Genomic DNA, 144,179 nt, shown 5'->3' with positions numbered 1-144,179 from the left:
TTCCTGCTCACGGGGAGCTGTTGTTTCTATGGCCTCTACGAGGAGGCAGGGACTTGTTCCAATTTAAAACAGAGGCTTAGGGCAGAGTGAGATGATAACTGCTGTCACAGAGAGCCAATTATGGACTTCATCCCTGAGCCATATACTAATTTGACCTGCATATATTTGTACATATCATGTTTGTGAGTTACTGCAGATCAGGGATTCTTGTGGCCCAATTTACAAAGAAAGTCTTTCTGGTTTTGTAGTTGGCGATTCCAGTACCAGTAGATTCCAATCTCCCTTCAGATGATCTCTGATGTGTGGAATTTTCTGGGATATGTATATGATTGTATGATATTTCTACTGGTTGGCAGCAGCATCCTTTGGCCTATATAGCATTTGATATCAATTTTCCTTTGATCCATTTTTCCCCTGCTCATGGGAATTTATTTTATTTTACTAAACCAGTTTACAGACTGTAGATGTGTAGATACTTTAGAGCAGACCTACATGACTTTACCCACACACACACCCCACACCCCAGCTGTTTTTGGACTTCAACTCCCATAATCCCCAGCCACAGTGGCCAATAGCCAGGGATCATGGGAGCTGTGTAGGCTAACATCTGCAAAGTGGCCAAAGTTGAGCAGCCCTGTTTTAGAGTATGTATCTCTTTTACTCATTACACATTCCACTAAGATACCAGGGGCCACTTTTCTAGCAGAACAAAGGGAAACAGTGGAAATCTCAGGTGGATGGCTTGGTTTTTAGCAGGACCAAAAATATGGATTATTTGAAACAAAATAAACTGGTTCCTTTCTGTCCTCATATTATCCAGATGACCCATGTGTAGATTGAACTAGAACAGTCCAACAAATGTTGCATTAGATGATGCTTCTCTTTATATTTTAAATGTTTTTAAAATTTATTTATTTGTTTGTTTGTTTATTTATTTAGTTAGTTAGTTAGTTATTTGCCACCTTCTATTTGCATCCCTAGTTGGTGCTATGATATTGCTATGACCTGGGGTCAACACAATTAACAAATATTGATTGACTGACGTTCTCTGGAGAAATCCCAACATATTCCTATTGAATTCAGAGTAACGTCATTAGGAAGTTACATTAGCTGGAGACAAACACAGCTTTATCATTGCACATATACAGTCCTTAACTGGGAGCTGCCTGACCAACAAGTACATGGCATGACACATTTATGTATGATAAATTTGCAAATATACATTTGTAACACTCATGTTCTGTGTTTTTAGGTGTCTGAGATGGTTTTAAATTAAGTCGTTAGAAAATTTCAGCAAGAGATTTATTTTTCCACCTGAACAATTGGCACTGTGGCAGCACAGCAAGAAGATAGCAGATATAATGTTAAATTGTTCCACTTTAATTTTAGTTATGTGACTTGAATAAGGTAGTTGTTATGTGCCTGGATATGGAGGGGAGTAGAGAAGGTGGCAGTAATTGATAAAAGTTGTTTGGCAGGTTATTACCAATTTGCATTTTAAATCCAAATCCCTACAAGATGTTTATTCATTCTCTCCCATACAGCACTGATGAGCTACAATCATAATAAATTAAACACCTCAATTCTGTCAGTTATTCAGCATATTAAACACTCACAGATACGTTTTGTTAAAAATCTTTGGGGAAACAGGAAACCACATTATATGCAAACTAACAGAATATATTTTAGTAGTAGGGTGGTGCAACAAATCAAAATTAAGAAAAAATATAACTTAAGGAGCAATAAACTTCTTTTTATGTGGACAATGCCAACTGTACTATCAAGATACAGCAAGTGACATGCCATCATCACCAACCCACCCATATGTTCCAATGCTACCAACAGAAATAGTATGCAAAATTTACAGGCATTAGTAATCACTGGCAAAATAATATCATGCTACTTAATATTATGCTGTCATAGATGGAGGAAATTGCAGAGCATGCTACAGTAGCAATCTAGGTCCAACACACCCACATGGGAGATAGCAGAAACAATTTTTATGTCTGATGCCGTTTTCTGTAAATGGCTTATTATTTCATGCCTGACCCAACTAGGTTTGCCATCCCTACCTTTAACAGGGCTTATAAGGCTTGGATTTAATGTGAAAGCTGGGTAGTGTGGATAGGTCTGTGCATGGCAAAAAATGTCAGATCCAATTTCCAATCCAAGCTGACAGAAAAATTTCAGGTGGACCAACGTGGGCCCAACAAAACTGTTAGAATTGCATTGGATTGCATTGGGTCCAACATTTTTCCATTTTGTTGGATGTTTCCCCTCCCTTCCCTTCTTACATAGGAATATAGGAAGCTGCCATATACTGAGTCAGACCATTGGTCTATCTAGCTCAGTATTGTCTTCACAGACTGGCAGTGGCTTCTCCAAGGCTGCAGGCAGGAATCTCTCTCAGCCCTATCTTGGAGAAGCCAGGGAGGGAACTTGGAACCTTCTGCTCTTCCCAAAGCGGCTTCATCCCCTGAGGGGAATATCTTACAGTGTTCACACTTCTAGTCTCCCTTTAATATGCAACCAGGGTAGACCCTGCTTAGCTAAAGGGTCAAGTCATGCTTGCTACCACAAGACCAGCTATTTGTCCTCTTTCCATCTATTCCTCTATCCATTTCTCTCTCTTACCTGGACTGACGGATAGTAGTGCAATGTAGGGATGTGCAAGCTGGCCCACTTAGATCCAGACTCGACATCGAGCTGGCCAGGTTTGGGTGGTCTGAATTCAAACTGGCCCAGCCCCCCCAAAGGGGGTATCCTAATAGAGGGGTGCTGGTCCAAACTGGATGGGCTCCCTGTTTGGAGAACCGGCTCACAGACTGGCTTGAGTATACTCCTAGAGCATTCCACTTTACAAGTAAAGGGGGCATCCCTAATCCTAATGGTAAAGGCGGTGGGTTGGGAGCAGCATGTTTGTGAACGTGGTGACACAAATGGCCTCTGCACATGCACAGAGGTCATGAAAATGGCCTCCACACATCTTCAGAAGCCCAAATTGGGCTGTAGCTGGTCTGGGCTGTCATTTGGGGAGCCAGCAGGGAGCTTGGAGGAGTCCCCACCCCACCGCTTCTTCACTGCTGCTGCTTCACTGCTTCTCTGCCATGGCTTCCTCTAAAGGTATAGAGACAAATTAGGATTGGGGATGACTCCCTTACAAGTATACTTGAGCCAGCCCATGAACAAGTATGGCATGGTTTGATGGCCAAACCCATCCGGGCCCGGTTCGGCCAAACCCAAAGTCCAGCTGGCTGAATGGCTGGCTCGCACACCCCTGGTGTGATGTTCTGGAGTATCTTCTGGAGTCGCTTGCACATTGCCATGGCTTCTGGTTTTAAAAGGCACATTGTTTTCTTTAAGGTCCTTAGGACCCCAACTGGCATGATGTATTGTGGGAATCATAGTCCTTTTAAAGGATGCAGCCATGGCTTGCATTTACCCAGGTTCCAAGCAGCAGACCAGACACAGTCCAGTTCGTGCTCTTCAAAGCTGGCTCCTGACAAGGGTTGAGGAAGCTTCCAGCAGCATTGCTTCCCTTAAGTCATCAGTCTTTGAGGTTAGTGACTCTGGCAGAGTCGAAAGCACTCATCCAATTTTCTCTTCTGCCATTCAACCTGAAGGGTGATCCTCCTTTCAGTTACAGAGGGCCTCAGTGTGCTCACCCTCCTTACCATGCAGTTTCTTCCTCTACCTGCACTGCACCTGCCAGTTGGAATTTACAAAGTGCTAACATACACACATAAACAATATTTAAAGTATATAAGACCAAAAATATGCTGTCCATTTTGTTTCTAAACACAATCAAGGCAGAGCAGGGGATCAATCAATAAGAACTGGGTAAAAATGATGCTACCAATGCAGCACACAATGACATAACAAATCAGAACAGGAAATGTGCAATATTTTAATGCAGATGATAACTTGTGTGCCTTGCTCAGGTGAAGAAAGAAAGGCCACCATGAATGAAGAATGGAAAGCCGAGTTAAGAGGAAATTGTGCTTGCACCTTATGTTCACACATTCTGGAATCAAAGCTGGAAGAACCACAGAAAGTAAATATAGTAGTGCTGTTCCATGCCTAGGATGGGCTAAAGGAGGCCCACTAAATCCTGAAAGAAAGCTGGAGCTTTCCCAGACAACAGGCTTTAGCACAGGTTTTCTGCGAGGCTTCACTGCGAGTTTGAAGTTGCCCCAAAAAACTGACACAAAAAGTGGATTTTTTAACTCCGGATATAAATTGGGATATACTCTAACGCAGTGTGAAAAACCCAGATTGTGTGTGAAGTGCTCCTGGATAGCTTACAGGGACTTTGGGGTAAATTTGGCAGATATGTGAGCACACACCTCCATTCCAGAGAGATGCAAGCTAAAAGCCGGTGTGAAAAACTTCCTGGAGAGAGGAAATGTATGCATCCAGAAGTGCACCTTAGGTAATTTTGGAGCCTAGACCTAAAGGCCTTTGGAGCCTGCCCACCTGCTGCAAGTTAAGCATCATCCCCCCCGCCACACACACACCATGAAACACACAATGAGGCTATTCTCACGATTGCCCCCAAGTGGGCTAAGGGAGCCTAGCCCGCTTTTGGCCAATCATGTGCTGCAATGGGAGCCGTGCTGCTCCCGGCAGCTAGCTGCCATATATACTCCTCCCTTTAGACGAGGTTAACAACCGGAAGGGTCTACTCGAGGCTAAGCCCGCTCTTCCCGCAGACCTCATTTCGGCGCCTCACACTGCTCATGTGACTCGCCTCAGTATTAAACACATGGGTTCTTGAGGGCACAAACAGCAACTAAACTCACAAGAAGGTAAGAATATAAAACATATATTTATGCAAATATGCATTAGCAGAAACGGTTCAACCTGCAACATCTTCCCATTCTGAATATTTATTTCCCCACTCCCCTCTCTGCCTCTAAAGCAGAGGTCACGCTCAGATGCCCAGCGCAGGTCACAGTCACGCTCGGTTGCCAGGCGCACCACTCGGAAGAGACTAAAGAGGATTTGGGTGCCTCCAGGGAGTGTGGAGGCCCTAGACTTAAGCCTGGAAGTCCATGGGCAAGAGCACCTCTGTATGCATCCCTAAACAATCCTCAAAAGATTCCTATGACAAGATTGTCAGTGTGGCACCCTGGAAAAGCAATGTGTTGTCAGAAAGAGCAGAGTTCCCGCCCCCTACATTTCCCTCCATTTATCTGCCAAAATACCATTTTATTGACACTTTAGTAAGCACATATTTGATAAACCATAGCTGGAAAGGTAGCTGAGCCTATCTTTCGCCTTCTACACTCCTCTCTGCAATATAGTTGAGGCAGAAATGGCAGAGATTGGATGCAGCCCAAACATTTGCTTCGGGTTTCATTTTTCCGGTTGTAAGAGCCGTAAGAGCACTGAAGCATCCTAAATATTCCTGATTAGATTTTTTTTTGGTCCTGAATTATAAAGAGATATTAAATTAAATTGCTCTTTGTAGAGATGCAGCACAGTTTCGCTGTGATGGTGAAGTCATTGTGTATGTCAGAAGTGAAATTACAAGGAGGACACACAGCCTGCTTAAAATAAGATGACTGCAGTGGCTATTGAACTATCTGATAAAATAACATGAGGCAAGCCTTGTCTTGTTTAGACTGTATGCATTGTTTTATACTGTCTTTGTGGCTTACAAATAGGATGCTCGAAAAATATCCTGTGGGAATCAAACTACATTATAACTTGGCTTTCACATCTCCAAAGCAGTTTTAGATCCTCCTCTGCATACCATTCTATATTGTCTGGCGTTGTGCACATAAAGGCTCAGCAGAATATTTTAACGTGTATTTTCAATTAGAAACACATTTATAACCTTCAGTTCTTAGTACAAATGCCTTTCAGTGACAAGAAGATTCAAGGATTGGCGGGGAGGGGGGCTTCCTTTTAGAAATCAGCAGTGCAGCACAGTAGCTGAATGCTTCTGGGAACTGCTGGTAGAGGTGCCATCACTGAAAAAAATAAATATTTAAATCTGTTAAATATTTTTGAAGTATTTTCTTCCAACAGTTGTGTGATAATACCTGGCAAAATGCATGCATATCTATCTATCTATCTATCTATCTATCTATCTATCTATCTATCTATCTATCTATAGAATCCCTAAACACATCCATATCTCATAAAGTCTGGTCTGCTGGGGGAGCATCAGTGGTCCAGAACTGTGAGTTCCATCATACATTCTGGCAAGAGAGAAATTCACTAACTAGGTCTCACCTTTTCCCTACTCTTGATGCATTCTGAGGCCATTTACTTAATTTCTTACTCACTGATTTAAAAGTTTTGTGATCTGCTTTTCAGGGCAAAAGGCTTGCAAAATGTTTAATAGCAATAATTGAAACAAGCCAGTAATAAAACTGGTAATAGCAACCATAAGGTAAATGTATTGCCATTACCTTCCATGTGTTAATCTGATCTTTCTTGCTTCCTCCATCACTTTGATTTTTTCAAATAGAGATAATAGAGACCATTCCCTTTCAAAAAATACCAAAAGAGCCTGACCAAAGGATTGTGATCATTGAGTATGTGTATATGTACCTAATTGTATTAAAATGTTAGGGAACTCTACACATTTTGATATGCCCTGGGCCCTCCCAAGACAGTCCCTTGAGAGAAATATACAGAAACAAAAGCCAAATTACTGAAATCCCTAGAATATTTTAACCTCTCCCTACCAGAGTCACATGCATAATATCAATAATTGTTTATTCACAGCCAGTGCCATAAGGTTACCAGGCTCATGATGCTGCACATCTGCAGATGAAATGTGAGCATATGAGAACATCCCGGACCTTTAATTAGGGCTCTGAATGGATCAAAACAATTATTGGATCAAATTCAAAACAGTCTCTATTGGCAATATTTTCATCATATGTGTTTTGATCCGAAATTACTAATATCAGCATCATCCAGTATGATATTTTCCATATCGTATTGGACTGCAATGAACTCTACCTGATAATCAGATTGCTGTTTTCATGCTTTTCTCTGTTACTGATGTCACAAAACTTGCATGTCATTGAATCGGGTGATGTGGAATATATGGCATTTAAATCCTTTTAAATGCCATGCAAGCCCTTCCTCTGACAGCCATTGTACTGCTGCCCCACAACAAAACCGTCTCACACAACACAATTCCTGACAGTGGGGTAATGTTGAGGGCCATTATTTTCCTGTTATTCAGGAAAGGGAAGGGGAAATGATGACTTCCTAGGAAGGGATATGTATATGAGGGAGGACAAAGGATCCTGAGGTCTGGCCTGCTGTGACCAAGGATGCTCTTATGATGGCTTACCCCAGCAAAGCAGTCCATGGAGATCAAACCATACTCCTGCCCCTGTGGAAGCTTGCTGCCAGGGGATTAGCATGAAAGGGCCAGTTCTACTGGGGAGGACCTTGGACTTGCCAGTCTTCTGTCTTCCATTGGACTGCATGCTCATGAGGAGTTATCCAAAAATAGGGGCCCCTGCTTGTGTGGGGACCCCGTTGCGTCTCATTAATGATATATCTTTTGCATATTGATCCCCCTCCTCTCCAGGGAGGCTTTGATGCACCCAAAGGAGATTTTGATCTCCATATATCGGGGCTTAGCTGGGTGGGCAGACTGGGAAAACACAGAGTCCAGGGACAGATCTTAACTTTCATTCAAATTTCCCAGGTTTGGACTGGCATTGTAGCATATGCAGATCTGCCACCACAGGGAATCACAGAATAGGGGTGACCTACTTGTCCGCAACCCAAGTAGAGTGCCCCTCCACTGTTTCTTTGTGGCAGTTGCAAAGACAAAAAGAGGTGTTGCCGGGGCACCCATCCCTGCGGCTTGCTTGTGTTAAGCAAATGCATCTGCCAATCGGTCTTCCTGTGTGTCTCCATGGCCTGACACCCTTTTGAGATAGCCATCTGTGGGAGAAGGTATGTCATCGCACATTATTAGTGATTCTTCCCAACACCCCTGTCTCCACAGCTGGTTCTTCTCATGAGTTGTGAAGGGGTATGCCCGTGGCCTTACACTCTCATAAGAGAGTGGTCTGCTCAGGCACATCATCCATCATGATGTGCCCGAGCAGTATGCACAAAACCAGCTGGCCTGGTTTAGTTCTAATCTGAGCTGGACCAGAACAGGACTGGGCCAGTTCAGTTTTGCCCCCCACTGAACCCCCGACCTGGGTTCGGTTCAGTGCTGGGGATTTGTGAGCCAAACTGAAAAACATTAGTACTTACCTCCTCCAGGGGGTTTCTTCGAGGCCACGGGTGGGGTCCAGGGAGGTCCCCCCCCATGCTGGATTTCCTTGTGGCAAAAATTGCCTTGTTTGGGTGTTCTTTGGCACTTTCCAGGCCTTCCCCCCTCATTGTGGACTCTGCATGGCCTAAGTCATGACCAGTTCAGCTGGTCCAAAAAGAGGCCTCTTTTTACTTGCTGCTCTCTTATATTTAGCAGGAGGGAAGCCTGTCTCTATTCAGGCAATAATAGCCTCCTAAGCTCCAAGTGGCTGTTGATGGTTAGGGTTTTTCTTGTGTTTCTTTTAGACTGTGAGGACGTTTGGACAGGAAATCATTCCTTTTGCTATTCAAACTATTTTGAGGACTTATTTTTTTGAAAAGCAGCATACCATCTTTATATATAAAAGCCTTAGGATGTATGTAGCAAATCCTGTGGTACATGGTGTTGAAAGTGAAGGACTATATGCTGTCTCTTGTCTCAGTGACATGGGAGGACAGACTAGTGAGTCAGAGGGCTGGAGGGTCAAGACATTGGTCATCCCTTCTCTACTGCTCTGACACTATCCCTTTGATATGTAGATTGCTTATCTCAGGGACTTCCTTCCTTCCAGCCACTTCCTTTCTCTTCCCTTCTATTTCCTGTTCCTTCTACCTTGCAACATGCAAGCTCCTCTCCCTGCACCATGTGTGCAAAGATGCAAAGATGCAGAATCCATCTGCATCCAGCTAGATAGATAGATTAGAGATCCTAACTCCTAACTTTCCTATCCAGAATGGAGTTATCTAATAAATATCATTTATATTGATTTGAAACTATGAACTGGCTCCAAGTTACTTTACTCTCTGCATACATGCATGCCTAACTAAATTCCACTGTGTTGTCCCTCTGTGCACTCTGCTATAATGAAAAAGGGTTTCTCTTACCAGAGAGAATTCCCAACACATGGCACATCTCGCAAGAGTTGAGAGAAAGAGTTGTCCAGAGGAGAGAGAAGGCATGGAGTAGGCTGGGCGGTGGATGGAAGTGCAGCTGCTGCTGAGGAGGAGGAGGAGGAGGAAGGAAAGAGGAGGAGGCAGCAAAGAAAGAAAGAAAGAAAGAAAGAAAGAAAGAAAGAAAGAAAGAAAGAAAGAAAGAAAGAAAGAAAGAAAGAAAGAACATTAAGCAGTGGCATCCGTCATCCCACCAAGTCTCCTTGTGAGGAGTGCAGCTGAGCCGGGTTGGAAGAGCACATCAAGGGCCATCCATGTGGTTGTTCTCCTCATGAGGAGACTTGGTGGTTCAATGGAGGCTGGCCTGAGGTGTGCTTTCTCACCCCAGTCGGCTGTCCTCGTGAGGAGACTGGGCAGGCCGATGCCACTTTGGCTGGGAGGGGGGAGGACTGACTGAGTGGGGGGAGGACTGAGTGAGGGGAAGACTGACTGAGTCGGGGGAGAATGACTAAGTGGGGAGGGGGACAGACTGACTGAGTGGGGGGAGAATGAGTGGCAGGGAGAACAGACTGAGGTGGTGGTGGGGACTGGCTGAGTGAGTGAACGAAGACTGGCTGAATGTGGGGGGAGAATGAGGGATGTTTTGCCGCCTCCGCTGCCATCCCAGATGGCAGGGGTGACTTAAGGTGGTAGGGGTAGGGAGGGCAGGGAGCTGGATTGTCCGGGGACGTGTGAGAGATGGAGAACTAGGGTGCAGATATTCTGTGCAGGGCCAGCTAGTTGTTGTTGATTATGTTATTATTTTAAACAATATTAAATGGATAGCATCACAAATGGAGTAGACTGAAGGAATTTCTACAGAAATCTTCTGCATCGGGCTAGGAGAACATAACTGAATGTGGAATTCCACCTGCAGGTTTCATATATCTTTCTAGGAAACTGTACATTATCAATAAAACAATTTCAATTCCATAATCAAGATATTGATGTCTTACTATTTTTATCAAATATCTTGCCTTTGAGTCAGTTCTTGAAGAGGCAATAATATTTGTTATTAATTTAGCTATCCATTTCTTTTCTTGTCCTATTATAGAGCTGCGTGATTTAAAACACTGATTATGTATCAGTAATAAAAGAATATATTCATTATATGCTAATACTCCAAAATTAAATATTAAATTTCATTATAATATTGATAATCAGGAGATCATTTATATTATTCTAAGTAGGCTACTTTCTTGAAGTTCTGCAGCCAAACTCAGAGCTTGGTTAACCTAAAAATACCTGGATTTATATCTATTTCAATCTAGAAACATTGATAAAATTAACAGCTTGATTATACAACTTGCTACTTTTCAATATCAGTATTTGGCTGAGGTGTATCAACAGCTATATAAGTGCAATAGATAATGCATAGTACTGTATACACTGTGAGTCACAATATGTGTAGTTTCCACAGGTATTCATCCTGAAGGCCAAGGCTAGCCACCACGTTTAATCCAAAACCATATTCAGACATTAAGTTGTATGAGAGTACAGATCTCTGTACACTTGTACATGTTTTGGTGTGAATAGCTGTACTGTGTTCATTTAAAAAGTGAAACTGGGTGCAGGCCTCTCAAATGCATAGTGCAGATGGGAAGTGTACTGCTATACCTGCATTCAACATAAAATGTGAATAACTATACATGCATACTAGGGATGTGCAAATTGGTTCAAAATCGAATTGGATTGCATTCAAACCAGTTCATTTCTAAGGCTTGACCTTGGACCCAACTGGGTCTGATTTGGTCCAAGATAGAGCCAAACCACTCGGGCCAGTTTGGGCCTGGTTTAAGGGTGGCAGGGGGCTTCCCTAAATGTTATATTAGTTAGTAAAGTTAAAGTACTTATTCCTGGCAGGAGCTTCTGCATCTGTGGGGGTGCTCTGGTGGCTGCAGGTGGGGCTGAGGCGGCTCCCCCTATCCCTGTCAGCCCTCTGAGTCTCCTGTTCTGGTTCAGCCCATTTTGGGCCCTATGTTTCAGTCCTCTGTATGTGCACAGCCATGTTTCTGGCTTCCACACATGTGTGACCAGTTTGGATTCAAAATGAACCTGAAAAGCCGGCTTTGTACACGTCCCATTCCCTACTGGAAACAGATTTGTATCTGTGTACATTGTACACAGTTTGTATGAATATTAACAGGGCTTATATATGTGTGTGTTGCGTGTGTGTGTGTGTAGGGGGTTGTAATTAAAATATAAGTAGACTGAACAATAGGGTCATGTGTTGTATGTTTGTGAATGTTTTTTTATTCAGGACATGACTCATCAATATCCTGTTATATTGCTATGTAAAGAATAATTTAAGATACATACTGAGAGATAAAGACATTACGTTTTACGGGTATACAGATGTCTATGTACACTGTGTACTTATTGTACGAAGGTTAAACAAATGTGTGAGTAGGGCTCAAGTGTTATGAAACTCAAGCTACACTAATAACTTCCCACTGCTTAAAATGTGGTTGCTTGTTTAAAATGGCATAACTATTGTGCCTATCTGTACTGTACACACTGTGCATCAGCAAAGGTGTGTAGCAGCTCACTATGTGAATTGTGTTTCTTTTTTCCTTCACAACACTGCACAGTGCAGGGGAAAAGGCCTAAAGGAGCATGGAGAATATGTCCAGATTGGCATGGTGAGCCCCTGAATATCAATAGCTTGCCAGGCTGAGACAGCCAACACGGGAGCCATTTAAAGCAGCCGCTATCTGGCCTGGCCCTCATATTTCCCTTGTGGACAAACAAATGAGATGTATGATAGCAGGAATATAGTTCTACCAAACACTGTTAGTCATGTAGTGTGATTTTTGCCGATATTCTGCATGTATATCAGAACATCCTCTACTCTTTTAATAGGTGATGCAGAGATTAAATGGCAGCTGAGTAGCCTGTTGAGAACAATTAACTCGAAGCAGATGGTACTACAAATACAGCTCTTCAAGGCCTTTTACTTGTCTAGGATTTTGGCTTTCATTGTTGATTTTGCCCCCTGGGTGTATTAAGGTCTTTACTGATAGATTTAAGATCTTGCTGACATTTGATTAAACAAACTTCATACAGAGACGGTATTAAATTTTAATATCTGTCAGAACTGAACAGTAGTCTTTATCAGATGCTTTCACCCCAGGTCTAACGTTTAATATCTCATAAACTGTCTACAGACATGGCAATGAAAAATCTTGGTAACACAATGCAGATGAAAGGCATCAGCGAACAACTTGTTATCACAGAGTTGCCTTAAGGCCGATGGTGGCATTGCTAATAAGTACTGATAGTTGTAGAAGTCATTTATTGGAAATCATATGTAGTAACTAGCTCTTAAACTAGAAGAAGAAAATTCTAAACTGGCAGGTAATTCTACATGGACAGTTCATGTTCAGACTTACTTATTTACGGACTTACTTAATTTTTAACATTTGATAACTACAGTTTTAATCTGAGTTCCTGGTTTGAGTGCAAATAGGTTACCATACCAGTGCAGTTGTCACAGAAAAACTGTTTTCATGTTCTTATACTCCACATTGCAGTTGTGACAGATTCAGAAAGTAACCATGAGGGTTGCCCAGATTTTGTGATTATATCTTATGCCACCATCTGAATCTGTTGTGTCTGGCTTGTGATTCTTGATCTATCCACGTGGTAGTTTCTGCTTAAATAGTAAACAGCTGTGTCATACTCCAGCTACTGAGAAACATTGTTTTCAGCAGTAATATTTATTTATTTATTATATAACAAATCTCTGTATCACCCCAAACTCATGTCTCTGGTCTGTTTAGAATAATGCAGTTAAAACAAGATTAAAATATTAAAACAATTTAAAATTTAAGACATGTTAAAAACTATTAAAACTGTAAATCTAATTAAAAGCCTGGGTGAACAGATGTGTCTTGACTGACCTTTTAAAAGTTGTCAGAGATGGAGAGGCTCTTATTTCAACAGGGTGCACATTCCAAAGCCTCAGGGAAGCAATGGAGAAAGCCCATCCTTGAGTAGCCACAAGATGGGCAGGTGGCAACTGTAGACAAACATACAGATCAGAATGGCTGGTGGGGATCATGGCAAAGAAGATGTTCTCTTAAATACCATGGGCCTAAGCCATTTAGGGCTTTATAGATTATAAACAGCACCTATATTTTGCCCGGAAACTTATAGGTAGCCAGTGTAGATCTTTCAATACAGGAGTACCATGGTTTCTCCAAGATGACTCAGAGACCAACCTGGCTGCTGCATTCTGTACCAATTGCAGTTTCTGGACTATGTACAAAAGCAACCCCACATAGAGTGCATTGCAGAAGTCAAGTCTCGAGGTTATCAGCAAATGCACCATGGTTCTGGGGTTATTTATCTCAAGAAATGGACTAGCTGGCATATCAGCTGAATCTGATAAAAAGCACCTCTTGCCACTGCTTCAATATGCGACACCAGAGAGAGGTTCAAATCTAGAAGCACTCCTAGACTGTGAACCTGTTCCTTCTGGAGAAGTGTGACCCCCATCCAGTAAGAGCCAATTTGAAGCAAGAAGCCAAGAACATATGAATCTCCCTTTGTCACGAGGTTGGGCTATGGCCTTAGTAATCATGCACAAAGTGGCCCACTATTGGCACGTTATTTGCACCATGTTGGCATAACAGCCAGTTAGAGAAAATGCAGCCAGGCTGGTAATTGAAAATGTGTGCATCAGCACAAAAGTGGAACAGGCAATCTTAGGACATAAGTTCTAGGAAGCTGTAACTAAGTTGGCTGCAGTACAAGCAAATGATCCCTGGACAGTATCATTCCTTCTTCCCAAATGTCCTTTGACGTCTTCACTCTTGTCATTGGCTTCTGTTTCATGGAAGATACCCTGACTATGTGCCACATGGTTGGGTATTAGGACGAACTAAACACTGAGTCCTAATTCTGACCGTTGTGCCAGTGATGAGGCACTTTCCAATGTGTCTGATTATTGAGTTAGCGCATGTGGGGACAATTGAGTAAGACCAGGGCTATGTCTTCTCAGATATTTACCTTTCTATCCCCCAGGATTATAAACTGACAGAACTGGTGACAGAAGACAAATACTGCTGTATTACAGAGAGGTGGTTATAGTGTATTTTATGTAAGCATGTCAACATGTATATGCCGCATTTCAGTCACATAGTGACCCCCACCAGCTACTAAAGGTAGTTTAAAAAGCAACTTAACCCAAAATCCAATAAAGGAATAGATTTAAAATAATCAAAGGTATGTATCATACAAGCTTAGAAAGTGAAAACAACGCTAAAACTACAGCAGCAGAAAAGGGAAACATAAAATGTGCATCTAAGAAATGTCTTTACAGTCCTTCTTAGGCTGAGGTAGCTGTGCCATCTGGATAGAGGAATTAAGAGTCAGTTTCCGGCATGGAAAAATGTCGAAGTGTCAAGGATGGGCCTGTGGTCAGACTGTAGCACAGCCAGACAAGAGGGCAGGGCAAGTTGGAATAAGGCAAAGTGAGACAAGCCAAGACAGAGTCTGTTTGGCATCTTCTCCTTTAGACAAGAAGTTCAGACTGAGGAGCCAAAACCAGAAAGTAATCCCTCCCCAGTCACTGCATTCCTTATGAACTGGTTGGTTGTAGTTTCCTTTATGGATACAATACTGTCAGTGTTAGGTCAAATCTCAAGTTAAGTCTTGGTGATGATGGATAGAGTAAGGCATATGCCCTGTTGTGAGAGTTCCTGGTTCAAGACTCCAGTCTCTTACAAGGAGATGTTCTAGCCCAGTTCAATGAGTAGAACTCTCCTCTTCTGCCTTCACTTTCTCTTCCTCTCCCTCCCAGTAAATTTCTGGTGCTGCTGTCACTGCCACCCCACTTCCACCATCAGGCAGTTGCCAAGCTCCAGTGGAGCAGGGGAGAGGGCAAGAAAGGAAATGGTATAGAAAACTTGTCTAAGTTGCTGTAGTGGAAGTCCAGAGAAAGCAAGGTAGCTGACTCAAATCCTTGTTTAGAATATAAATAAATACACTCTAGAAGTTTTCACTCACGTCTTAAATCAGCTCCTAATGATTCTAAATGAGTTTTGTCCTCTGTCTTCAGAAATGCTAAAGAAAGTTTCAAATTATTTCTAGTGATGAAAAGGTTTGCTTTTTCTCTTCTGTTATTTTTCTCTAGTTTCACTCTGGCATTCTGTTCAGAGGCTTCCAGTTTAGCCTGGACAATTTCTAAAATTAACTTTGATGCATTGTGTCTCTTTGTGTTATTCTTCCAGATTACCATAGTATACCAGGACATTGAAGCGGCCTTAGCTCAGTGGTAGAGCAGGAAGGCTGAGGTTCATGCAGACAGTTGCAGTTTTTATCCCTCCCGTCTTCACCTAAAAGGTTCAAGTAGAGATGTGGTGATTTATTTGCAAAGGGGTGGCCTGGAGCAGAGTGTGGTGGGTGGGAGTGCCCAAGGGGCCCCAGGAAGCTATTAGAATTATTTGAAAGGAATTGGGCAAAGGGCTGATTTTTAAGTGATTTTTGAAGTGTATGTGTCTTTAAGGTTAGCAATGAAAGTGGATTCATGGTTTGTCATTGAAAATCTTATATGCTACCAAAGAATCTACACTCAAAACACTTCTGAAACAACAAAACCCAGTATCCCATGGGTTAGCAACCCATGGGGGTGGTTGGCGCCCTCTTTGCACTAGACCACCACTCACTCAGGGCCACCCCAGCACCCCACAAGTGGCTTTAAGGTTTTTCTCCATAGGGAAGAATGGAGGTTTCAGCAGCCCCATAACTGCACTTGGGGGGTGCTGGGGTGGCCCAGAGCGAGGGTACCAACCACCTCCATGGGTTGCTAACCCATGGGGTACTGGGTTTTGTTGTTTCGGAAGTGTTCTGTGTAGATTCTTTGGTTAATGGGTGATTTTAACCTGGCAATGGAAAAAATAGTTAATACAATTTCCCATCCTCCTGCCCCTGTCCCTTTCTATGCTCTCTGTTGCCCAAAACAGAAACAGTTCAAGATGAATTCATAGATTTTAACTGGATTGGCTCTTATAGGCCTTATGGGAAGAAGGTTCTGGAAATTCATTACATTTTTAAAACATCAAGTTGAGCAGGCAGTTATCTATAAAGAAATCGTAGTCCTGAAGCAGCATCCGTATCTTACTAGCACAGCAACCTTGCAAATCCTAAAGGTTTCTTCACTGCCAACTGCATCAAAATGCAGAGGGATTTTTGTTTCTCTGGCTAGATTTTATTGTAATGTTTGTTCTCGCTCAGGTGTGGTGTGACACAAATTGCAATTGCTTAGAGTTACCACAGTATCAGTGGTCATTAAGTGAATCCCTTTATGAATCAAGCTGTATAAAAGTCTAGAAAGATGTTCACCTTTCAGTCTGCAAAACACAATGGCATATCCATAACTGTATTCCAACCTGTCATTAGAGGTCACAGAAGACACTCTTGGTTTTATTATGTACATGGCTTACTTGTCTCTTGATCTCTTATCTACCCCATTTTTATGAGTTTTTGATTGCAGCACCATGTCTGTTGTTCAACATAAGGAGAAAACTCCCCACATCTATGGAGTGAAGTGAATGGAAGGCCTTATCTGCCAGAGAATTCACAAGTAAAATATAGCTGTATTGCACACTGTGCCTTCTGCAGGTGATAAAGACGCAACCTCCTGAGTAAATAGAATTGTCAAATCAGGAGCGGGGGGGAATAAAGATGGGAAAGACCTGTGAGATACTCTAATCTCTTCACTTGTCCAGATACAATTGTTCTATACAATATATTTTTGAGTGATTTCTCCAGTCTAGTGAAAGACTGTAGTCTACTAATGGCTAATACCACATTGTTCAGGACATTTTTGAAATAGTTTAAATGTCCTTTTGTGCAATTTCACCTTATTGTGGTTAGTTGTGCCCTGCCAGGCACACCTGAAGCAAAACTGTGACTCAGAAATGGAGGAAATTATTATAGTGACAGAAGGCGTATATATGAGTAATAACAAGCAACTGAACATACATAATGTAGGCTGATGATCACATGGCAATTTCTTATAGTGAGGTTAATATATCATGGGTTGCTCACAGAGAAGAAATTGTGTAATCCCTACTAGGCAAATCATTTAGAATCAAATATCTCAATTGATCGTAAATCTTAATTGGTAGTGGGGCAGACTAGTTGATGAGGGACACAATACACCAATACAAACATTAGAAGAACTACCCAACTATAGGTTCAGGAAAGTAATGGGAAAGGCTTTTGAGAGGATTGTTGCATTGTTTTTCCTTGGAGGTGTTCAAGGCAAAGATGGAATAATATCTACCTGGGAAGCTTTAGCCAGTGTATAGCCTGAACAGTCAGGATATTGGTCACTGGGAGCCTTCAATCCTATTTCAATGAGTCTATATATCAGGGTTGACGTTTTCTTGCAGCTCCAAGATATCTGCCACCCCGAGCATATGTACTACCTGTTCTAAAAGGTGTGTCACAGCATACTTTGCAATGTCATAGAGTTGGTGGTGCTGTTGTGCAGTATCATAGAGCTTATGTGCAATATCATAGAGGTTATGTGCTAATGTGCAACTTCACTGATGTCTCGAAAAATACTGCTGATCCACATTTGTGCAGGAGCAGGTGTACAGGAGCACCCATATGGTGTTCCTGTACATTTATAGGATTGGACCCATAAACATCATGGTCACTGCCCACTCTCTGTTTTCCGATTTCTTTTAAAGAGGAAAATCTATTTCCTTTTCAAAAAGATTTGTAATAGTTACTAAACATAAGGAGCAGCCTGCCAATTGTCAGCTCAGGTTCCCTAGAGATGGCTATAAACATCCGGTAAACTTTTTATTGGTCTTTTCAAAAGAACACTTAAGAATAAAAATCAGTTGCAATGAATTAGGAAGTAGCCATAAAGAAGAATGGACCACTTTCTGGCAAAGTTTTTTTAAAAAGGTTTTAAAAGTTTACTGTTGCAGCTATTTCACTTAAAGAAAAAGTTTTATATCAGTTAGAATGTTGACATCTTTCACCTTCATGTTGCTCAGGCTGTGACACATAAAGTTGAAGCATGTAGGTGGTATGCCAGCACTAAGTCACTCATAACCTGAAGATATGCCATATTTGCATTATAATGGTAAAACTACTTACTTACTTACTTGGCATATTTGTATGCTGCCCAAGACTCACCTTGCTGGGCAGTTTACAATATAATAACACAAATAACAAATGCTGCATTCACATGTAACGCAAAACTGTGGGTCCAATGGATCCGCAGTTACATTTCCTCTCCCTCCCACCCTGCCCTCTTGTCTGCATTTTGATGAAACAGAGAGCGTCCTCTCTGCAGCCAGTGAGAATGCAGAGAGGTGGGGGAATTGGCTGTGTAGGCTTCCTTCTTGCTTGAAGGACAGCCCGTGCAGTCAATCACGGAAGGGGAGAAGGAGGAGTTTCCTCCCTCAACTCCAGTCTGGCTGAATGCAGCCTCTAGTGCTGAATTCGGACATACCAATTCGGAGGCTCCATGGAACCCCAGTTTTGAGCATCGAAACTCACTACAAACTGAGGCTTCAAACTGGAGTGAAACCTTGGGTCGCAAAAGGGATGGGACCAGAGTTGCATGCATTAGGATATAATGGTGGGGAAACCTCTGGCCCCTTCAACTCTGGCTCCCTGCTATGTGCAACTATGGTCAAAGTTAAACCATTAAAACAATTTTAAGTAATGCTAGATTCCATAAATCTAATTAAAAGCATGGATGAAGAAATGTGTTTTAACAGCTCTTTTTAAAGCTGTCAGAGATGGGGAGGCTCTTAATTCAACAGGGAGTGCATTCCAAAGCCTCAGGCAGCGATGAAGGCCCATCCCTGAGTAGCCTTCAGACAAGCCGGTGGCAGCTGCAGACAGATCTCCCCAGATAATCTTAATAAGCAGCGGTGCTCATAACAGAGAAGGCATTGTTCACAGAGAACAATTTGTTATGGGCAGGGTAACAAATAAATATATATTTTTAATTATTATTGTTGTTGTTCACATGGTTGATAGCTTTATCACTTCACATGGTCAATAGCTTTCTTGATAATTTCAGTGAATATGTGGAAAGGGAAGCAGAATTGTGAATATTGTCCATGCCCCTGACTCCCACACTCTCATAGAACCCTGAACATGTACTATTGCATATGATTATGTGAACAGGAATCTTGAAAATCCTTTCCTCCAAGGCAGTTGTGACAGTGGGGATGGTGATTTTGCCCTACACACTGGGAATTAAACACAAGGCAAAGGGAAGGGATAATGCTGAATGCACAGAGCTGCTGGGGGGAGGAGTGTATGTGCCCATTGGGCTGTTCTTATTCCAGGGGAAAATGGCAGTCCACCCTACCATCAAGAAAGAACAGTACATAACTAGCTAGTCAGGAATTCTTACCTACTTAATAGTGGTTGGATCCCCCTCACTCCATACTGTGTGATGTTATGCAACATTAGCCAGTTTGGGTCACAACTGACATGGGTAAATCGATGGTGATGATGATGATGATGATTGATGCATATGACTACATCAGAGGAATATTCAGACCAGTACCTTGAGGTGTGTGGAGAAATTTCTTCTAAGTGGAAATTCCCTTAGATGTCAAGGTTCTCCAATAATTAGATTGGATTTTTCTGGATGGTGTGAGAGAAATGAGATGGAACCACTTTAAGCACTTGGCCTATCAGCAACCTCCAAGTCTGGATGGCTTGAGGGGAGTGATGTTGCCATGAGCTTGCTTGATCACCCCCAGTGTAAATGGCTGTGAGAAGCAAAGTCCTGGCATGACTATTATGTTCCTTGGAGACAAGGCTTGGTTGTTGACAGGAAGATAGTGGATTGTTCCTTGTTTCCCTTTTTTGATATAGTTACCCATTTCTGCCTTAATTTGTATCAAGTTCAAGCTGCCATCTATCACCAGGATTTGAAGTCAGCTTGACAAAGTCAGTACTTCAGCATCTCCACACAAAACCCAAAGGGACTGCACGTCCTCCATGATTTCCAGTTCCTTTCTTGCCACTTAGTAAGTGCTTACAGGCAGTTGTGTGAACCAACCCATTATAAATTTTATTTATTAATAAATTAAAATGCGGATACTTCCAATTACAATTCCTTAGATAATTCAAGGGAATTTTGTAGAAGCAGGGGTAGGTTGATTGATCCATATGGCTTCTTAACCTGCCTATTGAATATGGAAGTCCAAGAAATTGCTAAAACTATTATTTTCATGATAAAACAGAATCTCTGCACTCAACAGGCATCTTAGCAAGGGACCACTGTTCTTAGCTTATACTTTCGATTTGATGCTGATTCCACAGAATTAAAGCAGAGAATCACATCACTTTTCTCCCTTCTTTTCCAAGCAGATGGAGAGCTGATAATAACTCTGTTTTCAAGACATTAAGAGACAGTTTATTGTAACTTATCCACCCCTGAATCTCCATCAAACACTTTTGAAGTGCAAAAATAGGATTTGTCAAGACATTATCAGCATAAAATAACTATAAATCTGTATGTAGTCTGCATAACAATGATATTTAAAGCCACTTTAGGTATTACTGTCAATCAGCATAACCAGAGATAGACATACTGATGCAGATGTAAATTGTCAAGGCAGTATTTAGAAGTGCTGTACACAAATCTTGTTAGCAATAATCGTGAGGATTTGCATGCTTCTACTTGAGACCTTACACACCCTTCTAATTTGCCCCCAAACTACACACAGTTATGGAAAACCACAGTAAATCTAAGAAAGATTATCAAATCAAAAATGAGAATAGTGGAAACAAAAAAAAAATCTTTCTACTAAGGTCTGTTATTAGAAATTCAGGAAAGAAGACAATACAAACATCTCTGTGGAGAATATCTAAATTAAATGTCGTATTTCAGACTAAAGAAATAATCAGCATTCCAATATATTTTTGGAAGAAATAATTGTCTCTTCAGGAAAACTTGGCTGTACTGGGACTCTAGGATTGTTACTGCAAGCACAGTAAAAGAAAAACATCCAACAAAGTGCATGTATTTGGCTGCATTCAGACATAATGGCCAAGGTTGTAACTCTGTTATGCACAAATGCACGAAACCATGGTTAAGACCCAAAAGCTAACTCCGGTTTACCCAGCCTACCTCTAATTGGAACCTTTGGTTATCTCCAAGGTTCACTACCAAAAACTGTGGTTTTGCTGCCAAGATGTACGTATGACTTCTCGCACAGCTTATAACTGTGGTTTTTCACCTATTCAAAACTCCAATCATTGAGCACTATACGGGATACCTGGAATGTATGGTCGCAGCCATGGAGCTGCTTGCAAACCAGTGACAAGCCTTTATCCTCCACCAGCCAATGTACCCATACCAGATGATGGTTCAAGGGGGCTACTTGGCAGTGCCCCCAGTGCACCCCCTCCAATTGTACAAACAGGGCAGTTTATTTTTTCCTCCCAAGAGCATGCAGTGGCCCACACAGCCCCGGGTCCATCACAAGGAAACCTGAAGCAGCAGCTGGTGGGATGTGTCTCATCCCCACCTGAAACTCCACTTCAATGCCCCCCACTGTGCACACATTGTAGGCATGGCTCTACCAGCCCTGTTTCCATGTCTGGGCAGCTGTCTTCCTCCCCTGCACACACTGTGGGCCAGTCCCCAATGCAAGATCTTCTTATCCAGGCAGCTCTGGGCATGGTGGAAGGGACCTCAGCAGCAGTGGTCCAGATGCCCCTTCCATGGAAAGCTGCAGCCAAGATCAAGTACCAGTGGAACATACCACCACAAACCAGGAGCCATACATAAAAGACTCTGCCTCAAGATGGATGGGGGCAGAGTTCCTGAAGAAGTGTGCTGCCCCCACCTGCTTCTCCCTTAGAAAGAGGAAGCCAGCAGTGGAGGATGCCCCCATGCAGGTAACATCATGCCTGGACCACCCTGGTGAGAAGGGAGGGATGAGGAGACTGAGGGCTGGCCATGTGCAGGCCACTGTTGAAGAAGGAGAGGCTGAAGCTGGGGATAAAGAGGACACCCCCACCAATCCTGCAATCAAAACCTAGCCTGGCCATAGCACCTCTGCCACAATGTCACAGGTTGCAAAGCTGCAGGCACAGTGAAAACCAAAGCATCAAGTGCCCTGTTTGTTTAAGTGTAGTTCCTGAGCACCAGACACCCACTAGGCTGAGCACATCCCCACACCTCTGCCTCTCCAGACCCCACCAAGCACGTGTTTCAATGCCTACAAACCCAAGTTTGAAGCCCCCTGAAGCTGGCTTTCCTCCTCTAAGAAGTGTGAAAAGAAGATGCTGTTCTTTTGTCTGCTGTTCTTTTTTTAACCTTTTATTAATAAAACCTTTCAGTTTGTTGTTCAATCTGGTGTTGTACGCCTTTATTAAAACCACAGGTAGATGATCAGCACTCAATTAGCACATATACCCACATTTCCATTCAAGTTACCTGGCTGCGCCCAGGAACAAATAGACCAACGTGGGAGTAAAGCTTTGGATGGCCTTTCAAGATCTCAAAAGAAGGGTTAAATGTGGGCAAAATCTTGCTCATCCAAACTTCTTAGTTCCAAAAGGGCTTGATTGTAGGGGAGGGGTAGCATTGCCCTTTTGGCTTTTTTCGTGAGGGAGGAGGGGAGCTCCAGCAATGGCAGGGATGGAATGCCTGAGAACTTTAAAAACATTCTGAGGGTAGTGCAAGCATTACTGTCCATGAAATATTAATCCCCTGGCACCCCATCACTATCCTGCCAGAGGGTATGTGAACCTGGCACAGGATAAACAGTCCGAAGTAAAGTCCCCTGCCAGGTAGACAGGACATTTCAGCCCCCCAACTCTCCTTTTAGCAATGCCCCTCTGATCCTGGGGGTGTGTGATAGAATTGGGTGGGCACTACTGCCCATCCACCCCCGAGCATCCAGTGTGCGCAGTTCAGGCCACCATGAGGGCGTCTACCATCACACAACCTCCTTCACAGTTGGAGAAGAAAGCTTTTGCCATGGTGAGCACAGCATCCAGCACCTCAGTTGATGCTGCCATGCAGATGGTCCTCTGCACCGTGGAGGAGGAAGCCACACAGAGAGCCCAGCAGAGGGGAAGCATCCTCCTTTCCATGCAGGCCTTGGGGCCCCATGGTGCAGGTGCGGCCCATGTGGAATCTGCAAGTTTCCTGGGCTGCTCCATGAGATGTGAAGGTCTGATTGTGCACTCATGGTTGGCTGTGGAAGCTGGCAGAAGATAGATGGGTGCCCTCTCCAAGGTCATCTGTGCCCTGGACAAACAGTGGTCTGATGAAAGGAGGAGGTGGGATGACAGGTATGACAGCACGTGGAGCTAGATGGAGAATGCAGATGAGTGGGGGTACAATTGCTTCTAGGATTGCTTCAGGATGTCCAGGGCTACCTTTGACTCCCTGACGAGCGGGATGGAGCATTATCTCTCCGACAGGACATGGTGATGTGCCTCATGATCTTTGTGTGGAGGAAGTTTGCCATTGCCATTTACAAGTTGGCCTCCAATTCCAACTACCTGACCCTCAGCAACCTGTTTGCAGTGGGCAGATCCACCTTCTGTGAGATAGTGATGGAAGTGGTGGAACTTATCATGGAGCTGTTCACAGATAACGTGATCCATGTGGGTGACCCAAGCGAAGTGATGGTGGGCTTCAAGGTGAAGGGATTCCCAGGACCCTCAGCTGTATTGATGGGACTCATGTGGACATTTTGTGGGCCCCTGGTTGGCAGGACCAGTATTTTGGGCAGAAGCACTACTACACTATTGTAGTATATTATATACTATTGGTATATCAATCAATCAATCAATCAAACAAACAAACAAACAAACAAACAAACAAACAAACAAACCATGACCCTGCAAAGTTTGGTGGACTCCACTGGACATTGCATGGATGTCTGCACTGGGGTGATGGTCAGGAACCAGGACATTTTCTGGATCTCCACTCTCATCTCTATGCTTGTCCACGGCACCTGGGTCAACATCCTGGCCATCCAGGTGGGCAGGAGAATGGTGATGTGGTGATATTCAGAGACTAGGGGTGCAGCCTGCAGGAGTGGATGGTGACCCCCTAACATGCACCCAAGAATGCCATGGAGAGACAATTTAACTTCATGCACAGGAGCGGGGAGATCTGCAGTGGGGAAATGCTTGACTAACAAGCAGAAGGTTGCCGGTTCGAATCCCTGCTGGTACTATATCAGGCAGCAGTGATATAGAAAGATGCTAAAAGGCATCATCTCATACTGCACAGCAGGAGGCAATGGTAAACCTCTCCTGTATTCTACCAAAGGAAACCACAGGGCTCTGTGGGCACCAGGAGTTGAAATTGACTTGATGGCACACTTTACCTTATTTTACAGCAGCATCAGGGTGGTGGTGGAGAGGGCATTCGGGAAGCTGTACTCTCTACAGCTTGCTGGATGTGGAGGAAGAGATGCTCATGGCCTGGTGCTCATGGCCTGCTGCATCCTCCACAACGTCTGTGAGACAAGGAGAGACGTCCTGTTGGAGAAGCCTGTGGATTTGGCCACTCATCCAGAGGGTGTGGAAAGCGGGGGAGATGGCAATGCTAGGTGGCCATCATCGATGGCAGCACAATCCCTGAGGATCTCTGGCGGTACAATGGCATTGTGGGCAGTGACAGCAGCTTTCGCAAGACACACATGGGAGCATCTTCCCCCGAACATCTGCAAGGCAGGCAATGCACGGTGCCGGAAATGCTCACTGCACTCTAAACTGCTGATGGGTGCATGGCCCTATTGCCCACAGCTGCTGCAGCAGGCTGTTTCACAGACAGCAAGCATGTGCCCCTACCTAGCTTATATGAGCCATGCCAGCTTGCTGTATTGGGTTATAATAAAGTTAAACCTTTCATTTTCAAAGCTCTGTGTTCCTTTCCAATTGAAGTGTGCAGGTTTTCCACTCAACCCTGGTTAGTGGTGTGGAGGATGGTGGGGATGGGTGCAAGGAAATTTGGGGTTGGGGGAGTAGGAGGCATTGTACCCCCTTGCATGTGCCGTTGGGAGTTCCAGAAAGGCTTGTGGGGCTGGGTGCTGCTAGGAACACACCTATGTGACCCCTTCCCCATAGGGAGGTGGAGAGGGCAGTGCATAGGGCTATTGCTAGATGGGAAGGGAAGGCACATTGGGCCCCCCTAACATGCATGGCGTGGGGTAATGAGTGCTTTCGGGTGGTGGGGTGATGGGGTGTACTTCCAAGAATGCTTTAAGGGCCCCTTTGGGAGAGGCGAGGAGTACTGAAGGAAGGGACATGGTGCTTGGCTGGTGCGTGCATGGCTGAGAATGACACCAGTTTATCCCTTTCAGAGCAGCCACAGAGTGAAGGGAGGTGAGTGGCACCAATTGTGTTTACCAAGCCTGGGAGGTGCTCCCATGCCATGCCATGTCATGCCATACCATGCCCTTTAGTGGAATTTTAAAAGCAACAGTGCCCTCACACCCCTGACCAGAAGCCCCCCCCCACCGAGGATGTGTCCCCTTCCACTACCAAGTATTAACCCCACAAGCCACTTCTCTGCTATTGAGACAACAGAGGTGGGACTGTAATGTGGAAGGGATTAAGCTGTCATTGGTACAAGTAAGCCGGGCAGTGAAGCCAGAACTAGCTGAGTGCGGAAGACAGCCCCGCTCCCCGAGATTTTGGCCAATCACGGCCAAGGTGTGAATGCAGTGATGCTTTAACCACAGTTGGGCCATGGAGCTGTCTGGGATAGGCCTTGATGCCAGAGCAGTTGGAAGGGGCTCCCTTCTCCCAGTTTGGCTGCCTGTGATTTGGTGAATGTTTGCAGCGCGAATTGGAGTTATGAATTTGAACTTCTGCCACCTTTAACTGCGGTTTGCTATTACGTCTGAGTGCAGCCTTCATATATGTTTATTCATCTGTGTGCCTGTAATAGTAATGAAGTAAATCATACTGTAAAGAAAATGCCATCCTGGATGCCATACTGCAGATAGATATGGATAGTTGCTATACGTGCTCTCCCGAATATTTTTGATCACATATGATTATTTCTCTGGATAACCTATATCTTTGGCTAGTATAGGTCTAAATAAGGAATCACATCAAGTTTTTTCCCCAAAAGAAGTACTGCTTTTTCTCAGTTTCTTCTTAAATATATTCAAGACTATGCTTTGAAGCTTGCTGTGAATCTTGTCCTCACTCACCAATAATCTGACAATTCTGTTTGGAGTTCATCTGAAGATGTATGTTAACACTCTGAAGAACCGAAATATTCAGAGTTGTGTTTTTTTTTTAAGTTTCTAGGCCTCAGAAATAAGTTTGAATAGGTGATATACTTTATGATGTGACTCAGAATAACTGAGTGAGTTGCATTTCAGTTCTTCATCTTCAAAACACAGAGGTGGAATCTTCAATAACCAAACTTACTCTTCCACAAACAGTCAATCTATGCCAATACCTCATCACAAACAGAAATGAGTGCCTTATAACATACTTTCTAGTATATTGAGCCTTGACACATGATAATTGTAGCCTAAGAAGGAGCCTGCCCTGCAAAAAGAATGAACAGTTAAAGTCCGCACTGTGTTTCAAGATGGGAGTGGGGAGATGTCACTTTAAGGTCAAGCAGGGTTCTTCTGAGTGGGCATGAACTCCAGCTGTTTACTGGTTTCATTCACCTGATACCTCCAACCAATCAGAACTACCACCACCCCAACATCATGCTTCATTACAGGCTGTGTGGGGAAACTCTGCTGCTCTCAGGACAAACTTGGATGGCTTCATGGAGGAGAGGTCTAACATAGGCTACTAGTTCTAGGGCCATAGGCTACCTCCAGCCTCAAAGGCAGGATGCCTCTGAGTACCAGATGCAGGGGAGTAACAGCAGGAGAGAGGGCATGTCCTCAGCCCCTGCCTGTGGCTTCCAGCAGCATCTGGTGGGATACTGTGTGAAACAGGATGCTTGACTAGATGGGCCTTGGGCCTGATCCAGCAGGGCTATTCTTATGTTCTTATAATAGGCAACATTCTTGGAATGTATTTGCAGTTTATAGTTTAGCTTGGATAATAATAACCTGAACAGAGTAAATATTTCTAAAGTGCCTAAATTAGTATTTATTACATTGCTAGCTGGCAATCAATTTGTATTTACTGAAATGGTGGTAAACATAGGTTAATTGCAACCAATTAACAGCTCTTATAATAAGATCAATGCTTTAATTTAAACACACTGTTAATATTATTTTCTACCCCCCTATATAATTCACATCCCTCTAATAAAAGTCAGATGTGGATTGATTTTTTTCTCTCCGCTTAGTTATTATCACTTCTAGTCACTGCATAAGTATCTAGAAACCTAGATCAAATTTCAGTAAAATTTGAGTGTAAAAATTATTGGTGATTTTTACACTGTCATGAGTAGAGAGATTTGGCATATTTAATGAGGTCCTCCTGTGTTTGTTTGTTTGTTTGTTTGTTTCATATCTGTGTAAACCACTTTGGGGACTTTTGTTGAAAAGTGTTATATAAATATTCATCATATTTGTATTATACAAATATGTTAGTAATAATGTAGCTATTAAGGGTGTGACAGTTATTCATATCATCACAGAGGCACGATGTTTGGTTTAAATGCAGGCATTTTAAAACTGATTAAAATAGAATAAAAACAAAATATGAGGTTTGGTAGTGGCAGCCATTTTACCAAAGGGCTGCTTGGGTGATGGGTATATTTTGATTTATGAAATGAGAAATAAAGTAAGCACTCTAACATAGCATCAGCTTTAACAGCTGAAATAAGATGTAGAACAACATGCATGCATTTCTGGGATAGTTTTATGTGAGAGCACTACACAGTATCCTTTCATCAGCAGAGTTATATGAACACATATGTGCACAATGTCATTCCTTCTTCAGAGAAGAACAGTTTCCAGAACAGATTGTTTAGGAGAGGAGAGCTGGTCTTGTGTTAGCAAGCATGACTTGTCCCCTTAGCTAAGCAGGGTTCTCCCTGGTTGCATATGAATGGGAGACTTGATGTGTGAGCACTGTGAGATATTCCCCTCAGGGGATGGAGCCACTCTGGGAAGAACAGAAGGTTCCAATTTCCCTCCCTGGCTTCTCCAAGATAGGGCTGAGAGAGATTCCTGCCTGCAACCTTGGAGAAGCCGCTGCCTGTCTGAGAAGACAATACTGAGCTAGATGGATCAATGGTCTGACTCAGTATAAGGCAGCTTTCTATGTTCTATGTAAATCAGTGAATTATTCCATTGCAAGAATAATTCCTCAGGCTGTGAAAAGAATCTAGTATCTGTTGCTTCACTTGTGATTGATATCACAAATGAATAGACTACTAGATGCCACCCATGATATGCTGTCACAAGGCAAATTGGTGGGGTATGTTTAATTGATTTACTCTGTGAAAATAGCACTTATCTCTTTTCATGCACCAATGTGCATTCAGTGTAGGGGTGGATGGATCTCACCATTTCCATTCCATCTGAACTCCACAATTTTTTTTGATTTTCATTCTGTTTTTTAATTTGAAATACCTATGCATGTGTGTGTATGTGTGTCCAAAAAGAATACATGTTTAAGTATTTCCATATATTCTCTTCCCACACAGCTGGTGTAATAATACTGCAGCAGGCAACAAGATCCTTGCAACAAGATTCCTTGGAGAAGCGGCCGATTTGGAGCCATCCTCTCCCACATGTTCATGTCTACTGCAGACAGCAGCATCATGGAAGTGCCCACACTGCTCTAGGTCAGCCCAACTCTATGTGAGGCACTCCTCTGATTCCACCTTAGGGGTGGAAATACCTCTTCCTCTCCCATTCAACACTTGCACTTCCTCTTCCATGGCTGTTGTTGCATAGAAGTGTGTTTGCTCACTGCAAATCCAGCAGCAAAGAACAGAGTTGATGTGGCAAAAACAGACAGGTAAGGGTGTTGGGAGATGGAATGGGTATGGCATTTTGTATCCTGCTGTATAGCTGAAATGTCTTGGAGTTCTACTGGATAATATGTTGTAAAGCACTCATTTAAATAAGTATGTCTACACAGACTTGTACTCATTTAAATATGATGTGTACACAGGATCAGGCATGTAGGTAGCTGCCTGGCAGCCCGGGTGCAACACCGGGGTGGTTTCCTGCATCTGATGTCACACGCAGGGGCGCGGCCACACACCCTCTTCACCAGGTGCTTCAGCTAGCGTCGGGTTTGAAGCATGGCGGGGAGCACTTTCTCCTACCTGGAAAGGCAGAGAGATGCATTGCCAGCCAGGCTGGGAACCCAGTGCTGGGTTCAAGTTGAGCACCGCCCCAGGGTAGCAGCGGCCCAGGTTCTTGGACCCGTCCGCACAATGGTGGCTCTACCCCTATATAGTATCCATTGAATCCGTAGATATCTATGACCTTTTAAGACTAAGTATTCCATTGAGAATGTTGTCATGAGAGGAATCTGGTAACATCTCTAATTCAATATTGAGAGCATGCATTATGACAGTATACCTGTCTAAAGTGAAAATAGGTTCCCTGCCTTTCAACACTGATGGTGACTTGAGTGTGCCTATGAAATCTGAGAAAGCTGGCCACTTGTCCATATGATAATTTTTCCATTTTCAGGCAAATAATGAGACATTGTCAGAGTCAATGGCCAAATTCAGGTGTAACACGAAACCAGAGTTAAACAGGGCAGAGGTTGGAACTCCATTACAGCTGAATTCATGAAACCATGGTTTTGAGCTGAAAGCAGCCTATGGTTTGTCTTGCCAAACTCCAATTTGAACCTTGGGTTTGCACAAAGGTTCACCATCGAGACCTCCGGTTTGGCCACCAAAGTGTTACGGCTGATCCCAGATGCCTTCATAACCACAGTTTCATGCTGATTTTCAAACTGCAATCATAGAGATGGCAGCGCAGACCCACCCAGGAACACGGGTGCTCCCTGGCTGCGGCACTTTTTGCTGGTTGCCTCTCCAAGCAGCAGCATCGCCTCTCCTGTTACCTATCCAGGTATGGAGTTGCCCAGCAACATGGAAGCCGCCACATCCCATCCCAGCTGTTGGGAGTCTTTGGTTGTTTCCAGAATTGCCCAGGATCTGCCAGACAGGAAGAGAAGAGAATTTTGGGCAGTGATATAGTTGCAAATTCAGAAGTGCAGGTGCTCTCTATGACAGCTTCCATGGCCATGCCCACCCCAACAGCCAGAGCAACCAAGAAGTACCGGCACTCCATCCCTGCACATCACCCACTACACTACACCCCTGGTGCTGGGCACTGACTGGAGCTGACTGGCTGAGATGCTGGCAAGGGTGCTGTACTTCTCACCTCTAGGAGAACAATGTGAAAAGGGGAAAGTGGCATTTGGTGGCAGACTGGAATGTGGGATTGATCTGTTTTGAAAGGTGAGATTTCTATAGATCAACATCTTTGTAGTGCTATTGGCCCCATGAAGGGAGAGAAAGACCAACAGCTGGGGGAGCCAGCATAGCGTAGTGGTTAGAGTTTGACTAGGACCGGGAAGACCTGAATTCAAATCCCCATTCAGCCATGAAACTCACTGGGTGACTCTGGGCCAGTCATGATTCTGATAGATAGGCCTAACCTATCTCACAGGGTTATTGTGAGGATAAAAATAACCATGTACACCTCTCTGAGCTCTAGGAGGAAGAGTGGGGTATGTGTAATTAATTAATTAATTAATTGAAAGATGCAGAGGAAGTTGGAAGTAAACTTCAGCTGCAATCAAGCCTTGGGTCTGATCCAGCAGGGCTGTTCTTATGTTCTAATCACTTACAGGTACAGTTAGAAAATTCCTCCTAATTTACTAGCTGAATTTGCTTCCTTATGATTTTGACCCTTTGGTTCCACTTCTATCTTCAGAAGCAACAGAGAATAAGTCCACTCCTCCTCCTAGGTGAAGAATTGCCCCTACAGCAATATGATATCAACATTTCTTTCCTATAACCTCTAAAGGTAAACTGTGCCGATTTTGTCTCCTGGCCAGGAGTCAAGTCGATTTTGACTCCTGGTGCCCACAGAATCCTGTGGTTTTCTTTGGTAGAATACAGGAGGGGTTTACCATTGCCTCCTCCTGTGCAGTGTGAGATGATGCCTTTCGGCATCTTCCTATATCGCTACTGCACAATATAGGTGTTTCCCATAGTCTGGGAAATATACCAGCGGGGATTCGAACCAGCAACCTTCTGCTTGTTAGTCAAGCATTTCCCCGCTGCGCCACTTAACCTCTACTAGCTATGAATTCCTTCCATTTCAATATGGATGAAATGGATAACTTGCAGTGCGATTTCCAAAACATGCACAAATGGGAACCAGTTCAGTCTGCTAATTTATGAGATTATACCTGGTTAGTTTATTGTTTTAATTCAGCCATGCAAATATAATGTTCAATCAAATACCAAAATATGCTATCAAAGTTCTCATGGTAGACTTCCAACAGAATTTGTATGAGTTTTGGAAACTCCTAGTAGTGCTCTCATGCATGTTGAGGATAGAGGTTAAGGATGGAGGATAATTTGCCATCAGTTAATTTTTGGTCTGCTCCAGTGACGTTGTTGCTGTGAAGTTCCACAGTACTCCATTACATCTCATAGTATTTAACATATACATGAAAATGCTGCATGAGGTCATCCACACATCAATATACCCAAATCTGACATCTCCCTTTATCTGATCCGGATATAGTTGTGGATATCCTGAACAGGTGCCTGCAGTCAGTATGATGGAGCTAACACTGAAAATCCAGACAAAATGGAATATATGGGTGGTTCAGTGGATCACAAAGATGGTGTTCTGGATAGGATTACATAATTCTTTAAAAGCCAGTGGAGCAGCCTGCACATGCTTCTACCCTCAGCTTTAATTATAACATCTCAAGTGACTTCCATAACATGAAGTGTCCTCAGTATACCACCCTGCTTCTGGAAAGAGGAGTATTAGCCACAACTAATCATGCTTTGGTAATATCCAGGCATGACTACTGTGAAGTGCTGTATGTGGGTTTTGAAAAAGTTTTTTAACTTCAGCTGATTCAATATGCAACCAGTCTATCTATCTATCTGATTGATATAGTGCCTTTCTCCAAATACTCTAGGTGCTCTAGAGGCTCTAGAGCTTGCCACAACCATCACATTTCCCCTATATTGAGCAATCTGCATTGGCTTCCAATTTCTTTCTGGATTTAAGACCAGCACCATTCAACATCTAATGCAGGAATGTGCAGAACCAGTTTGTGATCTAACCAGACCACCTCGAACCAGGCTGGTTTGAGTGGTTCAATGTGTACTTTGACTGAACTGGTTCACATTGAGTGGTTCAATGCATACTTGAACCAAACTCGTCCGCATACCTGCAGTTCAGTCCAAATTTGATTCAAATTTGGACCAAACTGCCCCAGCCAGTCCATGCACACCCCTGGTCTAATTATTTACAAAGTCCAGAGTGATCTAGGACCAGATAATCGAAACAGCTATTTTCTCTCAACAAAATTTTCTACTGAGATAGTCTTCTTAGGTCCTTCTCTAAGTCCCCTGTACATTTGAGTTTAGGTATGTAGCTACCAGAGAAAGGGTCTGCTCTGTGGTACTGCTATCTTTGTGGCACTCCATCTTTTGAACTATACATCAGGCCAAGTTACTAGGTTATTTTACTAGATCTATTATTTACTAGATAATTTCATTAACAAGAAGGATACCCAGCGTATTTCTGGATTTTTTTCTTCTTGTATTATTACTTTCAAGATGCTTTACTGTTTTAATATTTAGTACTTATTCCAAGCTTATTGTAGTGGGGACTTTTTATATCAAAAAGATTAAGTAGAACTTTTGAATAAATGACTAATAAATATTGATACTTCTATTTATTTGCTGCCTCTCAGAATATCCCATACTATTTCAGATAAATAGAAGTACAGAATATTGAAAGTGCTGTTTTTGTAGGTTTACCTGGAGAAGGAAAACTGGAGCACAAAACATAAACCCAGAAAATCACAAGATTTAAAGAGCAGGGTTTAAAGCAGTGCATCATTTCTTCATGTAACTAGGGATGTGAGGTGATTAAAGACTTTTTAAATTAATCATCTTGGTTTAAGTAGGTAATCAACCAAGCTAAAATAGATGTGACCAATCAATGAAGAAGCCTTTGAGAACCCAGAAAGAAGGATACAGTTATGAATAAATATAACATAAGACCTTTAAGTAACAAGGCTTAAAACCCTTTGTTGAATTGTCATATTTAACGTTGTATTTTTCATTAAATATATTAAAATGGTTTCTAATAATTAAAATAAGGCATCATAGCCAAAGCGTCTTGAAAAAGAAAAAGCAAGATCCTATCTATCTATCTATCTATCTATCTATCTATCTATCTATCTATCTATCCCATTTATTTATTTATTTATTTATTTACAAAAGATTGCCCCATCTTGCAGCCTCATGATGGGGAATGGGTCTTTCCCCCATCCCCTCAACAGACAGCTGCAGGGAGTACCTTGATTGGGCAGGGCTGGAGGGGAGGTGGGGCTTGCATGCCATAGAGGCTGTCGCTTGCCTCCCCTCTTCAGTTGCTTTTTGTTTGGTTTCTCCTCCCTCCCATCCATAGGGGCAGAGTGGGCTTTGTTGGTCATCCGTTTGGGGGCCGAGTAGGAATTTTTGGCCCATCAACTGATTGGCCATGTTGGGGGATCTTTTTGCCTATCCCATTCTGTCTTTAGGCCTGCACTGTTTGGGGAGTGGAATTTGATCCACACACAGTTCACTGGTTTGATTATTTAATAAAGTTGTGGCCCTTTTACCCAAATTGAAATGTATCTGTGTCTTCCTTGTGGCTGGGGTGTGGGGGCAATGCATCTTCATTCCAGTGACCTCAGACACCCTCAGTTGCTATCTTCAGTGGGTTTTAATGTTAAAAGGGACATGATATGTTAGCACTAGATAGAAACTGAAAGGAGGAATAAGCGTTAAGAACACAATCCAACCAGATGATCACAACTTAATTAAAACTTATGGTCTTATCAGTAGCAATATCATCATGTATTGTATTTAAAATTTTGTTTCTAGAAACAGGAGTAGGAGAAACTAGGACCTATGTTTCATTTTTTATTTCCATACAAATTACAATTCATATTAGACTTATCAGATATTGCTCTTATCAGTAGCAATATCATCATGTATTGTATTTAAAATTTTGTTTCTAGAAACAGGAGTAGGAGAAACTAGGACCTATGTTTCATTTTTTATTTCCATACAAATTACAATTCATATTAGACTCAATTAATTATTCTAGCCAATGACATATTGTAATAAAATTGAAGGAACTGTCCTTATACAATGCATGTAGAAAGAAAGCAACTTAAAAATTCAATTATAAATGGAAGAGAAAAATCAAGATAATTCCCTGAGAGCACATAACAGCATTTCTGGTTTCTCCCTTATCAAGCTATTACATGGAATATGTCCCGTTACTAGAGTTCAAACGGCTTTGTGGATTAACATGAGGAGTGGACAGAACTTCAATAACAAATAACTTCCAAACACCCATTTCTCTCTTTTCTTATCAGTAGACTATTCTTGAGTGACAGCATCCATCTCAGCAGAAGTATGTTGCTCCGGTCTCTGTATCATCTCCAACACAAAACATGAATATAGTCTCAAATGGTTCTGAGACAATAGAAACCTTATTTGGTTCCCTTCTGTATTGAACAGCTCTTCTGTGATAACTGTAAGATGATCACTCAAATCATTGCCTTCCTGTCAAGTGATTTTGGTCGAAAAATAAAATGGCTTCTGTTTGCTCATGTACCCTGAAAGGAATGCAGAAGGTAGCAACTTGAGTATACTAATGAGTAAGGTATTCAGAACATGGATAATAAACATACAAATCTGTATATACATGGATGGATGTATACTCTGCCCTCAAATACACATGGTGATTAGCAAGTCTGAAGGTGGCTTATGGCACAGAACAGAATCTGTCACCACAATGCCAGTCCCTTCCACATGTCCATTAACCACATTTTGAATGCCTGGACACAGTTTTAGACCTTAGTGTTGGAAGTAAAGGACTTTGCGCTGTCTCTTTGCCTCAGACAGTGGAGGACAGACTAGTAAGTCAGAGGGCTAGAAGGTCAAAGACATTTGGTCATCACTTCCCACTGCTCTGATGCTATCCCTTTGAAATGTAGATTGCTAATCTTAGGGGATTCAACTTCCTTCCTCCTTCTCTCTCTTCCTACCTGGCTGTTGACCTTGCAACATGGCAAGTCTCTTGCCCTGCACCATATGTGCAGAGAAGATGGTGAATCCATCTGCATCCATTTAGATAGATAGATTAGAGATCCTAAATCCTCACTTTCCTATCTAGAATGGAGTTCCTTAATAAATACCTTTTATATTGATTTGAAACTAGCAATTGGCTCCAAGTTACTTTACTCTTAGCACACATGCATGCATAACTAAATCCGCTGTGTTTGTGCCTCTGTGCACTCTGCTATATTGAAAAAGGGATTCTCTCACCACAGAGAATTTCCAACAGGTTATGGGCTCCAGCCAGTTATGGGAGCAGTATTTTGAGCTGCGTGTGCTGCAACTAGATAGTTAGGTTTGTTCCAGGAGATCCATTGAGATCTAGCGTGGACACTTTGAATTGCTAATCTACAGCAACTGCCTTTTGGAGCCGGTGAGCATGGCTGCATACCTGGAGGGAAAACTCAGGCTTACCATCCTGGAAGCGGATAATTACTTGGAATGGAAGACTCGACTGAGGATTGCACTGAAAGCAGAGGGACTCCACCAAGTTACTGAGGAAGACCCGCCGCCAGATGGAACCTCGGACGCTGAGAAAAAGGAGAAGGAACTCTGGCTAATTAAGGACCGAAAATCACAAGCGATGATTGCAGCTTCCGTGAGTAAAACTTTCCTTTATGCTATTTGTGATCTTGGAACCTCAAAGGAGATGCTAAACAAGCTAGATTCTATGCATATGAGGAAAGGATGGGCATACACGTTTAATTTACGCCGAAAATTGCAAGATCTCCAATATAAAGATGGGGACTGTTTCTCTACTTTTATTGGGACTTTGGAAGATTTCTTTTTCCAATTTAGACAAGCAGGAGAGGAATTTACAGAGAGTCAAAAGCTGGAGACTCTGTTCTTGAGCTTGCCTGCTTCCTATAGCACTATAATTGGGCAATTGGAAACCCACACCAATCTAAACTTTGAAAAGGCTGTAGAAACATTGTCTTCGGAGGCTAACCGAAGAAACCTTTTAAACTCACGCTATGAAAGTGAACTGGCTAGCAACTTTGCTCTTAAAGCAACAATTGATCATTCCAGACGTAACCCGAGATGGGGAGGGAATGCTGGAGGAAATGCTGCAAGAGGGAACCGCATGGGCACCTCATATTTGCATACAAAGAGAGCCGATTACACCAGAGAAACTCAGCCCAGAGAGAGAGGTCACATGACCGCCAGTGCTGAAATGAGGTCAGCTGGAAACAAAGCCTTCAGGTGTTTCCTATGTAACGAATTTGGCCACCGGGTGGCGCATTGTCCCAAGAATCAGACCAGGAGGTCTGGGAATATCAGTCAAACAAAGGAGAATGAAAATAGAGATTCCAAGTATACAGACAGACATTTCAACAAGAACTATAGTGTTAATTTAATGAAAAATAATGAAAAGCTGATTTTAGATTCTGGGTCATCTGTCCATATTTCTAAAAATCTAAGTTTCTATACTGAACTGTTTGATATTCCTGAAGAGACCGTTTATTTGGGCAATAATACTACAATTAAAGCAAAGAAAAAGGGCGAAGGAATTTTATATTGCAAATTGCTGGATGGATCTGTTAAACCATTTTTTCTGAGAGATGTTTTGTATATCCCTGAATTCTCAAGCTCCTTGATTTCAATATCCAAGCTAGAGCAACAAGGCTGTGAATTGTATATTAAAAATGGACAATGTGTTGTTACCCAGAATGGAGAAGTTTGCCTTGTGGGCTCGGAATTTCAAGGTCTTTATCATGTGGAAGAGCAATTTACAGACAGAGAAAGACCAGCCCAGTCCAGACCTGAGGCATACCAGCCTAACGTAATGAACCTAGCCAAGTTGTGTCAGCATGGAAACTGCTTACAATTATGGCACAGAAGACTAGGACACAGAAGTGTTGAATCAATTCAAAACATGAAGGAACAGGGATTAGCTAATGGCATTGATTTTGTATCATGTGACACTGTAACTAACTGTGTTTCTTGTCTCGAGTTCAAAGCAGTAAACAAGCCATTCCCAAAGCAGAGTGAAAGGAAGACGAAAGGACCCTTGGATCTGATCCACAGTGACATATCTGGACCACTACCAGCAACCATAGGTAATCATAAATATTTTCTAACTATAACAGATGATTTCTCAAGATACACGTGTGTTTATTTACTGAAGGAAAAATCAGAGATGCTGGAGAAATTAAAACAATATGTGGCGATGGCAAGCAACAAATTTGGCTGGAAGCCAAAGATCCTGCGCACAGACAATGGAGGAGAATACATGTCCAATGCTACACAGCAGTTCTTGAGAGAACATGGAATCGTGCATCAAACTACGGTGCCTTACTGCCCGCCCCAAAATGGAATCGCAGAAAGAATGAACAGAACTCTACTGGACATGGTAAGATGCATGCTTGCTGACGCACACCTCCCACAGAAATTCTGGGGAGAAGGCATCATGACTGCTACATACATACACAACAGAATGAACACAAAACCTATTGAAACAACACCTTATGAACTTTGGCATGGTCATAAGCCGTCCATGACGCATCTGCGTGTCTTTGGAAGCACGGCTTACTCATACATCCCAAAGGAAAAAAGGACTAAGTTAGGGCCTAGGGCCACAAAAGGGATTTTTGTAGGCTACGCAGCACAATCCAAAGCCTACAGAATTCTGGATCCTGACACCAACAGGATAACCATAAGCAGAGCAGTGTGTTTTGAAGAGGATGAAAGAGCTACACCTTCAGAGGGGGCCTACACTGAAGCAAGCAACCAGACCAAGCACCCTGATGACTGGATTATGCTTCCTGATCTCAGAGGAACTGAGGAGGAGGAGGAGACAGCAGATCCAGATCCAACCACACTTGACACAGAGACCCCCAGCGATCCACCAGACGCACCTGAGGTGATAGAAGAGACCACAGAGGGTGAGGTGAGGCGATCAACGCGCTCAAACAGAGGTGTTCCAGCTCCGAGGCTGTCCTACTTCGCAAGAACAGCGGAACAACCAGAACCTTCATCATGGGAGGAAATATCCCAGCTACCACAACCAGAAGCCCAGAAGTGGAAACAGGCTGCAATTGAAGAGCTTGAGGCTCTACAGAAAAACAAAACCTGGACTCTTACTAAGTTACCACAAGGAAGAAAAGTTATTGGCTGCAAATGGGTTTTCAAACGCAAACATGATGCTGATGGTGAGATTCAGCGCTACAAAGCCAGATTAGTAGCAAAAGGATATTCACAAAAATATGGAGAAGATTATGATGAAACCTTTGCACCAGTGGTTAAACATACCACAGTAAGGACTCTGTTAAGTATTGCTGCTAGCAAAGGAATGCATGTTGAGCACCTAGACGTGAAAACTGCATTCTTGCATGGTGAACTGGAAGAGGACATTTACATGCAACAACCACCAGGTTTCTTACAGGAAGGCAAAGAGGACTATGTATGCAAACTGTAAAAGAGCATTTATGGTTTAAAACAAGCTGCCAGAGCATGGAATATAAAACTGAATGATATGCTGCTTCAAGCAAACTTCAAAAGAAGTGAAGCTGATCCCTGCCTGTACACGAGATGCAGAGATGGGAAATGGACTTACATTTTGGCGTATGTTGATGATTTGATTTTTGCCTATGAAAATCCAGATGACAGCAAGGAAATAATGGATCATCTGAACAAAGAAGTGGAAGTCAAGCAACTTGGCAACATTGCACACTACTTGGGCATTCAAGTACAAAGAGAGAAAGATGGAAGTTTCCTGATCAACCAAGAACAGAAAATTAAAGACTTGATAAACTTGCTCAGACTGGAAAATGCAAATCCTACACCAACTCCAATGGAAGTGAACTACATAAAGCAAGAAGATCAAACTGAGCCACTATCTGACAACCATAGATATCGTGAAGCATTGGGTAAGCTTTTATACATTAGTACACTCACTAGGCCAGATATTAGTACAGCAGTTGGTTTACTTTGTAGAAAGACTGTATCACCAACAGTCAAGGACTGGAATGCAATGAAAAGACTTGTTAGGTACCTAAAGGGTACTGCACACTTTAAGCTCAAGCTGCCAGCTAATAGTGAACCAAAACTAGAAGCATACGTAGATGCAGACTGGGGTGGAGATATAACAGACAGGAAATCCACCAGTGGTCACATAATTTTCTATGGAGATGGAGCGATAAGCTGGTCAAGCAGAAAACAAGACATAGTAGCATCATCAACCACTGAAGCTGAATATGTATCAGCTGCACAGGGCTGTCACGAGATACAATGGCTGTGTCAACTACTGAAGGACCTAGGTACAGAGGTACCACAGCCCATACCAGTGTATGAAGACAACCAAAGCTGCATTCAACTCTCCAAACAAGAAGATGTAAAGAGGAGTACCAGACATATTGATGTGAAGTACCATGTAGTGAGAAGTCTGCAGAAAGATGGACTAATCAAGTTGCTCTACTGCCCGACAAATGAAATGCTTGCAGACATACTCACTAAGCCACTACCAAGACCCTGCTTTGAAAAGCTGAGAGAGAAAATGAATATTGTGAACTGAGTCACGAGACAACGAGAGGAGGTGTTGGAAGTAAAGGACTTTGCGCTGTCTCTTTGCCTCAGACAGTGGAGGACAGACTAGTAAGTCAGAGGGCTAGAAGGTCAAAGACATTTGGTCATCACTTCCCACTGCTCTGATGCTATCCCTTTGAAATGTAGATTGCTAATCTTAGGGGATTCAACTTCCTTCCTCCTTCTCTCTCTTCCTACCTGGCTGTTGACCTTGCAACATGGCAAGTCTCTTGCCCTGCACCATATGTGCAGAGAAGATGGTGAATCCATCTGCATCCATTTAGATAGATAGATTAGAGATCCTAAATCCTCACTTTCCTATCTAGAATGGAGTTCCTTAATAAATACCTTTTATATTGATTTGAAACTAGCAATTGGCTCCAAGTTACTTTACTCTTAGCACACATGCATGCATAACTAAATCCGCTGTGTTTGTGCCTCTGTGCACTCTGCTATATTGAAAAAGGGATTCTCTCACCACAGAGAATTTCCAACACTTAGAACACAGCTTAATAATGTATGATCAATAGTTCTGAATGTTCAAATTCAGAGCAAGAGAAAAGAAAACCCATTATTCTGAATGAAGGGTAAGTCCATCGACTCATTTTTGGGGAAGGCAGGAAAGAAGCAGAAAACAGACCTAATATCACTTGCTCACAATTCTTGTCACAATTTCCACAATTCTGAAACATCATTAAAAGGCATTAAATGTAACTGAGGAGTTGAAATCACTTATAGAGGCCCCCTGTGGTTGTACTAATTCCGTCCATGTTAATTCTATTTGATCCACCAAAATTGTACTGATTTTCCCTTTTACACCAAGACTGTAACTGTTACATCTGATTTCCCAATCTGATTATTCATGGACTATTTATCTGTCTTGCCAAAGAAGGATCCTGAACCAGGAGTTTAATGTATCCAAGCAGTTAAGTGTGTCTAAAGCCAGTGAACAGACTTTTAAAGTACTTTCATACCTCTGCTACTATGTCATGTATGTACAGCCCAATAAAAGTGATATTAAGTCATATATCAGACTTTCCATAATGCCTCGAACACATTATCCCTAAAAAGTTTCTTAAGATATGCTTGTAATGTTTGGGATTTTTTGCTTTAGAACAAAGGGGAAAGGTAACAAAAAGAAAGAAAGAAAATAATAAGATAAGATATAGGCACTATGACACATTTTGTAAGTTGAGACACTTTCAATTCACAGAGATTTTCTCTAAAATATGTCATGCTAAGAAATGCATTTTACACATAATGAATCCATCAAATAATCTTATTTGAAGTTCAAAAAGACTGAAAGAAAATAGAAGAGAAAATGGGCAATGAATAGTTTGGAAATTATGAGGACACTCTCTTCACAAGCAACTGCTATATACCATATAATATGTTAGAGTCATCTGCTTCTGTGTTGCAAGTGCCTATCACCTATACCACCCAGTTTATGAGCTAATCATACTTCCAGAGTTACTACTGGCCAGGATCAAAATATCAGTTCAGCATAGGCCCACCAATGAGGAATTTATGAAGAAAATTCTTTAATTGCTTTTACATTTTTTCAAAATTATCTGATTCTTCTCTTAGTCTTCTTATTCAGAAATTATTTCCAGGGTTTTGCATATCAATAATGTTGGTCATTTACAGAAGCCATTTTGTTTCTTTTCTTCTTCTGACTTTCAGGTCACTGTTTGGTGAAGTGAAATCCCCGGCACCATCTCTGAGATTATATTGGCTCCTATGATAAAGGGATGGAATTCTGAAAGCCAGCTCATCAATATTGTACTTGCAAGTGTGGAGCTATATTCTGTCTCACTAGGGAAGCCTATATTCTGTCTCACTATTCCAGCTCTGCACAACAAAATTGAAGGTAAAAAGATGCTTTCAGCAGCTCCTTGGACAGTATTGCTGAGAAGCTCTTCTCTCTCCACAACTCTTTACATTATCTTTGTTGAGGACAGAAGGAATTGCAGTTTGCTTGCATGCTGTGGAGAACCAGATATTTTAAATAGGATTATCTAAGGTAAAAGTTGTGACTAAGCCTCAAAGTAGGAAAAGAAGGGATAATATTTTGTTGGTATAACATTTGACATGCTGTAGCTTTATGTTGGAAGTCACACTATAGCAACCTGCTACTGCTGTAAGAATACGACAGAATATTTATATACCACTTTTAAACAAAAGTTGCCAAAGTAGTTCACACAGATATAAATACATAAATAAATAAAATGGCCCCTAGTCTCCAAAGGGCTTACAATCTAAAAAAGAAACATAAGTTGAACACCAGCAACAGCCTCTGGAGGGTTGTTGTGCTGTGGATGGATAGGGCCAGTTTCTCTCCCCCGCTGCTAAATAAAACAAGTCACCACTTTTAAAAAGTGCCTCTTTGCTCAGTTAGCAGTGGACGGGATTGTTAGTGGGGAGAAAATGTTTAAACTTGTTATGGAATGTGAAGTTACTCTGGAAGATTACTATTGGTCTGAGAAAAAATTGTCAGTTGATATTGGGCAGTTGGAGTGCAGCTGAGAGCTGATGGAAGAAAGAAGCTGAGAGACAGGGCAAAAGGAAAAGAAATAAAGTGCTGGAATCATAAGGAGGGAAACAGAAAGAGCTGAAAAAAAGAGAAGGGTGCTTCCAGGGACTTTGCATTTGGTGAGCCTACTTCAAGTAGTCCCAGGAATAGAAGGAAGACTTCAAAGTCAGATAAGCCTGCACTATAGAAGAACTTGGCCAAGAAAAGACTTCTTGCATAGCTGGTTTATGATGACAAAAGCTAGAACAACAGACAGAGTAACATCCACCTGCAGCTTTGTAAGCTTTCGTTAGCAGTGTTGGGAAATGTATATACAGGGGAATTTGGCTAATGGTTTTAATTACAGATATGACTTGGCCCAGGCAGAAGGACTGCAGAATTCAATGAAATAGAATACCAGGTCATCTAATCCAGACCTGTAAATAGTTTTAAGCTGATTTGAAATCTAAAAGCTATATTTTGGTAAATAAAATAAGCATATAAAATATATGCTTTTTTATATCATTTCCAACTGAATGAAGGTACTATGAAAGGGTATAGGTACAAGGGAATTAGAGTCACCCAGTGGCTCTGGGTTTAAATTTAAAGACAAAAGCATTTTGTTTTTAAAAGCAAAACTTCCTAAAAGAACATCTGCATAAGGAAGCAGGATAAGGATCATCATTTAAAGTGAGAGTGTTTATACATGTTGACAGGAGTGTAATTCTGACATGTTGGAATTTTAGCCAACTTTCCAGTAGGTTTATGAGATCACCCGCCATTCTGTGTATCCCCTACACCCATCAACTTCACAACACCTGGACCAATATGAAACAAATTGAGTACAGCTGTAAGGACACATAGGGACAGCTCAATGACGTAGTTTGTGATAGGGATGTGCAAAAAATTTCGGGCACAGAACGATCTGTGCCCGAAACGAACAATTTCGGGTGATTCGGGGCTGAACCGAATCACCCCCGATGTCCCCCGATATTTTTTGGGCATGAGCCGAATCACCCGAATTTTGGGCATGAAAAATTCGGGTGATTTGGTTCACGGTTGATTTTTGGTGAATTTTTAAAGTTTTACTGACTTTGGGGCAGTTTGGGGGCATAGCATGGGATCTGGGCAAAAGGAGTGGGGTGTGGTGGTAGTGCCTAATGGGTGCAGGCTACCACCCCAATTTCAGGGGGATTGGGCAAAGGGCTGATTTTTGGTAAATTTCTGAAAATTTCATGTCTTTGGGGCAGATTGGGGCAGATTGGGGCAGAAAGTGGGGCCTGGGGCAGAATAGTGGGGTGGGGTGGTAGTGCCTAATGGGTGGAGGCTACCACCCCAATTTCAGGGGGTTTGGACAAAGGGCTGATTTTTTGAGAATTTTTGAAGTTTTAGTGACTTTGGGGCAGTTTGGGGGCAGAAAGTGGATCTGCCCCAAAATAGTGGGGTGGGGTGGTAGTGCCTTATGGGTGGAGGCTACCACCCCAATTTCAGGGGGATTGGGCAGAGGGCTGATTTTTTGAGAATTTTTGAAGTTTGGGTGTCTTTGGGGCAGATTGGGGGCAGAAAGTGGATCTGCCCCAAAGGAGTGGGGTGGGCTGGTAGATAGTGCCTAATGGCTGGAGGCTACCACCCATCCCCAATTTAAGAGTGATTGGGCAGAGGTGGGAATTCTGGTGAATTTATTTGTATGAGGTTTGTCTTCATAAGGTGAAGTGTGCTAAATTGATTACTTCCTCATATTCATAGTAAGTGTGAAAAAGTGAAAGTGGGGTCATGAGAGTTGTTTAATTGAAAAATATCTCATTTGCTATGATAGAATGAGAATTCACACCTCAGAAGTTTTTTCTGAGGTGTGAATTCTCATTCTATCATAGCAAATGAGATTTTTTTCAATTAAACAACTCTCATGACCCCACTTTCACTTTTTCACACTTTCCTTTACTATGAATAATATGAGGAAGTAATCAATTTAGCACACTTCACCTTATGAAGACAAACCTCATACAAATAAATTCACCATAATTCACCCCTCTGCCCAATCACTCTTAAATTGGGGATGGGTGGTAGCCTCCAGCCATTAGGCACTATCTACCAGCCCACCCCACTCCTTTGGGGCAGATCCACTTTCTGCCCCCAATCTGCCCCAAAGACACCCAAACTTCAAAAATTCTCAAAAAATCAGCCCTCTGCCCAATCCCCCTGAAATTGGGGTGGTAGCCTCCACCCATGAGGCACTACCACCCCACCCCACTATTTTGGGGCAGATCCACTTTCTGCCCCCAAACTGCCCCAAAGTCACTAAAACTTCAAAAATTCTCAAAAAATCAGCCCTTTGTCCAAACCCCCTGAAATTGGGGTGGTAGCCTCCACCCATTAGGCACTACCACCCCACCCCACTATTCTGCCCCAGGCCCCACTTTCTGCCCCAATCTGCCCCAAAGACATGAAATTTTCAGAAATTTACCAAAAATCAGCCCTTGGCCCAATCCCCCTGAAATTGGGGTGGTAGCCTGCACCCATTAGGCACTACCACCCCACCCCACTCCTTTTGCCCAGATCCCATGCTATGCCCCCGAACTGCCCCAAAGTCACTAAAACTTTAAAAATTCACCAAAAATCAGGATTTTGCCCAATCCGCCCGAAATTGGGGTGGTAGACTCTACCCATTGGGCACTACCGCCCCACCCCAAAATTTTGCCCCTGGGCCCCTGTTTACCCCCCCAAATCGATTCAGATTCGCATTAAATCCGAATCTGAACCGAATCAAGGGTGATTCGGGTGACCCAGATTCGGGCACAAAACAGAACAGGGGTGATTTGGTTCGGGTCCGAGCCGAATCACCCGAAATCCCGAATTGCACACCCCTAGTTTGTGATGTCATCCATCCCGATCCAACTTGGCAAACATGTAAACTTTTGAGGCGCAAGTGGGCTAATTTGTGGGCTGCCTAACCTATTTGAATGAAATTTGGTACAGTTGCAGTGAGTGACACACAGGGATACCTCAATGGCATAGTTTGTGGTGATGTCATTCACACCGATTCAAGATGGTGGACGTGTAAACTTTTGAGGCGCAAGTCGGCTAACTTGTGAACTGCTTAACCAATTTGAACCAAATTTGCTGCAGCTGTAGGGACACATAGGGGCACCTCAATGTTGTAGTTTGTGATGATGTCATCTACCCCAATCCAAGATGGCAGAACCACAAACCTTTGAGGTGCAAGTGAGCTAACCTGTGAACTGCTTAACCGATTTGAACCAAATTTGATGCAGCCGTAGGGTCACATAGGGACACCTCAACGGCTAAGGTTGTGATGACATCATCCACCCCAATTCAAGATGGTGGACATGTAAACTTTTGAGGTACAAGAGCCTGACTTATGGACAGTCTAACTGATTTGAACCCAATTTGCTACAGTTGTATGGACACAAAGGGATGTCCCAATTATGTAGTTAGTGATGTTGTCACGCAACCTATTCCAAGATGGCAGACGTGTGAACTTTTGAGGTGCAAGTGCACTTCCTTGAGGACTGTCTAACCAATTTGAACACATGAACATTTGAGATGCAAGAGATCTAACTTGTGGACCTCAATTTTAAGCAAATTTTGTCCATTGTAGAGACAGTGAAAGGAAAATAGGCTGATTAGTTCTTACTAGAACAACTTGTTATAGGGTGAAATAATCATGAATTAGAATAATCATGCATGGTTGCAGCAGTGAAACCAACACCCAAAGAGATTTCACAACATGTATTGTTTGTTTTTAAAATTTGTAGATCAAACTTCCATCTCTGGGAGGTTTACAACAACATAAAACAGATTTAAAGTGAAAACCTTAAAAATGATTTAAAATTACAGTCCATTTTAAAAGTTTGGGTGAAAAAATAAGACTTCAGAGACTTTTTAAAAGTTGTCAGAAGTTGGGAGACTCAAAGAGTCAGAGAAGTACATGGACAAGAGCTTTAGGGATGTGATAAAGGCATCCCACTCCCAAGCTGATGGTTCCTTTGCTGTCAGGGAGAATGAAGTTCCCAGGAAAGGAGGACATCATTCTGAAGCAAATGCTCTTCCATGACTGATCTCTTCCATGAATGATAAACACATATCCTCTCGCACAGGGAGAGGTTGGGGGGCTCCTGGTAGTGGGTGATTTGATCATTGGGGGTTTAGAGAGATGGGTCTGTGACCCACATTTAGACTGCATGGTGACTTGCCTGCCTGGTGCAAAGGTTGCAGACGTCTAGATAGGATATTAGGCAGTGCTAGGGAGGAGTCAGTTGTCATGCTGCATGTCAGCACCAACAATGTTAGGAAATGCAGTTGGGAAGTCCTAGAAGTCCAGGATCCCCAAAGTAGCATTCTCAGGAATGCTACCTTTTCTATGCGCTGGGCCAGCAAGACAGGTGGAGCTGAGGGATCTCAATGCATGGATGAGATGGTGGTGCTAGGAGGAGGGGCAAGATGAGTGTGCATAAAACAGAGGGGCTCCACTTGAACCAAGATGGAACCAGACTGCTGGCAATCTAAAATTAAAAAAAAAGGTTGCAAAGTAGCTTTTAAAATGAAGCCTGAGGGATAGCCAAGAGGAGCTGGGTAGTATCCCATTCAGCAAATGCCATCCCTTAAGGTGTGAAGGTGTAAACGATTCAGACAAAACAGTAGGGGACAGAGTAGAACCAGATAAAGAGCAGACAGAAGGCTGTGCTAGCTTATCAAAGAGATCAAATGGCCAAAGGAAAGATAGCACACAGCGAGGCTCTACATGCGATCTGTGTGTAGAGCCTTACTGGGTTCTCCCTTCAGACGAGCAGGGAGTCATCCCTGGGTGGCCAGATCAGCCTCCCACAAGACTATTGGCTTCAGGGTTCAGGGGCTGCCAGGCCACTGGAAGTCCCAGGATGCTCCCACATGAGTGCATGGAGCATTCTGGGGAGAACCCCGAGGCTAGGAGGCTTGTTTTAGCCTCCCAGTTGGGGGTCTATTTATGTGTCGCCATGGCAGCACACGATCAGTAAAACAGCGTTAGCAGAGAGAGTGCTCCGCTATCCTCGTTTTAGGGGAGGGGTTCTTAGGCAGGCTAGCTGCCATTGAACCCACCGGACCTGCTGGTTCTCATGATGGAGGGGAACTGGTTAGGGAATCCCTTAGCCTGGTTTCTCTCCATCTTGAGAATAGCCGCATTAGGTAAGTGATTCAACATATAGGTGCTTATATGCCCATGTCAGAAGACTCCAAGCCAAGATGGGCGAACTGCAGTAGTTTGCTGCTAATGAAAATATGGATATAGTGGGCATAAGGGAAACCTGATGGAATGATGATAACCAATGGGACACTGTTTTTCCTGGATATAAACTATATAGAAAGGACAGGAAGTGGCAAACTGAACTTGGTGTAGCACTGAATGTTAAAGAAGTGATAAAATCTAACAAGCTAGAAAACCTAGGAATCTTACATATGAAACCTAGGATGAGCGGAAACTGCCCTGAGCCATTTTGGAAGGGTGGTATATAAATCTAACAAATAAATAAATAAATAAATAAATAATAGAAACTCTGTGGGTGACAATACAAGGCCTGAAAGGAAATGTGTTACTAGGGACGTGCTATCTCTTTCCAGACCAAAATGCTGACAGGGACTGGAAGTTGCAGAAGGAAATCAGGAAGGCATCAAAGAGAGAAAGAACTGTAATAATGGGTGACTTCAATTAGCCACACATAGACTGGCTAAATACACAGTCAGCTAATGACAAAGAGGTCAGATTTCTAGATATGCTGAATGCCTGTGCCCTAGAACAGTTCGTCATGGAACCAACTAGAAAGAAGGCGTCCTTGGACTGAATCCTAAGTAGGAAAGTGCAAACCGGCTCAATGTTGAACAGGTTCAATGTTGAGCCAGTTTGGTTCGATGGTCTGGGGTCGAATCAAACCACACCCTGTTCAGTCCGACCCTGGACCAAACACCCCTTGACTTTTGGGGGGTTCATGGACTTTTTCTCTCCTCCTTTTTTCTTTTTTAAAAAAGTTTTGTACCTTTACTCCATTCGGGGGAGTTCCTTGAGGCGGGGGGGGGGGTGTTTCTGTGGATCATGCCAGGCAATTGCACAGGTGCAGCAGCCTCCAAAATGGCTGCCGTGCTGGGGGGGAAGGACCGAACGGGCTGCAGAGCCGGCTGAAAGGGCTGGTTTGGGCTGCATTGAGGCTGGCAGGGAAGGGGGAACCTCCGTGGACACACACACCCCCGCCACCTCCAACAACTCCCCGGAGGGGGTAATTGGCACAATTTTTTTTAAGGTCCACAACCCGCCCCTCAGACCGAAACGAACTGGGAGGTCTGAGGGGGTGCTGGACTGAACTGGCCTGGTCAGCGAGTCTGGTCTGGACTCAAACTTAACTGGGCCAGCTGGTTCTGTGCACATCCCTAATCTTGAGTAGTGAGCAGGAACTGGTGCAAGATGTCAGTGTCATGGAACCTTTAGGGAACATAGTAACCAAATTCAGCATACATGAGAGGAAAGAATTGTTGAGGAAGTCTAACAGTGATACTTTGAATTGCAGAAGAGGAAACTTCTTTAAAATGAGGAGTTTGACGGGGGGGGGGACAGAAAAGGAAACTCAGGAGACTCACTTCACTCCAGATTGCATGGAGTTTATTAAAAACTGCAATAATAGAAGCCCAGTTAGAATGTATACCAAAAAGGAGGAAAGGTACCACCAAGTATGAGAAGATGCCAGCATGGCTAACAAGTAAAGTCAAGGAAGCTATACAGGGAAAGAAGAATTCATTCAGAAACTGAAAGGCCTGCCCAAATGAAGAGAACAGAAAGGAACACAAACTCTGGCAAAAGAAATACACGGTGAAAATAAGGGAGGCGAAAAGAGAATTTGATTATCATTTAGCTAAAAGCATCAAAGGGAATAACAGAAACTTCTTCAAATACACCGGTAGGAAGAAATCTGCCAGGGAGGTGGTTGGTCCATTAGATGATGATGGAGTGAAATGGATTATTAAGAAGGTACAGAGACTGCAGAGAAGCTAAATGAGTTCTTTGCATCTGTTTTCATGGCAGAGGATACTGAGCATATACCTGTGCCTGAACTGGACTTCTCAGGAAGAGGCTAAAGAACTGAATCAGATAGAGGTGACGTGAAATGACATTCTAAACTGTCTGGAAAAATTAAAAAATAACAAATTGCCAAGGTCAGATGGCATTCACCAAAGAGTCTGTAAAGAACTCAAATGTGAAATTGTTGATCTCCTTGCAAAAATATGTAACTTATCCCTAAAATCAGGCTCTATACCCTACAATCAGGATCTGCACAATCAGGCTCTGTACAATCAGGAGTACTGAAAAATACACAATGTAACACTGCTTTTCAAAAAGGGATCTAGAAGGAACCTGAGAAATTACAGGCTGGTTAGCTTAACATCTGTTCCTGGCAAACTGATGGAAAGCATTCTCAAGTTAAGCATATAGAAGAACGGGCCCTACAGAGGGAGAGCCAGTGCGGTGTAGTGGTTAGAGTGCTGGACTAGGACTGGGGAGACCCAGGTTCAAATCCCCATTTAGCCATGAAACTAGCTGGGTGACTCTGGGCCAGTCACTTCTCTCTCAGCCTAATCTACTTCACAGGGTTGTTGTGAAAGAGAAACTCAAGTATGTAGTACACCGCTCTGGGCTCCTTGGAGGGAGTGGGATATAAATGTAAAATAACAACAACAACCAGCATGGTTTCTCCAAAAGTAAATCTTGCCTCCCCAACCTTTTGAAGTTCTTTGAGAGTGTCAACAGATGTGTGGGTAAAGATGATCCAATTGAAATAGTATACCTGGACATTCAAAAAGCTTCTAACAAAGTTCTTCATCAAATACTCTTGATAAAACTTAGCAGCCATGGAATAAGAGGACAGGTTCATGTGTGGATTGATAACTGGTTGAAGGACAGGAAATAGAAAGTAGGTGTTACAGTACATTTCTCTAAATGGAGGAAAGTAAGAAGTAGGGTCCCCCAGGAATCTGTACTGGGACCAGTGCTTTTTAATTTATTTATAAATGATTTAGAAGTTGGGGTAAGCAGTGAGGTGGCCAGATTTGCAGATAACACCAAACTATTTAGTGTGGTCAAATTCAAGAGAGATTGAGAGGAGCTCCAAAAGGATCTCTCCAAACTGGGGGAGTGGGCAAGAAAAAAAAAAAAAGGCAAATGTGGTTCAATGTTAACAAGTGTAAAGTGGTGCATATTGGGGCAACACCCCCCCCCCCCCAACATCACATATGCAGTGATGGGATCTGAGCTGTCAGTGACTGACCAGGGGAGGGATCTTGGGGTTGTTGAAAGTGTCAATTCAATGTGCAGCAGCTGTTAAAAAGGCCAATTCTATGCTTAGAATCATTAGGAAGGGGATTGAAAATAAAACTGCTAATATTATAATGCCCTTGTAGCAGGCAGGCAGGCAGCACTGATACAGTTAACTGGGGGGGAAACAAAAACAGTTGACCTTGATTGACAGACTGACCTAAGGTCACGACTCAATCAGTTAACTAGTGGGTGGAACTAAAGGGCTTCTAAAGGTCTTCTGGGAAGAAGAAGGGTGTGCCCAGGTAAGAGAGGAGCAATGGAGTCTTGCCAGATCCTCACAGGGTGTTCTGCAATTCTCTAAGGGTCAGAGATTTTGCTGGGGGCACATGCACCCCATCCTTAGACTCAGAGGTACCAACTCAGAAGTATGTGGAATTGAGGCCTGTGTCTGATTTCATTTTATATTAAGAAATGAATTAATGCCTGGATTCAGGGTGAACTGACACCCAGACCTCATGAACTGTTCTGTGAAGGAAGAGGTGATCCAACATTGTATTGTGAAATGGGTACTCAAAGAAGCACAAAAGCCAGGCCAGAACAATCCAAATGCTAAAATGTGACTCACTATCAGATAATATCTGTGGAAGAGGCCAGAGGCTGATCTCCCCTTTCCTCTTGCAAGAAGTCCATGTTAATCCTTGTCAATGATTGCTCTGCTATACTCAATTTCTCTCTATAGAAATTCAATATAGGTAAATGCACACAAAGAAAACACCTATAGACTTTAATTCTTACTTTACTAACACCTTAACACCTCATGGGATGAGGCTGGCAAATCTGGGACAAGAGAAGATGCCCATTTGCAGCTCAGAGATGCAGATTTGCTTTGGGCAATGTCCCCTCCTCAAGATAGCAGCTAACAGAAGATGAGATTAAGATCTCTCTGGACTGGGCTAATATCCTGAATAATTAAAAGACATTATCCAGAAGGTAACAGCATTGTCACCTTTCTGGGGACCGAAGAAGGGTGAGGAGATTTCAAATAGACTCTATGGGGTTCAAAGGGAAATACAACTATAAAGAATGAGGCTTCCTGGACAGAGAGCTAGCAATCTTGTGCCTACAAGCAAGATCTGCTCATGAGCAATCCAAGGGTTTGCTGCCTGAGCCGCAGGGCTAGAGGAAGGAACTCTTTCCATGGGAGAAGGGACTGTCTGTTTGTGACTTCTGCTGCACTGTAAGAAGTCAAGACTCCCCAGCCATGATACTCCCTAGCAATCTTGCCTAACAAGCATACTTCCTCAAGAGTCATTCCAGTTTGCTGCTAAGCCACGGGGCAACAAGCAGGAACTCTGTCCATGGACAGGAATTCTGTGACTTCTGCTGCGCAGTGAGAAGTCAAGACTTGCCCAACCATGGTGCTCTGACTCTCAGCCTTGCTCTGAGCAAACTGCATGCTTGATGATCGCTCTAAAAGCTCCTGTCCCCAGCCATAGCCTCACTCTTTCAGCTGAAAGATCCACCGTTCTCAAGCCTCTGATCCAGGTAATATGCTGCCTCCACAAGCCTTGGATCCCTTCATCCTTTCCCTCCTTCTCCTTGTCCCCCTTCGCTCTACTAATTCCTGATCTTCCCCAACCCATGCCAGTCCTCAACCTTCCTTACCCCCCCCCCCTTTTCCATCTATATCTGAATTATATTAGGCTCTAGGAAGATTTAACACACACACATATGTTAGTTAGGAACACTGGGTGAATGATGTTGCTGGCTAGGGTTGAAATATTGTTAGTAATACTGATAGAATGTTCTGCTTTCTGCTCAGTTAGATTGATGTTGTTATTCTTTTATACTCAATAAAGCCCATTGAATCATTTAGGATTGGTTTGATCTCCTTTCTTCCTTGTGCCCAGATCCTACATGGTCACTATATAAAAGAACTGGTCACTTGGTGACACGGATGAGACAGGCCTAATTTTGTATGCTAGCTAATGAGCATATTTAGTATACAAATCAGGCCTGGCTCACAACAATTTCAGGGATTGGTCTCCCCTAGGTCCTGCTGAGGTCCAAGGGAAGGAAGTCAAGGCCTATAGATTCAGAAAGCTAGACTTGGGAGAAAGTGTTTTAGTAAGACTTGTGCTAGAAATTATTTTCTTTTGTGTGTGTTGTTTTTGCAATTACCTGATTTTGCAATTATCTATCTTCAGCTTCAGTCTAGTAATGAACAAGTTAAGCACCACCCGAGAAGATCAGTGCATTTTGAATACTCTTGTAACCACTAAGCTAATATTACTTGCAACAGCTATGCATGGAATTCTGAACTGTCTGTCCATCCATCCATCCATCCATCCATCATAGCATAGTGGTTGGACTAGGACTGGGAAGACCTGAGTTCAAATCCCCATTCAACCATGAAACTAACTGGGTGACTCAGGGCCAATCACTTAACTCTCAGCCTAACCTACCTCACAGGGTTGTTGTGAGGATAAACATATCTATGAGCTCCTTGGAGGAAGAGCAGGATATAAGTGTTAAAATGAATGAATGATTGACTATATGCAATAAATTATTTTCTTTGTTTTACAAGCCCTCTCAGAGTGTTTGATTGATTCTGGGAGAGGGGAAGGGGAAGCCTCTAGTTCACATGCTCCGAAAAAGCTGACCACAACTCCATTTAAGCATGTGTGTGTGTATGAAACCATGTTTATATTTGCCTGTAAGCAAGGTAAAGCAAGGTTGGAACTGAATGTTTTATAGCTCTCTTCCAGTTAGGGAAAATTACTAAGGAGAGATTGGTGGCAGCAGTAAAGTCTACCAGAGATTTTTCTTTTCTTTTTAATTAATTTAAAACCCAGTCAGCTTGCCAGGTAGCAGAGATGGGTGACTCAGTGATAATTCCTCCCATGTGAGTTGGCTGGCTGGGTCTTTTCCTTATAGCCCTTATGCAAAACTATGGTGGGGCCACATTTGGAGTACTGCATACAGTTCTGGTCACCATATCTTTAGAAGGACTTTGGAGAACTGGAGAAGATGCAGAAGAGGGCAACCAAGATGATCAGTGGCCTGGAGCACTTTCCTTATGAGGCAAGGCTCCAACAGAAAAATGATGACTGAAGGGAGGCATGATAGAGGTCTATGAAATTGTGTGTGGTGTGGAGAAAGTTGATAAACACTAGAACCAGGGGTAATCTCATCAAACTGATTGCCAAGAAATTTAGGACTAATGAAAGAAAGTACTTCATTACACAACACCTAATTTACTTATGGAATTCCCTGCCACAAGATGTGGTGACACAGACAACAGCCTGGAAGGTTTTAAGAGGGGTTTAGATAAATTCATGGAGGGCAGGTCTATCAGTGCCTAATAGTCTGAGGGCTATAGGCCAACTCTAGCCTCAGAGGAAATATGCCTCTAAATACCAGTTGCAGGGGAGTAACAGCAGGAGAGAAGACATGCCCTCAGTTCATTCCTGCGGGCTTCCCAGAGGCATCTGTTTGGCCACTGTGCAAAACAATATGCTGGACTAGATGGGCCTTGGACCTGATCCAGCAGGGCTGTTCTTATGTTCAGCACATTCCAGAGTCTTGAGGCAACATCAGAGAAGGCCCTTCCCTGAGTAGCACCAGTCAAACCAGTGGCAACAGCAGAAAAACCTTTCCAGATGATCTCAATGGCTAGTGGGCTCAACAAGAAGAAGACAGTCTCTTAAATACCCAGGAAATAAGCTATTTAGGGTTTTATAGGTTATAACCAGCACCTTGTTCCCCCCCGCCAGAATCCTATTGGGGGCCAGTATAGCTCTTTTGGTATAGACCCCCGAGATGAACCATAGACCAACCCGACTGCCACATTCTGTACCAGCTGCAGTTTCTGGACTATGTGCAAAGGCAGCCCCACACAGAGCACATTGAAGTAGTCAAGTCTGGAAGTTACCAGCATATGTAGCACTGTTCTGAGGTCATTTATCTCAAGAAACAGATGAAGCTGGCATATCAGCCAAAGCTGAAAGAAAGTACTTCTGGCCACTACCTCAACCTGGGACACCACGGAGAGGTTTGGATCCAGAAGCACCCCCAGACTGTGTACCTGTTCCTTCTGTGGAAATGTAATGCCATCCAGTACCAGCAGATCAAATCATCTCCTGAGTTCCAACCCCACACAGTACCTCCGTCTTATCTGGATTCAGTCTCTGTTTGTTATCCCTCATCCATCCCACCACTGTCTCCAGCAGGCATTTAGGGATGTTACGACTTTTCCTAGTGGAGAAATGGAGAAATAGATTTGAGTGTCCTCAGCATACTGATAACACCATGCAACAAATCTCCTGATGATCTCCCAGCAGTTTCATTTAGATGTTTAAAAGTATTAGAGACAATTTTGAGCACTGAGGGGCAACATATGAAAGTTTTTTAAGAGCAACAGTCTCCAAAGGACACCATCTGGAATCTGCCCAAGAGATAGGAGCAGAACCACTGAAGAGCAGTGCCTCCCACCCCCAACCCCTTCAGGGGCTCCAGAAGGATACTATGGTCAATAGTATCGATAGCCGCTGAGATTCAAAAGGACCAACAGAGTTTTACTCCCTCTGTCATTTCCTAACTGGAGATCATTCATCAGGCCGACCAAGGCAGTTTCCACCTCATAGGCCACCCAGAAGCCCATTTGAAATGGGTCTAGATAATCAGTTTCCTCCAAGACTGCCTGGAGCTGGGATTCCACCACCGTCTCAGTCACCGTGCCCAACCACAGAAAGTTGGAGAGAGGCCAATAGTTGCTTACCTCTGAGGGATCCAATGCAGACTTTAGAATTGTTTGTAGAGAGAAGGCTGAAGTAAGCAGGTGACTTCACTTTCTTTGGTGGGCACAGACAAAACTTTTCCAACTGGCCCCACCCACTCATTATTTGAAAAATGATTGGGCCATGAACATATGCATATCCCATATATCCCATTGCACTGAGGCACCATTGCTTAATCGTGGGGGGTGGGGGGTCCTGTTGGAACTGACTCTCCATGTGTGATTTAAATAGTATTTTAAAATAGTGTTAAAATTACATGTGGAGGGGTGGTACAGATGAACTAGCCCCTATACAATTAGGCAGCATTTCCCTGGTGTGACAAAAGGGGAGCCGGATGTGTGTGCTCCAGGCATGCTCACATCCCTAATCATGTGGGAGTGGGGTCAGAAAGCATAATCTGAATTGGCGCTTTGTCATTCAGGTTCTGTGATAAAAAATGAAAGGGCCAGGGCAGGATTAGAAGCACTCTGGTTATCTTCCAATACTATACCACATCACTTCATTCTTAAAGTTTGAAGAATCTGTGCAGGGGGAGATGAAAAGAGCATCAATTCACACAAGTGAGTTCTGACATCATCTGCACTCCAGTCCAGAGGAACCAAAGTTCAATGCTTATCCTCACATTCTTCATCCTAATTGGAAGTATAAGATATTTGTTTCTCAAACTGGAACATCTCTACTAGAGCCAGAACTTTAACTGCTGTTACCACATTTGCTCTGCAGTGTGGTAGTTATCATAATTCATGACTATGTTTTGGTTAAAGTTGGGGAAATTAGCTCAAATTGGGGCAAACATCCATACAGCCAAGTTCTTAAATCAGGTAGCCAGGAAAGCTGGTCATGGGCAGAATTATATGATATTGGGGTACTCAAGAAGGAGCCATGGAGCCAAGAGAAGTTTCTTTAAAAGAGAGGCGAAGACACCGACTCGACAGCACACTTTACCTTTAAGTTTATTGAAGAATAGCAATTAGCAAGACAAAGTAATAGTTAGTGATATCCTGGGAAGCTGCTAGCAGAGGTTTCCTCCCAGAGACAAGATCTCGAAGAATAGCACCAAATGTCTGGCAGTTTGGTTCAAATTTGGTTTGAATTCAAACCAAACTGCCAGAAATCATCCAGTGCACACCCCTCATTTATAGATAGGAAGCAGGAATACTCTGAAGGAAAGAAACAAAGTAAAACTACATATACTAGGATATATTGGGTGAGATCCCAAGAATTATGAAAAAAGAAAGAGAAGTTCCACAAATGCTTGTACTATAGCAGTACTCATGCTTCTGCCTGAGCATGAAGTTGCATAAGCTCTTGCAGAAGCATACGGACATATATGAATTTAGTTTAACCTTTCTCATGTAGGGTTCCAATACCAGGCTAAATACAGTGTTTTGTCCACACTTTCTGCATGGGGAAGAACACCTTTGGGTTCAACCCATGGACTTCATAAATTGAACATGCTCAGTAACATCTAGTCATTGAAGCAACAAGTGGGTACTCGGAGGTGGGAATGAGCTTTCTTTCAGCCATTCCAGCCAATTCAAAATTTTGACAAAGGGAACTGGGTTAGGAGAAACTAAACACAGAGTTTTCACACATATTTTGATTAGTTCTTGTAATATAGGGACAGAAAAATCATATATTTTAGAGGCACTGAAACTTTGTACTCCTTTATCTGCAAATTGTCTCATCAAATGTGTAAGATTTATTGTATAATTTCAACCTCTCTATTGAAAATGTGTGTCACTTTCTGCCTCACCCTTTAGGGTACTGTAAGGCAATATATGATAATCTCCTTTTCGCATTGGTCTCCTTTCATGTAAATCTTGATATAATCTAAAGCTTTCTTGTGAAAAACCTTGTCTGCCCTCCACAGGGTTGAATTCCCTTAGGGAGGTTTTAAATTACACCTCATTTTTCTAGCTTCAGAGACTCTGGCCTACAGTTTGTAATATTCAACATCATTAATCTACTTTAATTAAAACTTGACTGCAAAATTCATTCCTGCCTCTGCTCTCTAAGAGCCAGTGTGAGGGTTTACGCCAGCAAAGAATCTCATCCTACAGCTGCCAGTCCAATATTGAATGTTCATTTATTTTCCTTCACCAGCTCATTTTGGATGTTTGCATCCTAATTGGGGGGAGGGATGTTCAGTAACCAAGTATCAGTTCAGTCACAGATACTTTTTTTTTTAAACCCCCAAACATATTTAACTAGCCAATTCTCTTCCCATATCATTTAACATTTTGAGACCAGCAACAAAGTACTCCTAATGTGTCATTACTAGCTGTAAATACATGGGACTCAAGTCAACCAAAATAACCCATCTCCTGTGAAAGAAGTGGAAGATTACACAGTTTGGCATCATGCACCACCAACCTACTCATCAACAATTTGGCCAGGCTGCAGAAGCTTTTCTTTCCTGATCAAGGATTTAGGCTAAAGCAAATGCAAAATGTGTCTCTTCCGTGTTCCTTAATGCCCTTCCAATGCAATATTCTAGGAATGCTGCATAGTCATAAGTTAAATACATGGATCCAGATCTGTCTCCATATGCTGTGCACACTTGGAGTAAGTCCCACTGGTTTCTTATTCCTAAGGAAATGTTAGTAGGATTGGAGTCTTATAAAGTTAACTTGTTTGCATGGGTGCCAATGAGTATAGTGCAGCTTCTGTTCTAAACGTTTTTGGGAATATCTCTCACACATTCTCTACAAATATGCAAGGGCCTCTTTGATATTTTTCCAGTGGCATGAGAGTCACAGCAGTGTGTCTTCTTTCCATAGTGCTGAGGTATGAAAGTAATGGTATGCCCAAGCTAGAAGTCATGTGACGAGAGTCGGTGACATGGCTCCTTCACACATCGGTGTTGACTCAGCTCTTGGCAATGAGGCAGAGCTGCATTTCTGGCTCCTCCCCACAGCCTGGGACTCCTAATGTCACCTCAGTGGGTATGGAATATGCTGCTGCAGCCCCCACACACTGCTGAGGTAATTGTTGGAAAGCATGCTAAATAAGATAAGAATTTTGAATAAACTGAGTCTGTTATTCCCTCCTTTAGCTGTTACCTCCTGTACTCGGTGCTCTTTTTAATATGTGCATACTTCACATATTTTATATGTTAGCATAGTAATATACCAATTGAGCCATTTGAAGTTACTATACACCAAACATTTCTGTAAATATCTTTTCTTTAGTAATTCTCTCCTTTGTGGCTCAGCTGCTCCCAAATTACTGTTAAACCCCAATTCTCCCAATTGGTCTTTTTAGCTATGCCATTTTATCACTGCTTCACAACACACATTACATTTAAGTTTTAAATGCCAGTACGTTTTTGAAAATCAAGAGTCTGAAATATAATGCAGCTGAGACATTCTCTCCTCCCTTTTTTCCATGTTAAAAATATGAATTACATGAAGAAATATTAAGGGAAATATTATTCTCCTGTAATATTCAGTATATGGTATATCTGCCAAACATATATATCAGTTTTAAGACTTTTTTATTATTTATTTGCATTACCTTTGCTAAGTCAGGATCCTCATTTCATGCTTTGGTGGGTTTAAAGTTGTTTATTGCTCTGTTTTTCTTATCACTGAGGAACATGTTGAGCATTCCTGTCACTTATCTGTCTTCAAGGACTTATGTACTGGACCTGTGTGAGTTTTCTGTAGAGGTTAGAATGCCTTTGTTTCATGCCACCAGAGAGCAGTGTTGGATTGTTAAGGTTTGGCTGTTCTATAGCTTACTTGCTATAATAATGAGAAGTCGGGAGACAAATAAAACTTTGCTAAACATTCCTTCTTTTGTACCATATGACAAATGTCACTGGTGCAGAAGGCATAATAAATCAATTGGGGTTTTTTTTCCCCATCTGGAGCTTGGCATTCCTTTGACATTCTTCCCCCTTATAAATAAATGAGAAGTCCAGTGCTCCCAAGGTTGCAATTAGCAGCGTAGCTTCCACCATACTATCATAAATGTTGCTCTGTTTGCCAGCCCAATGGCACGACTGAATGCCAGGACCCCTGGGGAACTGGGTGTCAAAGTCTCATCTCAGATTGCTCCATCTCAGAGTTAAGAGAACACAGAAAGGCCGCAGAGGTAATAAGCTTGGAAGCACAGGGACATGCCTGTGTGAGCACATGCCTCTTCCACCAATCAATTCACCTTTGTGGTGGCTGCCCATTTATGCTTCTAACTTAAGAGGCAGACATTTGTTCAGTCTTTTCAAAGGTCAAGAAATTGGTGCTGGAAGTAGAAAATGATTCCAAAACCATTGGATTGGGAATGATGGTCAAGGCAAAGGAAAAATAAGTGGCTTCGTGGTCATCTGATAATCTCATTACATCTTATAGAGCTTTCCGTTTCAAATACTGAAACAATACTTTGGAAACTAATACTTTTGAAATAATAACTCTGGTATTTTTATTGTATTTTATATCCTGTTTTATTTACCTCCTCCATTTAATATAATTATCAAAATACCATGAATGTGATCATTAATAACTAGAGATAAGAAAACCCAAGAAGTGTTGATAATCCTATATTCTTTTAACTTCTCTCAACATTTCTACAGGTGTAGAAATGGGAATAAGAAGAACTATTAAAACATACAAACCCATGATGAAAAGAAATTGAGCAGGCCCTGAGTATGAAATAGGCCTCTAAGAACATAGTAGTACACCTGAGATAAGATGGAAGAATTACAGATTCTACTGGTGGAAACATATCAAACGCCATTTTTAACCCTGAGATACTTAACTGTATAATCTCAATGTAGTTGGCAGCTCGCGGGTTAAATTAAGCTTTAGATATGCTACTACCAATATATAGGATCTTCCCCACCTCATATCAGTGTACTATATTCTTAGAGGCCTATTTCATTTTCATGGCCTCCTCTATTTATTTTAGTACATGTATCTCTAGATGTAATCAGGTTTTTAGAGAAGTTTCTATAAAGATGTAGTAATCTATAGCAGAATACCAGAACACTAAAAACAAACAAACAAACAAACAAAACCAGAGTCTTATCTCAAGAATGGAAGAAAGGACTATTCTGGCTCTTCCTCACCAGGATGTACAGATGGTAAGGCACATAATAGTTGAGCTTAGAAAAAATACAGTTCCTTTAAAAAGTTATATCTATCTATCTATCTATCTATCTATCTATCTATCTATCTATCTATCTATCTATTCTCTTTGACCAAAAGCCCTGTATAGAATATTTTCTTAAAACTCCTGAATTAAAGTATTCCTTTTTTTGACTACTGATTTAATATATTTCTCTTCTTCCCTTCAGTGCTCTTAGGATGCCTCACAAAGTTGAAAATCAAAATGCAAAATGCCATAAACATAAAAATGCAAAAACCTCATAAACATAAAAAACCCAAACAATAAGATACAGGACAGAATAGCAGATAAATGAGTCAATTGTAGTTTAAATGGGTTTAAAGACCTGGAGAAATTATATTTGCTTGGCACTGAAATGACATCTGAATGTCATTCCTGCATGAGAATGGGACAATATCTTGGGTCTGAAGTCAAAAAGGTTCTCTCCCCAGTTGCCATGTATGGGCATTCATTTGTGTGTGTGTACATACTACAGTACATTGAACATAGTGGCAAACATTCTCTGCAGTATTAGGAGTCTAGAGCAAGAGCTCTGCCCTTGCAGGGAGCCAAGACACTAGGAACAGTCAAGGCCTGCTCTGCAGCAGACGGAGGGGAATAGGGATGTGCACGAACCTGTTCGGAGGCCCTTTTATTTTCAATAGAGAGGTTGAAATTATACTATAAATCTTACACATTTTCATTATTCAAATGACTGGCGATTTGGCCGGTATGAAGGCTGGGGGAACACCTTTAAGGGCAGGGGAGGGTGCTCTTACCCCTCCCACCACATTTCCCCCGCTGGTGCTGCACTTGAACTGCGTCTGGCAGGATGGCAGCATACTTCCCTGCTGCCCCATTCCCTCATCGACTGGAAGTGACAGGAAGTACCCCAAACACATGTGCACGTTGGGCGCACATGAAATGTGCATGCTCGTGCCACATGAGCGGGATACTTCCTGTCACTTTCGATCGATGAGGGAACATGGCAGCAGGGAGGTATGCTGCCGCCCTGCTGGACCCTTTTCAAGTGCAGAGCCAGCAGGGGAAACATGGCGGGAGGGGTAAGAGCATGCTCCCCCACCCTTAAAGGTGTCTCCCCCCCTTGTGAACCAACCCCCACCAGTTCTGTGCACATCCTTAGAGGGGAACAGAGCAGCCTAGTGCACAGGGAGGGGAACATTTCATTCCTCCCCATTTCTGCAGGAATATGTCCCCAAGTGAATTTCTGGCAGCAAAGAGGGCTTCTCCGTCCCACTCCCTGCACGCTGGGCTGCATAGCAAGCCTTCATCCCAGCTACTGTCCTGGCCTTCTGCGAGGGTGGAGCTATTGCTCTCCTAACACTGTGAAGAATGTGGACCACTGAGGTTGGGAGCTGTGATAGTGTATGTGGTACTAGTCTCTCCCTTCCAAATATCCAGTGTTATGTCTGAAAAGTGCTTGGGTTAAAGATACAATTGACATGGTGTACACTCTCACTTCCTCAGCTTCCACATTTTCAATGTAGCTTCTTAAAAGTGTCAAGGGAGTTTGTATTTTGCTAAATCGCTTTTCAGATAAATCATTATGACTTATTTCCACATTGTTTTCCCTCATTTTCCCACACCAAAGCCAGAACAGTGCTGAGTTGTTTCTGCGGAGTTCCACAATGATGGAATTCCCTAGTGTAAAGTAGCCAATTGTTAAGATCTTACCTCAGTCGGTTTGTACAATTCTCATTGATATAATTGAATAACTTAAAAGGGAATGACTCTTAAAATAATGTAGATTATCAGCCATAGGCGCTAATGTCCTCTTTTTCCTTTGCTGATGATTATGATATCCTTTCATCTTCGCATCTCTAGCTTGAATAGCTCCTTTTCCCTTTTGTAATTATGGCCCATGCCATTTCAGGTCCCAACTCCGTGCTGTTATTGTACCCTGTGGGGTTGATAAGCTTGTGTTATAATGACTTCTTTCTCCTTTGCAAAACTCCTTTTTGCAGAGGAGTGGCATTGACATGAAAATTTACTCCACATCACTTGTGGAAATCAAGCATTAACAAGAATCTTAATAAGTGCAATCATATTTTAATCCAAAACCATTCTGAGCTGAGTACTTTAATCAAAACTCCTTCCAGTGCTTGCAGAAAAATAGAATACTTTGATGAAGTTATATAAATTGCTTCTCTTCAAAAATAGGTCACTGGGGTGCAAGGGAGGGGGGGAAACCATGCAGTCCCTCATGTCAGAAGAGTGTTTTCTTTGGAACTTGTTTTTGAAGTTCTGTTTATAGAATAGGGTGATTCACTACTCTCCTTAATGTGACAATAATTTCCATTAAAATAACATATTATTTGCACAGGGACAAATACTTTGTGGATTGAGACTTGTGATTGTATTGCAGTTTGGATTATTCATATATGGCAGTGATTTTCAAATGATTTACCTTTTTGTATGAGCTTGTCTGTCAGGAAACCCCTCAACCTTGCAGACAGTTTGGGGGGTTGCTCTTGGTTGTGCACATACAGTAGATCACATGGAGTGCTGACCAAGCCTGATCGCTTTACCACCAGTCCAGATGAACTGAGTATAAAGCCCACACATTATAAGAAGAGATTCCTGACCATTGTAACCAATTTTTTAAAAATTGTGTCTGTTGTTACTGATCTTGCCTCCAAGAAGCCCTATAAAACAATTTCAAACTGTATTTCCTAGAATGCAGTTTGAAACCGATGATTTATAGTGTGAATCATACTAAAGCCAATCCACTTCATTACAAATCCAATCAGCTTTAGACAATTAACTTCTATTCTCAGGCATGGTATAAAAATAAGATTTGTTTGTGGGATGGTTCATGTAATGTTTGTTTGAAGAGAAGCAGTGATTCTCATTGTGTGTGCACTCCCATGGGGTGTTTTGTGTGAACTCAGGGTTTCACTGATCTCCAGCTGACATCTTGTCAACCCAACATGGAACTAACATCAAGCTAAGATCAAGCTGATCCTTAATTAGGATCTGAAGTCAGCTTTACTATGCTGGTTCCATGTTGGGTTGGTGCACTGCCAACTGGAGATTGGAAAAATCCCAAGTTCACATGACACGCTCTGTGAGAGAGCACAAACAGTGGGAATCTCTAATTCATGTCAAACTAACATTAGATCAATTTTGTAAATTTTACAGATAGGAACTATTCCTATGTGTAATGTCAGTGTTAAAGGAAATTTTAGTTTCTTCTTTGGCAAATTTCACTGAGTGCAGATAATGACAGCTCACCTGCTTCTTAGACCTTTTGGAAAGCAGCATGTTCAGCTGGAGCTAAGAAGCCAACACAGGGCCCTATTCACCAGCCAGAACAGATTTCAGCAATCCAAGTTTCAGTATATCTGGACTTCACTTATTTACTTGAGATCATTTATACCCAAGGAACACTTTTTCTTCTTTTTTTGCTGCCTTCTTTTTGGGTTTCCATTTTTTCTGTGTTAACAACATCCACAGAAAGACCTGAATTGTCACCTCTGCAATTTCAGCACCTTGTTAAACTAGTACTCAAGGTGGCATCTTGAGTCAGCAGATGTACAGCATGTCCCTTGCTGTGAACAGAACATATGTAGCAGAATAAGATTTAGGAAAGTGATATAAATTAAAGATGTGCAGATGCTGAAAACTATTGGATCCTTGTAGCCTACAGGAATAATTGAAATGTTAATAAGAGCAGGTATTGACTTTCTTTTCTCCATTGCATTCAATTGCAGCTAATGTTTTGTAACAATGGCTAAACTACACAGAAAGGTTCATTTTCCTATAACCCTTAATAAGATGTTCTATAGGAATCAGGAAAATAAGTTTTATTCTTCAAATTAACCTGCTCTGCACTCGTCCTTGGTGACAACAACTGGTGAACTGCAATACAAGGAATCAAATGTAGATTTCTGAGCTTGTCGGCTGAAAAGTCACTCATTTCTTTTTCACTTTCATAAAATCCACAGGGCTATTTCAGAAATTTCATTTTTGAGTACACACTGAATATTGGGCCTGTGCAGATTTAGAGTCAAATATTTGGATTTTACCTGAAATCACCCCAAATTGGTAAAAATCAGTAAAATCTGAATCTGGGGTTGTTTTGGAAAATCAGATCAGTAAAGTTGGAATTAATTCTGAAATATCAAAATTGATTTTGGAAATACTTTGTAATTTTGGAATTTAAAAAATGGAGATGAATGAGAAAATTGGGGGGGAAATCACTAGAAACTACTGGTTGGTCCTAGATCCTTGAAACATGTCACACATGTGGATAAGAAGGTTAGGACCCCCTGTAGAGAATTTGAAGATAATTGGTAAATACACTGATTTTGGGTTGATTTTTGTAAAAATTGCAAAAAATGGTGAAAAGCTGATTTGTTTCAAGTCAGAACTTTACAAAAACTTCTGAAACTGAAGATCCCACTTGGGCCATCATTCCACCAGCATGTGGAGAAATTTTCCCTTTGCCTTCATGAAAAGGAATGCATGGACATACAGTTGTGAAATCTGTCACACATGAAGTCCACATTGACAGTGTAATTGTTTCAAACCTATAGGCCAATCCCCTGATTTTTGTGATTTTAAAAAAAATTCTTTTAAAATGGCTGAAAATTGTATAATCTATTGTGTTTCAAGCCAGAACTTTACAAAACATTCTGAAACTGAAGACTCTCCTTAGACCACCATTCCACTAGCAGAAACCTTCCCTTTGTTTTCATGTAAAGGGGTAACAAAATGCCCCCTTTGCCCCCACCGTATAGCTTCTGAATGGATGGGCATACAGTTATTAATCTGGCACACATGAAGTCCACATTGGCAGGACTCTGTGTTTTTTCCCCTTTTCTTCCCAAGGCCATGGGTAACTCTGATGTTAAGGGGATTTTTAAAAAAAGATAGAAAAACACACTAAAACTGGATTGTTTCAAGTCAGAACTTTGCAAAATGTTCTGGATCTGAAGCCCTCCCTAGGGTCATCATTCCTCCCCCATGTGAAGGAACAAGGGCATTCCTTTGATTTTATATTAATTTTTGTCTTGCGCATCACAGAAGCACACAGTCAGGAAAAGCGAAAGTAGTTTGAATGTTTCTGGGTTTTTGGTTAGAAAGAATTTCTCATTTTACCTTCAAGCCCTTAAAGGATTAAAAGGTGTGAAGTCCTTTGAACCCCTTTTAAAAGGTCTTCCTGTTCTTGTAATGGGGAAGACAAAATATATATATAATCAATGTGATGTCCTTTTTCCGCCACAAAGGATAGAATGATGGTCCAAGGAGGGGCTTCAGATCCAGAACACTATAATGAAATTATAACATTTCAGTTAAAAATATATGAAATTCATTAAGGAAACAGAGGGGAGCTACTCATTAATGAAAAAGATGAGTAAAAAGGGCAATCTATCCCTTCGGAAAAACTGGGAGTTAGAGAGCAAAAAGAACACCTTTATTGCACATGAGCAATGTAATGTCAGTATTAAAGTCAACACCACAGAACACTATGGAACTATTCACACAATTAGCAAAAATCGGGCTAGGATAGCCTAGCCCGATTTTTGCTAATCGTAAGAACCACGGGGCTCGGTTGCGAGCCCAGTGGTTCTTGAGCAGCTAACCCGCTCAAGTAGCCCGCCCCTTAGCCCGGGTTTGCGGAGTGAGTGCTCCGCAAACCCGGGCTATTGCATCATGAGTAGCCGCGGCACAGCTCCGCGCTGCAGCTACTCACGAGGAGACCCCCGGAAGGGAGGTGAAAAGCTACCTCCCGGCTCTGGGGGTCTCGCCAGCATGCCCTGCACGCTCGCCAATCGGTCCCCATTCCCCCCAGCCCCCGCCAGCTTCATCACGGAGCCGGTAATGTTGTGGGTGGCTGATCCGGCTGCCCAAGGCTCCCTCCCCGCTCATGAGTGGAGAGAGCGGGCTTAGCCCGCTCTTCCCGCTCACTGCCACAAACCAGGTCCCACTGATCGTGAGACCCAGTCCTATGACTACTCAGATAATGGTTTATTCTATAATAAGAATATATACACTCAAGTATATCATTTGTATTAGACATAAAATAACAAGAAATATTGATGAGGAGTGGTGATAATTAGTTATAATAGTAAGTGCTTTATATCCTATTCTTTTTAATATGATATAAATATATAACAAGAAGTTCCAGTAAGAACTAATCTGACTATTTTCCTTTCACTATCGTCTTAATTGACAATTACTAGCTTCTGCCTCAAACATTCACACATCCACCATATTGAATTGGGGTAGATGACATCATCACAAACTATGACATTGAGGTGACATCATCACAAACTATGACATTGAGGTGTTTCTATATGTCCCTACAACTGTACCCAGTTGAGCTCAAACTGGTTCCACTTGTGCCTCAAACATTTATGTGTCCACCATCTTGAACTGGGGTGGATGACATCATCCCAAACTTCACCATTGAGGTGTCTCTATGTGTCCCTACAGCTGGACCAAATTTGGTTCAAATCATTTCACAAGTTAGCCCACTTGCACCTAAAATGTCCATGTGCCTGCCATCTTGATTCAGGGTAGATGAAATAATCACAAACTATGCCACTGAGGTGTCACTATGTGCCATTCATGACAATTGTACCGGATGACACAAACTATGCTGTTGAGATGTCCCTATGTGTATGTTTTACCAAATTTGGTCAAATTGGTCCAGGCATTGTGAAGTTGCAAAGCTGATGAAGGGACACACACACACAAAGCTGGGTAATCTCATAAGCTTCCTTTCCTTTAGGAAAATAGGTTTAAAAAGGAAAGACATGTCCCCAAATAGTTTTTTATTAGCAGATAGGTCTGCAAATATGAAAGTGAGGAAAAGATGGAGGAGGAAAGAGAGAAGAAGAAAATATACATTGACTGAGTCATGTTGTGGAGAACAGACTTTCTGTCTTGTAAGGTTCGAAACCACAATTTCTTTTATCTGTTGGGACACATTCAACATTAATTAGCAGTTAAATACCACCTATATAAGAGGCGCAGATCTGTATTCCTATTCTTTGCTGTCTTGAATATGTGTGTGCATATGTGCAAACATTTCCCATGTGAAACTGATGATCACTTCACCTAACATAGTTTTCTTTCCCAGTTATAATAATCTTTGGATCAGTTTGAATGATACTTCACCCGACTGGCCAATCCCAAATGATTAAGGCATGCATTCTGGGAGTGTACACCTCTCTCCCTGGTGTGCTGTTCCATGGGGGCAGGGGTATATCTATAATTAGACAGACATGTTCAAAGAACAGAAGCTGCCCCTATCCCCTCCAAGAATAACGACCACTGAAGGCCCCTCACATGCCCATCTCTCCTACCCTAATTTACCTGCTGCTGCCAACTGCCCATTCTCCCTCTGTCCCCCAGACCAGCAGAGAACTGGCACACATGAGGCCAGGACCAGAAGAGCCCTTCACCAGGAAGCACTAGATGCACCGCATGACGAGTGTGGTGCATTGGGGGATTACCCTGGGAATTGGGTGCTCTCGGTGCCTGACTCTGTGTATGCTCAGGCTATGTGCAGCCTGAACATACACATGATCTGAGCTAATGGAAGAGAGCTGGTCTTGTGGTAGCAAGCATGACTTGTCCCCTTAGCTAAGCAGGTTCCACCCTGGTTGCATATGAATGGGAGACTAGAAGTATGAGCACTGTAAGATATTCCCCTCAAGGGATGGAGCCACTCTGGGAAGCAGAAGGTTCCAAGTTCCCTCCCTGGCAACTCCAAGATAGGACAAGATTTTTTTAAAAAAATAGGACAAGATAGGGCTGAGAGAGATTCCTGCCTTCAACCTTGGAGAAGCCGCTGCCAGTCTGTGAAGACAATACTGAGCTAGATAGACCAATGTTCTGACTCAGAATATGGCAGCTTCCTATGTTCCTATATTCTTATGAGCAGCCTAACCCAAGCTGGGTTGCCCTAGCCTGGGTTAGGCTGTTCATGAGAATAGCCTTTATGTCCTCCTTTAAAAAAAAAAAATCCCTGGTTTTGGCTTTTGTTTTAAAACTTGGATTAGTTTCCTGTGAGGGCATTCCACTCTTAGGGGCTAAATACGTGTTAAAAGCTTATCAATGTAACAATGGCACAACATTTCTTTTAAAAAACCAAAGCTGGTTCAGGATGAGATAATTAAGAGCACAGAAGTAGTGTGGAAGAAGTGGTGCTTAAACAGACATGTGAAAGAACATAAAAGGAAGAACCACTTGGAGGCTGAAGTGAAAAACCAGAAAGGGTTAAGTACCTCTTTCCTCTGGCCCATTCGAAATCATCATCCCCTCCTAAAGTAGCTTTGTTGTTTTATCAAAACAACAACAAAACAAAACAAAAAACAAGGAGACTGAAACATAACTACAGACTGAATCTGCAGTTAGCCCCTTCAGGAAGATAACATAATTGTCTCCTTCTTGTCAGTTGTGTGTGACTTTCAAAGACATTCTGTATAAAGTTTCCAGTGCTTCCTTCTCTAGAGCCAAACTGAACTAGATTGTGCAGTCTTGAAGAAGGCATAGTGAAATGGTATGAAAGGACAGAAGGCATGACTGAGGAATCAAGGGGAATAGGGGAGTGATTAGGAAATTAATTATGTTAGTTGTTTTATGGACATTTAGCTCTCCATGTTTTAGGCCCTCTTGTAATATTTCATAATATGTGCATGAAATTCTGCCTTCAAACGATATAATTGATCTTGCTTTACTGCATGATGCTGACTCTGATGCATCTATGGACTCCAGACAGCAAAAGAGGACACTCTGAAACCGCTATAGGCAAGTCTCTCTTATTAAGATTAGAATGTACTTCTTTATTTGTGTGGGAAAGATACTGCACCTCAGAAGATTACCTGGAAGACTGGAAAGATCCTTCACGGCACTACTTCTATATTGGTGAATCTTCAGAGAGCCAAATATGCAACGGCAACATTGTAGAAGATAAATGCAATATGTACCGTGATAAGAAAGGGCCCAAAGAACAAATCTGTACAACTGTGGCTATTATGCGCTAGGAGAAACATAAACATCAGGTTTGTTTCACTTCAGCTATTCAGATTCCTCTGTTCTATGGAAATGAAGTCCTCTTTTTCAATGCAAAGGTAACTTTTCCACTGCATAATTCACCTATACATTTTCACTCATCTGTTGTACTATAAGGTTATAGTAAAAAGATATTGGAGAAGTCATATGTGCATGTTATAGTTGTATTCCTTTCTTTTAGTCCAAAGAGATGCAAATTTATCCAACAGTTCCAACTCAGGTGTACAAAGCTTATGAATTAATTTTGTATTTTGAATGACAGAACCTATAGTAAAATATATTTAAATATAATTGAGCTCAGTATACATTTTGTTCATGAAAATTATTTACACATTCACTTAAGCACATATCTCAGACACTATGTTGTATGTTCATATATGTGTCTGTGCACATGTACATGTTTTTGGGTGAATGACTCTATATGTGTTCATCTTAAAGATCCCTCTTGGTGCAAGCCTACTAAAATGCAGGGTACGGATAAGATGTGTCTTACTGTAAGCAACTTGAACAAAATATCTGAATAACTTACATACATATAGATCTGTTCATGCACTGTACAGATTTGGACACTGGACACAGATTGTACGTGTGTTAAACAGAACATGTGAGTAGAGATTTAGTATGAGAACGTTGCTATTAAACACACTGACTTACATTGTGTGCAGCATACAAGAGGGATGCAATCTTTCTGGCTCCACAGCACTCACCAGAATGTGGACACTCCTACCAATGTCAGGGAAAGCTCCATGCATCCTGTGCATTGTGTCAGAGTACTGACACTCATTTCAAATGGGAGTAGATCACAGCTGCTTTTATGCAGTGCTTAGGCTGCAGAGAGCTTTCCCTGCACTGGTAGAAGCATTTAGCACTGTGAAGTCAGCAAGCTCACATCCCTCTTGAATGTGTGCCACTGGATGACATCCGGACTAAACTTACTCATGAGTAGTCTCTCTGAAACAAAATACTAACATGACTAACTTTCCCCATTAATTTCAGTGGGACTATACATGAATATTTTGGTCTGGATAATTAAGTGGTTCCATTACTTTCAGTGGGACAGACCACGATCAAGGGACAGATGAATATCCTTGGGCCCCCTGATGCCGGGGCACATGCTGGGCAATTGCTCATTCTTTGCTTTCTTCTTTCTGCTCCCTGACTCACTTGCATCCTGCTGGATCCTGATTGGAAGATTCATCTTGGCTTTTCACTATGTCCTGACAGTTCTGCAGCAAAGATATGGGAAGAGGGGTGTCTTTGACAGAAGACCTTCATTTTTTTGTCTCAGGTCCCATTCCGGCTTTTCATTGCCCCTGGCAATCAAACTGGCTTCCTCAAAAAGACACTTTTTGAGCCAGATCACTTATTTACTTATTTTATGAGAGAGACTGTGAGGCATGCACAACCAAATGAACCTGCCAGGGCCCTCCGCTCCTCATCTTAGGCACTGCTCATGGCCCTGCTACTAACAGAGACTAGTTGGTGGGGACTAGAGACAGGGCCTTTTGGATGGTGGCCCTTCAGCTTCGGAATGCCCTCCCGGAAGAGCTTCACCATGCCCTCTCCCTCAGTGTTTTTTTTTTAAAAAAAACAACAACAACTAAAAACACATCTTTTTAAAGAGGTTTTTAAATTTTCCATCATTGGTTATATCTGGTAGGTTCTTTACTTTTTATTTTTTATAACCCTCAATTTTTAACTTTTAAAATAACTTTTCATTTGAAACGTAATCCTGACTGTGGTTTTTAGCCCAACTTTTAACTCGCTTCCTTAATTTGGTTCATTTTATTACTTTTATTTTACATTGTATCTGTTTCATTGTTGTGAGTCACCCCAAGCAGTAGTGTACTGGAGGGGCGGGGTATAAATATTTTAAAAAAATCAAGCAAGCAAGCAAGCAAGCAAGCAAGTCAGCCAGGTAGTCACAATAGTGACAGTCTGTAGACAGTGGCACTCCTGGTCTCTGGAGCTGAGGTCCAGTGCCTCCATACACCCTGGGGACCCCCAAATTCTCTTTAGTCTGTCCTGGGTGGTGTGGTTGCTGCTGGTCCACACACTATGCCATGTGGCCAAGTGTGATTTTGACCTGGGCCGGATGCTTTGGAGACAGAGGCGGGAGTGGGGAAAGAAATATGTGGGATGGGAATATGTTAAGTTTTGTGTTGTAATGTTTCTGCTAATGCATATTTGCATAAATATAGCTGTTTTATATTCTTACATTGATGTGAATTCAGTTGCTGTTCGTGCTCTCAAGAACTCACATGTTAAAAATACTGTTTTGTCATGGTGTGTGGATGTAGGAAGATGATGCTTAACTTGTGGGGGGTGGGTTCCAAAGGCCTTTAGGTCCATATTCCACAATTACCTAGGTGCACCTCTGTCTGTAGATACTGTGTTCAATCCTTGGCATTCCCAGCTAAGACTGGGAATAACCCTACCTGAAATGATGAAGAACTACTGCTAGCCAGTGTAGACAACATTGTGTTAGGTAAACAATAGCCTGGCTCAATATGAAACAGCTTCTGGTGTTCTGGTAATGATATATGTAGGTGGGAGAAGGGTAGCATTTTTCTGGTAAAAGCAAAAAGTGGTTTGAGTTCCAGAAAAATGTTCTATTGATATAACAGAATCAATATGGACGGTGAAGGCAGACATCTTGATCCCATGTAATGTATGAGTTTAAAAGGGCATACATTGTTGAATTCAATGATAATGTGAAAGGCTTTTAAGTCCTTTGCATGAACTTAGCTTGGAGTCTTGAAACATAAGGCCATTGGTGCCCCTGCAAATGTGCTAGAAACTGCTGCATCAGGATAGCAGACTCTGAGCTGGGACCTGAGGGCAATCAATGACAAAAGCAATTCTAAAGTCTTTGCGTGTGTCTGTGTGTTTTTAATTCTAGGTCACCTTGTTTTCTACATTATTTACTTGATCTTTGTAAGCTGCAGTGACTAACATTTGGGCTTAAGCTAGCTGATTGTATTGAGTTTGTATATCCTATGTGATAAGTTGGCACTAAGAAGGATTTTGAACTTTAATCTGGTTCCGAGTATTCTAAGACACTCTGATTGCACCCACAGGCAGTACATGCTCTAAATGAGATTGGGGAGCAAATTAAAATAAATAATGTTTCAGTAAATCGCATTGTCCTGGCTAAATGCACTTAGCAGTTTCATTTTCCCTGCTGAGCTGGTTTCAAGGAAATTAACAATCAATTCATGTTTGTGATGGAGGAATAGTGCATCTCAGTTCACAGGTAAGCTAAGTGTGCTAAAGCCGTGTCACTTTCCCATGTATTATAGCATCGCCAAAGCTCCTGGATGGAAAGCTAAGGCAAAATCAGAGCAGTGTAAAAATACATCGCAATGTTTATTGCCAGAGGCAAAGCATGGTAAACTGGCTCAGGCTTTCTTAACAATCAGAGTTCACTTCAGTAAGGATGTTAGGCCTTTTGACTGCTACAGTTCCTGCAACCAGACAATTGCAACTTCATATTGTTTGCCTTGCTTTAAGGAATATTGTGAAATAATGAATTAGGAAAGGAATCTAGCAAAGCAGCAGGGGCTATGTTTGATCCATTTATTGATGTGATCTATCTGTCCACTATTGCACTTTGTGCCTCATGGTGGCTTCTCTTTTCTGAAAAAGGGGAAAAAATCTGAAATCTGATCCATTTTTATAAGGACAGAAGTGAATGAGAGAACCAATGCATATATTTTAAGACTACTGGCCCAAGGCAACAAATTAATAGACCATCCAGGATAACTCAGTCTAACTGTTACCCAAGTGGAATGTTTGGATCCTATAGCCAGTAAAATGCCATGGGGGTGGTTCTAATGTGGGTACAGCAGCGGGGGGGGGGGGAGAGAAGACAAACTGAACGCTCTGAGGTGATGTTAGATTTTATTAAGAGTCATTACTTTGTTTCGATTATTAAGTTGAATAGATGTGTTCCAAACAATGCATTGCCAATTATTAGACAAATGAAATGACTTCATAGTTGTCTATACAACTGGTTTGTGTGGCTGAGAATTGACAAGTTCCCTTTCACAGAACTGACACCATAGAGCAGGGGTGTCAAACTCAATCACATAAGGGGCCGAAATCTAAAACACAGGCTAAGTCGCGGGCCAAATTTTTTATTAAGATACTTAGTCTTAGTAGTAGAAGTATAGATCCTTCCTCACCCTGAGACACCATATCACACGCCATCCTAATCATGTTCTGAAAATAACAACAAGCACAAAACAAACTGTAAGCAAAACAGTTAAATTACAAACTCAACAGTTTTTAATACATTTATCTATAATTCTATATTTGAAATTTAGGTTTTAAAATTGCTCACCTATTTGTTTTCTGGCCAGATGTCTGAGACCATTTTGGCTGGAGACATCTGTAGGATCCCACTGAGACTCCATACCTGTGTAGTTGCTACTGGCAGCAGGTGCAGGATCGGGACTCTGGCACGGTCATGCCTAGTGCTGGATCTCGGCAGGGAAGGGGTGTGCAGAAGCAAGGATATGAAGAAGCAACTTAGCTCACTGTTTGGGATGGGTCCTTCTGCCTGTGGCACGGTCAGGCACTTGTGTGGAGTGCCTTGCTCCAACCTAGCTTTTATACTGGGACTGGGTCCTTCTGCCTGCAGCACCATCAGGCACTTGTGTGGAGCACCCTGCTCCTACTTAGCTTTCTGGGACTAGGTCCTTCTGCCTGCAAATGGTACTGAGGCAGCACGGTCAGGTGCTTGGATGCGGCACAGTAACCGCGGGCTCATAAAATGGCCAGGCGGGCCGGATTCGGCCTGTGGGCCTTGTGTTTGACATGTGTGCCATAGAGAAACCTGCTCAGATTGGCTGTGACTGGTGGCTTCTAGATCACGTTGGGTGCCATTGAGACATGACTGACAGAACGACAGAAGTGGGGATGGAGAACAGGTGTGTGGGGAATGCTACCTCTCCCCTACTATTTGCTCTCCATCCTTGTACTTGTCCTTTTGTTTCTGTCAGTCATGTCCCAATGGCACCAATCACAGCCAATCTGGGTAGGTTTCTTCATGGTGCCAGTTCCGGGAAGGGAACATGCCGACTCAATCACACAAAGAAGTGCCATGGACTCAGACTGAGAACATGAGGAATACTGCACAATACCAATGTCCAGGCAGGATACTGGATATACCTGCCTCGCCAGAGACTCCCACGGGAGGGAAGTGCCAAGACAATGTTCTACTGGCATCTGCTTTGCCCCAGGAGGCAGCCCATCCCCCTCCCACCAGACTTCAATAATTCTTACTCCTTGGAACCCTCTGCAGTGTAGGAGGATAGCCTTCCATTTCCATCATACAGACAGGGGCAATAGGATGCTACCCAACCCCACTGGAACTACCCTCTGGTGAACAGGGCACAATCTCTATACATGGCAACAACTTTCCTTAGAAAGGCAGAAACAACACCCTAACTGCAGGAAGGTAAAGGCTGTCAGTGGTTCCAGACAACCCTTGACACAACTTTTCAACGGTTCCTCTAAATTTCCTGGAACCCATTCTCAGATTTCTGTTCTGCTGGGCCATACCTAGCTGGCCCTCATCTTGTCAGTGCCACTGCTGGGCAGAAGTTCAACGAGGAACCAAACACTAATGACCAAGATAAATACAGGCAGAGAGGTGTCTAAAATAGATCAACACCATGTCAGCTTCTCACTGGTCAAATGTGTCTCGTGGGCTGGCCTGCAGCCATGCTGGGCATATCTGGTCAGACATAGGAAGCTGCCTTATGGTGAGTCTGTCCATTGCTCCAACTCGCTCAGTATTATGTACACAGACAGGCAGTCACTTCTCCAAGGTTACAGGCAGGAGTTCTCTCCCACCCCTACCTTGGAGATGCCTGGGAGGGGACTTGGATCCTAGATGCTCTTCCCAGAGCGGCTCCATCCCTCCTAAGTCTCCCATTCAAATGCAAACTAGGGCAGACCCTGGTTAGCAAAGGGGACAATTCATGCTTGTTACCACAAGACCAGCTCTCCTCCTTAGACCAGCTCTCCCTCTTCAGCATTGCATTCCTGCATGGTGCCGATCCAGAATTTCTTTACCACATATGCTGCTGCTTCTCATAAGACAGGACATGGCTAATTATGCTGAAGCAAAAATATCACTAGTGATATTTTAAGGATGATTCTCCTTGAACTGTTCCATATAGTATTAAACACCTGAGAGTAGTATCACTTCAACTTCATATAAGGGATAATTGATAGTTTCTGCAACTATAAAAACAAAAAGTTATGACTTGATGACTTTAGATTTTGTATCTTAATAGTATAATATAAACTTTATGTGCTAATCTAGAGTAAGAATACTTACTGGGCTGAAAAGCCTTACTGATAACCAAAACTCTTTATATATAACTTTATGTATGATATATGTGTGCATGTTCCTTAATCCCATGGGTAAGAACATTTTTAATAAGATCTTTTCTATACCCTTGTTAGTTCAGTGTATTTCTTTTCAGCAAGAAACCTAAGTCCAAGTCTCTCTACAGTTCTCTTTAAGCATTATAGAGAGAGCAGTTAATTTCTTCAGTTCCTTTAAAAAAATTAACATTGACGAGGTGAAATTTGTGAATTGTAAGAAGACAGAAAAATGTTACAATGACTACATTATATTATGCAGTTATGATATGCTGAAAGCATTAAAAATAGACAAGTTACAGCACTGAGTAGTCTAGGGACCTTAAAATTTAATAAGCTGTAGCTTCAGGCAAAAATCTAGCAGATGCAAGAACTGAGGAGGAGGAGGGTAATCTGCTAGTAGAATTCATTCAGAAGGCAAAAGCTGTGTATGGATAATAATATTTTTCTTCTTTTTTATTACCTAATGGTTTCACAGACTGCCATCTATCACACAAGCCTGTGGTGAATACCAAAAGAAGAAGAAAAGGGGATTTAAGTGAAAGTAGGTGTGCCTATGTACATATACAAACCACTGCAAATAATTTTGTGAATTTAACTTGTGCCTGTAAGTTTTCACTGCTGCCCCTTCTGTCAGCTCTTATGGCCTTATCTAGCCTCAGCACAAGATTCTAGCACCGTGTTCCTTCAGACCTGTAAGTGCTCCATCCATGGCACCAGAGGATCCCCCTCAGGTGCAAAGTCTCATTGGACACTCTGTGCTGTTCTCACCTGCCCATTATCAGCTTCCTCTTTATATAGAACTTGACAGCTGCTGCAGATCTCCCAAGGAGAGGAACTCATGCATAATGAGATCTCCTCTTCTCATGAGACGGTCTAGTCATGCAAGTCCCATATGGGCAGCTCTGTCATTTTGATGACAGAGATGCCATAGGCTCTGCTCTCCAGTGGTTTAGCCAGTAGAATGACTGTGCTCTATTCCCCAAGACCAGACAACATGGGGCGGATTGCAGGGAGGGAGGGAATTCCCAAGTGCTTCTTGGATGGAGGTGAGTGCAGTTATTTGCCTTGGCCAGACTAACAAATCCATGATTGTACCTTCTCGTTAAGGTTGCTCATGACATCTTTAAAATATATCTAACTCTTCTGTGGTATTTCCTTATTCCATACTTCCCTTGAAAACTCTAAAGTTTCATTAAATGACCTAAACACACAGGGCTGTTTCTGTTTATTTGGACATTGGCTACCTTCAATATAAGCTAGGAAGATTAACCCTCAGTTACAACATGAAAAGTTCTGGATCATTCAGGTTGCCTGTACATGTCCAAAACTTCCCTTTTCCACAAAGTTAGTCATGTGACTAACTTGTCCCATTCATTTCAGTGCGACTACTCAGGAGTAATTTAGTCTGGCTATCAGCCATTTTATGTTGTGCCATGTGTATGTGTGTGTGAAAAATGAAAAGTTTGGACATGTAAAATCAAACTGAAAGATCTAGAACTTTTCATATTATAACTGAGGTTTAATCTTTGGGTTTTGGTTAGTCACAACTAACTTGTCCCATTAATTTTAAAGGGACTACTCATGAATAATTTAGTCTGGGTGTCAGCCACTGCATTTACATTGATACTCATCTGAAGTTTTTGTTTTTTTATCCCAGGATGTATAGGACTGAATTACCACTACCTTAAGGAAATGGAAAACACTGCTGAGTTTCAGTGAAGGACTGAAAATTTTGAAGTGTTTTCACTTTTCAATTTTAGAAATTTCCTTTCCTTTCCTTTTTCTGTCTGCCTGTCTGTCTCTGTCACTTCTCCAGTATTTCAAGAAATTCCAGGTTCGGGCAACTAAAATTCTAAATTGGCAAAGTGATTTATTTCTGCCCTTGAATATGGGTCTAAGGTAGGGATGAATGAACTGGTTCTAGATAAAACCGGTTCTAGATAGAACCACCTGGGTTTGAAGGTTCTAGATAGAGCCTGGACTTTAAAATAAAAATTAGAGCTGATTTTATGTTGAACCGGACCGAGCCCAGTACTAATAGAACCGTTTGAACTGACTCGAGCCTCTACTTTGTGTAAGAAAGAGACTGTCATCCATTTTGTGACAAATGTCACTTCCAGCGATTAGCTGTGTTGCAGATCCCCTGATTGGCTAGGGGATGTCTGGCTCTTTGAGTGGCATTGAAAGTGTGTCACTCAGGGACACCTGTCACCCCATTGGCCAGGGGGAGGGACAAGGGGGGTGCTCCAAGGAGGTTTATTCAAAGTATATTTAAAGACCACCTTGTAGCTTGGAATCACTCTCTGTCTCTGCTGCCCATGTATGCTGCTGCTCTGCCTGCTGCCTGAGAGAGACTGAGCTGCTGCTGCTACTGCTGCTGCTGCTGCTGCTTTGGTTGCCCTGCCTTGCGGTCTGGACTAGTGGTCTCCAGAGAGTGGTTTGACTGACTCCTGCTTTGCCACCCATTCACTCTATTTTTTTAAAAAATAAAATATTTAAGTATTTTCCTGGCTGGCTGTAGTGTGCTTACATTTTGTGTGTGTGTGTGTGTGTGTGTGTGTGTGTGTGTGTGTGTGTGTGTGTAGTGAGTGAGTTGTCAAGTTTTTTGTGTCTAGTGAGTGTAGAAGTAGGGCCCCAATCCTCCCTTCTGCTTCTTTCCCAGCCAGCTAGCCCAGCTTCAGGCCTCTGACCCATTTTTCTGGCCCATTTTTTCTGTATAATGAATCCCTATGTATTATCGATGTGCCATCAGAGAAATCAGCACTATTGACATCAGAGAATCCACGTGCTGGATTCTTTGATGTTACATAGATTCTACATTTTTTCTTATTTTTTAAAAAATAATAATTAAAATAGCCTCTTTGACTGATTGCTTCTGGGCTTGGGTGGTAGTTAACACTCATGGGGTTCTACTATATTTCCCACTTTGGCACCCCTGGGTGCTACCCATAGATAATAATGCACTGGTTTGAGCCCCATTATTCCCTATGGAGAACTTTTTAGAACCGGTTCTAGATGGTTCTAATTCAAAATGAACCATGGGCTGGTTCTAACAGTTTAGAACCTTAACTGGTAGAACTGGTTCAAGTTTGATTCTAATTAGAACCGAACCAAAGCTATGAAAGTATATGGCCTGCAAAGCCAGATGTTTTGTAGGCCCATGCACAGAAGTTATTTAATGTTTAATTCTTTAATTTTCATTTTCTGTGAATGACATGCTGTGAATTGCTGTGAATGACATGATCAGACCATGCAACATAGAAGCCTTTCGCTTGGTGAGTATCTTCTTTCTATTTGGGTTAATTCTCTTGGACTACTTTTTGCAAGTGTTTCATGTTGGGATTTTCCCATAGAGACTAAGGTCATGCACACAACCATAAACACCAGTGGGATGGAGGGCTGGTGGGAAGGCAGGCTCCTGCCTGCCTCCACACACATGATCTCCCTCTCTGGTGATTGGCAGAGCAGGAAGCCAGAGGAGGAAGTCCTCTGGCATCCCTCAATGCACTGCACCAGGAGCGTGGTGCATGGAGAGATCCTCCCTCAACTAGGTGCTCTTGCTGCCAGCTCTCTGTGTGCTTGGGCTGCCTGTGCCCCCACCCCACACAACCCTGAACCTGGAGTTAAGGGCCTACAGTTAAACCCAGGTTAAAGCCTGGGGTAAATTTTCACTGCCTAAGCCTGGGCTTGGCTGCCCGTGTAAATAGCCTCATTGTCTGCTTTTTGTATGGAACATGCTTCTCTATTTGAATGTGTCTGTGTACTGGCTGGAAGGTAGAGTCACAGTGTGTGTTTGTCTGCTCTTTACTTGCTGACACTAATTTCATTAAGGGAGGTTCTCCCTCTCTCTGCATAAAAGACCGTTAGCCTGTATTGTTTTCTTAGCCTGTGTTTAGTAAATAATGAATATCAAACTCTTGCTTCTCAGTCAAAGTTGGCCTCCTCATCAGTTACTTCTAAAGAATAAGTAATTTCTCTGCAACATGTGGTTTTGGTCCCCAATCCAGAATTTAAACCCTCTGTTGTTTTGAGTGTTTGTTTTGTCAAGGGGAGGCAATTAAATTTCTAAGCGGCTATCAGTCATGGCTGGTGCTGGGATCTACAATTCTTGAGGAATATATGATCAGTGCGCATGCACCAACGTTATATTGTTAGATGGGATGAGACAGAATGTACTTGTTGAAAAAAGATGTGCTCCCCGCCGCGTCCCACCCCAAATGCTCACCAAATATGACACTGAGTTGAGCTGAGGGCTGTTGGTCACGCATCACTAAAGATACTCCATTTGTATCACTTCCCAAATAAGCAAAAGAGAGGATTCATAAAGTTACATGTGATATATATATAAATAAATGTCTTCATCTTCAAGCTCTATATAGTATGCTATATGGGGAAAAATGTCTTAATAAAAATGTTATGGCCAGTTCATTGCCATAGTGATGATGTTTTTACAGTCAGCAGATTGCTAAGAGTTCAATCACAGGACACCGTGGTGTTTTTTTAAAAATCATTTGCTCTGCCCTTGTATACTGCACTGCACTCTTAGACCACAGGCAAAGAATAAGTGATATTCCAGGTGATCTATGAAACACATGAGAACAATGCAGTTCTGTTACCAGAACCAGCATTAGCGCTGCCTTACAATAGTGTGTTCTAGCATGTTCCATAATTCTGGAGTTCAGTTGCACTGCATGACACATTTTGCATCATTGTAGATACAATGGCACTTGGGTCTTACTCTCTAACAGACAGAGGTATCAAAGTTATTAAAATACATCCATGAGTCATAGACAAGCTAAAATGTGTTATTTCTTAAATCAAAATATTCTGATTTATTTATGTATGAAGGAATTTCTACCTAACCTTCTACAGTCTACATAAAAGCAATAAAAGGTCTACATAAAAGCAATAAACAACCATCTAAAATAAGCATTAAAAACAAAATAATTAAAAAGTAGAGGACCAGCCATTAAACACAACTTAGAACACAAAAACATAAAGTGCGCTGAAAGAGTTAAATCTAAGCAAGGCAACAAAATGAAAGCAAATTAAGGGCTAAGTAGATCTCCTAGGAAAAGATTTCACATTCTGGGTGTCAATATGGAGAAGACTCTGCAGAAAGGTCTGAAAATGGCACATTTGTCTATTGGTCAAACATGAGACATTTAATCTATTATGAGAGAGAGAGAGAGAGAGAGAGAGAGAGAGAGAGAGAGAGAGAGAGAGAGGCTATAAGGTATACTTATCATATTAAGGAAAATAAGGTCTCACAGAAAGTGAAATCTAGAAGGGAAAGAACAAAGACTTGAAAGAGAATATGCCTGTAGTTTCAGAACTGGTGGTAGCTCCCCATTCACACTCTTTCAACATTTTAGGATTCCGAAAGGAATATGTACCAGCCAATAATATATGCCTGCAGAACACAAACTGGCTTTGTTTGTGAATGTGAGTCAAAGTGGGGAGTATCTATAACTTGATATTTTTGCATATATACTTCAGTGTGGCTCCATGATATAATTTCACTAAGGCAAAATTCCAGGTGCTGGTTATAACCTATAAAGCCCTACACGGCTTGGGCCCTGGGTATTTAAGAGAACATCTTCTTCGTTATGAACCCCACCGCCCACTGAGATCATCAGAAGAGGTCCGTCTGCATTTGCCACCAGCTCATCTGATTCCAAAGCTGCCCCAAAGCTTTGGAATGCTCTCCCTGCTGAAACAAGAGCCTCCCCATCTCTGACAACTTTTAAAATGTCTTTAAAGATGCATTTGTTTACCCAGACATTTAATTAAATAGTGTTTTAATAGTTTTAACATTGTTTTTAAAATACTTTAAAATTTTAAATTGTTGTAAAGTTTCAATCTGTTATCATTCATTTTGTTTTAATTAATGTTTTAACTTTTCTGTCATTTATTCTGTTTTAACTTTTTTGTTGTAAACTGCCCAGAGAAGCGAGTTTGGGTGGTATTGAAATATGTAAAATAAATAAAATAAAATAAATAAAATAGTTCACACACTAGGTCATGTCATGCTCCCAGGGGGAAAAGGTGTGTTCCTGGCCTTCCAGAATCCCAAGGTGAGAACAGTCCAGGTCAGCCTCAGAGCAAGTGAGGGGAGGAGGTCATAGCATCATCTTAGTCCTCCTCCTGACTCTCTATTTCCAGCTGGTTCCCTTTCCAACGGAACTCCAGATCCCATGCTCAAGAGCACCCCTCATAATTGGCTGTCAATTTTAAACACCCTAGTTCAGCACTGACAGGGCTTAAAGCCCACTCCAAGCCCCACCCCTTCCCTGGTCTCACTTCCTGCTCCCTTCCACTCTCATCATGGTGGCCGCACTGGAGCTGTTCCTGGCAGCTCTCCCTGCCTTGCCTTCTCAACCCTACCAGGACCCGACCAGTCTGTAACCATCTCACCCCCGCTCCCTTCGGGGGAAGACAGAAGCTCCAAAGCAAGAATGCTATGCTCCCTGTGCTCCCCATGGACTTTACAGGGCCCCACAGGCAACCAGGTAATGTGGCATCCTGACAAGTCAAATCTAGGTTTAATGTGGGTTCCCAACATTAGCGTGATTGTGAGAATCCACACCAAGATGGGTATCTCTGATTTCTCTGAGGCCATTAACCACCTCGGTGTGGTTTAACACAATAACACTGTCAGAATCCACATTAAATCTAGATCTGAATGATTTTATGAATCAGGCCTAAGGATTTATGCCATGAGTTGCAGAATAGGGTGCTATCCTGTATCATCTATCTACTCTTTCATTTACTGATGGACAATTAGACTAGTCTTAGGCTAATAGATATATTCTTCAAAACTGCAAATATAAAATACACGTTAAAACTACCCTCTCCCAATAGTAGGAGTGTGCACGAATCAATATTTGTGATTCAATTTGAGGTTGAATCAAATCTCAGGGGGGGGGGAACCCCATTAATTCATTGAAAGCAGCTGGCTTGGCCAGCTGCATCGATGAATCACCCCAATTCAGCCCAAATCAATTTGGATGAACCGAGCACCATTTTGAGCCCCCTTTTGCAGGGAAAAATAGGCTTCAAAATGGTGCTTCTTTCCAGAGAGAGCTGGTCTACCAATTGGGATCAGTGGGTAGACCAGCAATCCGAGGCAGGCTGTAGCGCTACAATACTGTAGCGGTGGGTTGGTCTGCCTGCTGATCCCAATGGGTAGACCAGCTCTCCCCAGAAAATCAGGAGTGCTGGTCCACCAATTGGGATAAGTGGGTAGACCAGCCTTCATGTCTATATACTAACTCAGAGAGTTAGTCTACCCAAATCAATTTGCACATCTCTACCCTACAGTTATCTAGAGTCTTCAGAGCTTGTTTCCAAAATCCATTATTATTTTCCTACTGAAAGCTTTTTCACATATGTTCAGAGCCAGCCTCATAATGATGTGAACTGAGGCAGATTATCTGTGGTGGCTTATAGGGGTGAATGAGTAAATTTTATTACAGTAAATGACCAGCAATCAAAAGATAAAAAATTAAATTAAATTAAATCAAATTAAAACAGGACTAGGTAATAGAGCATCATAACTTATACATACAGAGGTCTCAATTACAATTAATCAACTGCTCCCATCTCAGTTTACATGTTGCAGCACAGAATCTTGCTACCCTAGAAAGAAGGAAGTGTAATACTCTTCCGATCAACCTGGCATATTTTTTAGAAGTGGTTCAATACATGAATGTCCCTATAATATAAAAAGTATAAAAGAACATGTGAGATGGACTTGATATTGCCTAAACTACATGGACATAGCCGGTTCCTAAGCGGTATTCTCTTAAATCTGCTATCCAAAATTGCAGAAGGAAGGACATTAAACTGCACCAGTGAGAAAGCTGTCCTCTGATTTAGAATAATCAGATTTGTGAGGTAGTTGAGCTGGCTGAGGGTAGTTTGAGAAGCCACCAGGAATACTTCTGATGTCAACAAGGCTTAAATCAGATTGCTTCTCTGTATCCATAATACATTGTTTAATAATTTCTTTAGCAATGTCATGTCCCAACGGAAGTAGATATTGTGGTGAGAGGCCATATCTTACCAATTTATCATAAAGGTTCTTCTCAAAGCAATTAGAGTAGAACTCATTTTTCAATACCAGGGGGGCAAGGCCTGATGGCAAAAATATAATTTGAGCCAGTAGATATATGTGTGAAGCTACCCCTTGGCCTCAACTCTTGTTAATCCCACTTCTAGGCATAGGATAGCATTTGAAACATATCTGGGCACCTGGAAAATCATGCAAAGGTATCTAGATTGAACCACCTCCACGGGTTTGAAGTTACACGTGGAACAGATCTGGATCCCGTATAACATTTGTATTATACAGTGTTTTGGCCCGATGTACCTTAATAGCCTTGGGGATAAAATAGCCCCCTCAAGTGTAGAAAAAAAATTGTATAGCAGATGCATCCTCTGTGCACTTGCTGCAGCATGTTTGCATTGTGCACCCCATGTATCATTTGCATGAAAAACTATACCCAAGTACTTATAGCTCCTAAGCTGCTCAACCCTACTCCCATTAATTTGCCATTTGAGTCCTTTCGGTCTTTTGGCAAATACCATAACCTTAGTCTTTGGGGTGTTTATGACTAAGGACTCATCTTTGCAAAACTGCATGTTTGTAGTGCTCTCCTCATACCGACTAACATCCTCAATAGCAGAACCACATAGTTGGCATGAAGTAGGATCAAGATGGAGGATTATAGGAGTGTGCACAGAGTCCCAGTGTGGCCAGAACCTAAGGGGTATACTCGTGAGTCAAATGGGCCGTAACCCAAAATTTGACTTTAAAAAAGGCAAATCTGGCAACAGAGCTGTCCACAGTGGTTCAGTTTGAATTCAAACCTAACCACCAGTCTGTTAGCCACTTTGTTAGAAATGGCCAATGGTTCAATTCATGTGGTTGAATTGGGTCAAACCTGTTTGGCCCAGTTTGGCCCAGTGTAAGAGCCTTTGCTTGTAAAAGGGAATACTGTGAAGCAAAGGAGACACCTAACTCTAAAGGGGTTTGAGGGGCGGGAGGTGAGGCAGATGACACAGCACCTTACCAGTGGTGGCAATGGCTCCTCGGCAATTACAGCAATGCTTTGGCAGAAGAGGAGTGCCAGTGGGGCCTAGAAGGGCTGTCAGTGCCACTGGTAAGGTGCCCTCTCACCCACCCTCCCCTCAAAACCCTTTAGAGATAGGGATCCCCTTTGCTTGGCATAGCCATCCAAACTGGTTGAACTAGACCAAACCGGTTTGATCCAAACTGGGCTTGGTTTGGTTTCAACTTGGACTGGCCCCCTATTTGTGGTGCTGGGCTGGTTCAAGCTTGAACCAGTCAAACTGGGCCAGTTCAAATCAACCCAACCTGATTTGAATTCAAACAGGTTCTGCACACCCCTAGTGTGCATGGGTAAGAGGTGACTACTGTCACCATTCCCATCCCATTCACTCACCACTACTGATAGAAGCATGGACAGCTGTTTTTGCTTTGCTCCTCATCATACTGGATTTGAAAGGAGGAAGGAAATGGAGTGGAAACAGAGGTATGGAGGACAGTGGTGGGGAGACATCTAGCCCATCACTCTCTTTTCCTTCACACTGTACCTTAATTCAGGCAAATGCACATGTTGGCAGACACTGAACAAAAAAAGCATAATGTAGTTCGTGTAGTAAAGTTTTCTTAAGCACAAGCAGTTAACTCTAATCCTATGGATGTTTATTTGAGTAAGCCCATTAAAGTGGCAGAAATACTGCACAAGGGTACATCAGCCCAGTAACACTGTATGCACAAGTTGTGCAAATGCAAACATTACTCAAAAGATGACACAAGAGTAAATCCACTGTTTCCAATAGGCGTTCTCTTGTGTCACTTTATTTTTGTATTGGCACAACTTATTATTATTATTATTTAAAATGTTTATACCCTGCCCCTCCAGTGCACCACTGCTCGGGGCAGCTCACAACAATTAGCATGCATACTTTACAAGAATGACATACCCTTGTATGGTACACTGGAGACACAGAAATTCATAAACATGTTTAGGATTGAGCTGCATGTCTTACAAGGAACAACATCTTTTTACCTGAATTGTATCTAGAATGTTTTAGGTAAATTGGATAAACATCTGTTCACAAGCACCACACCACCCACAAAGAAGTGTTTTCTCTTTTTACAAAGTTAGCCAATTGATGACCGAAAAATCATCACATTTACAAATTCATTGGCAGTTAGGATTATTATAGATCTTCAAAAGAACATAACCTTTAATTGGCTGTGGGAAAAAATGTAAACCTCTGGGTTAATAAAAAGTGAGATTTCTTCACTTTTTCTTTGTTGTTGAATAAATAGTAACAATATTTTTTCCCAGGTAAAAAGAAACCTAAATGTGTTTAGGTAGGATAAATCATAACAGACATTTTGGACATTGAATGTAACCTAGGTAGATCTGACCACAATAAAAGCAACTTATATTCATGTACATCAGATTCAAATTTCATCCCAGAGGCTGGTCACATATGAGCTTGATCCCAAGTTGATTTGACAGGAGCTGTGTCATGCCCTGCACACATGACAATTAGGAGTGCTGCATAAAGTTCTTGGAGTTCATTGTTCAAGGAGAAACCCATGGATTTGAGAGACATCAACCCCATGATACTATGCTTAATTTGCTTGGGGAGATTCACCAGTTTTCCATTGCTGCTTATTTCTACCTGTTGGGATGCTGACAAAAATTGCAACAATAACAGAAGAGAAGGAATCAAAATATTAGAATATTTGCTAGCTTTTGCAAAATTAGCATGTATAGAGAATTTCCTGCTGGTATTCCTCCCATGACAGCCTATTTTGCATTGTTCTTCTATGTCCCTATTTTTAAAAAATAAATGTTGCAGTTTAAATTCCAGTTCCTGTGTCTCATTAGATAACTGGCAGAACATGCGCTCTCTCTCTTATACACACACACACACACACACACTTCATTGGCCAAATTTTCCCTATTATTACTTGAGCAGCAGTAGATATAGGAAGGAAGATGGTTATGATGAAGAAGTCTGCTTCTACTTACCACCACTTAAAAGACCTTCAGCTATGTCATTAGACATAATAATTACCCCTTCTTGGGCACATTACCTCTTCCTGGGCAGAGGGGTAGGACTAGGCAGAGGGGTAGGATCACACATTATCTCCTGCCTGCTTCCCCACACATGATTCCCCCCCCCCCACATTGCTCTGCCACTTGCCACAGCACATGAGCAGTGATGTGGCAAAGGGCAAAGTAGGGAGCCAGAGGATGAAGTCTGCTGGTATCTCTCAGTGCAGTGCAATGCAATGCAGCACAGTGTACTGAGGGATCCTCTCTCAGCTGGGCACTCTTACTGCCCAGCTCGCTATATTCTCAGGCCTTGTGCAGCCTGAGCATATACATGATCCCATGCCAGAGTTAAAGCCGGGACTGCCAAGATCGGGAGTGATTCCAGTGGTCCACACAGGCAGCTTAACCCAGGCTGGGCTGCCCCAGCCAGCATTAGGCTGCCCATGAGAATAGCTTCAACAGATTATGTGTAATACAAAATTGATCATTTGGACCTATGTTAAAATAGTTCCATGTTTAATAACCATCATTGAAAAACAACTGGTTTGGGATGGTTCCTGGGAACCAGGGATGTATTCCACCCCCCAGTCATGTAACGTCTTATGTTCATGTAACGTATGTGAGATATGCAATCCATATTTAGTAGACTGACCATCATGAGTATGAGCTTTGTTATTCATTGGAATGTTGGGGGCAGCTCCTTGATCACAGTGGAGATTGCATGTAGAGATATGTCCAATATTGCAATCAATTGGGAAGCTCTTGTGCTTGAGAAATCTCCATGAAACTATTCACACTTGCAGGCAAAACTGGGTTAAGGAAGCCCAGCCCAATTTTGCCTAGATGTGTATACTGCCAGGATCAGGCCCAATCCCAACGGTGCCACAACATCAAACCCGCCTCTGGAGCAAAACACTCTCCTAACCCAGTTTTCCTGATCATCTGCCAGCTGCAGTGCAAGCAGCCAGGGCTAGCAGACTGTGCTGCTCCCGGTCGGCTTTGGCTTCAGAGAGGGGAGATTCCCATAATGCACCATGCACTTGTGCAGTGCCTTAGGAGTTCCAGAGGGTGGGGCAACACATCCTGGTACCCTGACCAGGATGGCAGTAGGCAGCGATCATCTGGGAGGGTGATCTGCCTACACAAGGAGCCCTTGGTCATCTGTGGGGAAGTAAGCTTTTTAAGGCTTCCTCCCTGCTAGCCCACTGCATGTGTGTAATAGAAGTTCCATGTAAACAAGTAGTCTGATATTCTACTTAAGTGATGGATTCACTTACTAAGCTGTTAGCACACTTACCCACACGTGTATGTTGCACATGTCCATATCTATGCTTTTGGGTTAACTTGGGGAAATTTTGCTGAAAAAAGGTTTGCCAGAATAGATAGCAAATGGATGGCTGTCTACACAAAGGTAAATCCCAATGAACAGGGTACCCCAGAAAACCAACAGAGTCAGAGGCAAGGCTTTTTAAAAGTGTATTTGTACTTTCAATATCAAATATGGTAGTTGGCAATCTTGGTACAATTGTGATTGTGTAACTCTCAGAACAAGGCAGCTCCCAGGATAAGAAAGGAAGAATGGGAAAGTTAAGGCTCTAATAGCCCACCAGTTGTCAGGCATTAAAATGTGGACAGGAGGAGGGGGAAGAGATGAGGGAAGGAAAAAGAGCTAGAGAAAAAGTTTAGTACTCGCCCTCTTCCTGCTGATTCATGTTTGATGCCCAAATTGGTGACTTCCATTGGAGAAGATTTGGAATGTCCAAGTCACAAAAGTTTTTCCAAAGCATAAGGCAAAGAGAGACAACAAGGTTCTATCATCAAGTTCCAGCATCTGTGGCAATCTGTGTGCTCAAACCTAGCAAAAGGCAGCTGTGGGTTTTGTGGGCAGTCAGGCATTGAGGTTAGCCCATGGCAAGCCCATATAGGGAATAACCCAGGCTCAGAAGGTCAAGGATTTTGCTTGGGAGAAAAGAAGTTCTCAGTTAATCAAGCATAGGGATTATCCCATGTTCGGTCTATGCAGAAAGTGACCCAAAGACTTTGGATTCCAAGATCACCCAGGGAAAAGCAGGGCAAGTCTCCTCACAATATGCCCATAATGCTCAAGACTCAATGGTTCTGCACCCTATAATCCGGTGATCAGCTTTAGAGCTTAATAGTTAGCTTAGAGAAAAGAGTATGAGCACACAGCTGGGCACTCAGCTGAGTAGGCTCTTAAGCAATAGCAGGCAATTTTTGCAACCAAGCCCCCAGAACCCGGGATTTTAGTGATGATGGCTGACTGGAACTTTGCAGAATCCAGCCACTTGCTGCCCAAATGGGTGGTGCAGCTTGTTTGCACCAGCCCTCTGTGCAAAGAGCATGAGGCTAAGGCTTGAGCCCATTGGCTCCTTTGGGGGAGGGGGTGGAGTTTTGGCCCACAAATGATCAGGCCAGCATTATTCCCCTCAGTCAATTTCTCTCTGGCATTGAGAGTGGATGTGCAGAGCAAGCTCTCTGCAAGTGGAACCCAGGCACAGCGGTGAAGGCTGAATGTGTCAGGAGTGTCAGGAGTGTTGTGGGACCATGGTGAGGTGCCGGGAGATTCACAGATGAGCACAGGGCCTAGGGGTGTGCACAGAACCATCTGACCTAGTTCAGTTCAAGGCTGGACCAGCCTCAAATGGAACCAGGCTAGTTTGGTCCGGCCCCCATCGACCCCCCCAGTCCAGTTTGGTCCGGGACCAGTCCGTGAATTTTTTATTTTTTTAAAAAATAAATGTCTAAAAATACCTTATCCCCTTCGGGGGAGCTTGCTGTAGGCCGCAGGGTGGGGGTCAATGATGGTTCCCCCTCCCCCCTCCGGCCTTCCTCATCGCTGCCACGGCCACGTAAGTGTATCCCTTTTGGCCATTTTGGCCGCCACCGCGCATGTGCAAATGCTGTCTGCGAGACTCTTGGCCTTGCAGAGGGCATTTGCTCATGTGTGGTGGCAGCCAAAATGGCCACTGCTCATCATTACGGAGGCCCAAAAGGGCCAAAAGAGATACACTTACCCGGCCGCGGCAGTGATGAGGAAGGCTGGTGGGGGAGGGGGAACCCTCACAGACCCCCCCCACCCCACGGCCTATAGCAAGCCCCCCAAAGGGGCAAAAGGTATTTTTAGACTTTTATTTTAAATATTTTTTAAAAAAAATTGCGTACCAGTCCCGGCAGTTCAGTTCTGATCCAGATGGGGGGTTCAGTGGGGGGTTCAGTTTGATCTCAAATCCCCGAACCTCCGGACCAAACCATCGGACCATCAGACCACCGGACCGTTTGCACATCCCTACGGGGGCCCTGAGAGCAGCGAGCATCAGCCCTTAGTCAGCCCTTCCTGGCCTTTTAGTTTGGAGCATGTGTGAGACCAGGCCATGATTGTAACCCAGCTCTGCACCGTGAGTACAGGCTTCTTCTGTGGGAGTGGGGAGGGGGTCCCTGGAGGGCTATTCTAGGCCATTGTCAGGGTAAGCATAGGGGTTTAGGGCTGTTGTCTGGCCTAGTGGCCTGCTAGTTGTTTGGGGTGACCATCAGTACCCACCCTTTTGCCTCGTCTGTTTTTGCCAGCTTTCTATTGCCTGAATATCCTCATGGATCCCAAAATAGCATCTGGGAAGAAGGGGGGGGTTAAGCCCATTCAACCTCCCCAGGAGGCCCATCCCTCACAGTACCTTCTCTTCAGACGGGGACATGGGCACCATTAGGTCACTCATTGCCTGCCTTGAAGCCTTGGGAAAAGAACACAAGGTGCCAAAGGATGGGAAGAATAAAAGGGGACCATTGGGAGGGCCATAACAGCCTAAAATACTCACTAGATGGCAAAAAAGGCAAAACTAATGGAGGCCCTCTCTGACAGACCCATGGCGCTGGAGGCTGAAAAACCTAGTACTTCTCCAGTGCCCATTGACTTGACCCATGACAAAGACAGTTCCATGCCTAAGCCCCAGGACACCATTGGCGATGGCTCTGGTGATTACCCCCAAGGTCTTTGGCCTTGGGGCCTGCATGGTTATGGTTATGGTATCCCGCCCAGTCCTTATGGTGCATTCAGACAACCCACGCCTTATAACACCTGTAATCAGGTTTGGCAGAGTGTGCCCCCACAGGGTATGGTGGGATGGCCTACATCGCACACTACACCTACATCACCAGCTCCTCCACAGGAGCACTATCCTCTGCTGGACACGTCTCTGCCTTTTGGTGACCACTTACTGCCAACAGTTAAGGAGAGAATATGGAGAGGCAAGTTCGTAGACATTTTCCAGCTTTTGTTCTGAGAACCAAACCTATACTTGAGGATGAGCAAGATAGGGATAAGGAGAAGACAACGCAGAAGCCCACAGAGCATAATTGGGCAAATTGGGTTTCTGCATTTACTGTATACATGGGGGTAGTTCTGCAAGTGCAGCCCTCAAAAGGCCCAGCTTTGGTCAAATATTTTGATATTATACACAGGGGCTACATGGATTTTAGAGGTAATGCATGGGAGTGTTACAGCCACTCATTTAGGATCAGGGCAGCGCTAGATCCCAAAATCCCCTAGGACAAGCAGCACCAAGAGTTTTGGCTGCTTATCATGACTCCATCACGGCCCATGCAGGGAGAGCGATCAGACAGTGGGCACATAATTTCAAAGGCTTCTGTAGCACCTGCTGCATCTCAGTTGGGCACCCAAGGGATTCAAAGCTTCTTGGTGTGCTAGAAACTTAATAGCAGTGGTAATTGTTCCTGCTCTCCCTGCCAGCTTAGGCACAATTGTGGATATTGCGGGGGGTGGGGAGCACTCACGTGTTACCTGCACTCACACCAAAAGTTTCAGTGGAGGCTTTAGGGAACAGTTTCCTTGGAACAAAAGAGGTGCTGCTGCCCCACAAGGGGATGGTACTGGAAAAGGGTCCCAGACCAATTAGGCTACCAATGTTGAACAGTTTACTGTGTGACTTTCCGAACAGGGAGCACATGGAGTAATTGTTTTCTGGTTTTACTTAGGCTTTAGGATTCCCTGCCAATTCCCTGGGGCACATTCCTTTGCTCTGAATTTGAAATAGGTACAAGGGATGGAAGCGGGAGTTTCGAGGAAGATTCAGAAGGAGGTTGTGCTCAGTAGAGTACTTGGCCCTTTTACAGTTCTCCCGCTGCCCATGCTGTGAGTTGCCCCTTTGGGAGTGGTGCCTAAGAAAGCTCACAGGGAGTACCAGCTCATTTGTCTTCCACACCAAGGGGTGGCTCTGTAAATGATGGCATACCACCCAACCTCTGTTTGGTTCAGTATCCATCACTTGATGAGGCAGTGAATATGTGCATGCATTTGTATACAACAGAGGTGGAGTCTGCAGCCATGATGCCACTCCCAACCTATGCATATTCTTTGATAGCATGGAACATCACTAGAATATGTGAAAGAGGCTGTGGTTTAGTTAGATAATAGCTGTGATTCAAAACTCCATATACTCTCCAGAAAATAACGCTCAGTAAGCAGAGCTGCGTATTTCCTTAAATATCAAGGAAACTGTGGCAGTGCACATTTCCAAAGTGGGCACAGAATTTTCCTGACTGAGCACTGGATCTTGAGTGCTTGACTAGATGTCCATGGGCATGGTGTATTTGTGGATTTTTGTTTTGGCAGTTGACAATTGGATAGTGTGGGATATAGCTTTGGAGATAGTGGCTGATATCCAGAGCAACAGAGCGCTTTAGGGAAGACACTGGGCTAGCGCAAAACTGTTGTGCTAGCTAGTTGTGCTAAATCTGGAGCTTGTGCATGCTTGTGGTTCTGCAATTATGGCATCCCACATTTATTGTAATGGGAACTTTTGCAGAAGAGCACTATAGCACTCTTGTGCAAGTCCCCAGCTTTTAACATAAATAAGCTAACTTCTTGCACCAGCACACATTTGCTGGTTTCACAAGCTCCATTGCTCTGGATGCCAGCCACTATTCTGTCCCCTTTCATTTTAGATGCTAATTTCAAAGTTCTCCTTAGTTTCATTAGCTGTTCCACCTTTTCATCTTATATGAATAAGTTGTCCTGAACTATGCATGCATTTCTAATATTTGATTTTCTAACATTTCTTCCTACATCTCTTTTTCCAAAGACAAAACTATCTTAGCACATAAATTGCCCTTCGAATGAATCCAAATATTTAAAAATGACAAATTCAAGTGATTACAATTCTAAAAGACCTTAATTTAACTAAATAACTCTTGGAAATACATGAATTTCCCTACAGAAAGAATTAATTTCTACCAAATGTTGTACAGATATTTTCTGTCTGCAAGTACATATTGTATTCCAAATGGAATAAGTGAAAAGAATTTATTGGAACATACACAAAAATAGCTTCTATATTTAGCAATTCAGCTTTGTTAAAATCCAATTCCCCTTTGTCATTAAGCATTTATTTCCTCTTTTATATCAAATGCATTATTTATTGTATCTGAACAAGTTTCAGGGTGATGATAAATTATATTTCCTGCATTTTTCTTTTGCAAATGGCTAACCGTATATTTGTGCTTTTTTAAAATCTTATTTTTTAAAAAATATGTGAATTACTAATGTGAATGTAATTTGTTCTCTAAAAAATGCTTCAACTTCATTCTTACTCAGAGTACCACTGAGTACTTGGAATGCACTTAACTAAAATATCTCTATCGTTTAGCTGGGAGGACATAGTATCTTTATTTCCACTATGTTCAATCATATTTATTTCCTTTTCACCAATGCACTTTCCTTTTGAGCTTCCATGTAGTACTAATGGCTGACTGTTAATGTTGACTGTATTCGGATGTTACATTAAACTATGATTATATCCGGACAAGGGTTGGTGGTGAAATTTTACAGAAGTGAAATTTGAAGTGAATTTTAGAGTTTCTCCCAAGGTACTTTTCAAGGGGTACCAAATGAGTTTGATGACAAAGGAAATTGCTGATGTTTCTGAACATTCCTAGGGCTGGCACAGAAAATTCAGACAAAGTGAAACCAAAACAAATTTTAGAGTTCCATCCAAGAAATTTCAAGGGAAGTCAAATGAGTTTCTATATGACAGTTTAGGGACTTCTGTGCATCCTTAATCAGAGAACTATTACAACATAAAATATTATGCTGCTCTAGATGGGCCTTGGGTCTGATCCAACAAGGCTCTTATGTTCTAGTCAATATTAAAAGACCAGGCAAGGTCTTTTAATATTAAAAGGGACAATGTAATATTAAAAGGGACAATTAATATTAAAATGGACAATGTACATACTATATAAAATGAATAATATTGCATGTGGCCTCTTACTTCCCACATTATTGCTTCTGAAGTTCACAGTTGAGGCTCATTTTAGCTAGAGGATTACATCACCTACTCAATGTTACATGGCATCCCATCTTAATTTTTTTTTGTTTTTGTTTACATGCATTGTTGCCCTAGTTCTCATTCATATGAATGGAAAACAAAGCAGCAGCAAATCCTTCACTTTTCCTTCGTGGTTTTGAAAAACTGCTTTCACGTCAGCAATTATGTATTAAACCACCATGACATGTGGATTAAAAATAAATTGCTACAAAATGCCAGCATTTGCTCTTTCAACAGAATCAAATTGAGTGCTATGATCTGAGCCTCTTCCTCCACCTTAATTTAAGACCTTAAGCACACAATAAACTATGTTGACACAATACAAGAAGGTAGGACATAAAACATGGAGAAGTTTTTTTATTTAAAATTATTAAATATTAAATATTTAGTAATTTATGAAGAGCAATTACCATAACTAAGTGGATAGTTAAAAAAAATAGAAAACAGGATTTGAGAGTTGGTATTTAAACAAAAGCATGATAAATCCAAACACCTGCTACAATTTCTATATTATTCTGATGAAACCAGCATCAACCATGAAGTACACCTTTGTATCATGAAGTACACCTTTATATCAGGTAAAGTAGGTTTGGAACAAAAATTGCTCCAAAGTGAAATTTGAAAAAGAATGTCAGGGTTCCTCCAAGGAGGAATTTAAAGTGGAATATCATCAGGTAATTTTCTCAGATGGTTTCTCCACATCTCTGGCTAGAATGCACTTTAAAGGAACAGTGAACCTACTCCACTTGCTTACTGAAAGCTGGGGCATCAATAAATATGCGCATTTTGACGTAGCTTCTAAAATTCAGCAATTTGAAAGGGAGATTAAAGTCCAGAGCATGGTCTGAGAGCAACCTTCTGGAAGCCAAGGAGGTCTGAGTCTGGTTGGTGTCCTTTGATTAGCACACTTGCACTCCAGAAGCACTAGTTAGACTGGAACACATTGCTTACCTATCAGTGCCATGTTGCAAGTGCTTCTGGATTGTGGCAATGGTGATGCTAATTAAAATATTTGCATTCTTGTACAATAGCACTTACATTTATATACCGCTCTATAGCTGGAAGCTCTCTAAGCAGTTTACAATGATTTAGCATATTGCCCCCCAACATTCCTGGTACTCATTTTACCGATCTCGGAAGGATGGAAGGCTGAGTCAACCTTGAGCCCCTGGTCAGGATCAAACTTGTAACCTTCTAGTTACAGGGCGGCAGTTTTACCACTGCTCCACCAGGGGCTCAAAACACAAGACAAACACTTTAGGGTGTCATTTCATAGCAATCCTAAATTGTAGGACTACCTGCGTTATGCAGCACTGGATATCAGCCACAATATAGGTGGGAGATTGCTTAGGAACCCATATATTTGCCATTTTCCAATCCCATACTGGAAGCAGAGCAGAACATAAATGTAATAAAGAATTCATCATCTTGAGGGCAATAGCAGATGTCAGAAGGATATACTGTAACCAACAAGTTAGCCATGGCTTCAGTTCTACAATTGATCTTATTTATTTACCTATTTACTTATTTCATTTCACCTTCACAGCAACCCTGCGTTCTGTTAGGCAGAGGTAGTGCCTGATATCCAGAGCTGCCTAACGCAGGCATTCCTAATGAGCACCAATGCAGTCACCCAGCACAGGTCCACACTCTCTCTGAAGCTCAGGCAATTTCCAGCTTTTAAGCAAAGGTGTAAATACTTTTTGGAGCTCACCCACACTCTGAAAATGTTCTGTCAGAGAGGAAACATTTCACTTGACTCTCAGTGTTCCCTCTCTAGTAGAGCAGTTTGGGAGCACAGGCAAAATTCAAAAGTATTTGCATGTTTGCTCAAGACCAGCCGCAGTCCATGGGAGAATGTGGATTAGCACTGGAACAAGCACTGTATGGACATTCCTATTAGAAGCATCCCCTAGGTTGTTCTAGATGCCACCACACCCATGGTCTTGCCCATGGCCATCCAGTAATTTCATTCGTGCATGCAGATTTGAACTTTAACATACTAGACTGGATGTCGGGTGGGGCGGGGAAGCTTTATACATATCTTTGAACACAGTGTAGTTTGATTTGATTTGTTTCCTCACCCTGTCTGAGAAAAAGTACTATGCAGAAGGGCGCACCTGCAAGTAATGTTATATGTGATTATAGTAATTTTGCCAGTGAAACACAGCCTCCTCCAATAAAGTATTTCAGATAGATGTGAACCCACTTTAGTGAAATAAGTTCCAAATATAGTATTTGCACATAAAGAAAAGTGAAATAACAGTTCGAAGCTGATGAAAGAATAATTGACAGTGGATCTAAAGAAATCCCCTGAGAATAATCCTATAAAGGAATTTCCAAGCCAGGGTCTCAATTTCTCCTTTCAGCATTTGTCATTTCTCCAAATCGCTGCATGTTTATTGTCAAATGTACCAGTCTGTCAAACATATCCAAATACATACAAGGATGTAGCTTAAAAGCATGACAAACTGGACAAAGGTAAGGAGGGTGGAAGGTTCTTTCTATAGCTTCCAAAACAGAGACTTTTAAAGGAAAAGGTTGATCACATTGCAATGAGTTTGAATCATGCTCTTCCTCTGACATATGACATCGAATGAAATTGCTAGATCCAATAAAAGTTAATTTCTTATCTTAAGTTATACCCATTTCTATCACTTTCTTGTTTTCTGGAACTGGGAATTGGGTCTCAGGATGCATACATTGCTACACTGTTGATCTATCTTTTTAGGAAATAGAAGGCAAAGGCCATTATTCTATCTGTTAATGAAAGTTTCAAAATACATGAACAATAAATCTGATATTGGTAGTTGACAACTGCAATTAAGATCTGGCCATTATATTTGCATAGTCTGCCTTTTTAAAAAAAACCAAGTGTAGCTCTAAGGCACCAAATCTGCATAATATATGTACTACACACACCAACCGTAATTGAATATATTGCTACCAAACAGTATGCAAAAACCCTTGTACGCTTCTTGTAAACTTTGATTGATTGTCTCTATTTAACTTATGCCCTTGTGTATATCTTCTGAGAACTGTGCTTAAGTTATGCAGTATTAAATGCTCTATATTTGTATTAGGTTCCTAACACATTTTCGTGTCTTTTGAAATAAAACCATTTTTAAATAGAAAAACCCTATTATTCTTATTGTCTTTTTTCTGTAAAATAAGAAATTAAAAAGGGGAAAATCTGTTCAATGATCATAAAGACACCAGCTACAAAAACTGACAAAAATAACCTCCATTATTGCCCAAGGGCTGTGTGGCATGTCTATTTATAAGGACAACTCACACCAAAATGATTTAACATATTGTTATTCCAAAGGTAAAACTTTGATAATGGAAGCAATTTAGAAGACATTACAAAATGCTATTTTAAAGAAAAGAGGACACAGAAGGACATTTTAAAATGGTGTTTATAAGGAGAAAACTGGTATCTGCAACTACATGAATAATTATTGTTTATTGCAGAAATCCTCTGAAAAATAGCTTTTTAAACTTTTCTAAAGATTTCAGGAGAGTAATAAATATGAAGTGCAGAGAGAGAGAGAGAGAGAGAGCACTAAACCTTTCAACCATCTCTAAAAGCAATGTTTTATTCTATATTAAGACAAAGGTTTTTCCTTACCTTCCATACAATCCATTGCTATGATATAGAGTCAGCTTCTGGTTCCTGAACACAGCTTTGAGAAGAATGCTGTACGTCAAATATTTTGCATGGAGTCTATGGCCATTTTCACAAATGTCATCAAATTAATTTATATGTTGCCCCATCTACCATGCAGAAGGAAATCACTTCCATGGGCTAAGATATACATTCAATTTACAAATAGGTTGCTTCTCCTTTCTATAATATATTATTAACCCAAGTGTTGCAAGTGGGCTACCAAAAGGAGTTATTACCATCATTTGTGAAACACCTTCCATTAAATACTTTTCATCCAGATTTTTATCACCTTAAATTACATTGCACATTCACTTACAAAATGGAAGAACCAGGGGTGTAGCCACATTGCATGGGGGTTCAAAGAACCTGGGCTGCCGTGCCCCAAGGGCCATGCCTGGTGCCCCAGTCAAGCCCCCTGCACATGATGTCAGATGCACTGGTGCCTTAAGAAAGACACAGGGGCATGGCCATGTTCACAAATGGGGCTGCATGGCCCATTTACAAGTAAACTTCAGCCGGCACTGCATTTGCTCTCAGGATCACCTCTCCCTGATTGCAAAGGCAGAGAGGTGCATTCCAGCCAGGCTAGGAACTCAGTTCCGGCTGAAGCTTCTCCAAAATGGAGTCGTGCAGCTCAGTTTTGGAGAAGCTTTCGCCAGTGCTGAGTTCCCAATCTGACCAGAAACATGCCTCTCTGCCTTTGTAAGCAGGGAGAGGCGATCCCAGCCGCTCTGCAAATGTGGTGCTGGCTGAAGTTTATTTGCAAATGGGGCATGTGGCTCTGTTTGTGAGCGTGGCCACACCCGCTACATCTGACATCTCATGCAGGGGGAGTGGCTGGGGTGATGGGGGGCACCACTGGCAGGCTGAACAGGGGCCACTGGCATCCTTTCTATGCCACTGGGAAGCACAGATATGAATTGCATGCAATTTACAAACCTAGAACCATTTTTCATTTGTTTTTGTTGAATGCTAGTTGCAGTCAGACATTACTCATTGGGTGCAATAGTAATTCTTGCACAGGCAGAATCATGGAGCTATTTACCACAAGAGAGCAATAACTGCATGGAGAGGTGGTTCTGAAGTTGAAGCTTAGACTGAAACACTATGAAATTGGAAGATATAACAGCCAACTCTCCAAAGGTTCAAGTTCTTAAGTATCTATGATGTGGTCATGGATTCCGCTCCGAGTATTTCTCTCATATTCAAAAGCAAGACTGAAAACACAAGACAAGAATAAAATTCCTGGAAAAGAGTGAAGCACTCCTATACTGTAAGCACTATCTCTTGACATACTATGCTGCCTAAAGTCACTTCAAGTGTGGCCCAGATAGTAGAAATATAATATTACTAGCAGACCCGGTGCAGAGCATCTGCACCCTCTTCCCCTGGGCGTCTCTGACACCTGTACGGTCTGATCCCCCCTCCCTGTGGTTTCTGGCCAGCTTTCAAGCTGGCCAGTCCTCTCCCCTCCCACCGTCGCCTCCTCGCTGCTGGGACCGCCGCTGCGTCCTTGCCGCGGCCAGGCCTGCTGCCACCGCCGCCCCCCTACCGCGGGCGGGCCTGCCACTGCTGTCTCCCCTCCTCCTCCGGGCCCACCACCACCGCTTTTCCTGCCTCTCCTTGCACTTCCACATCCAAACAGTTGCCAACCAGCGCCCAGCCAATAAGGCGCCTCCTTCACCGGCATGCATAGCCTTGCCACATCCCCATGCATGGCTGGCTAAGAGAATTAATTATAATGAAACTAAATAGCTGACAGTGTGTTATCCTTCAATGGTATCTCAAAATCTGCCACCTGAGGTGGGTCATCTTAGCCTGACTAGGATTGAGAATTCTAGATGGAGAAAGGGTAAATACATTAAAGGCTGGTAGCGAATGTATGTACAGTCATCTTCAGTATGCAGTATAGTGGATGTAGAGCCATTTCTGACAATCAGAGAGAAAGGGCTCAAGGGAGAGCAAGGAGGAAGCTCCAAAAAGCTTACCTCCCCAAAGACAATGATTGCCTCTGGTCTGGACACGGAGATCACACATCCAGATGAGCAGCTGCTTTCTCTGGCAGCGTGGAGGGTCGGGGGTTGGGGACGTGTCGCCCAACCCCCAGAACTCCCATAATGCACTGTGCAAGTGTATGGTGCATTATAGGGATTTCCCCAATGCTGATCAGGAGCCCCACAGTCTCCTAGTCCCAAATGCAAGCAGCCGGGGCTGGCTGACCATTAAAAAAGGGGGGCAATGGGAGTGGTAGCTCCCTTAGCCCCATTTAAGAGGATGGCTGGCTTGACCGGGTTGCTACTGAGGCACCGCCAGGATCAGGCACAATCTCGTCAGTTCTCTTGCATGGGCAGGACTGGGCTTCATTAGCCTGGTTTTGCCTGTACGTGAGAACAACCTCGTCGTCTCTGACTGAAGGAAAAACAGGAGGGTGCTTGAATATTGAATCTAAAAACAGTTATATTTTTAGTCTTTTTGTGTAATTTCTGAGGCTAATCATGACAAAACCCTGCCAATATATATTTATATACAGTGTTGTAGTGTATACACAGCTTATATTGTATTTCCTATGCACCCCTTAAGCAATCCCGTAGTATCTAGGAGTACAATTATTTGTTTGAACATACATTTTACTACCTTTGTTTGATGTGTTATTTGTTCTTTTTCTCTGAAGTATAACCCTGGGATTAATAGACTTTTCCTGACACATGGTTTGCTCCACTGAATATCCATTTCCTACTTTCAGAATACCTTAAGATTTCTAATTATAGTGAGATATTCATGGTAGCACACTAATGATACTCAGAGCAATGTCTGTTTTAAGCCATTAATAGTTTCCCTTTCTCAATGAAAGTGTAACTTGATCCGCTTTTAAAAGAACAGGGCTATTTTTGTTCTTCTCTTCTTTGAATACTGGTTTATTTTCTTTTTTTCTTTTTTTGGTCCACCCTTCTGGAAATTTGAAATAACTGAGCAGTTAAAATTCATGGTCTACATTTTGTGTCATTATTATTACATTAGCATGAAATTATGGTCCTAGTTAGTCATAATTATACTCATAATTATTCAATTTATCATTATAGATCCTCTTGGAAATTTTATTGGAGGAGTTATTAACATTAATAAATTGTTTTTCTTCATATCCATATTATTAATTCACCTCATGTGTGATGGGAACTATCAGCCATAAAATTAATACTAAGTCTTTACTTTGTATAGCTGACTTAATGAAGAATAGTTTGATAACCTTTTGTCACTGGTTTGCTGTTTATTCCTGCTTCTTTTACTAAATAGAGAAATATTAATATATATTGATTTAATCATACAATTGGCAATGCTAGCAATGCAAAGACTGGAACTACAAAGTTACGAAGGAAACCACAAAGACTGAAAATGTGATTTGCACTTGTATGCCTTCTGTGAATATGGACCTTTACTGGGATCCGAGATCAAAGAGACATGTAGCTGAATGGAAAAGCACCTGCTTTGCATGCAGAAATCTCAAGTTAAATTCCCAATATCTCCAGGTAGGGTTGGGCAAGACCTTTGTTTGAAACCTTCGGTAGCTGCGACCAGTCAACATAGACAATACTGACCAGTGGTCTGACTCAGTGTTAGGCAGTTTCAAAGGCACCCTGTTGTGGATTTCTGAGTACTAGGTACAGCATCAACAATGCCATATCTACCAACTACCAAGAATAGAAAGCCAAGATTTCAGATCCCAGTCATAACATAGGCTTGACAAAATAGAAATGGCTTCAATATGAGTAAAATAAATAAATAAACAAGGGACCTCCTGGGCCAGATAATTCCATAGCTTGGACACTGATATGGACTTATTTACTTATTTATGTCAGGATGCTTTTGTGGACCTCATCCCCCCAACACACCACCACAAGCCACACAGTCTTTGAGGTTATGAAGTCCCTGGAGCAGGTAAAAAAGTAATCCATAGCCCCTGACCCGCAAAACCTCTGACAGATTAAACACTCACCTGATTGAAACTAGCCCAAGGATATTCACCAGTGCAACCCCCCCTCCCAACTAATGAAGTACACCACCCACACTGCACCTGCTTCATGTGGCACTGTTACCAGTTTATAGCTGTTTACAGCTTCTCTACCAATAAATCTATTATCAAGTTTGCTCTGAGGTGTCATAGTTACCACCCTTCATGATTATGCTTTGGCTTAATGGGGGGAATTCAACTCAACTTAGTGCAAACCTGTATAGAGCCAAATTATACATTGAGCTATAGAGAAAGCTGACTATGGATAGGGTACACCCGAGTTAGAGTACTCTGACATACAGACACATTTCTTACAAGCAAAGCTGAGTTTTATTAATGAACAGAGATTCACAAGTGAAGATTTACAAAGCATTGCCTGTTTCTGCTTGGTCTCTGGTAATACCAATGTGGACCTGAAAAATGTTCTAGTATTGCTAGGGAGACCCATAAACATATAGGACCGGGTATCACAATCAGTGAGACCTGGTTTCTTCCAGTGCGTGGGGAGAGTGGGCTAAGCCCACTTTCCCCACACATGAGTGGGCAGGGAACCCAGGGAACCCGTGACCCCGGAGCCGGTGGGGGGTGGGGGACGTGGGGGCCAATTGGACCCTACAAGCTCCAGCATGCCCTGTGCAAGTGCGCAGGGCATACTAGCGAGACCCCCGGAGTCAAGAGGCGGCTTTTCACCTCCCCTCCGGGGGTCTCCTCATGAGTAGGTGCAGCGCAAAGCCACAACGCAGCTACTTACGATCTAGAAAACCAGGTTTGTGGAGCGCTCACTCCACAAACCTGGTTTTAGGGCAGGGGTTCTTGAATGGGTTACCCGCTCTAGAACCACCAGGCTCACAGCCGAACCAATCACAGTCTATGATCTGCAAAAATTGGGCTAGGCTCTCCTAGCCTGATTTTTGCAGATCATGAGACTAGCCCCATAGTCTGGGCTAAAAGGGGGGTTACTTCTAACTAAACTAACTACAATGGGAAACAGAATGGTGTAGGCCAAAAACCTCCTAAATTTTTGCTTTACACCTACAGCCAATCAGGTGTAAAGCAAAAAATTCCTTCCCGGCACCCACATGGACAAAACCCACTATGTTCCCAGGAGGAGGGTAAGCCCACCTAGCCAATAATGAGCCCAGGATTAAGCAGGGCAGCCACAAATGGTTCAACAAACCCTGTTCCTTGGTCTGGGCCAATCAAAAGGCCCCATGCCTTCAAAAGGACAGGGTGATACAATAGCACCACCCACAGCATGAAGCTGATGGGTAGCCAAATGATTAAAAATTAACCTTGGTATTAAACTAATGAGAACAGAAATAGGTAAGATGGGTTAGTTAATAAATTTTATTAGAATTCTGTCCTATAAAAAGGTGAAATACTTATGCTAAATATCTATGGATCTGAAATGAGTTAAATAAAGTCTGTTTGTATCAATACTTATAAGAAGAACATAAGTACAGCTCTGCTGAATCAGGCCCAAGGCCTATCTAGTCCAGCATCCTGTTTCACACAGCGGCCCACCAGATGCCTCTCTGGAGCCTGCAGGCAAGAGGTGAGGGCATGCCGTATCACCAGCTGCCCCTGCAACTGGTATTCAGATACACTGAGGCTGGAGGTGGCCCACAGCCACCAGACTAGTAGTCATTGATAGACCTGTCCTCCATAAATTTGTTTAAGTTCCTTCTAAAGCCATTCGAGCTGGTGGCCATCACCACATTCAATGGCACAGAATTCCATAGATTAATTATGTGCTGTGTAGAAAAAGTACTTCCTCTTGTCAGTCCTAAATTTCTCGACCTTCCATTTAATGGGATGACCCCTTGTTCTAGTGTTGTGAGAGAGGGAGAAAAATTTCTCTGTGTCCACTCTCTCCACTCCATGCATAATTTTATAGACCTTTATCATGTCTCCCCTTAGTCGGCTCTTTTCCAAGGTAAAGAGCCCCAGATGCTGTAGCCTAGCCTCATAAGGAAAGTGCTCCAGGCCCTTGACCATCTTGCTTGCCCTCTTCTGCACCTTTTTCAGTTCTACAATTTGTAGATGTTGTACAGCCATTGTAAGCAGTGTGCACTAAAACTCTATTCTTAATTTGTTCTACAACTGCTCCAAAGATTGATATTCTATTTAAAAGTTGCTACTGAATATTAATGTGTAAGGAATTATAAATCCAAATTATCAGGCTGGGTTTCAGAACGTAGTACTAATGTCAACATGAAGAAAGAGGAGAGGTAACGGATCAGTCAAGATAATAAGTACAGTGTATGTTAACAGATACTAGTACATATATACAGTATGTAATGCTACACAATATGCTCTTGAATTCAAGTTCTTAAGGTCTACCATTAGCAGATTTTCATATGGGTAGAGTGTCTGAAGTGCCTACAGTAGGTGAAAAAAGCCAAATATGTCACAGCAAGTATCATAGCTCACATTTTAGTTAGGGGGGCGGGGTATGAAAATAACCCATATTGCTTTTTATCTGACCTGGCATTAAATTGAAGTTTTCAAACTGAGCTTTGGCAAGTTTACTTTTAATTATTATTTCACCTTTTGATCTCTATAAAACTTGTGCATAATAGAGGCTACCAAAAATATGTCTACATTATTATTTGCACACTCAACTATTGCTTAGGAAAGTAACCCCCCTTGCTGTTCATATTGGCTGCTCTAGTGACTTCCCAGCCTGATAACTGTTCTTTGAATGAGGCTGTGGAAATGAAGTGTCCTGCAAGATGGATGATCTTCTTTTCCTGCTTACACTAGCAGCTGTTCCTTTGTGTCTCTCTGGGATGTACTGTGAACCCAGCTCCAGGGTATGTACAGCATAGATTTGCAGTGTCGTTATCCTAGAGTTTCTTCACTCTTTAATAGAGCAGAACCAAAATGTAACCAAACTTCATTGAGTAGTACAATAACATAGAGGCTGTTAAACATATCAGAAATTCATTAGACTGCCCAACAATATGCTGCTGCAAACACTGAAATGCATAAAGGAACACTGGCAAATAAATACATTTTAATGCCATGATTGGAAAATTTATTTTAATCATTTCTCCTTTTTGCATTATTTCCCTCTCAGAAGCTCTTTGTAGAACTCTAGATTTAAACTCTTTAATTATAAAAACCAAACAGTAATAAATAGTCCAGTCAGCAGAACAGCTGGGACTCTGATAAAATCGGCAGGTTTATGGAGAGAAAACATTCATAGGTAATACAGTAATTCACTGACATAATTTTGAACATCTGGGGCTGTTTATGGCAATTTGAGTATCTGGGACTAAATAAGGTTTGTCTTTTTCAAAGGCCAGTGTTAAGAGAATAGATATACAAACATATAGTTTCCAATGATGCACAGTTCTATTGAATCTCCATTGTCAAATGACTTAACAATGGAGATTCAATAGGGCTGTGCATCATTGGAAAAACTGGAATTGGATCAGATCAGAACCAAACTGAGTGCATTGGTTTGCTGATGCACCAAGGAGTGCTCTTGTCAAATTGATCCAATAACACAGTATGCTATCAGATTAAGTAGATGCATCATCTGATGATATTTTATTCGATTATTTATCACTGTCAATGATGTTTGCCTGTCAACAGTGTGGTGGACTATGCACCTGTCTTTTCACTTGAAGACCAGATTTCCTGGCGCTTCACATCCTGGCATTTGCTCTATACTGCTCTGGGGAAGAAAGCAACTTTACAATATTCCATCTTGTTCCCTGATGCATTTTGGAGAAAAAATGGCCACCCCACTACCCAAGTAAATACAGGGGCAACCATTGCTTCCTAGTAAAACATGGTGCAAAGGGCACAACATTACGGCATTAGTTCTTTCCCTGGAATATTTTAGGCTGGCTGCTGGGGAGGAAAACAAAGTTTTAAAATGTCACTGCTTCTTGAAATTAAAAGATGAAAAGCCCCTATACTGCTGCGAGTTGAACTGACCCAATCTGAATTGTATTGATTCACCCATGCCCATCCGTACTTCATATTCTCAGCAGTGCCCTGTTGGAAGAGAGGTGCCATTTTACCACTGTGCCCTGATCCATTGATGCAACGTTCCTCTGAAACAATGCTGTCAGAAGACTGGGCATTGTGGAAATTAAAATGACATGTCTCTTTCAGCTATAGCAGTGCCAGTACGCTGGAACAATCTTGGCAGTGGTGGCAGGCACAAAGGGAGCCATGTTAGCCCCTTTGGGGAAAGTGCTAGCAAGACACATTTCATGACTCCATGCTTCCTGACTTTTAAACAGTCTGTGCAGTGGACTACCATTAGTGTAGATTGGGCAGTATTTTCCTGCTACCAGAAACATTTCTGTTTGTAATGTAGGGATCAGGAGTTCAGATGCATGTATACAATTACTCAATCTGCATGATGGCTTACCATGTGGTTGATGGCAACCTCCACATGTTTAGATTAGCAGACTCTACTGAGCAAATGTAAAATATGCATAGACTCAAGTCATTAGTGCTCTGAATTTATTATTTGGCCTGTGTATAAAAGTTATTTGTATGGTTTGTTCTGTGGCTATCCATTTTGTGAATCAAAAAATATGTAAACATATTGTTATAAAACCACTAGACATTCTTTTCCCTCATACTTAATGTCCCACATCATGTTTTACAAGCAAGCTATCAATCAAACTATAAATACAGAAATTTTAAAGTATCCTCTGAGATATTTCAATTTGGAATATAGCATTGCAAATTCATTAAAATAAAACTCATGTTCTGATTGAAAGACATTTTAATAGATCTGTATTTGTTACTTTAAAAAAGTGAAACCCTTAAGAAAAGTCAGAACAAAATTAAGAATACATAAAAACAACCAATAGAATGGAATATTTCAAAATGGTGCAGTCTGGTAGCTCCTTGAAAAGAGGGTAGTACCTCATAGTCAGCTACAGAACATCTATTAAAGCAGGTTTTTTAAAGGCCAGAATGGCTTCAAAAGTGCTGTCAAATAATGAAGTCATTCACACAAGCAAAAACTGGGTAGGAGAAACGGCTGTCCTCACAAGCAGCCTAACCCAGGCTAGGGCAGCCTTGCTTGGGTTAGGCTGTTCATGCTCAGCGCCAGGATCGAAGCAGATCACGGTGCTTCCATGGTGCTTCACATGCCTTTTGAAACCATCCTTTTACCAAGGTTGTGTGACTGCTCGGGCTGTTTGCCACACCCGTTTCATGGGGATATCCCCACAATGCACACTGGGGGATAAATGCAGGCTGGGACAGATCGTGCAGGCTGGGACAGATCGTGCAGGACACATCCACAGTGTGAATCATGTGGGCGCATGTTCCACACTTCCCACCACTGTTCCAGGATTGTTGGGGGGTATGTATGTTTAGTACAGCCTTCCCCCCGCCACCTGCCCCACCTCCAGTCATGTTCATAGACTTCAGGCTTGGGAGCTGTGTGCGCTCCCAGTTTTTAGTTGTGTGGGTACAAACAAATAGGAAGGAGAAGGGAAAAGTGGTTGTGTGGAAGCAAGGTAGGAGGAAAAGCTGGGTAGGATAGCACAGTCTTACCCATAAGAACATAAGAACAGCCCTGCTGGATCAGGCCCAAGGCCCATCTAGTCCAGCATCCTGTTTCTCACAGTGGCCCACCAGATGCTGCTGGAAGCCACGGGCAGGAGTTGAGGGCGTGCCCTCTCTCCTGCCATTACTCCCCTGCAACTGGTTCTCAGAGCCATTCTGTCTTTTGACACTGGAGGTGGCCCACAGCCCTCCGACTAGTAGCCATTTATGTACCTCTCCTCCATGAAGTTATCCAAACTCCTCTTAAAGCCATCCAGGTTGTTGGCTGTCACTACGTCCTGTGGCAGAGTTCCACAAGTGGATCACGCGCTGTGTGAAAAAGTACTTCCGTTTGTTGGTCCTAGACCTCCTGGAAATCAATTTCATGGAGTGACCCCTGGTTCTAGTGTTGTATGAGAGGGAAAAGAATTTCTCTCTCTCTCCAAATTCTCCACACCATGCATGATTTTATAGACCTCTATCAGGTCTCCCCACAGTCGTCTTTTTTCTAAGCTAAAAAGCCCCAGGTGTTGTAGTCTTGCCTCATAAGAAAGGTGCTCTAGGCCCCTGATCATCATGGTTGCCCTCTTCTGCACCTTTTCCAGTTCAACAATGTCCTTTTTAAGATGTGGTGACCAGAATCTTACCCAGTACTCCAAGTGTGGTCACACCATAGTTTTGTATAAGGGCATTATAATATTAGCCGTTTTATTTTCAGTCCCCTTTCTAATGATCCCTAGCATTGAATTTGCCTTTTTCACAGCTGTTGCACATTGAGTTGACACCTTCAACGAGCTGTCCACCACGACCCCAAGATCCCTCTCCTGGTCAGTCACCAACAGCTCGGATCCCATCAGCATATACTTGAAGTTGGGGTTTTTCGTCCCAATGTGCATCACTTTACACTTGCTAACATTGAACTGCATTTGCCATTTTGTCACCCACTCCACCAGTTTGGAGAGATCCTTTTGGAGCTCCTCACAATCTGTTTTGGATTTCACTACCCGGAAGAGTTTGGTATCATCTGCAAATTTGGTCACCTCGCTACTTACCCCTGCTTCTAGATCATTTATGAATAAATTAAAAAGCACCGTTCCCAGTACAGATCCCTGGGGGATCCCACTTTTTACTTCCCTCCATTGTGAAAACTCTCCATTTATCCCTACCCTCTGTTTCCTGTCTTTCAGTCAGTTAGCAATCCACACATGTACCTGTCCACTTATCCCATGACTGCTAAGTTTCCTCAGGAGTCTTTGATGAGGAACTCTGTCAAAAGCTTTTTGAAAGTCCAGGTAGACTATGTCAACAGGATCACCTTGATCCACACACTCGTTGACACCCTCAAAGAAGTCCAAAAGGTTGGTGAGGCAAGATTCACCTTTGCGGAAGCCATATTGGTTCACTCCCAGCAGGGCCTGTTCTTCTATGTGCTTTACAATTTTATCCTTGAGGATGCTTTCCGTCAATTTTCCTGGAACAGACGTTAGGCTAACAGGCCTGTAATTTCACGGATCGCCCCTGGGTCCCTTTTTGAAAATCAGTGTTACATTTGCTACTCTCCAGTCCTCTGGTACAGAGCCCGATTTCAGGGATAAGTTGAAAATTTTAGCAAGGAGGTCGGCAATTTCACGTTTGAGTTCTTTGAGGACTCTTGGATGGATGCCATCTGGCCCTGGCGATTTGTTAGCTTTCAGTTTTTCCAGACAGTTTAGTACATCATCTCTTGTCACTTCTATCTGACTTAGCTCTCTAGCCTCCATCCCTAAAAAGCCTGGTTCAGGAACAGGTATATGCTCAGTATCCTCTGCCATGAAGAAAGATGCAAAGAACTCATTCAGCTTCTCTGCAACCTCCATATCCTCCTCAATAATCCCTTTTACTCCGTCATTGTCTATTGGCCCAACCGCCTCCCTGGCAGGTTTCCTGCTTCTGATGTACTTCAAGAAGTTTTTGTTATTCCCCTTGATACTTTTGGCTAAATGTTCCTCTCAAACTCTCTTTTTGCCTCCCTTATTGTCACCTTGCATTTCTTTTGCCAGAGTTTGTGTTCCTTTCTATTCTCTTTGTTTGGACAGGCCTTCCAATTTTGGAAGGAAGTCTTCTCCCCTTTTATGGCTTCTTTGATGGTACCTGTGAGCCATGCTGGCATCCTCCTGGACTTAGTGGTACCTTTCCTCCTTTTGGGTATACAATCTAACTGGGCTTCTAGTATTGTGGTTTTGAGTAAACTCTATGCACTCTGGAGCGAAGTGACTCTCCTGATTTCCCCCCTCAGCTTTCTTTTCACCATACTTCTCATTTTGGAGAAGTTTCCTCTTCTGAAATTCAAAATGTCAGTGTTAGACATCCTTGGTGATTCTCTCCCCGCATGTATGCTGAATTTGATGACACTGTCGTCACTGTTCCCTAAAGGGTTGATGACACTGCTGTCACACACCAGTTCCTGGGTGTCACTCAGAATTAGGTCCAAGGTCGCCTTCTCTCTGGTCAGTTCCATGACCAAGTCACCGTGCGGTCAACATGTGGGTCACAAACCCATCTCTCTATACCTCTAATGATCGAATCACCCACTACAAGGAGACCCCCACCCCTCAGAGGAGTATCCCCCGTGCGAGAGGTTATGGGCTCATCATTCACGGAAAGGGTCCCTTCTAAAGGAGCATTTCCCTCTTCCTCATACTGATGTCCTCCTTGCCCAAGACCTTCCTTCTCCCTGACAGCAGAGGAGCTACCAGCCCTGGAGTGGGATGCCTCTATCACATCCCTGAAGGTCTTGTCCACATGCCTCTTTGTCTCTCTGAACTTCTCCAGATCTGTCACCTTGGTCTCAAGAGAACGGATTTGTTCCCTGACGGCCAGGAGCTCCTTGCACCGAGCACACACACATGACTTCTGCCCATGGGGCAAATAGACATACATGTGGCACTCTGTGCAATACACTGGGAAGTGCCCCTTCCCCTGCTGACTTTCTATCTTCATACTGTCTTGTTGGCTGTTTACAGTATTTAGGGATAGTTTATTGTAAGTAGTTTATTATCTGTTTATTTGAAGGATAGGTCTCAGCTGTAATGGTCTGCTATTTAACTGTCCAGACAGCCTTTCCCAAGAATATGAGGGATACGAGGGAGGAATATGTACTTACGTTCTCTTCTCCACCAGGCTCCTTGTGATCCAAACTCCCCCGCACACTTCCCGTTAAAATCCTGCAAAACTTCTACGTCCTGTTTGCTATCCCTGTTCTCTATGCTCTGTTCGCTAAGGTCTCAGGCCTTCACCTATTTTGTAGAGTAGTCTTCCAACTGACACACAGGATCTGAGTCAAAGGAAAGGAAAGTAATGTGGGGCCTCTCCCAGCACTAGCTGACTCCACCCCCTCCAAGCAGGCACTAAGTAAACACTGGAATTTGGAACCCTATCAACTCCTGGCCCCAGAGGCGTAACTAGGGAAAACGGCGCCCGGGGCAAGCACTGAAATTGCGCCCCCCCACGCTGCAGGCCCCCTGCCACCCCTGGAAATATGTAAATGTGTCACAGCCATAGTCAAATGTGGGTTGTGGGCTGCATCCGTGCAAGTATACTGGGACAGGAAAAAGGAAACATGAGGCTACAAGGCTCTTTAGAAATATATATTTTAAAGAAATGTCTTGCACACCAACAGCCTAAGTTTGCAGTCCTCATGGCCAGAAAATAAATGCTTTTAAACATAGTAATAGGTTTTGTGTCCCAAAATGGAAAAGACAAGACAGGTATTCAGAGGTGTAACTAGGGAAAATGGCGCCTAGGGCAAGCACTGAAATTGCACCACTGTCCAAGCAGGAATGATGGGACTTGTAGTCAGCAATATCTGGAAATCCCCGTTAAAAGGAACACTGTACCATCTAGACATGGTTGTTGATCAAAACCTGAAAACATGAGCCATCTCTGTAAAAGACTTAGAACAACAGTCAGGAGTTATGCGAGGATTCCAAGTGTCATTTTCTCTGTCTCCTCTCATTCTTTAAAAAACATGACTTTGTCCTAGAGGATCACCTGCCCAAATAGCCACTAGCAAAATAGGGGAAGAAGAAGGTGGTGGGGTGTGTGTGTGTCTATAAACCAGTGAATGATTCCTGCCAGCCTTTGTCTTATGATGACTGTTGGCTCATGATGGGGTATATGTGCATTCACCACACTAGTGCTTACTTTGACACCAAGAGGGAGGCGATACATTAGTTTGCCACACTAGACAGAGGAATTTGCAACAGGAGCAGATAGCCAAGTTCTGCCAGGGCCAAAACCAGCCCCTGCCAAACTAAGAAATCATTGTAATTTGCCCCTTCCTGGCACAAGCAGTGTGCTGTTCTTTTATTATTGACTCTAACTCTCAGATATCCCAGTCATGGATGGAAAATTCAGGGTCAATTTACAAGAGACACATTTTCTACATGGAAGTTTCTTCTGTGCAGGTGCTGTGCAGAAACCCATGTGTAGTGATCAATACATATGTAACTATTCCGCCAGGGGCATAGCAAGGTTGGAATGGGTCCAGAGACAGGATTTCAAAATGGGCCCTCAGACCCTCAAAGTCCAGGGCCTCCACACACCCCAGGCCCCCAAGGATTTAAGTCTGATATTTCAAAATAAGTATGCTACCTGGAAATACATTTCACTGAATACACGCATGCACACTTCACAGTATATAGTGATATACATTGAGTACTAGATATTTGTGCTACTTTTAATGCCTAGAACACACTAGCAATGCTAATTATTAAAATGGACCCCTTGCTGCAGATTAGCAAATGATACTTTCAACCATGCAGGGTGAGCCTATGTTTGTTTTCTCAGAATTCTGAACAAATTCAGTAAAGTTTGATTCCAGGAGTCTTTTCACACCAGGCTTTTAAAGCCCTTTAACACACATCTCCTCTGGAATAGAGGTGCTGCATTCACATGTTGGCCAGATTTACCCTGAAGTCCCTGCAAGTTATTGGGGAGCAGTTCACACACAAGAAAAATAAAATAAAATAAAATAAAATAAAATAAAATAAAATAAAATAAAATAAAATAAAATAAAATAAAAAATAAAATAAAATAAAATAAAATAAAATCAAAGCAAATCAAATCAAATCACAACACATGCTTCACAGTTCTCACTCAGACCTTCTGGGTTGCAAAACAACTTGAACATAAGTGCATTTATGAATGAATGAATGAAAATAAATAAAATATACTTGTTCCAGAAGTGTTTGTAATTTTCTGACATGAAACAAGCCACTTATAGGCCTTTTTAGATAGTTTTTGCTTTTAAAGCCAGCACATTTTCCCGTCTGTTTTAAATTAAATATTCAGAGACTTCTCAGTCTCGCCCCACCCCCCCATATCAAAGCCCTATGGCAAGCAGATCCCTATATTTGGGGGTAACCACAAAAAGGAATTCACAGCCTACCTAGCAATAGCTGTTCTGGATGGTCTGGTCTGGGCAGAGGGTCTGCTGCCTCCTTCCTTCCTTCCTTGCTTGGGGCCTACTCGAGTTCAGGCTTCAGGGAGGCCTACTCGGAGGCCTCTCTGGAAGCCCCGCCCACCTGCCAATCAGCTGAGAGGCAGGGAGAGAAGAGCTCTGCAGTTTCCAGGCCTTGCCGATCCTAGGCCTCTTTGCCGATCAGCCGGAGCTGGAGGCAAGTGGCTGAGGGGCCCTGGGGCTGGGCAGGTGGGCAATCGGGTGGGGGTGGCAGGGACTGGTATGGCGCCCCCACCTCAATGGTGCCCGGGGCACGTGCCCCCCCTGCCCCCCCATTACGCCTATGCCTGGCCCTGGTAAACCTGGGAAATCCTAACCTTAACCCTAACCCACACCCACACTCAGACAGAGAGAGAGAGACAGCCCCTGCAAATCTCCCCTCATTCTGTTAGTTAGCTACCCAGCTTTCATACCCAGCATTTAACTAATTGTAATTGTAATTTGACTAGTGTACTACCTAGCTTTTCCTCCTACCTTGCTGCCACACAATCATTTCTCCCTTCTCCTACCTAATTGTTTGCTCCCACACAATGGAAAATTGGGAGCACACACAGCTCTCAAATCTGTGTAGGATACTTGTCCTATCTAGCTTTCAGTTGTGTGAATGACCTCAATATAGTTTTAAAAAATAGGTGATAGGCATTTGTACTTTTTTTTTTCATGAGAAAACAATACATTCAAATTAAGTAGAACAAAAGGTGCAGAAGTCAGGAAAAGCTCTCATTGCTCCCATATATTTTGATATGTAGGGACTCATTCCTTATAAATATCCACTCTTATTAAAATCTGTGCCATCAAATGAATTCATTTTGCAGATTTTTCTTTTCTCATTCCTATCTTTCCCTTGAATAAAGTTGTCAGATGTCCTTTCTGAATAAGGGACTTTCACGTCTTTGTGAATCATTCTGGCACCACTGATCTCCAAGTCCACTAGCTTCCAGTAATTATAATTTAAATAATAGATTTTAAAGAGAAATGCCACTTGCTTGATCATTATTGGAGAAAATGATTTTCCTATAAGAAAAAAAAATGCATGTAATTGTGGGTGGCGAGAAGGGATGAGTGGTTCTATTCTTGTCTTCATTTCATATTAACATGTACTGGGATTTGGTAGTGCTTGAGTAGGATATTGAAGTGGCACAGGACTCGTGACACATGATATGGTTGCTCACTGCTGTCAGCCTGGATTCAGATATATGCATGATGAATCGGTAATATGAGTAAGTTATGTCATCACAAAATTAACGTTGTTTGATTTAACGTTTGTACTCATATATAAACATATATGGACACACATCTTTGCCATAAACATTGCTGAATCTGGGCTAATAAAAAACAATTAGAAACCTATAATAAAACACTGACTTTTTAAAGTGAAACATTAACAAAACTTCAGCTCCATTCTGATAACCACACCTGGTCCAATAATAGAAACCAGTTCAATCCATGACCTACATTTTTAAAAATCATATCAGGTCTGAAGAAACATAGCAGCCCAATAGGTTCCAATCCAATGAAATTGGATTGAGCCCAATCCGATAGGACTGGATTAGAAAGTGGGAGGGTTGCTTTATGGCAACATGGTGGGCAGTCCTCCTTAAAACAACTGCTGCCTTGAGCAGCAGTGTTATTTATATACATATATAACCTTTCTTCTACCTGGACAATAAGGTTCCTGGAAATACACAACATCATGAAGTTGAAACATTTCTGTGGTTTATTACTGGGGAAAATGGTCACCTCATGGGGAAAAAACCCAAACCTGACCTTGATCTCAACATTCTGAAGGGTCCAAAGGACCCCCAACCAATATTTGTGGGATCGAGTTGTACCAGAACCTAATATTTGCAATTGTGCACAGCCCTACCCAGTACATCAGATTGATTTAATGCATGCTGATTGATTGGATTGATTCAATGAAGGCTTCTTCATATGTATCATCAAACCAATGCACTTGATTGAAACTAGACCAGAACTGATCCACTCCTGATTATTTTGGCAATGCAGACCTACTGATTACACAACATTTGTTCATATTAAAAAGTGGAAGATCTTGCTACAAGATGATACACAGTCTCAATATTTCAAATCTTTAGAAAAAGAGAGTCCAAACGCTAGGATGATAGCATCAGGAATGTTTTTATGAAACCTAGGTACTCGTAGTAGCCCAATGGAAGGCTCCAGCAAAGGGCAGAAGTAGTGGGAATCACTCAAAGGTTTTCTTCCTCTGATAGAATGAAGCTCCTCCAGAAGACTTCCTCTGGAAGAAAAGTGCTTTCTCTTCTTTTAGCAGTAAAGTCCTAACAGAATCTCCTTCTATAAGAGCTTCTGGATGCCAACCAGTGTTCCTTCTAACAGGGATTCCCACATGTTGTTGACTACAACTCCCATAATCCCCAAGGAAAGGCTACTGCAGTTAGGGATGCTGGGAGTTGTGGTCAACAGCATCTGGGAATCCTTGTTAGAGGGAACTTTGATGCCAGCTACTGATCTGGTATAGGAAAGGCCGTGTCTAGACATTTTATTGGGTATATCTGTCACAATAATTCTGCATGTCTAAACAAGTGGATAGAAGATATATGTAAGTGAACTGAAGTACCTGTTCTCACGCTTGTTTAGAATGATCTAAACTGTGCCCGTTCATCTTCCCACATGGAGAACATTTGCATAAATTCTTGCTCCAGTTGGACCAACCTTCATGGAACTTATGAGTGTTCCACTTTCAGCCTAAGTGGTCAGTGTCCCATCCTAAGCAGTTATTTGGGGCACAGTGGTTTTATAACTCACCCATTAGCTTATTGGCTGACATCCAGCCTAATGCCTATGTGGAATAATCTTTCATATATGCAACAGGTTGAGGCATATTTTTGGGAGACACAAGCTGCTGCAAGAGGAAGGGGGTAGTGTTCCCTCTAACAGAGATTCCCAGGTTTCATTGACCACAACTCCCATAATTCCCAAACAAAAGCCATTACAGCTAGGAATTGTGGGAGTTGTAGTCAAGAACATCTGGGAATTCTTATTAGAAGGAAGACTGGAAGGGAGATCAGCAAAAATGACTGCTGAACATGTGAAATTTTAAACTGCACATGTAATGTTCATCTGGATGTTGGACAGGATTTTTATTTATTTTTAAATTTTATTTCTGTTCTTAAAATTAAACCATACACAGGCAATCTCTCTCTGTCTCTCACTCACACAAGACTCAAAGACAGCTGAAGATTGGAATCAACAGGAAAGATCAGCAAAGGAGAAGAAAGAGACAATGCCAGCCCATAGCATTTTGCTAGTTAAAGCATAGCACCAGGGACACACGCTCTCTTCCCTCCCTTTTCTCTTGTTTCTTTCTAAAGTTTCTTTCTTCTTCCAAATTTCTCACTCTTCCTCACAGAAAAAGAAGGATGGGAATGAAAAAAAGTAGTGTGTCATTTCACCTATTGGCCATCCATGGGCTTTAAGCAGCGGCACTCTTACCCCTGGACTTCTGGGACAAAGTCCAGGGCCTCCACACAACCTGGAGGCCCCCAAATCCTCTTTAATCTGTCCTGGGTGGTGTGGTCACTGCTGGCCCACACTGCACTGGGCAGCCAAGTGTGATTATGACCTGTGTCAGGTGCTTTAGAGACAGAGAGGGGAGTGGGAAAAGAAATATGTGGGATGGAAATATGTTAAGTTGTGTGTTGGAATGTTTCTGCTAATGCATACTTGCATAAATATACCTGTTTTATATTCTTCAATTCTTTTGAGTCCAGTTGCTGCTTGTGCCCTCAAGAATGCATGTGTTCAAAATACTGCCTGTGTCACGGTATATGTGTGCATAAGGGGATGATGTTTAACTTGCAGCCTGGGGGGCTCCAGCATGAGGAGGGGCTCCAAAGGCCTTTAGGTCCAGGCTCCAAAATTGCCTAGGTGCACCTCTGGCTTTAAGTGGGACCTAAACCTGCCACCTTCACCCAGAGGTGCAGGTAATTTTGGAGCCTGGACCTAAAGGCCTTTGGAGCCCCTCCTCATGCTGGAGCCCCCCAGGCTGCAAGTTAAGCATCATTTTTTAACACGTAGGTTCTTGAGAGCACAAACCACACCACTCAGGACAGACTAAAGAGGACCCAAGGGGATGTGGAGGCCCTGGAACTCGGCCCCAAATTCCAGGGGTAAGAGTGCCTCAGACTTCACTCCATTTCAAGGCAGAGCCAGACCTGGAAACAGAAAACAACCCTTCATTAGAAAGAAACCTCAAATCAGGTAGACTCAACAGCTTTATTAAAGAATATGTTAAGCTGGCCTTCCAAAGGCTGTCGTACAACATGAAGATAGTGGCTAACATTCAGATGAAGGAGGCACCAGTGCTATGAGAGACGTGATGGTACTTCTGAAGAGTTCAACTAGCTCAGCTCCACTGCTGATGTCATTGTGCAGCCCTCAGGTTTATATTTTAAGGTAGCACAGAGTGTGTTTGTGGAAAGGGGAGCTCAACAATATTCCCCCTCCCCCCCCCCCCCAAAAAAAACCATGCAGAGGCATATCTAGGGAAAATAGCACCTAGGGCAAGCACTGAAATTGTGCCCCCTGTCCTAATATCTGACACCCATCTTTCAGATAACTTTACTATAATATCAGCTCAAAAATACAAGTCAATCTTGTTAATCTTTTAATATTTCAAAAACTATTTAGCAGTGGACATAGCCAGACCAAAAAATGCTAGAAAACTACAAATTTCAGTATGCTGGGGCTCTTGAAATACCCAAATACTATGTGGAGGTGTACTTGGAAAACTAAACAGAAATGCCTATCTAATTCTCTACTATGCATTGTAGCATCACTATTACATAAGTTTTAAAAATAAATGGAGAATTTGACTTTTCCCAGATACTCTGAAAATTATTAAAGGATATGCAGAGTAAACTGTGTCACTGCTTGGAACATATTCTCGTATTTCAGAAAGACAGTTAAAATGAGAGAAAGAGAGCAAGAAACTCCCTGGGAACCTTAATATTAGGATTTCACACTGATTCAAAGACAAACTCACCATTAATAGCCATATTATTAATAAGACATCATATTTATCTCACTTATCACAAGAAGCAAAGTAAGAGCAAATGAATACAATCCTTGCTCATAAGTTTCAGCTCAGTATTCACAAGCCCTGATTCTCTGTACATAGTGCCAAACTCAATATGTGTACAGTGACACACACACACACACACACACACACACACATATATATATATATATATATATATATATATATATATATATATATATATATACACCTGTAGCCCCTTTGGGGGGCTTCCTAAAGGCTGTAGGGGGTGTCTGCAAAGGTTCCTGCTGGCCTCTTAATTCACCGCTGCAGTCCATCCCGGGCTGAGGGCCTCGCAGGGACCATTTGAGCATGTGTGGTGGCCATTTTTAAAAATAATTCTTTTTTAAAAAAAAATGGCTGCCAAAACCAAAATGGCCACCATGCATGCTCAAATGGCCTCAAATGGCATGGCATGGCATGGCCTTGGGCCTCACAGAGGCCATTTGAGCATGCACGGTGGCCATTTTGTTTTCAGCGACCATTTTTTATATTAAAAAAATCATTTTTAAAAATGGCAGCCCCCCTTCAAGTGGTGCCCGGGGCATGTGACCTGCCTGCCCCATCATAGATATGCCCCTGAACACATGCAAGCACCAGTGCAGTCTAAGTCGGGAACCAACGTAGCACCAGTTCTTCTCCCATAGGACTGGTATGTCATTAGTCTGGACTCAACCACTGTCTTTATACTAATTATCTGTCGGAAAAGCATTTATTCTTTAAAATTATGCACAATAAATAGAAACTCTCAACCGAGTTAAAAAAAATAATCCCCTATGAACTACATTGATTTGGCAACACACACACAAATATATTATTTAAGATAAATTAAACAGAATTATTTTCCTGTGGAAAAGTACACTGTATGACATTTGTATGGATGCCAAATTATTTTTACTCTGTTCATTATCACAATGGATGCTAAAGGGCATTTACTGTATCAAGAGTAATCACAATGAAATTCAATTTAAACTGAGTTAATAAAAACGGGATACAAATGTTTTGGATGAAACTGACATGCTAAAATAATCAAAATATAGGGGAAATGTGTTTTTATTTAATGAAATATTGAATCAATGGCAAAACTGTCATTGATATTAAAGGAGCTAGATTATACTCACAGTAGTAAATTTGAATATCCAAATACAGACATTCCTTAGAGACTCTTTAAGCAGTATGCATACCAAATTATTTTTTTCTGATTCTCTAAATTAATATAATATTGCAAATAGCACAATGAGAAGAAAAGAGGGTGTGCCTGATTTCATTCCAATATTATTTCCCCCCTTTTCTGCAAAATATATATTGTATAAACATTCAAATGCTGTAACTGTATAAATCTCATTAAATAGGATGCTGACTACAATATGCTTTTAAAACATGTGAAATAATTTTCATTATACTGAAGCCTGTATAGACAGTAATGCTGTAACGTTTGCACACACTTGGTTCAGTTTGCAATAACGCAAATCAGTTTATTAAAGTCAATTAAGATTGCAATGATATTAATGGAAGTTCAATAGGGTCTGATTGTGTCCCCCACCACCCAGGCCCCTTTCATCCTCACAGACTCCCTCCTCTTGCCTGGCAGTGGCTGCTGTAGGAGGCACGGAGGCCAGAACCCCAGCCGCACTGCTGAGCTGCTCAGGCCACACTGCTGGGGAGAGCACTGGGGTTTCGAAGAGCCACTGGTACCAGTAAGGTGCCCTCTCATTGCTGCCCCAGCCACCCCTAGAAACCTTTTAAAGGCCAGATTCCCTTTGGTTCTAAAGGGGAATCCTCACTGGATTCCCCTTTACAGGCATAGCCTCTCAAACTGGGTCAAACCAATTCAATTGAATGGACCAGACTGCTGGCCAGTTCAACAGGACCAATTTGCGGACTGGTGGTTGAGTTCAGATTCGGATCATATTAGAACCAAACTGCCCCAAACAGTTCCATGCACACGCCTTCTCCCAGTAGACTGGAAAGCCTAATTACATCAGCAGCTGCCCTCTGATTGGCCACAAAGGAGCAGGAGGTGAGGTGAGCCCAGCCCTCCTTAAGAAGCTCCAGCTAGAGTGTGCTTTGCAGAGTGGCACATCCATGGAAGGCATCTCCTGCAGCTGTGGTGTTAATGCAACTACCCCGGGGTGATTAGGGAACAACCCTACATTTGCATTCAGACTTGCATGGGGAAATTAGCTCAGAAAGAAACAGTTCCACATCAGATTAAATTTACACAAAGTTGTGTAGGGGTGTGCAATTTGGATTTTTGGTGTTTTGATTCGGATCCAAATCGAAACACCCCCAGTTCATTTGGGATCCAAATCTGACCTGTCTGAATCACACACACACACCCCCGATTCGATTCGGATCCGAATTAATCCGAATCCGAATCGGATTTGGATTAAAAACTGGGTCCTGGGGACAAAAGAGTGGGGTGCGGTGGTAGTGCCTAATGCGGTGGAGGCTACCACCCAAATTTCAGAGGAATTGGGCAGAGGGCTGATTTTTGGTGAATTTTTGAAGTTTTAGTGTCTTTGGTGCAGATTTGGGGCATAACGTTTACGTGTCTTTAAGGTTTTTCCCCATTAGGTATATGAATGAGACACCATGAATCCACTCTCATTTGCTATCATAGAATCTACACTCAGAACATCTAAGAAAAAACAGAACCCTGTACCCCATGGGTTAGAAACCCATGGGGGTGGTTGGCACCCTATGTGCAATACACCACCACTCGCTCTGGACCACCCCAGCACCCCACAAGTGCACTTATGGGGCTGCTGAAACCACCATTATACCTTATGAGGGAAAACCTTCAACAATTCACCAAAAATCAGCCCTCTGCCCAAATCCTTTGAAAAAAATCTGGTAGCTTCCTTGCCCCTACCTTGCACTACCACCAACCCCACACCGCTCTGGGCCACCCCTTTCCCCCCGACGTGAAGCGATACACCCTCCATTATACCTAATGGGGAAAAACCTTAAAAACGCGTAAACTTCAACAATTCACCAAAAATCAGCCCTTTGCCCAATCACTCTGCAAGTGGGGTGGTAGCCTACGCCAATTAGGCACTACCACCCCACACCACCCTTCTGCCTCAGATCCCACATTATGCCCCCAATCTACCCCAAAGACACTAAAACTTCAAAAATTCACCAGAAATCAGCCCTCTGCCCAATTCCTCTGCAATTTGGGTGGTAGCCTCCACCCATTAGGCACTACCACCCCACCCCACTCTTTTGGCCCTGGTACCCAAAATTCGAGTAGACATCACATCAGACCTTTTTGCATTGAAGTCAATGGGAGGCAAAAAGGCAGGAAATTCAAATTGATGTCATTGCTCAAAATGGAGGGGGAAGAAGAAGGCATTTATCGGCCACAAAATGGAGGGCCAAAACAACAGATAATTCGGAGCTGAAACAGGGGTGTTTCGTTTCAGCTTCGAAAAATTTCGGGGGCCAAAATTTGTGATTTGATTCGGATCCGAATCACCCATAATTGGCCGTTTCGGGTACAGATCGTTCTGTACGCGAAACATTTCGCACATCCCTAAAATTGTGGACCCAGGAAATGACTGAACTGAGGCAAGATATCAGTTTCAAAACAACAAGAAAACTTTTATTGGAGGAATAGGTACAGCAGAAGAAAAATGTGGTTAAGGCAATATTACTATTAAAGATAAGTTCAACTACAATGAGGCATTTTAGCTTAATGTCCTAATTGTGTAAGTTCCCAGGCGGGCAAGAGAAAGAGGCTTTTGAAAGAAGGAGGCTGTTGTATTTAAGAAAAAGGAATAGAGTTTGGTCCAAACGTTCATATCACTTGATCTGGATGAAGAGACCTTGGGGCTCCTGGAACAACTGAAGGACCTCGTTCCTCATGGACAGCTCAGTCAGAGGCAGGGGTGAGAATATCAGAGCGGTTAGCTGATAGAGGTGAATCCATGAGTGTGCTTCCTCCATGGAACCAGCTTTCTAGGTTAGCAAGGAAGATTGGGCAGATTAGGCCAGGCAAGAAAGCCAATCTGGAGGGTGGCATGTAGAACTGGACATGACCAGGTGTGATGGCCTGTGAACAGTAAATCACCCAAGCAGCTGGTGATTCCAAGGTAGATGGTAAACAAAGAGCACACTGGACCATGCAACTGGGGCTTGATATACCCAAGAACATATCCTGGGGCCACATTCCTGTTGCCCTTCTTTGCCGAATAGGTGTGTTGGGTGGAACCTGCAAGGATTCCATTGTTGCTGATCACTCTTCCTCGGTGTAACAATGTATGAATTGCCAAGGCAAGCCAAGGCTGATTGTCATGAATACAGAATACATAGACGTGAGAAGGAGAAATCTGCATGGATGCAGGGTCCAATAATCCCATCAGTACTTTTAACGGGTGCATCTCAAGGTCCTTATTACTGACTCAACCTCTTTTGTGAGGAGGGAGAGTTACCTCCGCAAGCCTTATCTGTGTTCTTCCTGCTCAGTTAATTGGCGCATTAGCTTGCTGCTATCCTTTACGAAAGGAGGGGAGGGGCCGAGTGCACTCTGAGAGCAAAGTGGCCTTGGTTGGAAGTTAACCTGTTGCTGGGGTCTACTTAGAATACCCCAACACAGGGAGGTTGTGCATCTGCTCCCCTTTTCAATTTCCTCATTAGTAGCCAAATCTAGGGGCAACTGGCCCACTGTCAACTAAATGACCTGTTCCCATGTGCCACAAACACACTCATGTTTATGGCACATGACACTGTGAGGCTCCTAAGCATGTCAAGAGTGAGATCTCCAAGCCTGGAGACTCAAACACATGTGAGGGGGGACTCCTAGGAATCAGCAGAAAAGCATTTCTAGTTGTTGTTTTTTTAAAGGCGCTCTATTAACCACCCTTCTCTGTTAAGCACCCTTGGGTCAATCAGAAAAGCAATATAGGAGTGTTCTCCTTTCTTCTGCCGTGGTTAAGAGCAAAGGTGGGATACCCTGCTTTGAGCAACAAGGGTTGGAGGTAATTTTGTGTGTTCATACAATCATGCTAACCAGGGTAAAATGCCTCCTCCCCTGGTTTTGAGGATTATCTGCACAGGTCTCTAGTCTCAGATTTGAAGTGGAAAGGATAACTTAGTGTTGAATTTAGGAAGATTGGTATTTCTCATGAAATATATATTAGGACTGTGCGTCATGTCAGGACCGACAGGCATGTTGGACCAATTGATGCTATCTGTCAAGCATTATTGGAATGAGTTCTGCAATGAAAGGACAGACCCTCGACAGTCGGAACTCCAGCAACATTTTGTCCTCTTGTTGCATATGTCTGCTGGAGCTCTGACAAGCCTGTTAGAACTTTCCGTGCCCTCTTTCCATTTCCATCTCTTATCTGGAACTGTGGGAGGTAGGTGGAAGAATGTGCAATCTTTGGTCCTGGAGTGGCTTTGAATTTAAAGGGGGAGAATCCTTTTCCCACTTTAAACCCTAAGTTGAAAGTGGTTTGCTGGCAAGCTTTTGCATTCTGGGAACAATGAGGACCTCACACCTGCCATTTCCTGCCTTCAAGGTGGTCTTAGGCAAGGGAGGGGGATGGAGAGAGGTCAGTGCGGGGAGACCAATGTGTGTGAGGCAGGAGAGGACAAGAACAATGGCTTCTTGGCTCCTGGAGCACAGGAACTAGCCAGCAAGCTGCTTGCCTTTTGGTGAAGATTTAGGATTTAAAGCTGGTGGGTGGGCGTGGATGGGCTTGTTTTCCTTTCAAATTGCAAGCCATGCCAAAAGGCAAGGAGCTTTCTGATAACTTCTTGAGTTCCAGGGATGAAGAGGACATTGTGTCTGCCCTCTTCTGCCTCTCAGGTGATCCCAGGTAAAGGCAGGAGAGGGCAGGAGAAGGGTGGGTGGTCTGACAGAATGTCAGGAAAATGTTGTAATTCTGCTCTGATATGACCCAACCTGACAGGTGGTTGTTGGTTTTTTTTGTGGGAGGGATGTTGACTCCTCCTGACACTTTTTCTATCCAATCAGTTTTTATGATTAGATCAGACATTTTTCAGTATGCAAAGAATATGTCTGTGTAAGTATATGGATGTGGTTCCTGAGCATATTATGCTGGGTGTGAGATTTGTCCTGATGACCAGTTTGACTTCTTCAGATTTAAATGTAAGGTAAAGTCTGCCGTCAAGTCAGTTTCGACTCCTGGCACCCACAGAGCCCTGTGGTTTTCTTTTGGTAGAATACAAGAGGGGTTTATCATTGCTTCCTCCCGCACAGTATGAGATGATGCCTTTCAGCATCTTCATATATCGCTCGTGCCTGATGTCGTACCAGTGGGGATTTGAACTGGCAAACTTCTGCTTGTTAGTCAAGCATTTACCCGCTGTGCCATTAGGTGACTCTCTTTTACACTATAGCAAAAGGACAGGAGTGTCAATGAACTATAACTTTTCACAACAGTGGACTACTGAAAAAGAAGCATTTAGACCAAGTGACAGATTGATGATCTGTCAATCATTTTGGAGCAGTGACGTTTTGTCTGTAGAAAACTGATAGCATCATAAAGAGTGATTTTATTAAACATACATTTAGAACATTTAATCTTTAACTTTTTTTCTAACTCCTGTTCTAAATATATGTAGGCCATGATCCAGCCAATGTATTTTAAGTTTTATTTATTTCAATGAGAATGCTTAAGAGAGTTATACATTAACTTTTCCACTGTAGCTATGTGATTTAAATGTGCTTACCTTTGTTGGATATTGCTGTTTTGGATCATTTGTACTAACTGCAATCAAACACTGTCAAGTAATGACCCTGAACCAGCAGAAACATGTCTGAATCTTTCTAGTGCACGTGTAAAGGAAAGGGTTTTGGCACTCTTGGAAATGTTACCCATTTTATGTAGGTCACAAAGTAAGTGCTTGTGATATTCTGGATCATGGCCAATGACCCCATTGAGGATACAAACATTGAAGATCTTCTATATATAATTGGAGTTTAGACAATATTGTCTTAATGCAAACAATCCAATACCAAGATAGCTGGTTTGTGGGCTTCCAAGAGCACCCCTACACCTGTTTTGGAGCTACAGGCTCGTAGTTTCCACTTTTGTTTCTCTGAACCTATGGGACCATGAGTTCACCATTTGGTTCACATGAGCTAACTCATTGGGTAAGTCATCTGGCATGTAGGTTGGGAAATATGGCTCTAAGTCAAGTTAACCCATGAATGCAGAAAGACTATCCCTCTGCTCGCCTCCCTGATTCCAATCCAGGAGGGAAAGCCAGAGTAAACATGAGTTAATTAAGTGCTATTCTTCAAAAGAGCCAAATGCTCTCCCCCTATGTTCTCACATTGGATCAGTTCAATCCTATAACCTTTGCAGGAAGGTTATCTCCTTCCCTAACAGCTCATCTCCTTCCCTAACAAAAGTGTTAATGGCTGGCTTGAGGCATGGGAAGCCAGCTTGTTAAAACATTCTTAGACACTCCCAAGTGTCTGACCACAAGATAAGCTCTGATGCGCCAATTTCATTCCACCTACACAGGTGGGAGGAGAGCTGGTCTGTGGAAGGAGAGATAGTCTTGTGCTAGCAAGCATGACTTATCTCCTTAGCTAAGCAGGATCTGCCCTGATTGCATATGCATGGGAGACTACATGTGTAAGCACTGTAAAATATTCCCCATAGGGGATGGAACTGCTCTGGGAAAAGAATCTGGGTTCCAAGTTCTCTCCCTGGCATTTCTAAGATAGGACTGTGAGAGATTCCTGCCTACAATCTTGGAGAAGCTGCTGCCAGTCTGTGTAGACAATACTTAGCTAGATGGATCGATGGTCTGACTCAGTTTATGGCAGCTTCCTATGTTCCAGGTTCCTTAAACATATTCACCACCTCATGGAGCTCATAGAACCAGCAAAGTCTGAAATGTACACAATGCCCTCTTTTGTTCATATCTATTGTCACCCTTTCCGACAGAAAAGTGTGGTCAGCATTCTGCTTCAGGGCAAGATACTGTCTATTTCTAGTCAAGACACAATCAATCCATGTGTCTCGTCCTTGGATTCACCAGTTGCATGTTTGTGCATTTGGGCATTAGCTACACCATCTTGCTGTGCCTGGACTCTCATGCCCATCCTGCTTGTCACCTCCAGACTGGCCCTGCTTCCAAGTCCAATCTGTGCAGCACACTTCGCTGCCTCCAGGTAATGGTCCCATAAGATCAGGCCCTCTTAGGATTTTGACTGGTTCTTGATCCTAGCGTTGCACTTGGATCCTCGCTCCTGACTTCTGACTTCCTGCCTGTCCTGGAGGAAAGAGGTCCCTCAACACTGGTCCACAAGTGTCCACACACACCACTAGATGGACTTATGTATAAAGACTTAGGTATATTCTACTCTAAAGCCTCTGGCTTCCCTCTTCTTCTGATCTCTTTAAATCCAAAGCTGTTCTTTAAGTCCATTTCTCTGGTCAGCCTTGAGTGGATTTAATCCAGATCTCAAGCCAAAATACCTCTTCGTGAGCTTCAATTAGTCCTATTGATTTATTAGCCTTGTTTGTTTTGTTAGTTAATATTGTGTTACTTGATAATCAAGATTTCTTTCCTGTACCCTGAAACCTTAAAAAACACCTGATTCTATTTTTTAACTCCAAACTTTCTGTCAGTCATTTCCACAACCATAGCTTTACACATATATATTCTGAAAATGAGCCCCTCCTTCTAAGCTTGCTATGTTCCCCACCCAAGCCCTAAAGTAATCAGGGGGTATTTGCCCATTCCCCCAGGAGCACTATTATTAACATATTCTACAGATAACATCCAAAATGTCTAAAATTAAGAGTAAGTGAGATGCATTTACATCCTTCACTATGCAACAGTGCTATTGTGGTTTAGATTACAATGATAGAAATCATCATCCCATTATCACCTAGAAATATACCAAGCAAATAGTAGTAATTGTTCATGGAGATACAGACTGTAACTGGGTAGATGGTTTCTCCATTGGCTATAATATGCCCAAAATATAGATATGTAGAGTTTAAGGCAATCTGTGAGAAGTTTTAAATTTAATTATTTTGAGGATCAGAATCTATTTACATATTCGTTCTTAAATGCATGTGTACGCATGGATGAGTAATTTATTTAAATGAATGGCTCAATTGCCTTTCCTACCAGGGTCTTTTGTATTTAATTAAATCCAAATTAATATCTCTCAATTTTATACAGAGAACCCTGTCTGCATATTTTTAAAGTTTGTACAGCCAAGGAGACAAAAGAAATACAGAAGAACAGGTGGAAGAATAAATGTAAAAATAGATTGGTATACTCACAAATGACATCATGTATTTAAAATGTTTGCAAATATTATTCTTTTATCTACAAAAAAAGAATGCCTACATGCAAATATACTTTCTTGGAAAAATTAATTCCTGGTAGTTTTAAATTACTTTCATTTAATCTATGCCATGATTGCTCATTATCTAATTAGTTTTATAATAGGGGTATTTGTCACTTGAAATTTATTTGCCCTACAAATATAGCTTCCTGATTTTCAGAAAGTTTAAGGAAAGATAACTAATTCCTTTAAATAAATTAACTTGAATTCCTTTACACTATTGAACAAGCTGTTATTATTCATTTGTGATATTAGATATTAAATTCTAGATTAAAATTTTTCAGCATAAATCTGAGGCATCATGAACTCAAATTAAAGCCTACACAAGAAACATAAAGATGAAACTGAAGTCTTTTTCAGAGATCATGTAAACCTGTTACAAAACTGTAGACTGAGTGTTTTTAAATCACTGAATGCAGTGGTGCATCTCTCCACAAACACGGAATTTCTCTCTGCAAAAGATGTATGCATGGAAAGCTGGGGTGGGGAAAGGTCATGGTTATGAAGCACAAGAGTTTGGGTGGGTGGGTGGGTGCATGGGTGGGTTTGGAGGGCTTGCTTGCTGGTGTGCTCCTGTTGACCCTGTAACAATACATCACATACACATGCATATCATTTGGAGTGATGTGCTCGAAATATGATTCGGTGTCCGAATTGCAGCACAATCCTGTTAAAAATGAGGGCCTTCTCAGCCCTTTAACATGGAGGAGAGCAGGTGCATCCCTGCTCCTACTCTGCTCGCTGCTGTTGCTGTACTTGTGACACTCCCCCCAGTTATCAGCATGCGCCAGTGGCACTCTCCCCCAGCAGCCCTGCATGGCGATGGCATGCACATGGTGATGGCATGCACATGCATGCATGGTAGCCATTTTCATGGTAAGCATGGTTGATCACGCATGCACAGAGGCCATGTATGTGCTGGCACTGCATGGGGGAAGCTAGAGGAGAGTGCCAGTGGCATGTGCTGATAGCTGGGGGTGAGCATCACCCCGGCAATGGCAGCACCGGCAATGGCAGTAAGTGGAGGAGGAGCAGGGATGGACCTGCTCTCCTCCATGTTAAAGGGCTGCGGAAGCCCTCAGTTTTAACAGGATTGTGCTGTGATTCAGATGCTGAATCACATTTCGAGCACATCCCTAATCACTTGAAAATGATTTAAAGCATCCTTCTAACATTCTTCCTATGTTATGTATCGTGGTGTAGGCAAAGTCTTTTTAGTAAATATGTGGATCTCTGTACGTCAAGAAGTAGCCAGTAATTTCTGTTCAACTTATCTGTATCAAATATTTAGCCACCACTATATGTGCAACAAAAACCTCTTTTTTTCAAAGTTCTCAGAAGCAGCACCTTTCTCACTCTCCATTGTCTGTATTGCCTTCATGAACAGACAAATAGGTACCCTGCCCCATATTGTCCTCATAAGCCTTAAGGTTGTTTCAGCTGTTATTAAAATAAAGGACTTCCCAAAGCACATGGTGACTAGCAATTGCTCATTATCATTCATACTTTCTGGCCATTTCCTGGATATTGGGCTATTTTACATCATTGTTCATTATTTTTAAAAATTGGCTGTCTGCCTGACTGTTATGCATGATGTTAGCCTAGTGACACCAGTATGTCAAACAGGTTAAATATATAAGATGTTGCAAGCAAGTCAGTAGTGACTGACATCCAGACAAATGTTACACTACTGCAGTCAGAGGAGTTGTGCACTTAATACATTTGTGGAGCTGAACGAATTTGTGGTACGCTGCACTGCACTGTCCAACAAGAAAATGGACATGTGTAGCGGGTTGGAGACTATATCAACTGTCTCCAAGATCTGCAGTGATATAACATATCTACAGTGTGGGAGTGATAACCTGCCTCTCTGTGGAGACAGCCTTAGAGGTGACAACTGCTTTCCCCACCACTAGGCAAGGCAACCAAGTCCAGAAGCTGTTAACAGTCCTGTAACTTTGATCTGATCTTTCTGTAACTTTGATCTCTGATCTTTTCAAGGCCACCCAGTTTACTGCATCAAAGGAAGATTTCCTGAGTTTTTAAATCTCTGAGTGGGTGAGCTGAACAAAGCCCCAAAGAAATTTCATTCCCAGAAAACCCCAGGCCACAAAACTCTGAGGGGCTGTTCTGTTCTATGGAATTCCACTTTCAAACCAATGGCACCTCCAGCTGAACACAGTTGTTCAGCTTAAAACCTCAGTATGACTGTCCGCGTGACTGGGGGATGCATTAGGGTCATACACACTATCATCTGGGAATGGTTTGATGGTGGGAAGAGTTCTTATCCCATGCTGAACCATGCCACCACTGGGATCTGCAAGCCCAAAGTACATGTGAGCGCCACAGTAGTGAATTTGGAGCAGGGAAGTCCACCAAGAATTGGGAGAACCTTCCCACAATGAACTGCACTGCCAGGAGAAGGGAAAACCTCATGACTTCAGCAGCTATTTTCTGATTAACCATGAGGAGGCAGCTCAGCCCTACTGAAGCCATTCGGAGAAGATTAGTGTGCTGTGCAGAGTGCCATAATTACAGATGGCAGCCCCTGTAGCTGAAGCTCTCTATTACAAACACAGCAGCTGGCTGCTGGGAGCTGCTGAAATGGTCCAATACATGATCAGCAACCAGAGGTGCAAGGGGGACCTATTTTCTCTCAACCTGGGTTAAGAGCTGGGTTTAAGATCTGGGTTACCCTGCTGTTAGAAATTTGGGCTTGAGGAATCCCCGGGTATACTACCTCTTTACCCTGCTTTCATTATCTTGCAAACTACTTTATAAATTACTGAAGCCACTACCAATTTAATCAACACCCACATGATATTCAGTGAAAAGTAAGCCAACAACAACAACACCACCAAAAGTCAAACAAGTGGGAACCAAAAAAATCCTACTCGGTCCTTGAAACGATCAGTTGTGACATCACTGAGAAAAGGAGTGGGTGGGTGGGTACTGAGCTAATGCTGTACAGCAAAAGACAGTACCAGGGCCATCTTAAAAGACAACTGTCTCGGTCCCCATGAAATTGTCACATGACCCAAACTGGTGAGCCAAATGTGTCCCAACTCCACATGGGTCCAGCTGCTACCCCACCCATCCCAACCCCACATTAGGAATCAGGGTGAGGATCAACAATACTGTGCAACTGCTAGGGGGAGATCTCCATGACATGTACAAGGTTGCACAATGCATTGTTCATTACATTGGTAACACAATGGGCAACTTAATGTGTGCCTTGTTATGCAGTGCATTGTGCAACATGTCAACATCTTCCACTTGCATGATAATTAGTCTCGGACAGACATTTCTTTCTTTGCACAGAGTCATTGTGGCAAGTCCTTGCACCAGCACATAAGACTACTGCTTTTCTTTTCCTTTGTTCTTCATGGGCCCTGACTTGTTGTCAAACACACACACACACACACACACACACACACACACACCTTTTCTCTTGTGGAATAGCACATTGTACTAACTCCAATTATCTCTACGTAATACATTATACAATCAGATATTTCCTTTTTACATGTTTCCTTTAGACTTGCATTATTACTGCTATTGACAAAATGTATGACTCATCTTTTACTATAAACATGGACAAACAAAATAGAGGAAAAGTGTAAAAGTACAGCCTAAAAGCCATGGCATAAAAGCAGAGCACATAACACAGAAGCTGCATAGAAAAACCAGTCCTGTCATAAAGACTTAACGTAGGCTTGTAAGCACTGACGAGAAAAGGAAATTCTTCAGCTGGAGGCAGAATTCTCTTTTGAAGGGGTTTTTATTATTACTGCAACATAAAAATTGTGTCTAAATTCTTTTATAGTTTAATATGGAAGATAATTAGATTTATGTATACTCTGTCTGGAAGTGCTGATAAAAAAGGCATTTACCTGAGAGTTAATAGCTATGTTTTCAGTATGATGACGAAGATCCCCGTGCTTCCAGTTTCTGTTTTTTTCTTCTCGAGAGCATCTACTGTACCACCCATTTCATTGTAAGAAATGAATCTTTCACTTTGCATTAAAAAGGCATCTTTTTGTAGATCTAAAGGCACGCTTCTCTGCTTAATCTCTTTTTAGTCTGTAACGAAGTAGAGAACAGAGTGTTCTGTCAGATGGGGTTAGTCAGATAGTCTTTAATCAATCTTAAAATGCACAGGTTTGTGTAGTTACATGGTTGAATGTTTTATGCTAATACTCAAACACTAATTTTCATGGGGAAGAAAAACTTAGTTAACATATGGAAGAAACCTGCAGGGTAAAGAAGATAAATGGAGAGACAAAGAAATAAATTTGCAAAATTACCCCTGAGAAACATGCAGGGGTAAACACAATGTAAACCTAGTTTTTGAGATGAAATCAAGGCTGCGATCCAAAGCTTGTAATTGGAAGCATACTTACCATCTTTGTAAGGACTGTTTAAATCATTCTACATCACCACTGCTATTGTACAACTCTGATATGGGGAAACAGCTCACCATACCAAAGCAGATATCTGGAACGATAGGGTTGTGCTGGCATGGATTACATTGCCCCACTGTGAGATGAACTATTTCACATACTGTAAATAGCTTGCCATTATAGATGAAAACATGCAGCTATCTAAAGCCACTATTAGTTCCAACATATATTAAATTATTAAATCTATTATATGAAAATGTTATAGGCCTGTGCATGACTCAAAATGTTTGAGTCCAGTCTCACCCAACAGTCGAACTGTCAGGAGGGGCTATGTCAGCCCTTCCTAACTGTCATGTCACATCTTGTTAGACTGAAGACTCAACAAACCTGTATGACTCCTCCCTTCTCTCTTCTGGCCACCCCTACCCTCTCCTTCCCCTCTTTGTCTTCCTCCTTTCCATCCTTTTCCTGGGACTGGGTGGGGGAAACAACTGCCTTGCCTTATGAGGCTTTCATCTGAAAGCCAGGTTTCCCCCCTCTCAAAATTCAATTTTAGGTCTGGGATTGGTGTGTGTGGAATTTAGGATTGATAAGAACCCCCCCCCCCCAACCTCCGAGGCGACAGCCATGGCATGTAAGAGTTCTGACTGGCCCCAACCTGATGCACATGACACAAAAACAGCAAGGCCCCTCCTAACAGTCTCACTGCCGGATTGGATTAGGTCGGATCAGAATCTGACATTTTGGACTGTGCCCAGGCCTACCTGCTACGTAAGACCAAGGAGTATTCTAGTCCAGCATCCTGGTTACAACAGTGGCCAGCCAAGTCTCTGGAAAATCTATAAGCAGGACATAAAGGCAGCAGTGTCTTCACCCACTGCTTGTCCCTGCAACTGAAATTCAGAAGGATATTGTACATTTGGCACTAACATTTCAATAACAACATTAAATTCAAATACATTAAATTTAAATGTCAGCATTCTTCCCATGCAGAATCATTTGAGAATTTTTGGGCAGTTTCTACATGTCACTGCCTCTGAAAGGCAGGGACATTATTTCTTCAACCCTATGTATTCTTAAAGGTAAAGTTTGCCGTCGAGTTGGTGTCGACTCCTGTTGAGCACAGAGCCCTTTGTCTTTGTCTTTGTCGTTGTCTTTGGTAGGAGGGGTTTACCATTGCCATCTCCCACACAGTATGAGATGATGCCTTTCAGCATCTTTTTATATCGCTACTGCTTGATATAGGTGTTTCCCATAGTCTGGAAAACATACCAGTGGGGATTTGAATTGGCAACCTCTGGCGTGCTAGTGAAGTCATCCCCCACTGCACCAAACTACTGAACTCAATGGGACTTTCAAGGGAATTAAATGGGGTTTTCAATGGGATTTTTAAGGGATTCAAAAGAAAAATGCCTAAACATAAAAATAATAAACATTGCAATAATTAACTGCTTTGTAGGCCTGTGCAAATTCAGATTTGAAAATTTGGATTTTAGTCAAAATTGTGCAAAATATGAATCTGACACCACTCCCCCCCCCCAAAAAAAATCAGATCAGTAAAGTCAGAATTAATTCTGCAATGTCAAAACAAATTTTGGAAATAGTTCAGAATTTCAGAATTCACAAAATGGCACTCACAATGTATTTTGGAGGGATTGTCACTCAGGGTTCAATAAAGTAGCTAAAACCATGTTCTTTAGAGAATTTTTTGGGGGGGCATAAGCTTTAGAAAAATGGGGAAATGATTTTAGCTTGTATTTCTTAAAAATATTTCAGCTTTAAATATTTAATAGCTTAAGAAAAAGGGGGAAATGTTTTAAACTTGCATTTCTTAAAAATATATAAGTATTTCTTATCCAATGCTTTTAGCTTGTATTTCTTAAAATCTAAAGAGAGAGATCTGATAGGAGTGGTTTCAGAGGGAGAGGACTTTTGAGTGGAAGAGGGCAGTAGCCAACCAAGTAGCATTTCATCAAATGGCCTCATTCTATGCCTGTGCAAAGTCAGATGGGAAATGTCAGAATCCATCCCAAATTTGCAGCATTGGTTAAAAAAAAAAAGACATTTCCAATCCAACATTGGCTTTCTGATATCAGATTGGAAACATCTGATATGATGGGTGGAAAGTCAAAATTCATGTCAAGACTCATGTCGGGTGGTCGGAACTACAAAATGGAAACTGCCATTTTAAAATGTTCAAAAAACAGGATTTTTCTTGATAGAGGTGAATGGAGAAACAAAACAAACAAAACAAAATCACCCCCAATCACTGGTTGGTCTTAGAGCCTTGAAACCTGGCATAGATGTGTGGAACGAGGTCAGGGGCTGCTGAATTGAATCTGAAGAATATTTCTCAATTTCCTGATTTTTTGTGAATTTTTGAAATTTTTGTAAAAATGGCTAAACACTTTACAAAAACCTCTGAAACAGAAGATCCTCCTTGGTCCATCATTCTACCAACATGTGGAGGAATCTGCCCTTTGCCTTAATGAAAAGAGATAACAGCATCTGCTTTGCCCCTCCCCCTTTTATATTTCTGGAATAGATGGGCATACATTTGTGAAACCTGGCATACATTAAGTTCACATTGGCAGGATAATGTGTTGTTGTTTTCCTAAAGCTATGGGCCACTCCTCTGATTTTTGGTGAATTAAAAATTACAATAAGAAAAAATGGCTAAAAATGGCTTTTTCAATTTGGCTATTTTCAATTCTTCCATAGGGAAGAAAAAAAATAATATTACCAGCAATATTTATATACCACTTTCAAACAAAGGTTTTCAAAGCTGTTTACATAGAGAAATAACAAATAAATAAATAAGATGGCTTCTTGTCCCCGAAGGGCTCACAATCGAAAAAGAAACATAAGATAGACACCAGCAACAGTCACTGGAGGTACTGTGCTGGAGTGGATAGGACCAGTTACTCTCTCCCTGCTAAATAACGAGAATCACCATGTTAAAAGGTGCCTCTTTGCCCACTTAGGAGGGGCAATAATGCCATGATATGTCTCACAACCTCTTCTTTTATCTTTGTGGGAGCAGTAAGACAGGTGCAGGTGGGCATTGCAGGTTAGTATGGCATGGTGTGTTGCCCGGAAGAGTGCAGCCAAAGGTGGTGGGCCTTCAGACCCATGGAGTAGGGTCAGGATGCTAGAGTACCAGTGTGTGATGTCCGCTCGGTCTGGGAATGTATATGGTGGATGCACAGGTGAGGGCATGTGGCATGCAAGTAATGAGGATAGGTGAAAAGCGTGGTTTCACATTATCAGCGGTTCTTGGTTTTGAGCTATGCTATCCTATTTCAGATCCCAGATGACCAATGGTGGCTTTCATCCCAGGACAGGTGTGGTGCAGGTTCACACCATCATGCCAGTGTAGGTAACCAGCATTCAACTACAAATCCTGCAATTGTGAGAACATACACCATTTCTATCAGGGCGAGACTATACAGGAGACAGTCCTTTTATCTTTACACATCAGATGAAGAGGGCCCCAATTGGGGCCAGGAGTGTGGTGTACCAAGGGAGTGGATTAAGAATTTTCCCTTGGAATTTTCCCTGTTTAATTTTTGCCACCCAAATGAAGTAGCAATTTGCTTAGGGATGGGCGAGTAGGCTCTCTCTGAGCGGGGCTCAACAATGAGGCAGTCCATTTCAGGCAGTCTGAGTTTAAACCAGACTAGTCCCCAAAGTGGGGTGTCGGTCCAAGTTTGAAGCAGACTGATCCCTAGTTGGAAGAAACAGTTCGGGCTGACTCAGAGGGTATTCTTGTAAAAGGGAATCCAGCAAGGATAATCCCACTAACCCCTGCTAAATGGGTACAGAGGCACCTTTTTAACAGGGTGATTCTCTTTATTTAGGAGGGGGAATGTAACTGACCCTATCCACCCCAGCATAGTACCTCCAATGACTGTTGCTCATGTCTATCTTATGTTTTGTCTTAGATTGTGAGCCTTTTGGGGACAGTCAGGGATCCATCTTATTTATTTATTTATTATTTCTCAATCTAAATCACTTTGGAAACATTTGTTGAAAATGGGTATATAAATATTTGTTGCTGCTGCTGTTGTTGTTGAGGATTCCTTTTACAAGTAAAGGGGGATTCCCTAAAGCAAATGGGTGGTAGTGGTGAGAGAAAAAGAAGTATTTACCTTTAAAATTAAGGTGCTGGGTTTGGCAAGGATGGTGGAGGCAGGAGTGATGCAAATGGCCTCTGCACATGCACTGAGGTCACTCTAATGGCCTCTGTGTGAGTGTAGAGACCCGAACCTGGCAACAGTTGGCCCAGGCTGTCATTTGGGGGGCCAGAACAGATTGGGGAAGCACCTGCAACTATCTCTGATGTCTATGCTGCTGCACTCATTGCCACTGCAGCCACCTCCACTGACCAAGATGCCCCCATGCCTTAATTTTTTTCTCTTGTGCCATCCCCCCATTTACTGTAGGGAATCCCCCTGTACTTGTAAACCTGAATCCTTGCCAGATTCCCCTTCCCCCTTTACAAGTATACCCCCCGAGCTGGTCCACAAGCTGGTTTTGTTAGAGGTTGTTAATTTTTACCCCAGTGGGAAAAACAGCAGAGCACTAAGGAATGGGCACACAATCCAGTTACAGAGTGGGTAGCGGAGGATGGTTTAATTGCTGCAGGTTGTAGAACTAAACACTAAGTATTTATTGGTTAAGTACACTTGGATAGGAAAGACCTAAAACTAATCTAAAGAACTACATAATGAATAGGTAAGGAGGGAGAGAGATGTTTCCATCTGCTATCTAGGAAGAAAGGGAGGATTGTGACTCAGCACAGGAAGTGTGGAAGAGTCAGATCAGGGGTCATAGAGTGGAGAGAGGTAGAACAGTTAGGGATACCCTTACTCACTATCTCTACTCCCAATGCCCCTGGTGGTCATTAGGATAGTTGGTGTAAAAGGTCGATGCACTGGAAGTCCATCTCCAACAGGTTGGCCTGGCTCAATTGTCGAATCAGACTGGACCCAGTTAGGCTGAGACTGAGCCCTGACTGGGCCAGGCTGGGTCAGCTTCAATCCAGTCCAGATTCAAGCTGAACCACCAAATCCGGTTTTTTGCACATCCCTAAATTTGCTCCAAAGTGGTGACCTTTTGCAAATTATCACTTGGGGAGCAAATCACCATTTAAGGTGTGATATGGGGGATGAAAACACCACAGGGAGTAAGTATTAATTCCCCTTCACTCCATGCCACACCCTTGGCCAAGATCAGAGCCACATTCATTTTGTTTTTAAAGATAAAAGGACTGCAGCACAATAAGAAATAAAGATTGCTTGACATTTTAATGTATGTTGTTCAAATAACAGATAGCAACAGGCTATAATCATAGAGAGGGTAGGAGAGAATCTTGCATCAGAGAGAAATATGCTTATTGTATTTTGCCCTCACAGAATATATTTAACAAACAAATTTGACAGGAAGCCGTTCTATTAACCTATTTTGACTGCTGCCTTATTCATGAGAATAAGAGAATACAGGGATAATTCAAACCTGGTAATTTGACCATGGAATTCAATCCATATATTGCAAAAGCAAAAACCCAATACTTCTACTACAATACTGGACAGCTGTAGGAAGAAAATAGAGATGTGTAATGGTTTATTGCTTATTCATTTAGAGGGTAATTTGGTGAAATGATGTTTTTGGCCCACATTTCCATTTCTTCTGATTCCTTCTCAAACTGGGTTCAGAGGCAACCTTGCTGTCCCAGAAGCATAACCCCTGATTGAGCCTGGCACTATGTTAGCACCGATGGTTTCAGCTGAGACAGGCGAATCTAATAAAGCCTGGCAGAAATGTACGGGAGTTGTTGTTTTTTACCTTACGGTACACAAACAGTATTTTGCCTGTTACAGCTTTCCATGGAAACGAAGTGAGTGCCATCTTATATATGAAATTTTTTAAAAATATACACAAATATTATTATGTAGGGGAAATGTGTGTTAGAATGTGTTTCTGACTCACCTAACAATGCAATCATTTTCAATGCGATGACAGTTGCCATTAAGCAAAGCACTAGGGGTGTGCATGGACTGGATTTACTGATTCAGTCCAGTTACGGTTCCAGCTGAACCAGTCCCCGTTTGGTTTGACTGCTGGTCCAGTTGTAACTGGTTCATGGTCCGGATCACAGGTCTACTGGTAAAGGGGTATCTGGTGAGGCTTCCCTAGGCCTAGAAGGGAAGTAGAGAATCAGTAAAGATAAGTAAAGTATGCCATCAAGTCAATTTCTACTCCTGGTGCCCACAGAGCCCTGTGGTTTCCTTTTGGTAGAATACAGGAGGGGTTTACCATTGCCTGCTCCTGCACAGTATGAGATGATGCCTTTCAGTAGGGATGTGCAAAAAATTTCGGGCACAGATCAATCTGTGCCCGAAACGAGCAATTTCAGGTGATTTGGGTCTGAACCGAATCACCTGCGATGTCCCCCGATATTTTTCGGGGCTGAGCTGAATCACCCCTGATTCGTGCCCGAAAAATTTGGGTGATTCGGGATGACATCTCTTTGAATTTCCCTCCTTTTTGCCTCCATTGATTTGAATGCAAAAAGGTCTGATGTGATGTCAGCTCGAATTTTGGGTCCCAGGGGCAAAATAGTGGGGTGGGGTGGTAGCGCCTAATGGATGGAGGCTACCACCCAAATTTCAGGGGAATTGGGCAAAGGGCTGATTTTGGGGGAATTTTTGAAGTTTTAGTGTCTTTGGGGCAGTTCGGGGGCATAGAGTGGGGTCTGGGCAAAAAGAGTGGGGTGGGGTGGTAGTGTCTAATGGGTGGAGGCTACCACCCCAATTTCAGAGTGATTGGGCAGAGGGCAGATTTTTGGGGAATTGTTGAAGTTTACGCGTCCTTAAGGTTTTTCCCCATAGAGAAGCATTGAGGTGTCAGCAAATGTTTAACTTCACGCGGGGGGCAAAGGGGTGGCCTAGAGCAGTGTGGGGTTGGTGGTAGTGCCAGGTAGGGTCAAGGAAGCTACCTGAATTTTTTCAAAGGATTTGGGCAGAGAGCTGATTTTTGGGGAATTGTTAAAGTTTATGCGTCTTTAAGGTTTTTCCTCATAGGGTATGCATGGAGCTTTCAGCAGCCCCATAACTGCACTTGGGGGGTGCTGGGGTGGCCCAGAGCGAGTGGTAGTGTAGTGCACATAGGGTGCCAACCACCCCCATGGGTTTCTAACCCATGGGGTACAGGGTTCTGTTGTTTCAGAGGTATTCTGAGTGTGGATTCTATGATAGCTAATGAGATTTTCAATGAAACACCATGAATCCACTCTAATTTGCTGCCTCCACTGCCCTCCACCCCATGGTTTCTGCCACTGCTGGTCCTTTTCGTGAGTATTTCTGACTCCCCTCCTGCCCCCTCCAGGCTATACTTTTCCCTAATCTGAATGAATGAATGGTTGATAGATAAAGCCAAAAGCCTTCACAAAAATTATCAAATGTAAGTAAAACATATTATTTCCATAAAGAATATGCTCAGAAACATGAAGACATCCCAGATGTAGTCATTAATATCTGTCTACATTTTATCCATTGAACAATAAAGCTTTCACTGTCATTGAGGAAGAAAAAAGCATTTTACTATTAGAAAAGGGAGGATGTATTTCTCCTTAATTAATAGGAGTAATATGCACTTTTAAAATCAAATTATATACTCATGTAACTTTACTCACCATCTTGGTTTGGATCATGTTGTTGGACATTAGTACTAGTAACTGTTTGCTGTTCTCCTTCTCCAAAGCCCCTGTATGTCATTGAGGGATTGTGAATGATCTAAAATTTTGCTCTCTAACCATGTAACTCTGTAACATGTTAAATATCAGTTGAGTGAAAATGGATCCTTCAAATAAAGTATTTGTGGAAATGCAACCTAGGCGATATACTTCACTGGTAATGGCCTTTACATGCAAAAATGCATAAAGGAAAGCATGCTGCTTACTGACAGAGTGTATCAGTATCAGTATCAGTATGCTTTATTACGGTCATTGACCAAACACAAAAAAGTACAAAACACAGTAAAGATAATACAAGAAGTGCAAAGCATAGTGACAGGGTCTTCATAATACCAATAACTCAACCCAGCTTGGACCTGATCCTATATGTGGCTGCACAAATGGTGGCCACACACAGTGTTGTAGGTGTACAGTGATCAGCTAGTTAAAAAAAGTTGTCTATCTATCATCCATTCTAATGTTTGATCGGAAGGGGGAGAAAAGAGAAGTACGAATATCTGTATAAAATGAACACTATAGAAGAACATGAGTTGCAGTCTCAACACCCTGCCTGCAGGGACAGATCCGGCTGATCATAAGGTATTATTATACCTGCCCTCCAGTACAGCGGATGTAAGTGCATTAAATTGTGCGCGGAGAAGGCCTTTCTCTGGGACAGAGTAGTTAAACTCATTAAATAGTGGGCTGGTTTAGGGTAATTTGTAAAACTACCAAGAAGGTTTGTGCCAGGTCGCTCTGCTTTTCAGTGTCTGCTATACATTGCTTTATAAAACCTTTAGCAGCATCAAGACTCAGAGGCATTAGAAATTGAGGGGAGAATCTGTGCTTGCCCAACATATCATACAGTAGTTTACACCAGCTGGATTGAAAGCTGTCTTCCAAAATGAGGGTGGCTAGTCCTTCTGGGCAGAAAATGATTTAAAACCAAAAGTTAAATACATGCATCCAAACCTTGGTCTCCACACTTGTTAGACTGGCCTCCAGTCATAAAATGACATTGAGCATGCATCTAGGGGCCGAGAACAGAGCACACAAGAATTTTGATTAGACCATCATCATTTATCTAAAAATGAGTGGGGCACAAATAGCATACAACAATTGTGGAAGCACTTTAGCCTCATAAACCTTAATTGAAGCTAGTATACAGTAGCCACCTATGTGGAAGAAAAACTTTAAAATACCGGAAGCACTCTTCTGAGCTTTAGTTGCATCATGTTCACAGTGGGCCCTTCAAGAGCCATTTTCACTGAAAACCACTCCTGGATATTAGGGGTGTGCACAAAATTAGCTTGGCCTGTTTGGTTCTAATTCAAACCCAATTCAAAACAGGGTGGGAAGGTTCAGTTTTGGTTTTGCTTGAACCCACCCTGGTTTCGGTTGGAATTCAAAACAAACTTGAACTGGTTCTAAAAGGTTCTACATAGAGTATAATGGGGATTTGAACTCACCCATTATTCCCTATTCAGATCATCTAGGGACACAAAACAGGGGTGGACGATAGGCACCTGTGGGTGCCAACTACCACCCAAACCCCAAAGCAATCAGACACTGCTGTGATATTTAATGATTATTTGAAGATTTTTCAATTTTTTTCATTTTCCCCATAGGGAACAATGGGGATTTGAGGATGCCTCATCTGCCCCCTTGGGGGATGCCTGGGTACCCCAAAGTGGATTAGGGGCAAGGCACATTTTGCCACAACTCCCCCAAAAGCCCCAAACCAGTGTTTCATGTTTTTTTAAAAATATATAAAAATATTTTTCCTTCTCTTCAATAATTTACATTGAGAAACAGCATCCACAAGTTCACTCAAAGGCCACTAGGTCAGGTAACACAGGCTGGCCATTCATCCATTCATTGAGGAGAATATTTTTTTAAAAAATATATCCTAAAAAAACCCATGAGCCCCACCAGCTTGGGGCTTCCATGGGGAGTTGTGGCCAAACATGCCTTGCCCCCACGTGGGCAATTAATCTGCTCAAACAAGATTGCCATTGATGGTCAGGTCACAGAGACAAGCCAGGACATACTCCTCTCTGTCACCCAACACATCAACCAGCCTGTTAACAACCCTGGTCCTCATCCATCCAGTCAGCTCATGGCCCTCTGGCGTGGTAAGTGAGATCCAGAATTCAGCTTTTCAAGGAGAATAGCCGTGGGCAGGGAAGGGCTCAGAGGAGCAGCATCGGCATACAGAGTCTTTGCTGCAAAGAAGAAGGGCTCCAGTGCTGACACCATCTTGGACATGAGCTTCCACTCCAAATTGGAGAGGTTGCATAGGCCCAAGACCTCATTCCACACCAGGTCATCTAAGGCCATTTCCTATGCAAATAGGCTCTGGAACAAGATCAAGGTGAATTTCCACTGGGTATCTACATGCATGGGGATGAGATGGTGAGGAAGGCTATGCTCAAGCTGCCGCTCACAGAGCAAGTGCCTGGACTTCTCACTCCAGTGGAAGCAAGCTGCAATCTTGCAGGCCTTGTCCACAAGCCGGCATTTTCAACCACCAGAAAATGTTGGTCATCAATGGCCATCATCTCCCCTATGACATGGGTGAGGAGTTATGGGTCCACATGACCAGGACGTTTCTTGCCCGACGGCTGTGTTCACCACGTGACCAGCAACGTGCCCTGCTTCAAGGAGTGGAAAACTAGTGGGTGGGGGTGGTAGTGCCCGATGGGTGGAAACTACCACCCAAGTTTCAGAGGAATTGGGCAAATGGCAGATTTTTGGTGAATTTTTGAAGTATAGGATTTTCCCCATAGGGAATAATGGAGGATTCAGCAAAAGTATAGCTTCATGTTGGGGGAAAAGGGGTGGCCCAGATCAGATTAGGGTGTGGTAGTGTCCAGTGGGGACAAGGAAGCTGCCAGAATTATTTCAAAGGAATTGGGCAGAGGGCTGATTTTTAAAGATGTAATGGAGTTTGTGTGTCTGTAAAGGTCTTCCCCATAGTGAATGATGGACCTCCATAATTCCTGCCCCATAACTGTATTTGGGGGGGCACCAGGGTGGCCCAGAGCTAGTGGTGGTGTAGAGCACATAGGGTGCCAACCACCCCCATGGGTTGCTAACCCATGGGGTACTGAGTTCTGTTGTTTCTGAGATGTTTTGAGTGTAGATTCAGATTCTCTGGTAGCATATGAGAGTGGATTCATGATTTGTCAATTAAAATCTCATATGCTAGCAGAGAATCTACACTCAGAACACCTCAGAAACAACAGAACCCAGCACCCCATGGGTTAGCAACCCATGGAGTGGGTTGGCACCCTATGTGCACTACACCACCACTCGGTCCTGGCCACCCCAGTGCCCCCCAGGTGGAGTTATGGGTCTGCTGAAACCTCCATTATTCCCTGGGGGGGGACCTTCAAGAAGCGTAAACTTCAACAATTCCTAAGAAATCAGCCCTTTGCCCTATTCCTTTGGAATCTTGGTTGTGGCAGGCACCCCTTGGGGCACTGCCACCCCACCCACTGTTTTGCCCCTCAGGCCCCCTTTCTACCCCAAATCTGCTCCAAAGACATGTCAACTTCAAAAATCCTTTAAAAATAAGCCCTTTCCCCAATTCCTTTGGAATCTGGGTGGCAGCAGGCACCCATTGGGGCACTACCACCTGAACCACTCTTCTTCCCCCAAAGCCTCCTTTCTGCCCCAAATCCACCCCAAATAACATCAACATCACACATCAACAACAGCAGAGCTTTGGAAGAAAATCAGGCAGATTTCCAAAGGCCATGCACATCCACATCCACACAACAGTGTGAAACAACAACAATAAAATGCACACTACCCTACTGGCCAATGAGGGTAAATGCACACTGCCCCACTAGCCAATGAGGGTAAAATTTACCCTTACATTTGCTTAAAAGGAATAAGGAGGCAATTGCCAGCAGATCAGCTAATGCTTTCGCTGGCCAATCCGCGGGCTGGAAGGGCTGGAAATTCAAACAGATGTCAAAACTCAAAATGGAGACTGAAGGAGAAAGTCTTTTTGCGATTGCAAAATGGAGTTCCAAAACAGCCGAAACAACAAAACGTTTTGTATCTGAAACAGGGACGGTTTGTTTTGGCTACATATTTTTCTGCTTTGAGCACTGGGTGTTTTGTTTTGGCTACAAAACAGCCGAAATGGCCTGTTTTGTGCACAAAACGTTTTGTATCCGAAATGAAATGCACATCCCTATCACTAAC

The 144,179-nt window shown here is 42.5% G+C and overlaps 1 long non-coding RNA gene across 1 annotated transcript; it reads right to left on the bottom strand.

Annotated features, from left to right (window-relative positions):
- Positions 1 to 55,197: 55,197 nt before the first annotated feature.
- On the bottom strand, positions 55,198 to 113,409 carry LOC128325842 (uncharacterized). Its single transcript, XR_008307674.1, has 5 exons — positions 113,320 to 113,409; positions 111,034 to 111,204; positions 62,466 to 62,691; positions 59,181 to 59,410; positions 55,198 to 56,293 (listed from the first exon to the last, which is right to left on the bottom strand). It is a non-coding gene; the product is annotated as an uncharacterized LOC128325842 (long non-coding RNA).
- Between the last annotated feature and the right edge of the window lie 30,770 nt (positions 113,410 to 144,179).

This window comes from Hemicordylus capensis, chromosome 5, assembly GCF_027244095.1.
Source record: "Hemicordylus capensis ecotype Gifberg chromosome 5, rHemCap1.1.pri, whole genome shotgun sequence".
In the NCBI taxonomy this organism is placed as follows: domain Eukaryota; kingdom Metazoa; phylum Chordata; class Lepidosauria; order Squamata; family Cordylidae; genus Hemicordylus; species Hemicordylus capensis.
This window is presented reverse-complemented; position numbering and strand designations above follow the sequence as displayed.